The sequence below is a fragment of the Suncus etruscus genome, chromosome 6, assembly GCF_024139225.1.
Source record: "Suncus etruscus isolate mSunEtr1 chromosome 6, mSunEtr1.pri.cur, whole genome shotgun sequence".
NCBI classification, from domain to species: Eukaryota; Metazoa; Chordata; class Mammalia; order Eulipotyphla; family Soricidae; genus Suncus; species Suncus etruscus.
In genome coordinates this window covers 135669078-135813256 of record NC_064853.1, presented here as the reverse complement: position 1 = coordinate 135813256, position 144179 = coordinate 135669078, and the positions used below count along the sequence as shown (strand labels likewise).

The following is a 144179-nucleotide window of genomic DNA, read 5'->3' as shown; positions in this document are numbered from 1 at the left end:
TGTCTGACAGTCTGACATGTCATTGAAGTTTTCTCCTATTGTGTTTCTTCCTTTGTAAAGCATCAGATAGGTCTATCCTATTCTAGTAGGATTTAACTTGTTTGTTTGTTTGTTTTTGGGCCACACCCAGTGATGCTCAGGGATTACTCTTCGCTATGCGCTCAGAAATCGCTCCTGGTTCGGGGGACCATATGGGACAGTGCAGATCAAACCATGGTCTATCCTAGGTTAGCCATATGCAAGGCAAACAAAACGCCCTACCGATGCACCACCGACAAAACTAAGAATGCCTGCAATTACCCCAGTTCCAAATAAGTTCATATTCTTTCCCTCCAGAGAGTATTAGGTAGATAGGATTTCAGTGTATTGATTTGTTTGTTCTTGGGTCACACTTAGTTGTGCTCAGGGGTTACTCCTAACAGGTTCAGGGGACCATAGGGATGCCTTAGTAGATTAAACCTGGGACATCTGCTTGCAAGGCAACTACCTTACCCCAATGTTTCCAAACTTTTTTGTGCAAAGGCACACTTTTTTCATGAAAAAAAAAAAATCACAAGGCACACCACCATTAGAAAATGTTAAAAAATTTTAACTCTGTGCCTATATTGACTATATATAAAGTAATTCTCTTGAATAGGAAACAAATAAACACAAATAAATTATTTTATAATTATTTTATTATGAAATAATAAATTCTTTTATAGTTGTTCATATTTCTGTTAACTTACTCAGTGCAAAAACCTGGACCTGTTTGGCTGAACACAAAGCTGATTTTCTGGCAGGAATCGAAGAAAGACACACATGTAGCTCTTTGTCAACAGCTCTCTGTCTTTAGTTTTTATAGCAATCAGGCTTGAAAAGCTCATCTCATACGGATATGTAGTGGAAAATGGGAGCAATGTCAAAATAGCTTTGTTTGCCAGAACGGGGAACTCCTTGGCAGTATCCAACCAAAAACTGTCCAAAGGTAGATCAGCAAATCTTAGCTTGAAGCCACGATTTTGTCTCAGTTCAGTTAGTTCCTCCTGCTCCTGTAAAGCCATGTCCTTTCCACCAACTGATTCTGAACTATAGAGGTCCTTAACCCAGTCAAGGCATTCAGTAGAGAATGAAGAGAAAAAAAATGACAATTTCTCAGATTTTTAAATGTTTAACTATTATCTCACACAGTGCAGCAGTGTGAACACCTTGCCATTGTTTGGTGAGTGTGAACATTTCAAGATTTCCACTTTCCACGTGTTGATGCCAAAGTTGCACCTTTGAATGGAATCCATTTATGTTATCTGTACTTGTAATCAGGTTTTCAATTCTGCCTTGAATTTGTGTGTTCAGTTCATTCAGATGATGAAAAATATCCACCACATATGCCAGCCTTGCACACCACTCATCACTTGCAAGCAGCTTTGCTTAATCTGACCTCTCATTTGACCTCCCACAGCTCATACATACAAACTAAGACCTTGCCACGCGACAACCACCAGACCTCCATATGAAACAGCAAGGTTTTATGCTTCGCTCCCATCTCCTCACACAAAGCTGCAAACATGGAACTTTTCACGGTTTGTGACTTCACAAAGTTTACCATGTGTACAACATCATCCAACACAGAAAGTAGGTCTGCTGGTAGTCTTGGCTACGAGGGCCTCATGGTGTAAAAAAAAACAATGAGTAACTATCACATCTGGATTTCTTTCTTTCACTCTGCTTACAAAGCCTTTGGTGCGCCAGACCATGGCTGCAGCTCCATCAGTGCAAACAACTGTGCAGTTTCCCCAATTAAGTCCTCTTTGTTCAAGGTATTCTGATGTGACCCGAAAAATTTCTTCTCCTGTTGTTTTTTCTGACAATGCCTTGCAAAAAAAAAAAAAAGACATTTCTATAATTGCATCACAATCCACAAAATGCACATTGGCCAATAACTGAGCATGCCCACTGATATCAGTAGACTCGTCAAGTTGCAATGCAAATTTCTTACTGATACGGATCTTTCCCAAAACCACACTTTCGATGTCTGCAGACACATTAATATGTCATTAATACATCCGGAAATTGTGTTGTCTGAGAGAGGGACTCTGGCTATTTCCTTAGCTGCTTCAGGTCTGAGCGTCTTCTCTACAATAGCTTTGCAGGCGGGGAAGCATTAATGTCTCTGCCACAGTGTGTGACTTTTTTGACTTGGCTATAAGTTCAGCAACTTGATAGCTAGCTTTAAGAGCTCTTTCATTTACCTTTGTGGTTTTTCTCATGACAGTTGCCTGTTTCTCTGTGTTTTCATGCAGGCGAACCCAAAAGTCCACATTCTTGTTTTGAAAGAAAGGGTGTTTCGTTTGGAGATGGTGTTTAAGTTTACTTGGGACCATAGCAAAGCACTGTTAGATAGCTTTTCACCACACACCATGCACAGTGGAGTTGGTTGCTTTGCATCTCTGGTGAAAGTAAATCCAAATGAAGTAGAGCTTTTGCTATATTGCCTTGTGCCAGAGAATTTGCTTGAGCTAACCATCTTTGCTTTCTTTTGATTCCACCCCACTCATACTTGGGCTCTCATCTGGCTTTGAATTTTGTTTAGAGTCCAGTTCATTCCTTTTCAAAAACTTGGTCATCACTGCAATAGCTGCTCCTGTCTCATTGTCACTCAGTACTGACTGTGCTTGTCTCCTCCAGATAGCTGCCATCCGTCATACTCAGCACTCTTTTGCGCATGTCTTCATCCAGATCCACCAGTCAGCACTCTTCTGCTCATGCCTCCTCCAGATCCATCACTCAGCGCTCTCTGTGCTGCACCCTGGTAATCCTCCGGAGTCCGGATCCATTAGGGCTCTTCTGCGTATTGAAGATCTATTGCGATGTCTCCTCCTGTCAGTGTAACAGTGTCACCGGAGCCATTTATAGTCTGCAACACGTGGCTTTGGCTCACAAATAGACCAAGCCACATGTTACGGATGAAATCGGAATTTTTCCCACAGCACACCAGACAACATCTCAGCACACTAATGTGCAGAGGCACAGTGGTTGAAAAACGCTGCCTTCCCCAATGCACTATCACTCCAACACAATCAGTGTTCTCTTTTAGGGGACACATTCAACCCACAAGACGGTTAGAAGAGGATCGAATAGCATAGAAATCAAAGATCTTATTTCCGGGTGTCATTCCGAGGAGGAATTCTGTGACAGTGGAATAGGAAGTGGAGGAGTGTTTTCAGGAGTGCTGCCACGTACTGGGTTCAGCCTAGCAGCTTATGCTTGGTTCAGCTACAGATGACTTTAGTCATAGCAGAACCTTGGGTGGAAGGCCACAGCCTCTTCGTGCTTCGTAGTATTTCTCCTCCAATATCCTGAGGTAGCTGTCCTGTTGAGACAGAACAGTGGTGTGCAACTGTGAATCAGAGATGCTTTTCGTTGCAAGTTACAGATGACGATTGGAACAGACGGTTGCGCTATGCTTGTCAGAAAATCCACTTTGACGGACCAAGCATTATTTGGCAACTACTTAAGAGTCAAAGAAGCAGTAACAGGGGATGTAGCTAATGCTGAAAGTGTGTGCCCACTTTTTCTAGCATCTTTTCTTTTCCTGTGTGAAACACACGTAAGTCATTCACAGAAAACGCAAATGGAAAATAAGCATGGGAAGGAAATCGTCGCGAGCTCTGCTCCTCTCAACGGTAAAGACTTCCGAGTCCCCATTTCCAATCGAGTCCCTTGTTGCGATGTCGCCCAAGAACAGCAGCTATGGCTGAGATTCCGAGGTGGCAGTGGGCGGCTGCCGGCTCCGCACGCTGCCTCCTGTGTTTTCCGTGAGCGACCAGGCGGAAGGCTTGGGATGGCTCGTCCAGTCGCAGTCGCAGCGCTGCGGGCGGGAGGCCGCGGCTTCCCCTTAGACCCTGCCAGGGCCTCCAGCCACGCGCATCGCCAGCAGAGTCTGTCGGCAGGTCGAGGGTGCTCCTTCCTGAAAGAAGGGCAGAGAAGGAAGGGCGCGAGGCTGGAGCGCGGCCTGGCAGTGAGCGGCGGGGAGAAGAAGCCTTCGGCGGCTGGGTGCAGCTGTGGGCCGCGCGGTCGTCGCCCTCGCTGCATGATTACGACGCCTGCCTGCCTGCCTGCCTGCCTCCCTGCCATGCGACTTCCGCGCTCCACGCTCTGGGTCCCGGCGCGGAAGGGCGTCGGGCTCGGCGGAAGGGGGCGGGGCCTGCGGAAGGGGGCGGGGCGGGGGGCGTCCGAGCGGCTCCCTCCGAGGCGGCGGCCCGGCGCGCGCATGCGCCGTGGGCGCGGCCGGCGCAAGATGGCGGCGCCCGAGCGTGGCGGCGGCGGCGGCGGCGGCGGCGGCGGCGGCGGCGGGCGGGCGCCGGAAGCGCGGAGTCCGGCGGGCGCGGCGCGGGGCGCGGGGAGCCGCGGCGGCCGCGGGTGAGGCGGGGCCGCCTTCCCGAGCGCCCGGAGCGGCCCAGGCGCGCCCCGCCCGCGCCCGCGCCGGCCTGCGGGGCGCGCTCCGGGCCGGGCCGGGCCGGGCCGGGCCGGGGCCGAGCGTCCGGCAGGTGAGTGGCGAGCGGCGAGCGAGTGGCGGCGGCCCCGCGGGGCCTCCCGGGCCGCCCTCCGCGCGGGGCCCGCCTTTGTCCGGCGCGAGGACCCGGCGGCCGCGGGCGAGGCGCCTTCCTCCCCCCGGGCCGGAGTCGGCGCGGACGGAGGCCGGCGAGGCGGCGCGCGGCGGGCGAAGGGAGCGTGCGGCGGCGGAGGGCAGCAGCGGCGCCCGCCCGGAGCGTGTCCGCCGGGGAGCGTGGCGCCCGCGCCAGGACGAGCCTCGAGCCCCTCGCCCCTCGCCCCTCGCCCAGCTCCGACGCCGCGGCGGCCCCGCAGCTCTCAGCGCCCCGCACCTTGCGCGCCTCGCCCGCTTCCCTTTGTTCCGGCGCGACCGTCGCGTGCGCTCTCCCTCAAGCTCGAGCCCGATCCCTCGAGGGGCCTGCCTGGACGCCGCTTGGAGGACGGGCCCTCGGCCCCTCCGAGGCTCGCTGCGCCTTTCGGCAGCCGACGCCTGTGCGCGCTTTCCGAACCGCTCGTCTCCTCCCTGGGGCCGAGGGACGGGGCCAGACCTCCGGGCACTCGCGCTCTGCGAAAGGCGGTGTCCTCCGGAGCGCGGTGTCCGAAGGCTTTGGATCGCAGACTCTGCAGCGTCTCTCTTCCACTCCTGTTGGACCTGCTTTGCCCTCTCCGTTTGTTTCCGTGTCCATCCTGACATTAACCTGCTGATAGTTTCGTTACTAAGGAGACCCTAAGACTCAGTGGAGCTCAGTGGAGCTCCTGGAACACTTGCTTGCCTTCCCGTAGATCTGTCGAGAGTCTCTGTCCCAATAAACCTCGTCCCTACTTTTGTCGGCTCGATTGTTCCCAAGGCTTTGGAAGAAGCCAGGAGACCGTCTTCTCTGGTGTTGGTTCGTTTTCACAACAACTGACGCTCTACAGGATCTGAGTGTTGATTGTCGCATTTCTTAAAAGGTGGATTTTTGCTTGGTTTTCTTTTGAATAGCAGATAGCGTGCTCTGTTTGCTGACAAAGATCTTGGCCGTCCGTGGTATTTCTCCTTTGCTTCCCTCTTTTCTGTATCAGTATCGGTTCCTCACTTACTACTCCCTGTGCCAAAGGAAGACCTGTTCTTCCTTTTTAGTTGCACTGCAGCCCCTCCAGATCATCCTTCCATATTTATCTTTTACTGCAGCTGCCTAGTGTCATGCTTTTTTCAGCCGCTTCCCTTCTAGCTCACATATATGCTTCTGCCTCTTCTAGGTCTGCTACATACGAGGCTGCCTTGTGCAAGTCTGGGAAACCGTTTAGATCTGCTGGACCATTCCATTTCTTGTATCCTAGAGCCACATATACTGGGGAGAACAGTGACTTGAACCAGATAGATCTGGTTTTGAAGTTTATTAAAACTATTTAATTGGGTACATGACTAAGTGGCCCAGCTACTTCTCAGACTTTTCTGCTGTGCTCACACTTGTGTTTGGCTTATTGGGGAATTCTAGTTTTCTGTTCATCTCTCAAATTTCCCTCCTATATAGGCTTCTCTCCTAGAAATAAGCCTTCTCTTAGCCTTTCTCCAGAAGTCATGAGCTCCACTCATTGAACCTCTGTAGAAGCTCACTGCTGCCTGTGGCACCATCCCACTGATGAATTTCTCTAGTTGGCCTAGCCAGTGTATGAATCTCTGTAAACTGAGGCGCTGGTATGGATCCTGTGGAGTGTCCCTCAGGGTCCCTGTGCTTTCAACTTTGTTCTTGTAACGATTATCTCTCTCTTAATGAGGTAGGTGATCATCCTCAGGTGGATGTTTCTTATTTCGGTAACTCTGCTTCCTGCTTTCACTGCTGATTGTATGCTTCTATCTTATATCTACACTGTGTTTACTAGGCTTGTGAAGTAAATTCTTCCTCCTGATTTCTCTGACCACCTTCCTTTGAACAAACCAGTCTTGAAACCTCACTTTCAGGCCATTGTCAGATCTTGAATATACTTATTCTGATATCTTTTATTAGCTTGGCCCATGTTCAGATGCTCAGTAGTGATGTAAATAGTATCTCATGAAAAGGAGTCATATTTGGAGGCTTCCATGACTGACACTGGGTTGAAATGTGCCAGGATATGTCGGATGTGACTGGTGATCTTCATGTTTTTCATCTTTCTTCTTAGTATCCTGACTTGTGCTTAGGCTTGTGTGTCTCACATAGGCACTAGAGACTGCAGGGAATTTGCCCTCTCTTCTCTTTATTCAGGAAGTGAACTTATTCATGTTTCAAATGTCATCATGGTACCTCAGGTGATTGCTGGTAAGGACTCAATAATGTCAGTGACCTATCTTGATGGTGTTGTGTGAAGAAATAAGCACAAATAAGAGTTTTTAGGTAGCATTAGTACTGCTTACCCCAGTTGATATAAGCTATGCATAAAAATTTAGTGCCACATTTACAGAATTATAGAATATTTGTTAAAAGTGGATCACTGGGTCTAAGGAGATAGCTCTAGTGTTGTAGAACACGCCTTGGTGAGAGGGTGGACGGGAAAATCATAAAATCCTTGGCCCCTTAGCTAGGTGTTGTAGGGAAAGTTTCAGGTAGAAATAAACATTTGGGTTTTGTTGTTGTTGTTCTACATGGTATTTTTTGTTGTTGTTGGCACTCAGGGGTCACTCCTAGCTATACATTCAGAAGTCACTCCTGGCTTGGGGGACCATATGGGACACCGGGTGATCGAGCCACAATCCGTCCTAGGTCAGCCATGTGCAAGGTGAACACCCTATTGCTGTGCCACCACTCAGGTCTCATGTTGTTACATGGTATTTTAAGGACCATGATCATGTGAGGATGTGGAATTTGTGGAACGTTTTGGTCAAAGATAGTTTCTTTGGGGGACTGGAGCGATAGTACAGCAGGACAGATGTTTGCCTTGCATGCAGTCAACCTCGGTTCCATCCCTTCTATCCTAACCTTCTATCTTACCGTTCTCTGAGACTCCCAGGAGTAATTCCTGAGTGCAGGGCCAGTGTAGCAAGAAACAACAACAACAACAACAACAAAACACCAAGAAAAGAGTTTCTTTGGAGGGAAGAGGGGTGTTTCAGACACACAAGAGAAGAGATTGTGTATATCTCAAACACCCCTCCTCCCTCCAAAAAACATATACCTGGTAGTACTCAGAGCTCAGTCTGGCTCTTTGCTCAGGAATCACTCCTAATGGTGCTGGGGATTGAAGTTGGGCCAGCTGCATGTGAGTGCCTTAACCTCTCACTCTCTCTAGTTTGAAAGATGCTATCTGAGTCAAAGTTTGGGAATTTGTAGTGTAAGAATGGGGTATAGAATTCAGAGTAAGCCCAGGACAGCAAGACAAGGGGTGACCCAGACTTTTGTATGTAGATACAATGCTTGCATTTTGTAAGCATCTTATGTGTACTAATGAGTGTTCGGGCTTTACTTAGACTGGGAGCAACCAAAGCAGCAAGTAGTTCGGCATTTGGCAAAACTGAGTGTTTGGAGAGACAAGGCTGTAATTGCTAAAATGACATTTGTATTTAACTATATCACCTAATGATTCTCACCACTATTTCCCTTTTCGTTATGTTTTGTTTTGCTCTGGGACCACACCTAGTAGAGTGTAGAACTTACTGGTCCACCCCACAGTGATTGGGCTTTCCAGGACAATCCCAGGGTGCTTGCAGACCACTAGGGCTGGTACCTGGTGCATCTTGGAGCACGCAAAGCATGTTCCTGAAAACCTATTCTATCTCCCAACTAATCTATTATTTTGAGCTATATCTTTTTCTGTAATGAATTGATTTTGGTGCCAACGATAAGATCCACAGCTTCGTGTTTGCAAGGCAATTGCTCTACTTTTGAGACGTCTGCTTATCCCAAATCAACCTTTTCTGAGCTGCTTTTTCATTATATCTACAATGTTGATGCAACCGCCACTTTGTTTTCAGACGTTATCTTCCGAAAGGAGACTTTGTTCTCATTAGCAGTCATTCATACGCCCTTTTCCTCTAGACCCTAGTAATCCAAGCATATTTACACAGCCCTTTCAACCATCTCCTGGGCTCTCTTGGTTCTTCTGGCAGTGTTCAGGACTTATTCCTGGCTACGAGGCTAATGGTGGAAAACAGGTTGGAAGGATAGGAAAGTTGAGAAACAGTTGCTTTATTACATCCCCTCCCCAAAGATAACACTTTCTTGAACTTGTTTTATGATTGTATGTTTATATACTTGTACTAAATGTGTGTATAACTACAAATAATAGCCTTGTTTGAGGTCTTTTTCTGTTGGCTTTCTTTTGTCTTTTTCTTTTTTTTATTTTATTTTTATTTTTGGTTTTTGGGTCATACCCATCAGCACTCAGGGTTACTCCTGGCTCTGCGTTCAGAAATCGCTCCAGGCAGGCTCGGGGGACCATATGGGATGCCACTGTCCTTCTGCATGCAAGTCAAATGCCTTACCTCCATGCTATCTCTCCAACCCCCTCTTTAGTCTTTTTCTTATGATAATTTGTCAGAGTCTATTAGGTTATGGTAATTTAGAGTCTGTGGGTGTTTTTCTTCCTGGTTTCCCAGTCCTACATGTATTTTCAGGGACTGCTGTTTCATAAAGATTATACAGCAAGCCAGAGGGATCATATTCTACAGAGAGTTCTGAAGGATCAGAAGTAAACTAGAACCTCCTCAACTCTTTCTTCATTACAGTCTGTGAGGTTTCCTGAGAAAGGTTTTGCTGGTCAGAGCACAGCCTTATATAGAGCAGTAACTGAGAGCTGGTCTTCAGGATGAAGCTTACCGCAGGGGGACTAGAATGGACAGACAGAGGGACAATGATGGAGGGAAGTGGACACTCTGGTAAGGGTGTGGTGCTGGACCGTGTTCTGCATGAAACCCTGCCATTAACAGTACTGTAAGCTACCATGTCTAAAATAATAATAATCACACACACAGTGCTTGAGGGTTCAGGGGCCACTTCTAGAATTCTCTGTCTAGACGTGGTGGCCTGACTTTTATGTACCAGGTCCAGCATAGACTAATACTTCCTTTTGATGCATTTAGAATCATAATTAACCTGCAGTCTGTCATTCATAGCATAAGTCTTATGTCATTTCAGCTTGTTTAAAAAGAAAGACACTTGTGATACTGTGATTAAAGTGAGACTATATCCTGGTCTCTGCCCTTGGTTTCTGTACAGTGCTGCTAACACCCTGGTATTTTCCTAAGTGATATGGACACAAGGAACAGTGTTTGCTTTGTTTTATCTTTTAACCTAGTAAAGGTTTAGTTCTTAACCAAAGACATAAATTCACACTTCTTATTTTTTTTAAGTTTTTTTACAGCAGGACTGTAATAGTTTAGTGTTTATTCTATACAACATATACTTCATATACAATATAAAACAGTGTAATACTGTTGTTTTGTATGTGTGGTGCTGATCCATTGTTCCCATTACCAGTGTGCCAGAATCCCTCTCCTGACATTCCCCGCCTTCCGAATCTTGACATCACCCTGTACACTTAGATCCGTTGTTTTGACTTTATTCACACTTTGTTTCTCCTTCACAGGTGAGTGAGAGCATTTGTCTTTTCATTTTCCTGACTCCCTTCATGTGTGTGTGTGTGTGTGTGTGTGTGTGTAAGAGAGAGAGAGAGAGAAAGAGAGAGAGTGCGAGAGAGAGAGATTGGGTAGATGCTTAGAACCAGAGTCAAAGGGAAGCTCTGTTCTTAATTTTTTGATAAGTCTTCAAACTATTTAGAGACTTAGCTAAACTGTAGTGGAAGAGAGTTCATTTTGGCTCATCCAACCTGCACTTGTTTTCAAACTATCTATTGAGTTCTTTCTCTAACACTCTGATCATCACATTGAAATCCTCTTAAAGATGGACGCAATTGTCTGTTCATCCCTTTCCCCATTTTTTTTTTATCCTTTTGTTAAAATTGGCTTTGAGAGTTCTTGTACCTTTATAAGGTATGCATATTATGTCTTCCAGTTAAAAAGGGTGCCTTTTTATTTTAGACCTCATTTCTTTCCCAGTGGAGAAGTTGTTCGGTTTGCTATAGACCTCTTTGTTTATTTCTGCTTTTGTTATCTTTGCCCCTGGTTTCATATTGCTCCTGAGGTCAGTATTCTGTAGGATCCTGCCTATGTTTTTCTCATTTAAAAAAATAGAAACGGGGTCCGGAGCAGTAGCATAGCAGGTGGGTTATTTGCCTGGCATGCGGCCAACCTGGGTTTGGGATCCCATATGGTCCCCTGAGCCTGCCAGGGGTGATTTCTGAGTGCAGAGCCAGTAGTAACCCCTGAGCGCCACCAGGTGAATTTGACAATATCAAACAATTTAACTCATTTAAAATTAATTTTAACTCGGAGAGATGGCATGGAGGTAAGGCGTTTGCCTTTCATGCAGAAGGTCGGTGGTTCGAATCCCATATGGTCCCCCAAGCCTGCCAGGAGCGATTTCTGAGCATAGAGCCAGGACTAACCCCTGAGGGCTGCCGGGTGTGACCCCCCCAAAAAAAAATTAATTTTAACTCATTTTAAATTAACCTTTGTGAAAGGTGTAAGATCTAATTTCTTTTTTCTTACTGCGTCATGAAGTTCTCCAGTTTTGCCAGAACCATTTGATGGCAGCTCTCCTTGCTTCACTTGCCCCATCTTTCCACTGCCCATACATTTGAGGTTTTATCTATGGGCTCTCAGTTTTATTCCATTTATCCCATTGATCTGAGTCTTTGTTCCAGGAAACAGATTTAATTACTCTAGCTTTATTGTTAAGATTAAAGTCTGGAAATGCAGTACCCCTCATTTTTTAAAGATGTCATTGGATCATTGGCTGTTGAGTGTTTCATGGTTCCACATAAATTTAGAAGTATTTGTTCTGTGTCCTGGACACTTATATGCCCTGGACGCTTTGATGGGAATTGCTCTTTAGTTTGTTTGTTTGTTTGTTTTGGACCACACCTGGCAGCACTCAGGCCTAAAGCCCAGAAATCGCTCCTGGCAGTGCTCGGGGGACCAAGTGGGATGGCGAGGATCAAACTGGTTTCGATTGAACTGGTTCCCCACATGCAAGGCAAATGCCTTACCACTTTCTGTGTATAGCTCTGTCCCCCCAGAATTGCATTCTCTGTAAATTGCTTGTTGAAACATGATGTCTTTTAACACTTGATTCTTCTAATATATTACATGTGATATATTTGTGTTTCCTTGTTTCTGCTTTTAGTGACTTTGAAAATGTTTTTTTAATTTTTCACTCAATTTTTATAATCTTTCATCTCCTTTGCTAAATTGACTCAGATATTGGAACTTTTTGACACAATCGTAAATGGAATAATTTTTGGAAAAATTGCTTTCTGAATTGTTGGTATATGGCAGGTTTCTGTATATTAATTTTGTAACCTGCTACTTTCCTCTATAAGCATTGTTAGAGGACTTTTTCTTCCTGGAATCTGTAGGGTTTTCTTTGTACAATGTCTGATTAGTGAAAATTTGTTCTCTTTACCAACCTGAATTCTTTCCTGCCAGGTGGCAAGGACTTCCCATTGAACAGTAGTAGTGAAGGTAGACAGACTTGTCCTGTGCCGGACCTAAAGGAAAGATTTTTCCTCATTCTTTTATGTTAGCTTTGGAGTTTATCATACAGTGATAGAAGTTCCTTTAATCTTGGCTTTGTTTCTAGTTTTCACCATAAAGGTTTCTGTAACATGCTTTTCTGTCAGTGGAGATTATCTATAGTTTTAGGCTTTCCTTTTATTGGTGTGGTGTTTCACTGTAGTTTATTTGCATATATTGAAACGTTGTTGAATCCTTGAGAGGAATTTCACCTGGTTGTGGTTTTGATAAGTAATACAGTTCATGTTGTATTTGCAAGAATTTTTATTGAGAATCTTTGTATCTGGGGCCAGCGAAGTGGCCCTAGAGGTAAGGTGTCTGCCTTGCAAGCGCTAGCCAAGGAAAGGACCACTGTTCAATCCCCTGGCGTCCCATATGGTCCCCCCAAGCCCCCAAGCCAAGGGCAATTTCTTTTTTTTTTTTTTTTGGTTTTTGGGCCACACCCGGTAACGCTCAGGGGTTACTCCTGGCTATGCGCTCAGAAGTCGCTCCTGGCTTGGGGGACCATATGGGACGCCGGGGGATCGAACCGCGGTCCGTCTCCTAGGCTAGCGCAGGTAAGGCAGGCACCTTACCTCCAGCGCCACCGCCCGGCCCCAGGGGCAATTTCTGATCGTGTAGCCAGGAGTAACCCCTGAGCATCAAACGGGTGTGGCCCGAAAAACAAAACAAACAAAAAAAAGAGAGAGAATCTTTGTACCTATATTCATCAGGGTATTTGGCTGAAAAATTCCTGGGAAGAATATTATGGGCTGTGGGAGCTGGGCCATATCCAGCATTCTCAGTGGTTACTCTTGGGTCTGCACTCAGGAATCACTCCTGGCAGAGCTCTGGGGACCATTTGGGATACTGAGGATTAAACCTGGTTAGGCCACATGCAAAACCAGTACCCGACCAGCTGCACTGTAGCTCTGGCTACTTGTCTGAGGTCATTTATTGCATTTGTAGTACTGGTTTCAAGGTCAATAAACATTTTGCTAGTCTTATAATAAAACCTGGGCCTGGATTAGAGTACAGCAGGTAATTCTGTACTGTACAAGCAGATAAGCCTTGAACATGGCTGACCTGAACACCAAATATGTTCCTTTAAGCCTTGCTGGGAATGATCATTGAGTGTAGAGCCAGGACTGAGTACTGAGTACCTCTGTGTGTGACACAAAATCAAATCTTCCTCTGGAAATATTTGTATAAATTGAAAGAATTTCTTCCTTAATTATTTGCTAGAAAAAAGAGAGAAAAATTATATGGGCAGGGAGAATTCTTTGATTTTAACTATTTAACTTGTGGGGAGCATATCTATGCTCAGGGTTTACTCCTGGCTGTACTCACGCATCTCTCCTGGTGGGGTTCAGATTACAAAATATATGCATGGTTAATGAAATATGGACTAAAACTAAGAGGCAATTAACTGAAAGGGATAAAAAAAAATATTGCTCTAAACAGGTCAGATGAATGATTGGTATCCAGGGTATAAAGTACAAATCTTAAAAAAAATTTTTCAAAAGCCCTATAAAAATATGTGGGGGGGGGTGAAAATGACAGGGACTTCTGAGTAAGATGAAAAAAAATGTTGCACATCAGTTATTAGGGAAATTCAAATTAAGATGTGAGAAAGATAAAGATAAATATCAGAAATACTGGGAACAATCTGTGTTGGTAGGGATATGGAGGAAAAGGAACTCTCTTCCTTTTTTGATGGGATTGTTCTCTGGTTCATCCTCTATGGAAAACAATGTGGAGAGTCTTCAGTAAATTTAGAATTGAGTTGCTATAGGACCCAACAATTCCACTGGGTATCTACACCCAGGACACATTGATTTAAAATGACTTATTCACATTGATAATGCATTGCTGCATTTAGTATAGTAGCTAAGATGTGGAATCAGTCTCAATGATAGATAAGTGGATCGTGAAGATGTGTTTATACATGTAAGGGAATACGACACAGCTGTAAGGAATGATGAACTCATGCAGTTCACTGCAACATGAATGAAACTGGAGGGTATCTATTAAGTAAATATCCTTTCTTACTGAATAATACCTAGCCGGTATAGTATTCTTGGTGAAATGTTCATTTCTATGAGTCTTTGTACTGTCTGCCTCTATACTCCTCTGGTTCACAGTTTCATCTGATAGATCTATTGTATATCTTATGGTCCTTCATTTGTATGTAAGTTCCTTTATTTGGGGGGGTTCACACCTGGCGGTGTTCAAGGGTTACTCCTGGCTCTGTGCTCAGAAATCGCCCCTGGCAGGCACGGGGAACCATATGAGATGCTGGGATTCGAGCCACCGTCCTTCTGCATGCAACGCAAATACCCTACCTCCATGCTATCTCTCCATCCCTGTAAGTTCCTTTTTTGATTCTACTGCTTTCAGTATCCTGTTTATCTTTGGGTATTTTTTCATTTTTAATACAGTGTATTTTGAGTATTTGTAATTGAGTTAATCTCTTACTGGGACCCCTCAGGCCTCTTCGATCATATGATATATCCTGTATCATATGCTATAATACTTAGCCCCAGGAATTCTTTTCCATGATTTCTTGAACTATCATTTTGTTGTTTTTCCATCACATTTGCCTTCCTGTTCCTCAGAGCCTTCAATGATTCTTACACTGTTCCTCTCAATTCAAACTCATATCATAGTTCTCTGATTTGCTCTTCATATCTTTTCAGAAATGAATATTTTCCATCTTCTGTTTCCTTTTCATTTTTGAGCTCCTTGATCTTTTGCTCAGCTTCTTTTACTTGGTTATTAAAAGCTTCTTTTGATTTTTTTAATTACCTACTCATTTTCTTAATTTCTGTCATTTATGATTGTAGTTGTTTTTTATTTCATTTCTTCTCTCTTGAACTTTGCTGACTACCAGTGTTAACATTTTTTTAGCTCGTCACTATAAATGTTGCCATAATTATATTTTATAATTATAAAATTATTTAGTATATATGTTATATATCATATAATTATAATTATATGGTATTGGTAACACTAGTTTTACTCATTAAGCTTTGGCTGGCTTCTATGTTTTCTCTTGTGCTGTGCTGTGCTGGGGGTGAATCTTTGTAGTTAACACCCCTGGAAGATAATGAGGGATTTGTCTGGGGTTCTCTTCCTGCTCTGCCTCTCTTCACCAAATGACAGGAAGAATACTTGTTAAGTAGATTTGTCCCTCTGCCACATGGATGCTGCTGGACCTGGTGGAAGGGACGGGCTCTGCCTCCCACTTCAGATTGGGCCAGTAATGCCAGCCTCATTTCAGATGGCAGAGTAGCCTGTTTTTAATATTTTTTGTTTTGGTTTCACACCTAACATTGCTTAGGAGTCTTTACTGGCTCTATGCCTGGCAGGCTCTGAGATGTTATATGGAATGCTAGGGAAACTCCTTACCCACTTATGGTTGCTCCAGCTCATGTTTTTAATATTTTTTATTGTTACTGTTTTCTGTTTGGGCACTATGCCCAGCAGTGCTCAGGGCTTTCTCCAGGTTCTGCACAAAGGAATCATCCTAGCAAGTACAAGGGACCATCTTGGGTGCCAGGGATCTGGCCTGAGTCAGTTTCATGCAGAACAAGTGCCCTACCCTCTCTACTGTCTTTCCAGTCCCAGCATCTGTGGTGTTTTGTATTCTTTAGTTTAGATATGTTACAAGATTATTAATGTTGGTAGTTTTGATGCATAGTCATTGTGCCTTATCACTAGCAAGGAGCTTTCCCCTAATGCCCTATGGTACTTGTGTTCTACCTTCTGATTCCCTGATCTCACTTGATAATCTTAGTTTGATAGTCCAAGGACCAGGGTATCTCATCATTAGTTACTGTTTTTTTCTTTTTTTTTTTTTTTTTTTTGGTTTTTGGGCCACACCCGGCGGTGCTCAGGGGTTACTCCTGGCTGTCTGCTCAGAAATAGCTCCTGGCAGGCACGGGGGACCATATGGGACACCGGGATTCGAACCAACCACCTTTGGTCCTGGATTGGCTGCTTGCAAGGCAAACGCCGCTGTGCTATCTCTCCGGGCCCTGTTTTTTTCTTTTGTTTCTCTTTTTATCACAGGTAAATGAGATCATCCTTATGCCCTCTTCCCTCTGACTTATTTCCCTTAAATCAATACCCTCTAGTACCATTCAAGTTCCAGCAAAATGTATAAGAATCCCTTTTTTTTAACTGCATAATTTTCCCCTTTGTATATATGCCAGAGCCTCTTATTCTTATGTTGGACATTTGAGTTGTTTCCACATTCTGGCTATTTACAGATTGCTGTGGTGGACGTAGGTTTGCATGTATCTCCAGGTCCCTTAGTGTAAGGAAACCTAGATAGAGGAGGGGGGCAGTTCTTGGGAATGCACTCTTGAGTTCGTGTACACTCCTGCCAACCAAAAAAGTGGTTTCACAGAGAGTCTTGCCCAGACACTGTTTCTCACTCCCTGCAAATGGCAGGAGAGGCACTTGCCTGGAATTAGGAAGATAAATGGGATATCATCAGCGTGCAGAGAGAGAGCCCTGAAGTCTCTCTCACTGTCTCTTTCGCTCTCGACAGTTTTTCTAAATAAGTTTGGCCCAGCTGTCTTGCCAAAAGTTGTAACCTTGAAGGTATGGTTCCAGCTGAGCCCACTAATGACAAGGTAACATGGAGATAGTTTTTTATTAAACAAGAAGCCAGTAAGTTGGAATTTGTCCTTGAGAACTGTCTTCCCTACATGGTCATATGAAGCAGCAAACTGGGTCAGAGGACTGGGAAGTCTGTCTTTTAGAAGGGGCAGGTTGCAGACGGGTAGATGCTAGAGCAATCAGTAAACTTTGTTGTGCTCTGGTCCTCTGAAGTATGCTCAGACATTTATATAATCTAGCACAACTTACTTCCTTTTGGACTTGTTTTATTATTTCAGCCATATGGCATGATTTACTCTATTAATCAGTAATTAAGATCTTGGTAATCATTTATTATAAATCAATTAAGTTTTATACTTTCTGGATTTAATTTATAAGTCCAGTGTTTAATCCTCAAAGTGTGCTTTTGATAAGTAAATTAAGATCTGGGGGCTGGAGAGATAGCATGGAGGTAAGGCGTTTGCCTTTCATGCAGAAGGACGGTGTGATTCGAATCTGGGCATCCCATATGGGGACGATTTCTGAGCTTAGAGCCAGGAGTAACCCCTGATGTAACCCTGGGTGTGACCCAAAAATCAAAATAAATAAATAAAAGATCTGAATTCATCTCATTTGATCCAACATTATTATTTGTGCTGTACCTGACTTAGACTCTCAGACATGTTTTCTAAAGATTTTTTGCTTCAGTCATTCCCGGATTGCAATCAGAGTGAAATCTTAGACTAGTAAGAATGCTCTGTATCCAAGAAACAGTAAATGCTGATGAAAATATGATTAAAAAGGGAACCCTCGTTCTCTGTTAGAGAAAACTGGTCCAGTTTGTATGGAAAATGGGAGAGATTTCTAAATAAATGAAACAAAATAACCTGCTATATACAATCCAGGAATTTCACTCTTACATCTGTCTCTAAATACAGCAATACTAACTTGAAAAGATATATGCCCATCTGTGTTCATTGCAGTGCCATTACAATAGCCAAGATTTAGAACTAACACAAACTAGGACAAATGAGTAAGGGATTAAGATTCTGAGTATTATCTGCCTAGGTGCTGGCATATTTATACAGTAGTACAGAAGGAGAAGGCTGCCTTTCTAAGATGAAATAGGAAAAATTGGACTGGGAATAATCTTTAGAGGAGTAAACACTTGAAAGAGTTAAGTCCAGTGGGGAAAGGGAGCAGGAGAGATCTAGTATCTGGTATCTACCTTAAATATCTGATATTAAAATGAAATATAGGATAGTTATATGTTCAAAGGACAGGTTATGATGGAGTTTGAAATTTAGAAAAAAAAATTTAGAGAAAATAATCCTAAATCAGGGCCTGAGTACTCTGAGTGAAGAGGCAACTCATTCAGGAAATTAGAGGAAGGAGGACAACCAGGAAAAAGTCATCGAAACGGAAAAGAGGGATCTGTGTGGTATGAGAGTAATCAGCTTTGCTATTACAGAGATTGTTGTATTGTTGTACTAATAATTAGATAAGGACAGTAGGATTTGGCCACAGGAAATTTGTTTAGAATTACGGTACATTAAATTAGGGTACATTACTGTGAGTTAAGAATAGAAAACTGGGCCCGGAGAGATAGCACAGCGGCGTTTGCCTTGCAAGCAGCCGATCCAGGACCAAAGGTGGTTGGTTCGAATCCCGGTGTCCCATGTGGTCCCCCGTGCCTGCCAGGAGCTATTTCTGAGCAGACAGCCAGGAGTAACCCCTGAGCAACACCGGGTGTGGCCCCCAAAACAAAACAAAACAAAAATAGAAAACTGTCCCTCAATAATGTCCCCAATAGTTACTGTGCCTATGCGGGGGGGGGGGGGGAGCTCAAATGAATCCTTTTATCCACATATATATATTGATTGATTTTTTTGACTTCTTTACTTTGGTATAGATATTGAAGTTGATGTCTCCAATTTTACTTTATTTATTTTATTTTATTTTATGTTATTTTATTTTGGTTTTGGGATCACACCCGGCAGTGCTCAGGGGTTACTCCTGGCTCTATGCTCAGAAATTGCCCCTGGCAGGCACAGGGGACCATATGGTATGCCGGGATTTGAACCACCATCCTTCTGCATGAAAGTATTTTATTTTATTTTCTCTTTCTCTTTCTCTTTCTTTTTGCACTCCGGCATGGTTTGATTCCAGGATCGAGACTATTGTGTGGTGCTTGTCTTTATTGCTGTAGTGCTCACTGGCTATTTTATTTGATATTTCTTTTTGGATTGTTGCAGTGTTTCAATGACCTTTTTCCTGTCCTCAAACTGAGATTGAAAACCTCTAGAAGGACTCCGCCCATTTTCAGCTTATTTGATTTTTTACCCCATGCTATTGCTTTTCTTTCCTTCAAACAAAACCACATAACTCGAACTACCTAGCCCCACCTCTCAAATAGAGGGGCAAACAAGGGAGGGTACCAGGACCAAACAGATATATTATCACTGATAGTAAGCTAGACACAGGGGACCACTTACTCTAGTAGCGGGGGGGGGGGGGGTGATGATGGAGGATACGGGTTGCAGGAAGGGAATGGGGATGGGGGAGGACAAATTTGGTGACGGGTGGGCCCAAGGAGATAGCACAATGCCGTTTGCCTTGCAAGCAGCCGATCTAAGACCAAAGGTGATTGGTTTGAATCCTGGTGTCCCATATGGTCCCCCATGCCTGCCAGGAGCTATTTCTGAGCAGACAGCCAGGAGTAACCCCTTAGCATTGCCGGGTGTGGCCCAAAAACCAAAAAAAAAAAAAATGAATTTGGTGATGGGTATTCCCCTGATTCAATGTTAATATGTACCTAAAGTACTACTGTGAAAGATATGTAAGCCAATATGGTCAAAATATAACTTAAAAGAAAAAGAATAGAAAACTGAGATCAGATTGAGGCTATGTGGGGTAAGGGAATGGGAAGAGAGTAAGATTGAGAGAGAAAGATCAGATCGAGGGTATGTGGGGTAAGGGAATGGGAAGAGAATAAGATTGAGAGAGGGATTTGTAAAGATGAGTATACTAGAGCACATTGGCATGTTCTTCAGAATGATCCAGTAGAAAGAGAAATTGATTTACAGGAATGAGAGTGTACCATTCAGGGATGACTTCTTGAAGAGACCAGAGTGTCTGGAATCCATAGCTTGCCAAGTGAGGGTGTTGAATAGAAGTAGGGTGCTTTTGGTGCTTTAATAGGAGGGGAGTGGAGGTTCATTGGGGAAATAGGAATTCCTGCCTAAAAGAAAGAATGAGGTAAGTTTTCACTTGACACTGGGATAGATAAAGTTAATAAGTGTGTTAAAGATAAAAGGATTAGGGGGCTGGAGCTCTAGTACAGCAGGTAGTGTGCTTGTCAAATCAGGTTCAATCCCTAGCATTCCGTATGGTTCCCAAGTATGGCCAGGAATGATCTGTGAGCACAGAGCCAGGAGTAAACCCTGAACATCACTGGAAGTGCTCCCTTCTCCCCCTTCAAACAGATTTGAGAATTAAATAAGTTAACTATAAGAGTGGGAAAAGAGATTTTTTTACCAGGGCTTCCTCCTGGTTCTGCCTGTACTCTGGCATCATTCTTGGAGATGCTAGGAGTAAGGGAGAGGGGACAACTTAATGTGTGTTACCAAGGATCAAACCCAAGTCTGTGTGCAAGATAGTCACCTTACCAGCTGTACTATTGTTCTGGCCAAAGGGTCTGCCCATTTTTAAACAGAAATTGATTCTCCCCCTAAGGAATAGAAAAAGGGGCTCAGAGAGGTAGTATGGCAAGTAAAGTCTTTGTCTTGTATATAGGTAGCCAACTTGGTTTTGGTCCCTGAGCTGAATCAGGAGTAAGCCTTGACACTTTGGGTGTGGTCCCCAAACAAAATAGCAAAGGTTAATTAAAGAGTGTATGTACCTAAGAATCAAGTACAGGCATCATTTAAAGAGAATAGATTGTTTCTAAGTAAGACAATTTAGTTGGGTTTTTTTTGTTTGTTTTTTTTGTTTTTGGGGTTTTTTTTTTTTTTTTTTTTTGGTTTTTGGGCCACACCCGGCGATGCTCAGGGTCCTGGCTGCTCAGAAATAGCTCCTGGCAGGCATGGGGGACCCTATGGGACACCGGGATTTGAACCAACCACCTTTGGTCCTGGATCGGCTGTTTCAAGGCAAACGCCGCTCCGGCCTGTAAGACAATTAGTTTACATACTCAGACTCAGTGCAGAAAGTGGCCCACTATTTATGAACTTATGTATTTGAGTATTCCTTATCAGGTATTGGTATACAAATAGTTTTCTCCAATTCCAAAAATTGCCATTTATTTTATTGATGGTTTCCTTTGCTGCACAGAAGCTTTTAATTTTTTCATTTCCTTTGACTACCCTGAAATGGGATTCTTGGATCATAGGGCTTATTTTAGTTTAATTTTGTTTTAGTCCCCTTGCCTTCTGTTGCCTTTGCCTTTATGCCAAATCAAAAAAATGGTTGCCAAAACTAATACCCTTTGATTCCCAGCATCCCATACAGTCCCCCAAGCTTGCCAGGAGCAATTTCTGAGTGCATAGCCAGGAGGAACCCCTGGGCACTGCTGGGTGTGGCCCCAAAACAACTAAGCAAAAATGAACCAAATAGTTGACTACTTATACTTTATTCTAAGAGTTTTTTCTAATTTATTTATTTATTTTTGGTTTTTGGATCACACCTGGCAGCACTCAGAGGTTACTCCTGGCTCTATGCTCAGAAATCACTCCTGGCAGGCTCGGGGGACCTTATGGGATGTCAGGATTCGAACCACTGTTCTTCTGCATACATGGTAAACACTCTACCTCCATGTTATCTCTCTGGTCCCTATTCTCAGAGCTTTTGTGGCTTGTTTTGTGAGGGTCACATCCTGTAGTCCTCAGGGCCTTCTCCCTTCATTTAGCGCTTGGTGGGGCTGAGGGGACCAGGTGCTGTGCTGAAGATCAACTCAGGCCTCCTATGTGTGTTCTGCCAATTGAGTTACTCTCCAGTCCTCTTGTAATAATGTTATGATTTGGGTCTTATGTTCAAGTTTTTAATTCATTTTGAAGTGAATAGAGACTCATGAGGCTTCTGCATGTGACTGTCTCGTTTTCACTGTTTTTTTTTTTTTTTTTTTTTTTTTTCTTTTTGAGGTTTTGGGCCACAACCGGCAGTGCTTATGCGAATTATTCCAGGCTCTGCACTCAGGAACTGCTACTCACAGGCTCGGGGAACTATCTAGGATGTAAGGGGATTGAACCTAGGTTAGCTGTTTACAGGCAAGCATCTTACCTGCTGTACTGTTTGTTACTTTGGCCCTAGTTTTCACTTTTATTTTGTCGAAACTGTCTTCAATGTTTTATCTTTTTTACTTCTTTGATATGAATTAATTGACTATATCCATGTGCCTTTATGTATGGAATCTCTGTTCTGTTCCATTATTTATGTTTTCATGCCAATATCAGACTTTTTTTACTGCATTTAGTGATTTTTTTATCATTTGATACAAGAAATGTAATGTCTCTGATGTTTCTCTTCTCTCTCAAGATTGCTTTAGCCATTGGGGATCTTTTATTTGATAAGCATTTTGATATTCTAGTTCTATGAAAATGCTCTTGAAATTTTAATAGTGATAACATTGAATCTGTTTGAATAGGTCCTATAAGTTAGGATCAATTTGGGTAGAATGGTATGGTAACTTAATTATACCAAAACACAGATACAGAATACCTTTCCTTATTTGTCTTCATTTCATCTCAAAAAACTAACTATAGCTTTTAGCCTGCAGATCTCTTTTACCTCTTTTGTCTATTCTTAAATATTTCATCATTTTCCATGTTATTATATCTATAACATAATTTTAATTTCAAGTATACCTAAAGTATAGTAAGCAAGCTCATTATTGCCAGTGAGATTGGTTCTAGTATTTCATGAGTGTATATATAATGCTGAATATTTTTGAATAAGTCTATACTTCTATCTGATTATATAAAGGAAGATATCTTTTTTGAGGGGCCACATCCAGTGATGCTCTGGGGTTATTCCTGGCTAGGTGCGCAAAAAGTACTCCTGGCTTGGGGGACCATATGGGACACCGGGAATTGAACCGAGGTCCGTCCTGGGTCAGCCACATGCAAGGCAAATGCCCTACCACTGTGCTATCACTCTGGCCCTGGGAGACATCTTTTAACTGGGTTTTCTTTGGTGTATGCATTTAGGAGCCTCTTTTTTGTGTGTGTGTTCTGAGGTTGAACCCACAGCATAAGGCCTGGCAAATATGCATTCTGCTACTGGTCCCCTTTAAGGACTTTGGAAAAATAGTGCTTATTTTTATGTATCTTCAATATTACATTAAAACATATTAGCATTTTTTTTTTTTTTTTTTTTTGGTTTTTGGGCCACACCCATTTGACGCTCAGGGGTTACTCCTGGCTATGCGCTCAGAAATCGCCCCTGGCTTGGGGGGACCATATGGGACGCCGGGGGATCGAACCGCGGTCCTTCCTTGGCTAGCGCTTGCAAGGCAGACACCTTACCTCCAGCGCCACCTACCCGGCCCCACATATTAGCATTTTTAATAAATATTTTTTGTTTGTTTGTTTGTTTTTGGGTCACACCCAGTGGCACTCAGGGGTCAGCCCTGGATCTACGCTCAGAAATTGCTCCTGGCAGGCTCGGCGGATCATATGGATGCCAGGAATCAAACTGGAGTTCGTCCTGTGTTGACCACATGCAAGGCAAATGCTTTACTGCTGTGCTATTGCTTTGGCCTTAAATAAAAATTATTGATATAGTTTTTTATTTATCTTTTTGATTCATTAATGTAGAAGGACATGTTCTGTAAGTTTATTAGTCCTACATATTTTTTTCTCCTTTTAATTGCTAATATGTACATAGAACACATTTTAGTGGGAAGAAATACTTGTTCTCCTGTAAGGAAGCCTCGGCCATACAGCATTGTGAACTGAAAGTTTTTTCATGAATGCAGGAACTTTGACTGTGGAGCCCAGTGGTTAGTGGTGCTCTCCTCTGGCAGTTAGATGGATGGATGACTGTGCCTCATCCACAGAGTCTGACTTACTGGCATTATAAAAGCTTTTTAAGCTACAGGGGTGATTCTGACTGACTTCAGAAACAGTTTCAAAGCTATGTTGAATTTTATTTACTTATACCGCTCAGTGTTTTTGATTAAAGCATTAATTTCCTTCCCAGAAAGTTGTATTTTGGAATAGTATTTATTATTTAGCATCTGATCTACCGTAAGTCATGTGTACACTCCCAATAATGCTGATTGGTGACTAATTTTAAATCCATAATTATTTAATATAATTATTTAAATAATTTCATAAACTAATTGAAATCTTATTGTGTACAAAATATTGTGATATGCACCATGAGACACAGATGGAGAGATGTTCCCTCAAGATTCTTCTCGTCAATAATGGTGACATATATAAACAGGTATATATGTAGATTGGGGTGGGATATGTTAGTGGCATAAAAGGAGTTAACAGAAACATTGGTTATAAGGACTGATTGATTACTTCATGGAAGATATGTTTAAAGTGAACTTGATATGGCCAATGGAGTAGTTTACAGTCTTTAATCTTTAAAAAAATACTTCACAATTTATTAATTGTTCCTATTTTATCCTCACAATAGTTCTGTGGAATCAATCAGCCAAACTTTTATTGATAAAAATATTAGCCAATCCTTAGAATAGTTAAATTACTTATCCAGAATCTTAGGAATGGTAACAAAGTGAAATATTCATAACTTGAACCTGTCTTTAATCTCTTTGTACAAAAGCACTCTTCATCTCTTGCAGTAAGGGTAAAAGACTGAAAATGTGAGTTCTATAATGGCTATTTAGGATACAAGTTCTGAAATATTGCTCCCCAAAATGTCTATTCCTAAATCCTATGGGTATGTTAGATTACGGAGAAAGAATTAAAATCTCAGACAGAGTTATGGTTGCCAGAGAGGGGGCCTGAAAATTAGGAGATTATTTTGGCTTGTTGGGGTGAACCAAAGACTTTCAAATGAGTCCTTAAGAATGTGCAAGGAAGCAGAAGCAAGGAGAGAGTGCTGCAGATTGTCAAAGTTTCACTACACTTTTGCTGGAGGAGTCATTGAACTGAGGGATGTAGTAAAAAGGACAGGAAAACATTTTTTCCTCCTTAGACTTAAGGAAAGAGCTATTCAGATACCTTGATTTTAGTTCTTTGAGACTTATTTTGAACTTATGAAGTATGGGACCAAAACATAATAAACTTGTTTTAAATTACTGTATTTTCCGGCATGTAAGATGAGTTTTTAAGCCATGAAAAACTTTTTAAAAGTTGGGGTTCATCTTACATGCTGGTATGTGGTATGCAGAAACTTACCCTAGCTTCAGGGACAAGTGATCCGCCCCCCTCTTACCACTGCATCCCATCCAGCTGCCAGGCGTCATCACTCAGTCCTCTGCTTGTCCTGATTCATCTTTCAGGGTACACAGAGGAGCTGAGTTACCGAGCACTGCATTTCATCCAGCCGCCGGGTATGCAGCTCTCTGGTTCTCAGTCCTCTGTTCAGCTTTTATAGGACACAAAGGAGGTATTCTGTCTCCGTCTAGCTATCGTATCACTGTACCCTAGCCAGCAGCTCTAGGAGGAGCCCCCTATTCCTGCTCTCAATGTAGACCATGAGGATTGCCAGGATTGATTCTGGGCAGGCTTGTACAAGGCAGGTACACTGTACCTACCACGGTGCTGTTGTCCAGCCCCCTCTGTTCTGCTTTTAAAATCTCAAGTTTAAATTAGACAAGACATGTTAACATTTTAACATGTCTGTTAAAATGAAATGGAAGACTTAAGACTTCAATTTTACTAATCTTATTGATCCTATTTAGTCCTTATTAATTTGCAGTAGTTTCAAAAGCATATTTTGTGGTGAATTATATTTTCATATATATAACATTTACTTTTGTTTTGGATTTTGGACTCTTCCCAGAGACACTCGGGTTACTTCTGGCTCAGGTTCTCTGTGGGACCACATGAGTTGCCATGAATCCAACTCTGGTGAGCCAAATGCTGACCCTACCCTCAGCTATCAATCTACCTACCCTACCTATCAATCCAGCTCTATAGTATTTGCTTTTCATTGCATACTTAAAATAGGCTGATCTTCTATTAAATGAAGTATTTGGAATTAAGTTTATATGTCAGTGCAGTTTTAAGCATTCAATGTTTCTGTAGTTGATTTTGATCAGAAAGGGTATTTTGGGGTTTTGGTTTTTGGGTTATACCCGTTGGCACTCAGGGGTTACTCCTGGCTCTGCACTCAGAAATCGCTCCTGGCAGACTCAGGGAATCATATGGGATGTCGGGATTCAAACTACCATCCGTCCTGTGTACAAGGCAAATGTCCTACCACTATGCTATCTCTCTGGACCCTGATCAGAAAATATTTTTAATGTTTGAACATATATAGTATCGTGATAACATTTTTAATCACCTAGAGGGCAGAATCTTGTTGAGATATATGCAAAACTGGTAGCACAAAATAATGCTTCAGTGAATTGAGTGAATTTCTGAATTGGGGTCAGTTAGTTTTGGTTATATGTGTTTTTTTTTTAACTCTAGTTTTAAAAATAATAAAATAATGCTTCAGTGAATTGAGTGAATTTCTGAATTGGGGTCAGTTAGTTTTGGTTATATGTGTTTTTTTTTTAACTCTAGTTTTAAAAATAATAAAATAATGCTTCAGTGAATTGAGTGAATTTCTGAATTGGGGTCAGTTAGTTTTGGTTATATGTGTTTTTTTTTAACTCTAGTTTTAAAAATAATAAAATAATGCTTCAGTGAATTGAGTGAATTTCTGAATTGGGGTCAGTTAGTTTTGGTTATATGTGTTTTTTTTTAACTCTAGTTTTAAAAATAATAAAAAGTCTTTAAAAATTCAAATTAGACTTTGGATTTGAAGCTGGTTTGAAAATTTATGCTGACCGTTCATTTAGTTATATCATGTCACTGAAGATTGACCTGCTTTTAGATTTAAATTACATTATTGATGAGTATGTTATGATTTTTACTTTAAGAATTTGTCATTTGAATCTCACTTCAACAAAACAATTTAGACAAATATTTTGCTTTTGATGTAGTTAAAGAGTAGCTTGAATCATACAAAAGTATAATTAGACGTGTAGTTTTTTTCTTAGGGTATGTAGAAGTTATTTTTAAAAGCTTCTAAAATGTATTCTTTGTTTTGAAGGGAGTTTTTTTCTTAGAAATTCTAAGTCTTCTGAGAAGTTTTGTGTTCCAAATTTCTCATAAATCGTTGACTACACACATGATTAAGTACTGTTCAATGACTCATGCACTTCATGTAGTCAGAGTGTCTTAAGCCTTTTGTATGACCAATTCATTCTGACAGAGGGCTGTTTGAAATGGAACCAAATTCACATCTCTATTTCTTTTTCTTTTCTTTTTTTTTTTTTTTTTTTTTTTTTTGGTTTTTGGGGCACACCCGGCGGTGCTCAGGGGTCACTCCTGGCTGTCTGCTCAGAAACAGCTCCTGGCAGGCACGGGGGACCCTATGGGACACCGGGATTCGAACCAACCACCTTTGGTCCTGGATCGGCTGCTTGCAAGGCAAACGCCGCTGTGCTATCTCTCCGGGCCCTCTCTTTCTTTTTCAAGTCTATTTAAACATTTAATATATAATTGATAGATTTAATAGATAATCATAGTAGTAAGTGATTGCTATTTATTTCTTAAACAGATAGTCAGGGGGTGCGAACCTGTATGTCGGTTATCATCAAAGAGACAGGAAAATCACCCAGAGGCACAGAAATGGCAGAGCAAGGGCAAGGAAAGAAACAGCAAAGCTCGCTTTATTATCATCTGTCCTGGGTGTTCACTGTGAACATGCGTACACCACGCTTGGCTGTCTGCTTTCCAGATAGGAATTTCCCCCAGTATCTTCTAATACCTCGCGGCTTGTGGAAGTGCCAGTTTGGACCGTCGAGCAAGGCCGCGTCATTTCGTGTGCGGGTTTCGCGGGGCCGAGCCCTGGTCCCTCCCTCGGTCCCCCCGGGCTCCCATTGGCCGGCGCGGGCTCCGGGCCCCGATTGGCCGGCGCGGGCACGTGAGCCGCATGTGGCCGCATTGGCGCAGCCCGGGTGTCAGTGGAGCCCGAGCCGGGATGGAGGCGCGCCGGGCGCGGACCCGGACATGGGCATGGGGTAGGTGCGCCAGGGGCCTGGCCGGCCGGGGCGGGGGCGGGGGACCCCGCCGGACCCCCCGCTGGCCGCTGTCTCTGTGCCCCGGGGCCTGACCGCGGGGCAGGGGAGGGGCGCGCTGGGGCGCCGGCCGGCCGGCCGGAAGAGCTGCGGGAGCTGCGGGGCATCCTCCGCGCCGGTCGGGTTGGCAGGCAGGGCGGAGGGCTGAGCGGTCTCCAGGGCAGGGCTGCGGGAGCACAACAAAGAACGGGCATCTTCGCAGGCCCCCTCCCCGCCGCTGGGCGCGGTGGTCGGAGCCAGACGAGGCTGCGGGAGCGGGCGAGGAAGAGCCGCACTGCCCTGCAGGGCGAGCGAGCGAGCGAGGGAGCGAGCGGGGCGGCGGCTGGGCTCGGCGAGGAAGGCCGGGCGGGCGGGCGGGCGGGCGGGCGCCGGCAAGTGCCTGCTGCTGCACCGAGCCGTGGGGCGAATTCCCGGGAGGAGGTGGCACGGAGAGGAGAGGAGAGACGGGCCTTTGTTGGCGGTGGCACGGCAGGGCACGGAGGACTGCAGCATCCCCTCTGCCCGCCACGATGGAAAGGCAGCTGCAGAAACCTTGCTGCAGTGCTGGCGGCCGGAGCCATCGCTGCTCGTTGCCACCCGAATGGGAGGAGAGGGGCTTTCTGAAGGTACCAGCGGCGTCAGGCGGATGGTTGACAAAGAATAGATCAGACATTTTGATTCTATCTCGGAAAACAGATGCTCGATTGCTTGCTTTCACGCAAATCCTGTACGAGATCTTAATAGACTGTGGACGGTGTAGTGGCTCTTTTCCTTTGTCAGTGCAGCTTTCTGCCATTCATTAGATTACTCAAGAGCAAACCATTTTACAAGGCTAATCACTCCGTGAAATAGAATAACAATACATTTTTTCAGAGGCTTAAAATTTAAGACCTGTATCTAGTCATTCCATACCGCCTTGTTTACTTTTACTTATTAAATACAGTCTGAAGCAAATTTTAAATCAAATCACCATTTTCCATGTATTTCTTCTGTAGTAACGTTCCCAAGAGTCACTCTAGATACAAAGTCTTGCATTGCATATATTTTTCCTTAATGTTTAAAGGCATAACATTTGGGGATTGGGTATATTATACATATCTTACCTTTGTGTATATTTAGGTGGCCAGTCTGCCACACCTCTCTACTCCCTGAACAGGATAACAATAGCTTTTGTAAAATCTTCCAGGATGAATGACACATTTTAAGTAGTGCTTAAATAGCAAAAAGTCTTGAGAACCTGGTTATATTTTCACAATTTTTTTTCAGGATAAAACAATTAGACTTAAATAAAATGACTAAAGTTTTCATTGGTAAGTTACAGCAATTTATTTTAAATTTTATTGATGATGTAAAACAAATTTTTATTTTAAAATGTCTGTTAAGAATATTTTCACAGATATATAGCAAGGCCAATAATTGTGTGTGTGTGTGTGTGTGTGTGTGTGTGTGCAAGGCCAATTGTGTGTGGGGGGGGGACCATATGGGAAGCCAAATTTGAACTGATGTCCTTCTGCATGAAAGGCAAACGCCTTACCTCTCCAGCCCCAAGGCCAATAAGATCTCTTCAAAATCTGATGAGACTATAGGTAGATTGATGTCACATTAAAATTTTAAGTGAAATTTAATAGTTAATACCATTCAGTTTTTTTGAACCCTAGTGTTTTCTAAGCATTTCAGAGCTTTATTTCTATGTAAATGATCACGTTTTTATCATTTCATTAGCTTTTTCTTTTCATTTTAAATGCTAGAGTATGCCTAATCACATATGTTGTGACTTTATCCAAGGTCATATATAAGGATAGAAGGAGCATAAGCAAATTGTCTCACTATTTTATATATGTTATAGCATATAAAGTAGTATATATAAAATACATTATTTCAAGAACAGTATAGGACAGTGATAGATCAATTATCAAATGAAATGGTACTTAGTTGTGGGTTTTTAAGTACAATATAAAATGTTTTGTAAAGTACCAGGTAGATAAGCAAATATACATAGCAATTTTTGACAGTGGTATCCACAATGTAATTTTAAAAAAAATTTTGGGCCACACCGAAAGGCCACACCCTAGCTCTTCACTCAGGGATCACTTCTGGTGGTGCTGGGGGACAAGTCCTTGCGCTTGTTCTGTTTCTCTGGCTCCCTGAGCACTATTGATCACTATTTATTTTAAGGCTGGAACCACATTCATGCAGGGAAAGTGCCTTAATTCCTCTTACCAGCTCCTTATAGACATAGAATCAAATAGAATGTTTTTGTAAATTTTGATTTAGAGTTTTTTCAGAATTAAGATGAAGAACTAAAAATTTTATTTCTTTCTCTTTTATTGTATGAATGACCATACATAACTCGGCTTTAGTTTCTCTTGAAATTATTCTTGTTGAACAGTCCTTGAACATAGTGCCAGGAATAAGCTCTGAGCACCTCAGGGTGTGGCCTATAAAACAAAACAAAAACTGTTCACTCCATATTTGAGTGCCTACTAAATGCCTGTCTTAGAAAAGTGCTGTAGAATCCATTTAGACATGGAAATTAAGAAACTGGTATTAGAACTATGTTAATTTAAACATGCTTGTTAAGCATATATTATCCTGACAACTCCTAAGATCTTTAAAGCGTTGTCATCTAAAACATATTCTAATTAGTGTGGCAGTTTACACTTTGACACACCATGCCTTATTGTAAAATCTTAGAAAAAAAATTGAAAAGTAAATAATTTTTGAAATATTAATAAGGTATTTTAAGTGTTAAATGGTATTAGATGAAGTTATTTTTAAAATTCTATTTCTGATTGTCAATAATCAGAAATTTCTTGTTTCTGTAGTCAACTATTTGATGGAAGTGTGTGTGTGTGTGTATATATCCCTTGTTTTGGCATAGAGGGCATCTCACAGGTACTTCGATAACTGTATTCTTGAAAAGGTTTATGTAAATCAAATCATAGTGTACACTCATGTCACATTTTTAAATAGTCTATGAGATAAAGTACACTGTTACTTTTATTTGGGGGGGGCACACCCGTTAACGCTCAGGGGTTACTCCTGACTATTCGGTCAGAAATCGCTCCTGACTTTGGAGGGGGGGCATATAGGATTCGGGGAGATCGAATCATGGTCCGTCCTACGCTAGCACTAGCAAGACACCATACCTCTAGCGCCACCGCTCCGGCCCTACACTGTTACTTTTGGAACTTACAATCAATTTTTCTCAGGAACCTTTTCATATTTCCTACACAATACTCTATAACTATGAAACCTTGGCATCCCAACTTCCTTTTCCTCTAGTCCATGGCAGCCACATTCTATTTTCTGTCTCAATGAATTTGACTTCCCAAAGGACTTCATAAAAGCAGATAGTGATTGTCCATCTGTGAATGGCTTAAAATATTAGGATTCCTCTTTGTAATAGCTAGTGTCAGACTTTCCTTTTTAAGGCTAAATAATATTCTGTTTCAGACTACATATTGTTCGTATGTTGATGAGGCACATAGATTGCTTTTGACTATGAGAGTTCTGCTTTGAACGTGAGTGTACAAATAGATGTTTGAGTCTCTACTTTTCACTATGTACGGTATATTCCCTAATCTATATTTCTGTTTGCTTTTGCTTGTTTATTCAGAGGCTTTCCCAGAAGTGCAGTGCTCTACCAGGGCCACATGTAGTGGTGCTAGAGAGGCTGTATAAAGCAGGTTTTGAATATAGTCCTATGCACGTTGCATGTGCTCCAACCCTAGCCCCCAGAATTATTTTTTTAACTTAGTATGTTTTTTAACTTTGTATTGTTTTTAAGATCTACTTTAATTTGCCTTTAAATTGGTAGTGCTAATTCTGCAGTAGCGTTCAGTAGTTCTTTTACTATTTCCCAGTGAAGACCTGTCTTTCTTGAAAAGCTTTTACCACAAATTCTGGACTACTGATTAGTTACATACTGTTTTTCAATTATCCTAAATTTTCTGTGGCTTAAACAAAGAAAATATATTTCAGACTTTCAGTGGGAAAGAGATTCAAGAATATCTTATAAAACATTATTGGGGTGGGGGGGGTTGTCACACCTGATGCTCAGGACTTACCCCTGGCTCTAGTTACAGATAGTTCTGGCAGGGTCTTTATTCCCTCTCGTAGCTCTCTGGTCCCTTAGTGATATCTTAGTGGTGGTCTGGCTTAGAATCTCTTAACTGTGGTCATCTGAAGACTAGACTGATGGATCCACTTCCAAGATGGCTCTTGCACAAAGGCCCCTTCCACTGGCTCTTGACCTTGGGCCTCTCCAAAGGGCTGCTGTGACTTGTCAGGACATGACCACCAGCACCCTCCAGTGATTCCTGAGAAAAGGACATGATCTCAGAAGTCGCTTGTCTTCCCCTTATTGCTACTGTACACTCTGTTACAAAGGTCATTAAGTCCTTAAGCTAGGGGCAGAGAGATAGCATGGAGGTAAGGTGTTTGCTTTGCATGCAGAAGGACGATGGCTCGAATCCTGGCATCCCATATGGTCCCCCGAGCCTGCCAGGAGTGATTTCTTAGTGTAGAGCCAGGAGTAACCCCTGAGCACTGCCAGGTGTGACCCAAAAACAAAAAATAAATAAATTTTAAAAATTTATAAAAGTCCTTAAGCTACACTGTTGTTGTTGTTGGGCAACACCCAGAAGTGCTCAGGGCTTATTCCTGGCTCTGCACTCAGGGATCATAATGGAATGATGGGAATCACCTAGTGGCTATTGGCAAGGCTCCCCGTTGTACTGTCACTCCAGCCCTGAGCTCCACTTTTAATGGAGTAGTATCAGACCATGATTTCAAGAATTTAGTCCAAGGTGAGGGACCCTAGAGCATAGGGCAATTTTTCCAGTCGCTGTAACAAATTACTACAAATTTAATGGTTTGTGACCAGACAGATTTGTTTCATTCTACTGGAAGTGCTAAGTCTAAAATGGTTTTTACTTGGCCAAACTCAAGGCTGCAGAAACTGTAAGAGCAATTCCATTGCTTAACTTTTTTTTTTAAATTTCTAGAGGCCATCTAAGATTACATTCATGCAGTTTTTGTTGTTGTTGTTGTTGTTGTTTTGTTTTGGGGTTATACCCAGCGGTACTCAGGGGTTACTCCTGGCTTTGCACTCAGAATCGCCCCTGGCAGGCTCAGGAGACCATATGGGATGCCGGGAATCAAATCTGAGTTCATCCCAGATTGGGCGAGTTCAAGGCAAACGTTCTACTGCTATGCTTTCTCTCCCATGTTTACAGGTTTTAAGATTATGACTCAGATATCTTTGTGGGATCATTATTAATATACAGGTTTTTTTTTTCCATTAAGTTATATTTTTGTGAATGAATGTTTTGGGGACCTGAGTTGGCAAGTAGATATTTATTGAAGAGTACTGAAATGTATTACCCACTATTATTGTTAGATTCTTGATTTTATTGTAATTTAATATGTTTAATTAACCACTTCTGGCATAGACTGTAACAGACTTGGAAAAAGGTTAAAGTGTCATTTTATACCTTTCACCTTTGTTGTGACATCATTTCTGTGATTATTCTATCCAAACCACTGCTTTTCACAATGAAGTCCCCTTGCCCCGGAGTATATTATGCTCTTACCTTCCTTCTTCTATCTTCTGATTTCTCTACTCTGTATTGCATCTAACTAAATCAGATGGCCATCTGTTTTCCCAAAGGTATATCATTTTTATGACCTCTGAATTTGATTAGACAGAAACTGTCTTCTCATGTTTTTGTTTTTGTTTTGTTTTGTTTTGGAGTCATTCCCAGTAGTGCTCAGGGATTAACTCCTCTTTCTTGGGAAGCAAGCCTGGGTGGCTCAGCTACATGCAAGACAAGCACCTTCCTTACAATACTTCCACCCTTTGCTCACTTTTATGTTTTGTGAAATTGAATTATCTCTCTAGTATCCACAGTCAATGACTTCTACATTCTGGAAACTTCTCAGAAAGACACGAGTTTTAGAATTCTAGGTTATTTGTATATTATTAAGCCTGAATCACCGATATGTCAAAATCTTGAGACAAAAGCTTTGTGTGAAGTACTGTACTTTGGAAAGTGGTCTAGGAACAAGAAGGAAGTACAGAATTAACTAGAAAGTGGGACTACCTTTATGAGCAGGTCCTCTGAAGTTGGTGACCTCTTTGGACAACTGTAGTGCCATCAGCCAAGACTTCCTGAGCAGCCATAAAGAGAGACAGTTTTACTCCCAGGGGAAAAAATTATGTCCTCTCTCATTCTTTTTATTACCCCATCACATGTTTACATGCATGAATGTTGAGCACCCTGCTGGGTGTCGTAGTTCCCCTGGATAGGACACAGAAGACAACCTGTGTGCAATTGCTGTTGGCTTACAGATGCAGTGAGCTCACAGGTGCAGCAAAGTATGTGTGGTGGGACACAGACTGAGAAGGTGCCTGTTTGCCCTTTTGGCAGGACTGGTGCTCCTCTGCTAGATAATGAGGCTCTTAGAAAACTATGAGGACTTCTGTACCCCTGTGCTTCCCTCATAGGACATAGAGCTTAAACTTATAGAGCTATGTTCCCTCAAAGTTCTAGAGGTAGCAGTGGGCATCCTGCTGTCAAACTAGGCTCCTTTTGAGGACTGAGGGAAAATCTGTCCTTTCCTTTCCAGCCTCTGATGGTTGCAGTCTCTAGCGTTCAAGGACTGCTGGGCTCCCTTTGTTGTCACAAACAGCAGTTTGTGACTCTGTGTGCACTTTGTTAATCTCTTTCATATAAGATTTCTAGTCAGTGGATTTAATGTCCATCCAAATCCACTGTGACCTCATTCAAATTTGATCATATCTGCAGACATAGTTTCCCAAAAGAAGTCGCCACGGTCAGGGGTTTAGGTAACTGACTAAATATCTTTTTAGGGAAATATGATTCAAAGTGCAGAACCTTTTAATGTTTGCCATGTGTATTGTTAATATTAAGTTCTCCAATATTTGTTAATTTGAATTGTAGGCCAATGAGAGAAACCCATCCTCTTATACTTCAACTAATCTTCATGGGCATTTCCTAAATCTGTGCCCTCTTTTTCTGTTTTTTGTTTTGTTTTGTTTTTTGTCCCCTGTAGCTTATAAAGCATTGTTTCTATTTATTCATGATTGCTTTTATCTTTTGGTGACCTTCATAGAGTAAAGAATCTGGGGAGTTACAAACACTGAATATTAGACATAAGCCTTGTCTTAAAGGGAGAGATAATATTCAACAGGGTAAAATAGAGAATAGGTTATTAGAAACTGATCAGGAAGTCTCACTGTTGATTGCAGAAGACTAGAAGGTTTGATGTAAGAAGAGATTCTGAGCAAAAAGGACAGAGCAAGATTTCTGAGAAGGGACTCACATAAGGAATATTAGACACTTGACCTTACAGTTTGAGGGGCACTGATAGAGCTAGCCGAGCTATGAAAGACAAAGGCCATAGCATCCAGTCTCTGAGAACATGGACAGGATACAAGAGTATGAACCTTGCTTTCAACCTCATCTGTGTTCCAGGGAAATTCTTTACCATGTTTTTAAAATGAGAAGTGAGGGGCCAGAGATAGTGGTATAACACCTGCCAAGCATGTGTGAGACCCTAAGTTTGAGTCCAGCTCCTGGAGGTTGGAGTATCTGGGGAGATAGTCCAGGGGTCCCACACCCAAATTTGTTACCAGCACCACATACACTCCTTGTCTGCTGACACCACTGGGTATAGTTATGGAGACACCTACCCACACATGCCACCATGAATGGCCCTGGTGTCTGTCAGTATCACATCTCTGGGCACAACTTGGCTAGCCCAAGTATCAGTGGGAATGACCTGAGCTCCCTAAGCACCACTTTGAGATGCAGAAACTAATTAATTACCTCACCAGTGGTAATGAAGGTTACATGAGACAGAGGTATAGACCAGTGGTTCTCAATTATTTTCTGTCCTGCCCTGCCAAGAAGAAAACATTTTTCGCACCCTACCCTGTGCGACTGTAAATAGTATCTTTATTAAAAAAAAAAACTTTAACCTGCAAAACAAAAATATATAAAATAATTTGAGCTAATTTTTTAAACAGAGTTGATGTCTGGGTTAATGGCTACAGTGAGTATGTTTTGCAATGCCTTTTTGAAGCGGGGTTTGAAGTGACTCTCAGCTCCAGAGACATACAGAGACATAAACACAGGGCTTAGCTTGTTATAACAGTGTTTGCCGAGGTCAAACGCGCCCCCCTTTTCAGAGCCTTGAACCACCCCCCCTGGGGGGCGCGCCACACTGTATACATACATATATGGGGCATTTGTTATATAGCACTTGCTGCATTTAACCATCCAATATATCAGTCTAATATGTACAAATATGTGCAAATACAGATTGAATATTAAGCCACAGATACTAAACAGGTAACAGGTATAGAACTTTGCTAATTTTTCCATATGGACTCCCCCCCCCCTGGTATTTTTTTGTTGTTGTTGTTGTTCTTAGTTTCTTTTTCTTCTAAATGCCTTTGTTTTGCATTTTTGTTATATGGGTACCATAAGAATGTATCCTACTTTCTATATCTCAAGTTTTTTGGTTTTATTTTGGAAGTAGTGTGTGTGTGTGTGTGTGTGTGTGTGTGTGTGTGTGTGTGTGTGTGTGTGTGTGTGTGCGCGCGCGCACAGATGTGTTGGAATTGGCTTGTCACTGTCTGACTATACAGGCTCCATCCTTTTCTTCCTTACTGATTTTCTTTTTATTGTCATATAACTGCTGGTTTTGTTTTTGTTTTACTCAAGATCCCTTTGCTCAAGATTTTATATTCTGTTTGGAGCAATAGTATAGCTGGTAGGGCATTGCCTTATATGTGACCACTGGGTTTGATCCCTGGCACCCCATATGGTCCCCTAATCCCTCCAGGAGTAATTCCTGAATGCAGAGTCAGTACTAAATTTTGAACACACTGGGTGTTCAAAATACACATATATGTATTTTATTTTATTTTCTTCTTTCCATTTACAATAACAGGTCTGATGGTGGAAAATTATAAGCTTTTGTTTTTCTGGAAAACCACTTATTTTTCTACCCCATTTAAATGTTAGTTTTCCAATAAGCTATTCTTAGCCAGCAGTTCGTCTTTTCAAAGCCTGAGTAGGCTCTGACGCTCTTCTAGCCTGGAGGATTTGTGCCAAATGATGAAAGCCTGATTAGGTGACTTCATGAAAGTTCTTTTTTCAAAACTCCAGCAGTCTCCAGTATTTTTTATCACTGACTTCCAACAATAGAACTTGGTGAATCTTAGTGTAGATGCTTCTTTTTTTTTCTCTTTCTAAAGACCCCAGGCTGGGGGTGGTCAGTATGGCATGAGAACGAGCACATGCGTACGTGCGTGTGTGTCACTGGGAATTTTGCTCATGGCCTATTAGTCAGTGTCTAGTCCTTCCTAAACTATAGCCTGTGTCCCTAAGAGCTTGGGCTTTCAGCATTGCCTCCAAATGTGCACAGCACTGAGATTCGAGCTCATGACTCTGGACTTACTCAGCAGGCACAGTCTACTGCTGAACAACCTAAGTGTGAGTCATTGCAAATTTTAAAATGCGAGTGTTCTCGTAACTTCTTGGAGTTACTGGTTCTCTCCTTAGGTTTGGGGTCACCTCAGTTATTTCATGAATCTGATATCTGCTTCCTTCTATTCTCTCCTTCCCTCTGTGACTAATGTTTCTTTATACTCTTGTAGTGGAGCCTAATGTTTCTTGTGGATTTTTTTGCCTTGTTTTTTCTCCTCTTCTGTTTAATTCATTGCTGTGATTTTTGTTGGTTTTTTGGGCCACACTCAGAGAGCTTTAGGGTTACTCCTGGCTCTGTCCTCATGGTGCAGGGGGGATGGTATAGGATCCAGGGGTCAAATCCAGGTCAGTCACACCAAGGCAAAGACTCGCTGTACTCGTCACTACGGATCATTTTTGTGATATTTATATTTCTTGTGTCTTTTCTATAGGATCGAGTTTGCTTGTTATATTTTCCGTGTTAGACTGAACTTCTCTAAATATATGCTCTGTAAATCTAGCATCTCTAGAATGTGGAGTTTCTTTGGTGGGTTTTTTTTTTTTTTTTTTTTTTTTTTGGTCACACTCGGCAGTGCTCAGAAATTGCTCCTGGCAGGCTCAGGGAACCATATAGGATGCCGGGATTCAAACTGCCATCCTTCTGCATGCATGGCAAATGCCTTACCTCCATGTTATCTCTCTGGCCCCATCTATGTGTTTTTTTTCTTTTTCTTGGTTTTTGGGTCTCACCCGGCAGTGCTCAGGGGTTATTCCTGGCTCCATGCTCAGAAATTGCTCCTGGCAAGCACAGGGGACCATATGGGACAAAGGGATTCGAACTGATGACCTTCTGCATGAAAGGCAAACGCCTTACCTTCATGCTATCTCTCCGGCCCCAAGGCCCTATCTATGTGGAGTTTTTAATACCTTCTCAGGATAGCTGTGTCTTTGTGTTTACTCTCTCTCAATAGTACAGTGGATAGAGCATTTGCTTTGCATGTGACTGACCCAAGTTCAATCCCTGGCAACCTATGTTGTACTCTGATCATTGCCTGTAGTGATCCATGAGTGCAAAGCCAGGAGTAACCCCTGAACACTGCTGGGTGTGGCCCCAAACCAAACCAAACAAAACAAAACAAAACAAAACAAAAAACACCCAGAAAACCAGCATTCTTGTTCTTTTTGATGCCTGTGGTCTTCATTGCCCAAATGTGTCCTATTTAACTCAAAGTATGCTACCAATAGGAATTCCTCATTTGTTTAAAATACATTAAGAATCCTATCAGTTAACACTAGTTTCTCCAGCAATAGATATCACTTCAGATAGTTCTGAAGATTTGGAGATATGCTGTAAGTTTAGTAGAAAGTTAATTAAATTAAAATGTTCATTGTTCTTCAATACTCCCCAGGTAGAAAATCTCACATTTAAATACCTAATTTAAAATTTTACCACAATTTAAATACTATGTTTTGAAACATGTTTTATCTCTTATGACTTAATTCTGTTATGTAGTATGAGGAATAAGTGCAGCTTGACCTCATGGTTTTTCCCCAATGCCACTTCTTGAAGACCATATTTTTACATTTTCTGAGATGTTGCCTTTCTCACTACTGTTTTTGTTGTGTTCAGTGTTTTCTCTATTCATATAGCAGCATCATAATTTTGTAAGACATTTACTTCAGTAATTTTGATCTTACAGAAGGAGATGAAAATAAGTTTTCACTCTTCACTCAAGTCTACTAAGTTACCATTCTTTCATATTTATTCTAGTTATCAAAACCAAAAATGCAATGTTACAAACAGCTAATCAGGTGCTATTTTATAGAGACTTTCTTTAGCATTTGTATTTGACTGGCCTTGTCTTCCTGCTCATCTCTTCAAAGTTTTGTATTTTTGGTTATTTCTATACATCTAGCTGTAGAAAAGTAAGTAAAAATAAACCCAATATATTTTTATTGTATTGTAGAATATTTATGAGGTTGAATCTTTGGACACCAGAAAAGATGTTTTTCAGTTTTTCTTAGTGTCTTTCATCGCTTTCCTTATAAACGTTGTAAGAACTTTGTGGTTAGCTTATGCCTGTGTTTTTATTTGATTTATGAATATAAGATGAGAACTTTGAAATTTCTTTATTTTTCTTTCATTTCCAAACAATGCCCTCGGATGTACTGCCCTAATGCGCAGACCCAGTGCAGTCTGGTCCAGGCTCCACCTCAAGACCTTGTTCATCCAGGGCTTCATTCTCTTCCAGGCCCCCTTGATAGCTTTTATCTGATTTCTCTTTTGCTCTGTAGAGTTAGTGGAATCTTTTAAAAATGGAACCAAAGCAACCACTGCAGAAAAAGTACTTGGTTGAAATGGTCAGAGCCTTGAGCTAGGCTGAGCTAATAGCCTTCCAAGAAGCCCTTTGGGAACCTTTTTCATTTCTTTAAATTTATTTATTGCTTGTTTGTTTTTATTTATTTAATTTGGGTAGGGGTTGGGCTACACACTTTGCTCAGAAATCGCTCTTGGCAGGCAGAAGGGACCATATGGGATGCCAGGGATTGAACCCAGGTCTGTCCCCAATAGGCCGCGTGCAAGGCAGACACCCTACAATTGTGCTATTGCTCTGGCTCCTGGAACCTTTTTTAAAGGCAGGTTTGAAAAAGCCGAAAAGAGTGAATTTTGCCATTTGGTGGGCTTTGGGCTGCGCCCCCCATGGGAATCCCAGGGTTTCTCCTGACTCTGTGCTCTCTGATTGCTTCCAGTTATATTTGGGGACATGGTTCTGGGTCTTGAACTTGAACCTCCTGTAGAGCACACACTTCTTCCCAGTTCCTGTGAATTTCTGCCTATTTTATCTTTTTATTTTTCTTTTTTTTTTCTTTCTTTTTTTTTTCTATTTTATCTTAAGACCTCTTCACTGACTATTTTATTTTGTGATTTCTTCTCACCACTTCATTCTTTTACTCTCTAAGTAAAAGTCCAGACTTTTATCCTTCCCGGGCATAATCTTTGATCTCAGATCAACTCATTTTGCCTCTTGAATGGATAGTGTTTGAAACAGGTCTAATGTGACCATGGACTGCCCAGACCGAAACGGGCATTGTACCCCACATGGGTTTTGGTCTTCGTCATTCTGCAAAATACCGTTCTTGACCAAGTCCTTTAGACACTCACTCCGCCCACCTTCTGGCTGAGTCATACTTTGTAGGGTCCCTAGGAACTCATGACAGGAGCTGTCCAGGGAGCTCTCCTGACCGGGCTCTCCCTGGTTGGTGAAGGCAGCTGCAGCTGGAGATCCCTGCTCACTGAGATCTGTTAGGAACTTGGCATTGTGCCTGTGGGGAGGGGACTGCCTCATTTGATGAGTACTCATATTTTTGTTTGCACATTTCTCAAATTTAACTTTGTTTTATAGACTCTGACTAGTTTTATATTAGAGATTATGGCCCTTTGAACAGTCAAGGGCAAATTAAAATAAACCCTTGGACTCACACTAGAACTAACATTACAAGCAGAGGAGATGAGACAACATAACACTGTTGTAAAAAAAAATGAACAGAGCTAGAGATAGGACTCAGTGGCCTGGCGTTTGTAGTTCTGTCCCCAAACACAGAGGTGAGACACCCCACAAAAGGCACAGTTGGTTTAAAAATTTTTTGTTATGTGCCCAGATTGATAGTACAGTGAGTGGATGGGGTGCTTACCTTGCACGAGGCTGATCAAGGTTAAATCCCAGCATACAATATGATCCCCTGAGCACAACCGAAAGTGGTTTCTGAACCAAGAGTAATGAGTCATTGCTTCTCGGCCTTTTGGCTAAGATGAAGTGTAGTATCTGTTCTTATCAGTTTAATATCTAATATGTCGTTTATCCGACGACAACATATTAAATGGATTTTTGGCACTAGGAACTGGAATAGGAGCTTGCTCCATCCATTCCACGCATCGACCGGGTATTGCAGTACTTCCAGGAATGGTGCACCAAAAAAAGAAAAAAAAGAGTAATGAGTCCCAAAATACAATATATATATATGCATATATATATATTTTTATTATGGTGTAGGTAATATGACTGTAGGTTTTAAGTTCACAATATTGATAGATATTTTTATTTTATTTTGGGGAGCTTTGGGGCCTTAACCAGCCATGCTCAGGGCTTATCTCTGGCTCTATACTTAAGAATCAGTCCTGACAATGCTTAGGGGAGCATTATAGAGGGTTAGAGATTAAACCAAGACAAGAATCATACCTTCTGTTCTGCTGCACTGGCCCCTGATGGATGTTTTTAATAATATCTCTATGGTTGGGAATTTGGTCAGTTTGATTATTAATATGCAGATTCTGATAAAAAGCCTTTCTCTTATAAATCTTTGTGATTTCTGTCTTCATATTTTCTTGGTTCTTATTAGTGTTCTGTTCAACTCGATCCATGGTTTCTTTGAGTTCTTTGAGCATCTTCCATCTTGCTTGTCTAAACTCCTTATCTGAGAGACTGATTAGTTGGTTGGCCGTTTTCTGGTCCTCAGAATTGTCCTCTTCATTCTCTATGTGTGATGCTGGCCTGCGTTGTTTCCCCATTGTCACACTTGTATAGTGGGTGTTTCTACGTGTTGTGGTGGTATTCATTGGCTAGATGATGTGCGAGACCACGTTCCTCTGGCTCCGCCCTTTCTGGGTGGGTCGACTCGCCTCCAAAGAAGGGGAACCCTCTGTGGATGAAGCCTCACGCAGGATCAAATCTTAGGACCGAGCATTCAGCAGAGAGGACAGTCCAGAGAGAAATGCTGGGCTTCAGTGATCCAGCACAGTTTCTAGTGTGATTTTTTTTCTTCTTGTTGCAGTGGCTTTCTTTCATTAGAAAGAGCGCACGGCCGCGAAGCGAAGCGGAGCTAAGTGCTCTCCTGGAGCCTCTGAGAGAGCGAGTTTTTTGGGCCGTTTTCGGCCCACTCCCAAGAGGTTCAGGAGACAGGACAGGACAGGAGACAAACACACAGGCAGCACTCACAGTTTCTCACAGTCGGGAACCTTATCTTATAAATCTTTGTAAGCCAGAAATAACTTTGGAAAGCAGTCCTCACTTTAACAAATCTCAGCCATATCTATTTTATATCTATTATATAACCATATATATATGTGCTCGCTTCAGCAGCACATATACTAAAATTGGAACGATACAGAGAAGATTACCCTGCACAAGGATCTCACGGAAATTCGTGAAGCGTTCTGTATTTAAAAAAAATAACCATTTATATGATATAGCCATATCTATTATAACGTTCTAACATTGGGCTTTTTTAAGTAGAAAATAATAGATAATTCAAAGTCTTGGAGAAAATTCAGAAATTCTTTATTGTTTTTCACTCTTGATTTTTATTTCCTTTCCCTCTTCCCTTTCCTCTGTTGTTGCTGTTGTCATCCTGAAGTCACACATGTTCTTGGTTGTGCTGGGACTCATTCCTAACCACAGTGTTCACACTCTTAAAAGTTCAATGCACACTGGGATTTTAATTGGGAACTTGCACATACCTGACTGCACTGCAGCTGGAAATCTCTTGCAACATCAGCTGTCATTGACTGCAGACCTGCTGGGATCACCTGGGACACTTTTGAACTCTTTGACACTGTGCATACAAGGCAAGCCCCTCTTAGCCCCTCCTCCTCTCTGGCCATTGCAAATTGTAAGGAGATAAGAGGAGAAAGGGGATGTCATGGTATGAAAGGAAGTTTCTTATCCAATTAACTATGGCTTTGTTGTTTGTTTGTTGTTGATGTTTTGGTTTTTGGCTCACATCCAGCAGTCAGGCTCTACTATGAGATTGGTAACCTACTACTCTACTATGAGATATGGGATCCATATGGTCCTCTGAGCCTGCCAGGAGGGATTTCTGAGCCTCCAGCCAGGATTAACCCCTGACTGCCGGGTGTGACCCAAAATTTAAAAAAAAAAAAAAAAAAGTTGATTTACTTTTGCTTATTGCAGAGGAAATTAAACATATTGGAACCTACTTCATAAAATGTTTTGGATTACATTGGAAATTATACTATAAGGAAGAAATGTATTCACTCATTACATAATGTTCCTAATAGTCACAGCCCTCATATACAGCGTTGATATTTGTATGTAGTCCAGATGTGTGCAAAGTCTGTCTTAATTGTGTATATGGATATTCCTCAAAAAGCTAGAAATTGAGCTGCCTCTCCTAGGGGATATTACCTCTCCTAGGAATACATCCTAGGAACACAAAATCACAATACAAAATTATCCTCAGCACCCTTATGTTTATTGCAGGGCTATGTACAATAGACAGAATCTGGAAATAACTAAGGTACCCAACAGAAGAATAAAGAAATAAAGAATAAAGAATAAAGAAAATGTGGTACATATACACAATGGAATACTATGCACTTATTGGGAAAATGAAGTCATAAAATTTGCCTATACATGGATGAACATGGAGACTATTATACTGAGTAAAGTGAGGACGAGGGATAGACATAGAATAGTCTCACTATTTTTGGAATATAAGACAAAAAAAGACAGTATGGCAATAATATTCAGAAACAGTAGAGCTGAATGCCAGGAGGACCAGCTCATGACATGACACTTGCAACAAAGAGTGGTGAGTGCAGCTAGAGCACTAATCACAATGACAACTACCATGTCAATGAGGGAGAGAGGAAGAATGCCTGTCTGCAAGACAGGAGGTTGGGTGAGGGAGGGAAATGGAGGGACATTGGTGGTGGGAAGATTGCACTGGTGAAGGGTTGGTGTACATTCTATGACTGAAACCCCAGTATGAAAATTTTTGTAAACACAGTGATTAAATTTAAAAAAAGACTATATGTCTTAGTTGTGTAAGTACACTTATAGGGCATTCACACTGAGAAATTGCTTAAGACCATTTCGCAGAATGTATTCCAGTTGCCAAGCAACACGAGAAGTGACTATACTTTTAAAAACTTTTTACATGATTTATAGTTTTGCAGATCTCTCAAGGATGCATTTGTCAAAGTTTTCCATTGCTTAGTTTTCATTAGATTGTTGTGCTGGAGTGATTGTACAGCAACTAAAGCACTTGACTGGCATGCCAATCTGGATTTGATTCCCAGCATCTGTTGGTATGGTCCCTTAAGACCCACCAGAAGTGATTCTTGCATGCAGAGTAAGGTATAAGTTCTTAGCATTGCCAGGTATTGCCCCCCAAAGTATATTCTTGATTGACTCGTGTGTGTGTGTGTGTGTGTGTGTGTGTGTGTGTGTGTGTGTGTGTGTGTGTGTGTGTGTGTGAAAGAAATGTATCGTATTTGGGGTTTACACCCAGCATTGCCAGGTATTGCCCCCCCCCCCAGTATATTCTTGATTGACGTGTGTTGTGTGTGTGAAAGAAATGTATCGTATTTGGGGTTTACATCCAGCTATGCTCAAGAGTCATTCCAGGAGTTGCTTGGTGACCGTTCATGGTATGTGTTGCTCGGGGAGCACATGGTGCTGGGGATGAAACCTGGGCCTCTGTCATGGAAAGTATATACACTCCTGCACATTGAGCTATCTACTAGCCTCAGAAGTGTCTTGTTTGTTTGTTTGTTTTGGTTTGGTTTTGGTTTTGGATCACACCCAATGGCACTCGGGTTACTTCTGGCTCCTGGCTCTGCACTCAGAAGTAACCCTGGCAGGCTTGGGGGACCATATGGGATGCCAGGAATTGAACCTGGGTCCATTCTGTGTTGGCCGCGTGCAAGCAGGTGCCTTACTGCTGTGTTATCGCTCTGGCCCCAAGAAATGTCTTTATGTGAAGAATTTTCAAAGGAATGAGCATTGAATTGTAAAACATCTTTTTGATTATCATTAACATGATCCTATTTTTTTCCTGTGTAGAACTACTAATATGTTGAATCTTAGTGTTTTTGTTTTTGTTTTTGGGCCACACCCGGTGACGCTCAAGGGTTACTCCTGGCTACATGCTCAGAAATTGCTCCTGGCTTGGAGGGCCATATGGGACGCCAGGTGATGGAACCATGCGTGGTCCGTCCTAGGTCTGCCGCGTGCAAGGCAAATGCCCTATGACTGCCACCATTCCAACCCTGAATCTTAGTAAAATTTTAGTAGTAACTTACCATCAATTTTAGGAATTCTCTCTTTTGAGAATCATTTAAAATAAATTTTCTGGCAAATTATTAATTTTATTTAGGTTTTCAAGTTTGATAAGGTAATTTTTGTGGGGTAGTGAGATTTGAGTCGCACTGGTTGTGCTCAAGGATTGTACCTGATGGAGGTGGGGCATGTGAAAGAATGTGTGCCAAGAATGTTTGGGAACAGAACTCAGTAGAACTGGACCTCTCAGGGAATTGGTCCTCCAGGCTTTTGACCTTTCTCCAGCCCTAGCAAGGGACATTATTTATTGATCTTTTAAGTATTCTTTCTATATTGAAATAATTTGCTCTGAAGTGCTGGCAAATAGCATCATTTTGGGGGCCGGAGAGGTGGCGCAAGAGGTAAGGTGTCAGCCTTGCAAGCGCTAGCCAAGGAAGGACTGCGGTTCGATCCCCCGGAGTCCCATATGGTCTCCCCAAGCCAGGGGCAATTTCTGAGTGCTGAGCCAGGAGTAACCCCTGAGCATCAAACGGGTGTGCCCCCCCCCAAAAAAAATAGCATCATTATTTTAGTCACTAAAGTAAACTTTTTAACTCCAGTGATATAAAAAATTATTCCAAATTTCTTAAATTACTGATTATGATTAGTAATCCTCTACATCTTATTCTGTTAGATTATCCAAGGCCTTCTTGAAACTTTTCTGCCTCTCTTTGCATTAATTTCTATGGTAGTTGTATTTTCCTATGAATATTTATTTAGGTAGCAGTCCAGGTAAGAGTTCTGTTGTTTTCTTCTTTCCTTGTTCTGCCATTTTGTGTGGAGATGTCTTTAGCAGCAGCTTTATGAATTAGGCCGTGCTCACATTAAAGTGAATGGTTCAAGGGTCTTTGTGATATAGCATGGCTAGTAGGGTGTTTGCCTTGCACTCAGCTGATCCAGGTTTGATATCCGATGTCCTAAATGGTGCCCCAAGCCTACAAGGAGTGACTTCTGAGCACAAAGCCTAGAGTAACCTCTGAGTGCTGCCAGGTGTGGCCCAAAAACCAAAAAAAAAACAAACAAAAAAGTGAAAGGTTCAAAGATTGTCCTCATTTCATGAGAAAAGTTTTTTTCTTTAATGCTGAGTGAACTTTATTTTTATTTGTTAGTGTGTATCCTATATAAAGTTCTTATGATTGTACAAAATAATTCCAAAGTAAGTTTATGGCTTTCAGATTTCATAAAGAACAATATTGTTATTTTATTGAGATGCTGTGCTTTAATGATACTGTTAATGATAGTTTCTTGTATACCTCATTCCAGCACCATGCTTTCCCTCCACCAGTGTCAACTTCCTCTTTCAAGGTCTCAATGAACCCACTCATTCACCCTTCCCCAAATAGCTCAAGTTTTATAAATTAAATCTTCAATTCTGGGGCCGGAGAGATAGCATGGAGGTAAGGCGTTTGCCTTGCATGCAGAAGGACAGGGGTTCAAATCCCAGCATCCCTTATGGTCCCCCGAGCCTACCAGGAGCGATTTCTGAGCACAGAGCCAGGAGTAACCCCTGAGTGCTGCCGGATGTGACCCAAAAAACAAACAAACAAACAAAAACTTCAGTTCTGTTGCCGTTGGCCTTTTGTTGCTACTTACAGTATGTTTATATCCCACACATAAGAGAAATCATTCTGTCTCTGTGCCTTTTCTTCTGACTTACTCAGTATGAAAGTCTCTAATTGCATACACAAAAGCAAATTGCATGATCTTAACAATTTCTTGTATCCATTTACTTGTCCACGAGTCTAACTTTATTCCAGTACCATTCAGTTTTGATTATTAGAGCTTTGTGATGTATTTTATTTTAAAGTTGGGAATTGCAGTGCCAGTTATCTCCTCCCCCATACCAGAATTGCTGTGGGTACTTGGGATTTTTATGATTCCATTCAAATTTTGTTAAAATCTGTTCCAACTCCTTGAAGAATGTCACTGGAATTTTAATGGGAATTGTGTAGAATCTGTATGATGCGTTAGGTCATTTTGACATGCTGATTCTTCCAGTCCATGAACAGGGATATTTTCCTATTTTCTGGTGTCCTGTGCTATTTATTTCAGTAATCATACAGTTTTTACTGTATACGTCTTCCACCTTCTTCGTTGAATTGATTTCTAGGTATTTAAAGGTCGTGGACACTTTTAAAAACAAAGATAGTTTTTCTTATTTCTTTTACTTATAGCTTGTTATTTGCAAATAGAAATGCTACACATTTTTTTTTGTTTGACACCTTGACCAAACTATAATACCAATAGCAACTGATAGTTATTATTGGGGCTTGAATATTATTAGACAATCTGTAATTCTTTTCTACTGTGATGATTGAAGGATTGTTTCCTGCATTCTAATCTGCATCCATCTTTAAATCAGGAATTTGCCAAATCAAATTCTTACACCAACTTTTAATTATATTATTATTTCATTGTCAAGTCCTTAGACCAAGTCTAAATAAATTTTCATAGCCTCTCCATTCTCTGTTTATTTCTACTTTTTAAAATATTTAAAACATTTTTAATTTATTTTTGTTATTGTTGAGTTACTTCAAGGATTTTTTTTGTTTTTTGTTTTTTTGGGGCCATACCCTGCAGTGCTCAGGGGTTACTTCTGGCTGTCTGCTCAGAAATAGCTCCTGGCAGGCACGGGGGACCATATGGGACGCCGGGATTCGAACCAACCACCTTTGGTCCTGGATCGGCTGCTTGCAAGGCAAATGCCGTTGTGCTATCTCTCCAGCCCCAATTTCTTTTGTTTTTAATTTTTATTGTGAACAAAGTGAATTACAAGTCTTTCACAGTAATATTTAAGGAACACTATGATTTAAAAAATTGGTTGTTTCAGGTGTTCAGTATTCTAATACCAATCCCACCACCACCACTGTGAACTTTCCTGCACCGTTGTCTCCTGTGTCACCATCCACCTTGCCCCAGTCTGCCCTGTTAGCAGGCTATTTATATTACATATTACAATATATATCTCATAATGGTGTTACTGAAGCCATTGTCCAAGGATTTACTGAGCTGTTAGGTGCTACTGGAGCCTTCCAAGTTGTTGTTTCCACTCATTGAGTTTAGTGGTCTTCTAGGCAATTTTCCCAAGTGAATTTGGCATGCTGCTACAGGACTCTCAGTTTTGTGGAATTCGGAGCAGTTTTGTGGTGCATATGTGGCCACATGCTCCAGGAGCTATGGGACTACAATGATTCAGCAGTTGGTGTCTGTCCAATGCTGGTCATGGAGCTGGAACATATCTTCTGGTAGAAGTAGGATATGAGTTAGGTGCTGGACCTTCCAGCAGGACTACTCCCATACTGAAAAGGCTCCAGAGATTTGAGCCTGGATTCCCTCCTACCTGGTTCAGCTCAGCTGCCTGCGTATCTCTCCAAGATCCATTCATGGAGCTGGGATGTTTATGTGCTGACCAGAAATGCCACAGATTTTCTTATGTTCTTCATTTTGTAGCCTGTGACTTTTCTATACTGTATTATAGTTTCTAGGAGTTTTTGTGTGGAGTTAAGGTTTTTGATGTAGTATCATCTGCAAATAGTAATATTTGACTTCTTTTCCAATTTGGATCCCTTTGATAATTTTTGTTGTTTCCTATTTTTTTTAATTTTTTGATTGCTATAACAACAACTTCCAAAACTGTGTTGAATAAGGATAGTGAAAGTGGACATACCTTGCTTTGTGCCTGATTTTAGGGGAAAGCTTTCAGATTTTCACGATCGAGTGTGATACTCCAAGTGGAGACTTAGAAGCAAACTGGAAGGATGTGGTGATTAATTGGATCTAGTGATTTGAGAAAGATCTAGATGAAAAAATTCTTTGTTTGATAGTGAACAAATATGAATAATTTTGGCTCCACTCATATGAAATTTGATTAGATGGAAGCAAGGAGGGTTTAGGAGGAAAAGATGAATAATTATACTTTTGATATGTTAAAGTATTGTAAAACATCTATATGCAGAGGATAGATAGATAGATAGATAGATAGATAGATAGATAGATAGATAGATAGATAGATAGATAGATAGATAGATAGATAGATAGATAGATAGGTTTAGGAATCTGGAATCAGGATCAGAAAATTAATTTGCAAACCAGTAGTATATTAATGTAAGTGAAGCCCTAATAATAGGAAGAGACCATACATAGTAAAATAAATAATCACGTATGTTTACATGTGCCTATGTATGCATATATTATTTCTACTTCTGTATATCTCTCTAATATTAACAACAGAATGGTTTCTTATGTTATTACCTTTTCTATTAGTCTCATTTTCATTTTTTGTTTTTACTTGAAAAATAAAGAGTTCAGAGCTTTGCATTATTAAATTATGTCCAACACTCATTTCTGTCACTTTTTAATGTGCACATGTGTATTTCAAAAAAAATTCCCAGTGTGATGTCAAATCGATCATTGGTATGAATTTCTACTTCATTTTTGATACATCTCTTCTTTCAAGAGGGTGAGTTACTTTCTTACTTTCCATGGATCTGTACATAGGGCTTCTCTAATCAGTAGATCTACATAAAGTCTATTAAGAAAGTTTGATATTACATAGTCTAGCACAGTGGTCGGCAGCCTGCGGCTCGCGAGCCACGTGTGGCTCTTTACACTTTTAATTTGGCTCTTCTGTGCGCCAGGCGGCCGCTCCAGGAGTCAGGACTCTGCTCCTAGTCTCTGCAGTGCGCGCCCTGTGTGGCACTCAAAATAAATTTTAATCTTGGTTTTGGCGAGATTTGGCTCAGTTGGAAAAAAAAGTTGCCGACCACTTACTTAACAGTGGATTCAGACTAGATCTGAGTCTCTTGACATCCTTGTTAGTATTCTTCCATCTGTCAACACAAGACCATATTGTGTTCTTTTCTTGGTGGGAGAGCCACAGTAGCAGTGCTCAGGCCCTACTTTCTCCTGTTTCTATGTCAGGGAACACTGCTGAGGGTCTTGCGGACCATACGTCGTATCAGGGATAGAGCCTGCATCAAGGATCAAACCCTGGTTAGCCATCTGCAAGACAAGTGCCTCACCTACGGTTTTATCTCTCAGATCCCTGTAGTCTTTATGTGGTAGTGGATTTTATTATAGAAGCGTGATGTCAAGATCTTTCAGAATTTCTTGGGGCCGGCGAGGTGGCACTACAGGTAAGGTGTCTGCCTTGCAAGCGCTAGCCAAGGAAGGACTGCGGTTCGATTCCCGGCGTCCCATATGGTCCCCCCAGACCAGGTGCGATTTCTGAGCGCTTAGCCAGGAGTAACCCCTGAGCATCAAACGGGTGTGGCCCGAAAAACAAAAACAAAAAAATTTTTCTGAACTTCTTAAGTGCAAATTTGGTAGTTCTTTATAGCTCTTTAAAGTTAAGATTTTTTACCATTCATTTCAAAGTGAATTTGTGATTAAGGAGTGATTCAGGGCCTTTTGAATTTTGTTAGTCTTAGTAAAATATCCAGATTTTATAATTCTTCCTGCTCAGGGCATCATACCCAACTTTTTTCTGTATCTTTCTTTTCATCCTTCTTTCATTGTGATATTTACTGCCAGTTGCAATTTCACTTCTCTTGACAATCTCTACTCTTAAAGTCACCTATTTTCTTGAAATGAGTTTTGGTCTCCTAGCATAGTGAGTCCCCAGATATTTATGTCATAGGATGATGGCCTGTTAAATTCTTCCCTGTGAAAACATGTAGTAGAACCCTATAATACTTGCATATTTATTACCTTCTCTGTTACAAACATTTGAGGGCTTACACTCCTTTCTATCACCTTTACTTCCTTTTAATTAGGCTTTTTTTGGAATTTGAGAGCTGCTATCCCATGAATGATGATTTTTAAGGCTAGTCTTCACAAATAAAAATGATGACATAAATTTTGTTAAGGGTTTCTTGATCTCATTGATTCATATGGCTCTAAAATTTATGAATACAATGTAGGTAAAAAAAACTTGTTAGGGATTGTATGTCCTAAATTTTGGTTGTAAGATTGGATAAAATATCTAAATCTTTAAAAACTTGGAACCCAATAAATCTCATCCAGCCTTGAAAAGGCAAGTATGTTCAAACATAGTTAATGCTCTTTGCTGTTTTAGTCTGTGTCTTCAGCCATGACCCTCATGTCCCATCCTCTTAGAAAGATGCTGCTACTTAAACTGTTGTTTCGAGACTGAATTTTCACACAGTTCTTCTCATTAAATGTCTCAATAGGTTTTGTCTCTTTATCCATTTCTTTATAAAAAGCAGCCACTTGATTTTTTAGTAGTGAATTTCAAAATCCCTTTTTAACCTTATAGGTCCAAGGGTAGCCAAGGATGGCTGCGGCTTCCTATGATCAATTGTTAAAGCAAGTTGAGGCACTGAAGATGGAGAACTCCAATCTTCGACAAGAGCTGGAAGATAATTCCAATCATCTTACCAAACTGGAAACTGAGGCATCTAACATGAAGGTATCAAGACTGACATTTGCTTGTAGTTTACCCATTTTCATTCAGTGTTCCCTCTTGTAAACTTGAGATCAGTCACTTCACTTTCTTAAAAGTGTACTTTGTGAACCATACCCAGTAGTTCTGGGCCCTGAGGGAGAATGGGCATGCCTGGCCAGAGATTAAATTTAGGGCCTCACACATGTCAGACATGTGCTCTATCATGTGAGCTCAAAGGATATTTTAAGTTAGCAGAAATATGTGAACTTTTTGTTGGCAAATGTTAACAAGATGATTTAAATAAGATGTGTTGCACTTACTAAACAAGTCATAGATATAAAATAATTCTAAAACTCCTGTTTGCATCACTACACTGGTGTCCTGGGTAAGTCACCAAACTAGCCTTAGTGCTGTAGAGCACGTCACTCTTTATATAGCTGTCTCCCCCATTTCTGTTGGATAAAGTGGATGCTTAAGTGGTGCAACAGTGGGCAAGAGTAGATGAGCTAGTTAAGAGCCCCAAGTTAAGAGTCCATTCCTGGCCCCGAGATTCTCTATGGACCAGAGTTGGTCTACAGTACCTGTAGGTACCCTTCTGGATTTAAGATGCCTTCTTTGGAAAACAGAAGCTTTTTACTAGTCTAGATGATTTATATGGGATCTTCAGGCCACGGAGTTGTTGCCCAAATAGCACTGAAAAGCTGTGTTGATCTCCAAAAAACAATGGAAACATCCAGATGGCAGTGGGGGCATATTATATTTTCAAAATCATTGAAATGAATGGGACCGGAGAGATAGCACAGCAGTAGGGCGTTTGCTTGCAAGCGGCTGACCCAGGACCAACTGAGGTTCAAATCCCAGCATCCCATATTGTCCCCTGTGCCTGCCAGGAGCGATTTCAGAGCTGAGAGCCAAGAGTAACCCCTGAATGCTGCCAGGTGTGCCCCATCCCCCCCCAAAAAATAATTGAGATGAAAATATTTTATATAATTTTGTTTTTTTAATAGGTACCACACTCAGAATTTCTGGGGCCATGCAGTTTTAGGGATCAAATTCAAGAGTCTCAAGCATATGTGAAATTAGAACCTTACTTTAATAAGGCTTTAATTTCTAGTTACTTAGCAGATTCTCTTCTCCTATATTTAATAAATTTGTAGAATTGGAGATCATTATAGAATTGTTAGTTGCTTTCTTCTCTTTTAAAAATGTCTCTGCTTTGTATTCTATCAAACCCTATGCTGTTTTAACTTCTAGATCCTGACTTCTCACTACTCATAGATCTCATTAATTCCTATTCTACTTTGTGCATTTTGAGGCTTTTCTTATTCTTTGCTTTTTGTCTTTTACCTTTACATCCAATACCATAACAGTCTTTTAAACATCTGTTCTTTAGTTCTATTTTCTATTTTTAAATCTTTCTGTCTTTGCTACTCTAATATCCTTCTCAATAATGATTGATCTTCAAAATACCTACCTAACATCCCTATAGGCAGGGACCATACCTACAGTCAGGCTGTAAATGAATTTTTCTTGACTCAAGCTATGGATGATGACCTTAGAAACAGCTGAATCAATGACCTAATACGTATATATTAAAGAAGAGTGGTGTGATATTTTAATTCTGTTCATCTTTTAAAGTTTAAAGGTACAAAATCAGGGCTGGAGCGGTATGGCATCTGCCTTGCCAGTGCTAGCCTAGGACAGACTGCGGTTAGATCCCTCGGCGTCCCTTGGTGCAACTGTAAATAGTATCTTTATTAAAAAAATTTTTGACTTGCAAAACAAAAATATATAAAATAATTTGAGCTGATTTTTTAATCAGAGGTGATGTCTGGATTAATGGCTACAATGAGCACGTTTGCATTCATAGATTTTCGGTCAAACGCTCCCGTTTATGGAGACTCTCACCCCCCCCCCCCGGGGGGGGGCACGCCCAACTATTTTAGAAGCATTGCTCTAGGCTGTGCTCTAGGGATCTTGCTAGGCCAGAGATTGAACCTGACCCAACTTACACTCACTGGCTGGCTGGTCCAGAATGTCTGTTTTATAGTATAGACTCTGAGATTCCCCTTTAGTTTAGTTTAATTGAGTTCAGAGTTCCCTTTTTTGGGAGACATCTGCACTCTCATCTCCATGCTGATGTAGAATTCTCATAATTCTCCAATGATACCTAACTTCAGCATGTAATAGATAATATGTATCATGACACTGGTTCCTGAGAGATGTGTGCACTTACCATGGGTTGACTAAAACTTAACACAGGGCTCTGCAGTCAGTCTTACAATCTTATATCCATGTCTTTAGCATTGTGCATATGGCACAGTGGCAATTATAATTTTTATAGAAATTATTTATGTATTTTTCCTTCTGGGATTTTAAGCTATTAAAAAGCAGAAAAAGTGATTTGTTTTTATTTGATATGTTGGACTGGCTCAGAGAGCTAGACCCAGAAGCCTGGAGTTTGATACCAGATGTAGCTTTAGTGAACATTGAGCACTGTGGTTGTGGTCAGCCTAGCACTGAGACTTTTTTTTTTTTTTGGTTTTTGGGCCACACCCGGCATTATCCAGGGGTTACTCCTGGCTGTCTGTTCAGAAATAGCTCCTGGCAGGCACGGGGGACCCTATGGGACACCGGGATTCGAACCAACCACCTTTGGTCCTGGATCGGCTGCTTGCAATGCAAACACCGCTGTGCTATCTCTCCGGGCCCCAGCACTGAGACTTGACCTACACAGTTGGTAAAGAAGTAACCCCAGGGCTCTTTTAAGTGTTGGAGCCACATTCTTGTACCCCCCCAAACACCAGAAACCCCAAAGAGAAAGATTGATTTCTGAAAAGACTCCGAGAAACTCTTATATTTTCTTCCTCTATTGGATTGAAGTTAATTAAAAACCTTGGTTATTTCCCCACCCCAAAATCATTTATTAGTTTTGGGGGCACATAATATTAAATATTGTAAAGAACTGGGTTATTCAACCCATGTATCGTATCACTGCCTGAAGTATTGCCATCTAATGGCCAGAAACTAATGCCTCTTTGCTTTTGATTTCATAAGAATACACAGTTACGAGTTGGGATTCTTAACAGGGAAATACAGAAGCTATATGTTTGAGAAAATTAACAAAATTCTTACTTTGTATGTGTAATGATGATATTGAGATATGCATATGGAAGTACAAAGTTGAAGAAATATGTTGATTGCATTCAAGGCAGTATTTTTGAGTGTAGATGACATGAGATTAGAATTGTAAGTAAAAGCCTTTATAAAAATGTTTTCTAGGGGCCGGAGAGATAGCACAGCGGTGTTTGCCTTGCAAGCAGCTGATCCAGGACCTAAGGTGGTTGGTTTGAATTCCAGCGTCCCATATGGTCCTCCATGCCTGCCAGGAGCGATTTCTGAGCAGATAGCCAGGAGTAACCGCTGAGCACCGCCGGGTGTGGCCCATAAACCAATAATAATAATAATAATAATAATAATAATAATAATAATAATAATAATAATAATAATAAAAAATAAAAACGTTTTCTATACTCTAGAAATTTGAGGTTTTATGTAATTAAGTTAAAATAAAGTAGGGAATACCCTGAGATTTTTTTTAAAATAATTTTTATTGTGATTACCATGAATTACAAGTCTTTCACAGTAATATTTAAAGTACATAGTGGCATTGAATCAGGGGTATTCCCCCCACCAGTGTTGTCTTCCCTCCAACCTAGTTTCCAGCATCTCCCTCCTTTGCCCTACAGACTATTAGTATAACTGGTCCCCCTCTGTGTATAGCTTGTTGAAGATTGGGTATCAATTCTGTTGTCATTAACTTTGGGTTTGGTGTTTAAGTCTGATCATTTTTTATTTCTACTCTATCCTTGGATTTTGATGACTAGAACCATGTACACATATAGAAGCTTCAGTTAACTTATTAGAAATGAAGTACCGGGGCCGGCGAGGTGGCGCTAGAGGTAAGGTGTCTGCCTTGCAAGTGCTAGCCAAGGATCAGGACCGCGGTTCGATCCCCCGGCGTCCCATATGGTCCCCCCAAGCCAGGGGCAATTTCTGAGCGCTTAGCCAGGAGTAACCCCTGAGCATCAAATGGTGCGGCCCGAAAAACCAAAAAAAAAAAAAAAAAAAAAAAAGAAATGAAGTACCATAGTTTTCCTCTAGTAAAATGCAATGAAATAAAACTCAGGATTTACTTTAAAAAATAAAAGGAGGGGCCCAAGAGACAGCACAGTGGTAGGGCTTTTGCCTTGCATGCAGCCAATTCAGGACAGACAGTGGTTCTAATCCTGGCATCCCATGTGGTTCTGGGAGGGAGGAAGGAAAGAAGGAAGGAAGTGAGGGAGGGAGGGAGAGAGAGAAAAGAAGGAAGAAAGAAAAAGGAGAGGGGAGGGAGGTAGGAAGGAAGGATCTTTAGGATTTACTGTAGAACAAACACTATCTTGTGGAATTGTAATTGTAAGGTATTTAAACTTAGAGATGATCTAGAGAAAACAATCTATTGGAAAATTATTAATAATCCGTTGTTGTATTTCATCAATAGAAATCCTATTGAAGAATGGAAGGATGAGAAATTGAACTCAAATTAGCACATTTTAATTATTTTGAAAGCTTTATTATGTAACAATGCAAGGAACTTGTTTTTGTGCTGTGGTGAGGGAAGCAGAAATGGACTAATAAGTACACTTCCTAAAATGGTACCATTGTGCATTGATTGTTTTCCTGTTCACAAGTATGGCCAAAGCATATTTTATCTTTGAAGAATATCTGATGTTTTTTGCTTGATTATATGATGCAGTTAAAATTTTTAACCAGTCTTCTAGAACCTGCAAATAAGAATAGTCACTCCATCAAAATTACCTATTACTTTAACCAGCAATGTTTAAACTCCCAAAGAGTTTCTCAAAACATTTGCACTTGCATTGCTGCCCTTTACTTCGCTGCTGCTGTTGGCAGTGACAGTGGATGTAGCACTCAAACACAGTTGTGGACACAACTCTCTGAACACGGAATTTTGCTCTCTGGGCTAATTGTAGTGCCTGCACGAGTGTCCCTGTATGCTACTCTTCAGATGACGCACAAAGACCTGCTCTGTGTAGATCACACACTTCAGTGATCCCAGGACTCCTAGAGAGCAGAGCTACTGCAGGGATTGTGTTTTATCTTCTGGTTGGCATCAGGGAACCAAGCCCTTAACTTCATATTTGCCAGACAGATCCTTTTCACCCGCAGCCATTCACCAGCTCAATCCTTTATTGTTAGAAAGTCTGAAGTTGCAGAAACACAGACCTACTAATGGGAATTGATCTGTTTCAAACATGACTGGGTTTTCTTTCAAGAGTTTTGCACGGTAGGAAAATGCAAAGAAAGAAACCTTTATTTTTAGTCTAAATTTATTAAAGATGAGAAATTTGGCAAACCAATTCAGATGTAAATTCCACTCACCTGAATTGAAACTTAGATCCTGATTAAATGAAGGACAGCGGAGCCAGAACCTGAACTCAGAAAAATACACCAGCTCTTTTGATCTTGACTACTCAGTGGTTGGCATATAATGAAAACGTATAAGAAGTGCAAGGAAATAGAAAAAATCTGATACTCAGGGCAACAAATAAATAATAGAAACAAATCCAGTGACTGAGATGGTACAGATAACAGTCAAGGAATTTATCAGACTTGTAAATGTCTTTTTGAAAAAAGAAAAAGTAGGGGCCGGAGAGATAGCACAGTGGCGTTTGCCTTGCAAGCAGCCGACCCAGGACCCAAGGTGGTTGGTTCGAATCCCGGTGTCCCATAGGGTCCCCCGTGCCTGCCAGGAGCTATTTCTGAGCAGACAGCCAGGAATAACCCCTGAGCAACGCCAGGTGTGGCCCAAAAACAGAAAAAAAGAAAAAATAGACTGGATAAAAAGTCAAAAATATTTGTCAGACAGTTGAAATCTAATAAGAAAACAAATAGACTTTCTAGAACTGAAGTATGTTTCTGATATTAACTCAACAGACAGACTAAAAGGTAGTTAAAACATAACTGCTGAACTAGAAGAAAACATTAGTTAGCATATATGTGTGGTCAATTAGGAATATCTATATTGAAGCAGAGAAAAAATGGAAATGAAACCAATATTTTTCGTCTACATCTAGGAATTTTGAGGGATGCAGACAGATATAATGGAAATCTCAGAAGGAGCAGCGAAAGAATAGAAAAAGAAAAGGTAAAGAGATTGAGGTACAGGGGCCGGCATGGTGGCGCTAGAGGTGAGGTGTCTGCCTTGCCAGCCTAGCCTAGGACGGACCACGGTTCGATCCCCCAGCATCCCATATGGTCCCCCAAGCCAGGAGCGACTTCTGAGTGCATAGCCAGGAGGAACCCCTGAGCGTCACCGGGTGTGGCCCAAAAACCAAAAAAAAATAAAAACCAAAGGAGATTGAGGTACAGCAGTAGAGCATTTGCCTTGCATGCGGCTGACCTGGGATGGACCCAGGTTCAGTCCCAGGCATCCCATATGGTCCCCTGAGCCTGCCAGGAGCAATTTCTGAATGCAAAGCTAGCAGTTACCCCTGAGCACCGCTGGGTGTGGCCTAAAGACAAAAAAAAGAGAGTGGCTGCGAGAGATAATAAAGCAGGTAGAGTGTTTGCCTTGCATATAGTGGACCTATGTCCCCAGTACCCTATATGGTTCCCTATTTATTTAGTATGATATTTAGATAAATAGACTAGCAGAGTTAATTGAGGTTAAAAAAAATTACAGAGCTAGAGGGATAGCATGGAGGTAGGGCATTTGCCTTGCATGCAGAAAGATGGTGGTTCGAATCCCAGCATCCCATATGGTCCCCTGAGCCTGCCAGGGGCGATTTCTGAGTGTAGAGCCAGGAGTAACCCCTGAGCGCTGCCCGGTATGACCCGAAAAACAAAAATGTGGCTGCCTGGTTTATGATCAAGACACTCTGTAGATGTCTTTCCAAGAAGGTCTTTTCAATAAATGTGCCAGGACAATTGGGATTTATATGAAAACAGTATTTACAGTCAGACATCATGTACAAGTGCTATTAATTCAAGGTGAATTAATAATTTACAAACTGAAATATAAAGGTCATAACAGTACATATTCTTGCACATCTGCCCTGAGTGTATACTAATGTTTTTCCTTGTTATTGCTCCCTAAGTTGCACAGTATAGCAATTATTTTCTTAGTATTGATATTGTTTCGCATATTACAAATTATGTAAATGTAATTTTACATATATGGGAAAGTGAGCATAGTTTGTATGCAAATAATACCCTACATTCAATAGAAGGGACAGTGTTTCAGATTTGAGTTTGCACAGAGGCCCTAGAACAACCTTAAGAGCTATAGAGGAACAAAGGCCCAGTAAAACAGAAGAAAAGTGAGAATGGTATTCATTATGGAATAGCCATAAACATCACAGCACATTAGTACATGATGGCCATTACTGCTTGATATCATCTTGAGGCAAAGTAAGTAAATATGATCCTCAACGAATGTGTTGAGTTTCTTTATGACAGGGGTCTTAAACTCAATTTACCTGGGGCCGCAGAAGGCAAAGTCGGGGTGATCCTTGAGTGCAAAGTCAGTAGTAAGCCTTGAACATTGGGGGGTGTGACCCAAACAACTAAACAAAACAAAAAGATTCCTCTAGGGCAGGGCCACAAAATGTTGTACAGAGGGCCGCAAACGCGAGTTTGAGACCCCTGCTTTATGAGATTCAGAGCTGGAATTTACAAAAATAATACAAATCATTGGAATGTAGGTTCCCACAGTGGTTGCTCTGAGAATCTTGTAAACAGTTTAGGTATTTTTTCTATGTAAATTTTTTCTTAACTGATTTGTAGCATTACTGTTTTAAGCACATATGTTACCCCACCCTCCACTATGGTGTCACATCCCTGCACACTGTCCCCTTCTCCATGAGCAGACTGCCGAAGAGTAGTTTATTCCTGCGCTGTTTCTGTATACACCACGTATGACTCATTAGGGCTCAGTAAGCTCTTCTCTGATTCACATCACTCACATGTGCATTCCAGGTCCATCCAATTTGCAGCTCTGAGATTTCATCTTTTCTTGTAGCTGAATAGTATTCCGTTGTGTATTTTTAACCACATATTTATTGTTCTGTGACACTTAGGCTGTTCCCTGATCTTTGCTAACAGTTTCTTTGAACTTTAACTACAGTACATTTATGTACTTTTTGGTTATGGCTTTTGTCATTAGACACATAACACAAACGTTTAAAAATTTGACTTTTACAAATTATATGTATTGACTGTCTTTAAAAATCAGGAAATAGAGACAAATGAAAAATATCAAAATTACTCCTTTAAAGTAATAAATCTCATGATCTCAATACCAGGGATTTACCTTTGTATAATATTTTGTTGTATGGTTTGTGGCATAAGCTTATTCTGTTTATCATTATTTTTTAAAATTAGAAATACAATGCCAAGGACCTCTTTTTGTTGTTTTTAAAACTTCCAGTCATTGTTCCCTTTTTCAAGGAAATTACCATACAGTGATCATTAAGCACTTGCCTTGTTAGCTTCAATCCCCAGCGTATCACAGCATCCCCTGAGTATCACCAGGGTGCCTCCCCCGAAAGAAATTTTTATATTATTTATTTGCTTTAAAATTAAAACAGAACACACCAAAATAGTTGTTTTAATCCTTTCATGTATTATGACTGTTAACATCTCATTGGTTGTATTCAGCATCACAAACTTTCTCAAGCTGTAGATTCAGAGCCTTCACCCAGATATGCTGATTCATGCTGAAGTTTGGGTACAAGTTAATAGAGAATCTTGTTTAGAGACCAGACACTGGCTGTCCTTGAAGACTTGGTCTAATGTGAGGGTCATTTAGGAAACTCTTAATAGTTTGCATTGTGTTGAAATCCATAATAGCAGGAAGAATACAAATAGATGACTAAAGAAGCGATAATAAATACCAGTGACATTTTATTAGGGATGTGATTGGTGGAAGGAATTAGAAATCTGAACCTGCAGAATAATAGCAAACTACTGTGAACTGAAAGATTGTATTAGTGGAACAAAATTGTCCTGGACATTTTTTGTATGTAGCACATAACCTAATTCACAGCATCTCTGTCAGTCAGATTAGAGAAGTGAGCCTGAAGTTTGCCAGTGAGAATCAAGGCTGCTGTCACTTGAGGTCACCTTCAGAAAGGTAGCTGCTGAATTGTGAGAAGACTGGTGAGTGTAAGGTATAGGTTAGGATAGAAGGAGCATTGGAAGAGTGTAGGCAGAAGTAGTGGCTAGAAGGAAAATTGGGATCCTCGAAAACCACAAGTAGCCTGTAATGGAGCTTCTCAAACATCATGGATGAGATAATGTCCGGGAGTTTATTTTGGTCATTTTAGGGGTGCTTCGCATACATTCAAGGGAGGCATTTCATTGCAAATGAATCGTGTCTGATACATCTTGGGCGTAATATACAAAGTTCCAACTTTTACTGACAAGAGCCTCAACCTCATGCTCTCTTATGTAAAACTTAGACTTTAAGGTCTCACATGCTAATTCTTGCTGTTAAAAATAAAGTTGTTGGGGCCGGGCGGTGGCGCTGGAGGTAAGGTGCCTGCCTTACCTGCGCTAGCCTAGGAGACGGACCGCGGTTCGATCCCCCGGCGTCCCATATGGTCCCCCAAGCCAGGAGCGACTTCTGAGCGCATAGCCAGGAGTAACCCCTGAGCGTTACCGGGTGTGGCCCAAAAACCAAAAAAAAAAAAAAAAAAAAAAAAATAAAGTTGTGGCCTGGAGAAATAGTACAATGGACTATTGTACTGTAGCCTTGCATGTGGCCAACAGGGTTTGATTCCTGTACTGTTTCTCCACTCCTGAGATTTATTAAAGTGTTTATATGGTCACTATCAGTAAACCTGTTGAAACCTGCTGTAAGCTACTTGGCTTTGAGAGAGATTTCCTTCTGTTTCTCTATGGATCAATTTTCCTATCAGGAAACACTGTCTCAAAATAGAAGGTGATAAGTATTCAAATATTTGCACTTGGAAACTTGGAAATACTTGCACTTGGAAACTCAGTTGAACAAAGGGGCTGTTGAACAAGAATCCTGGGAATTAGGATTATTCTTAAATATTGAAAATTTGACTATAACAAAGGTCATTATTAAGGAACATTTGGAAAAATTGAAATGGAGTTTCTACTATTCTATGAGAAACATTTAACAAGAAAATTATTTAGATGGGAAAGAAAATAATGGCATCAAAAAGTCAGGAAGCGGGGCCAGCGAGGTGGCACTAGAGGTAAGGTGTCTGCCTTGCAAGCACTAGCCAAGGAAGGACCGCTGTTCGATCCCCCCGGTGTCCCATATGGTCCCCCAAGCCAGGGGGGACCTGAGCGCTTAGCCAGGAAAACCCCTGAGCATCAAACGGGTGTGGCCCGAAAACCAAAAGAAAAAAAAAGTCAGTAAGCAATAAGCAAATAGCCTGATGTTGACTTGTATATAAAAGTTGAAATATTTGGGGCCAAGATGATAGCGCAGTGGTAGGGCGTTTGCCTTGCATGCAGCTGACCTCCGTTCGATTCCTGTCATCCCATATGTCCCCCAAGCCAGGAGCAATTTCTGAGCGCATAGCCACAAGTAACCCATGAGCGTCACCAGGTATGGCCCAAAAAACAAACAACAACAAAAAAGTTGAAATATTTAATAAGGGTTTTAAATACAGAAATAGAATTCAGTGCACCAATGTTGTTTTTCACAATCAGGTAGGTTCAAGTCAATTAGACCTGAATTCTGAAAGCAGCTAGCTTTTGCAGTTTGGGGGTGATAAGTCTTTGAGTCAATTAGTTTTCAAAATAATGAGAATAATCAACCATATATGTTGAATGTTGGAGATAATATATATTTATTCCACAAAACATCTTACTTAGAGACTACCCAGATACCAAACTATCACCATGTTTATTATTGAGTTCCTGATTTTTTTTAGTATTATACGATAGTAGATATATTTTTGGAATACTATTCATAGTTAATAATAGGTATTTGATGCAGTGTTTTATAACCTATGCTATATATTCAGATTGATATGTAGTAACGCCTCTCCCGCATATCTAAATTCCAAGGAACTTAATGTCCTGTCTTTAAAAATTTATTTGTAACTTGTCATACTAATACGTTGTTTGTGTGTTTTTTATCATAGGAGGTACTTAAACAACTACAAGGAAGTATTGAAGATGAAGCTATGACTTCTTCTGGACAGATTGATATATTAGAGCGTCTCAAAGGTATATTTTTAAGTGTTTTAAAATACTTTTTAAGCTTTGTTTTTCAGCATTAGGGGTGAATATTCAGGAATAATTTTTTTTGTTTAGATGTTTGTGCAGTTTCTGTTTATTTGCTATGTCTTAAATTTATATTAGTTAACTTTGAGTAAATTATTTTAGATTCTCAAAAAAAGTCCTTGAAATGTTAAAACTTTTTAACATTTTTTAATTGTCTTTTTTCATTTGTCATTAATTGATCATTCAATAGGCCTGTAATAAGCTATATGCCCCAGTCTGAAGCTATTTCTTGAGAACTAGTACTAAACTGATCCTTCAAGATGAAAATGCTCCATCTTTGTGGAATGTATGTCTCAGTGCACCTGAGTTTGAGCCTCAGCTCCAGGGGGTGGAGGGGTGGATATGCTTTTTTTTCTCACAAGTATTAGTTGTGTTTAGTTGAATTTTCAAAAGACTTTCTCGTTTTGTGGCTTAAAAATTTCAGGTTTTACGGGGCCAGAGAGATAGCATGGAGCTTTTGCCTTGCATGCAGGAGGACTGGTTCGAATCCCATATGGTCCCCCAAGCCTGCCAGGAGCAATTTCTGAGCGTAGACTCAGGAGTAACCCCTGAGCGCTACCAGGTGTGACTCAAAAAAGCAGGAAAAAAAAAAATTCAGGTTTTAAATGGCACTAGTAGTATTTGTATTTAAATCTAGACAGAAGTTACCACTAGGTTCCCAAATTTTTACTCTAAGGAGGGAGTTTCTTTTTAAATTCTGACATCCTCCTTTCCCCTGACCCAGACTGTCCTTGGAAGGAAAGTTCAGCCTTTCTGTGCTAAGTTCTCATTTAATAGGTGAAGTATATTTTTGTTTTCCTTTTAGGATTTATCTTTCAGGTTCTGAACTCTTTGAATTTACTTAAGAATCAGAGTCAATTTCTTTGGGCATCAACATATGTAATAAGAATTTCCTCTGTTTCTTGCATAAATTTGTTGATAATAATTGAGCAACATAATTAGTTGTCATAATTTCATATCCCACTCAAGGTTTGATGTTTTTACACACACAGACATATACACATCTATGTTGTAAGATAAAAATTTGAGTCTAAATTATGAATCTAGGATTTTATTCAGAATTGGTATAATATTTTAAATAATTTTTTAAATACTTTATACTAAAATTTAATTTTGTATGTTAATTTTATATTAAAAATTTGACACCCCCCCAGGCTTTCGCCCAGCCCTTTCTCCCTCTTTTCCTCCCTCCTTTCTTCGCTCTCCCCACCCCTGCCCCACCCCCTCCTCTCGCCCTCTCCTCTCCTCTAAAAAAATAAAAAAATATAAGAATTTTATATTAAAAATTTAATATATTTTTAAATTAACGTTTTAAGAGTATTTAATTGCTCTGGCTGTATTTTAGATCACCAACAATAATTGTTTCAAAAAGCATTTCTTTGTTTTATTTAGAACTTAACTTAGATAGCAGCAATTTCCCTGGAGTGAAATTACGGTCCAAAATGTCCCTCCGTTCCTTTGGGAGCCGGGAAGGTTCCGTGTCAAGCCGTTCAGGCGAGTGCAGTCCTGTCCCCACGGGCTCATTTCCAAGAAGAGGGGTTGTCAATGGAAGTAGAGAGAACACCAGTTGCTTAGAAGAGCTTGAGAAAGAAAGGTAACTTTTCTTCATTCAGAAGCAGATCTGTTTCCTTTAGTTTTGTTTTTTATCTTGTCACTATGTAATATAAGAATTATGATATATGTATGATGAGTGATAATTGATAATAGTTGGCATTTCCCAACTCAGAATTGGATGTTGCATATGGTTAAAACTTTTTGAACCTGTGGGGCCATTGATAGTGCATACATCAGAAGCCATTAGGTGTCACGTAGCTTAAAGTAGTGCCAGATATGGAACAATTATTTCTATAAAATTTGAAAATATAAAGTAGGCAGTTACTTGGAATGCTAATTATATTTTGCCATTTAAATATTCTTGAAGCTCTGTACATTGAGTAATACAAAAAATTAGAACATTTATATCTAAGTACATGATTATGTTTTTAATCTATGGAAGTTTTTAAGCTAAATTTAATAACACTATATCTAGTATAAGATGAGACTGTTTCCATATGGAAGGCCTATTACAGAGGCCACAAAGAAAACATTTCAGTGTCAGTGTGTAAAAACACTTTGATTGATGTTGTAGAATGAGTTTGGATTCTCACAGCTAAGTATAAATTCTTTTTTCCTGTAGTTAATAATGTTTGGGAAATAACTAGCATGGCACCTGCAAGGCAAAGGCTTTTTATTATTTTCTCCTTGGTTTTAGTTGTGTCTACCTGTAAAAGTAGTTCTAATCATCTGAATCAGAAGAAAGCTTTCTTTCATCTGTCAAGTTTACATGGGCTTTTATTTCTTAAACTGAATTAGTACTATTTCTGACACTAAATAGTGTCACTCATCATGAAAAGTAAGTAGTTTGCTGGGACCCACAAACTTCTCTCAGTAATCATGTCATTATTCCAGTTTTCCAGACACTTACATGCTCTGTGTAAATAAAGCCCTGCCAGTTTGGGGGCAGGAGATGGGTAGAGCAGGGCAAGCAGAGAGCATGGATGTGATTCCTCTCTATCTTCATCCTCTTTCTTGCTGTTTTTGCAGGGAAGTAAACAGACCGTGCACAAGTGAGAGTACCTTTATTTTGCACTCATGCTTGACTGATGCATAATTAGTCTCAAATTCATATTCTTTCTTCAGATTTAATATCATTCTGGTTCTTGGGATTTTCTAATTTTTCTGTTCCTTTTAGACCTTCCTTAAGTCTTAGATTAACTCAGCATCTTTTTTTTTTTCACATATTATTCAAGATAATTGCTAGAAAATAATCAAGCCAGGACTGAAAAGATGTAACACTATATTAATTCTTAGCCTGTTTTCCAAATAAGAATAAATGCCTCCAAGATCGATTCTGCTCAGAAGCCACCTCCATTCTGTAGGTGCTTTCCTGACACCTTCCCTTCCTTTCTGGTCTCCAAAATACAATCTTGTGTTTACATTTGTTAGATCTGATGCAGAAGTGAAATCACTAGGTTATGGGAGGAGGGGGTCCTGTTAACGCCTTTTTAAAAAATAAAAATTGGGGCCGGGCGGTGGCGCTAAAGGTAAGGTGTCTGCCTTGCCAGCACTAGCCTAGGACGGACCACGGTTCGATCCCCCGGTGTCCCATATGGTCCCCCAAGCCAGGAGCGACTTCTGAGCGCATAGCCAGGAGTAACCCCTGAGCGTCAAATGGGTGTGGCCAAAAAAATAAATAAATAAAAAAATAAAAATTTTAATTGAATCACTATGAGATACACAGTTCCAAAATTGTTCAAGATTGAACTTCGCTCATACAATGTCCAACATCCCTTACCAGTGTACAATTTCCACCAACAATGCCCCCAGTTTCCTTCCCATTTTCTTCCCTACCTATCTTTCTCTCTCTCTCTTTCTCTCTCTCTGCCTCTCTTTCTCATTCTCCTCTCTTACTTTTTCTTACACTTTTTAAATTTTATACATTGTGGTTTGCAATATTGTTACTGAAGGGTATCATGTATATCACTTTTCTCCTTTCAGCAGCCAATTCTTGTCCAGAGTGATCATTTCCAACTGCATTGTCATAGTGGTCCCTTCTTTGCCCTAACTGCAGTTCCCCACTGTTTGTGGCAAGCTTCCATCATTCCCCCTGACCCTCCTTTCTGTTATCTCTGGGTATTATTACCATATTATCCTGTTGTTGTTGTTGTTGTTGTTGTTGTTGTTTATATCCCACAAAAAGTTATCATTATGTCTATTTCTCTCCCTCTGACTCATATCACTCAGCAAAATACTCTTCATATCTATCCATGTATAAGCAAATTCTATTTCTTTATTTTTTTTCCTAACAGCAGTGTAGTATTCCATTGTATAGATGTACCACAGTTTCTTTATTTGTTCATCTGTTCTCAGGCACTTGGTTTGTTTCCATATTCTGGCTATTATGGATAATACTGCAATGAACATAGGAGTGCAGATGCCTTTTCTGCACTTTGCAGGAAAAATATGCCCCAGAGCAGGGGTCTCAAACTCAATTTACCTGGGCGAACAGGAGGCAAAGTCGGGGTGATCCTTGAGTGCCAAGTCAGTAGTAAGCCTTGAACATTGGGGGGTGTGACCAAAACAACTAAAACAAAACAAAACAAAAAGATTCCTCTAGGGCAGGGCCACAAAATGTGGTTCGGAGGGCCGCAAACGGCCCGCGGGCCGCAAGTTTGAGACCCCTGCCCTAGAGCATATATCCAAAAAATTGTGGAAAAGAGATGAACAGAAACTTCTGTTCTGGCCAAAAGACACATGAAAAAATGTTCCACATCACTAATCATCTAGAAGATGCAAATTAAAGCAACAATGATACATCATCTCGCACCACAGAGACTGGCACATATCACAGAGAACAAGAACAAGAACTACTGGTACAGCTGGTATAGCTGCAGGGAAAAGGAACTCTCATTCACTTCTGGTGGAAATGCTTTTTGGGGGGGAAAAAGCTTTTTTGAAAAAAATATGGACACCTAAAAAATAGAAATCGAGCTCCCATATGACCCATCAATACCACTTGTTCCCTGTTATTTTTTGAGGCTTCTCCCCACCATTCTCTGTGTGACTCTGGCAGTAACAGTCCTACCAATAGGACACCAAGATTCCCTTTACCCCACATCCTGTTCAACACATTTTAACAGATGAGAGGTTATATTTTATTGCAGCTTCGATTCATATCTCTATGATAACTGGTGGTGTTGCGGACCTATATGTCTTTCTGGAAAAATATCTATTCAGTTTCTCTGATCTTTGGGGGAATCCCCAAGCAGTGCTCAGTAATCCAAAGGGTCTCCCCTGCAATTCTTGGCCAGCCAGGCTAGCAGGCCATGTGAGAGCTCGATGTGCTTTGCTGCCTGATGCTGCTAGAGACTTCCAGTACTGCACCTAGGCATGGTCAGTGCTCAGGGGACTGTGTGGTGCTAGGAACCAACTTGGGTCAGACTACTGCACTCTATGCTGGCCTTGTTGGCTCATTTTTCAGTCAGCATTTTTGTGGAGACAGGGATTTTTAGATAAGACTGTTCTGTAGCCTGCAGAAACATTTTTAAAAAAGACTGTTAGAAATTGCTAAATAGGCCTGTAGCATTTATCTTGGTGTAGAGAAGTTTATGCATAAAGAAAGTTACTGGAAAGATAATACAATTTTTGTTTGTTTTTTAGTAAATGCCACAGTCAGCCCTGCAGTAGCGGACCATATAGTGCTGAGAGTCAAACTCGGGACCCCTCACAAATGAGGCACATGCTTTTCACTTGAGCTGCCTTGCTCACAAGACAGAGAGAACTTGATACAAGGGCTGGACAGAGAGAACCAGGATTAAGGCACTTGCCTTGCATGCAGCAGCAGTCCCAGTTAGTCCCGCACCCTTGCACATGACCCCATCCCTCCTACCCCTCACCAGTTGACTGAACTTTGACTGGTGAAGGTGGTAGAAGCATAAGTGAGTGCAGGTGGGGGCCAAAGAGGTGGACCAGGGCTTAGGAGCATAGCTTGAATGCAGCTGACCCGGAGCACCTCATGCCTGGACTTTTCCCGGACTCCTGCCTACTCAGCCATAGATACCCTGAGAGGACCCAGACTCTGTTAATGTGCCCCAGGAATTTATTTTGCTTGCACATGTGTGAAATAAAGTTACAAGTAAGGGTATTTAATTTGTGATTGTTGCCTATAGCAAATACAAAATTATAGAATAGTGAGGATTGTTTATGAGACACCTGACATTTCTTTAAAGGGGAGTTTTTTTCACTGCCAGTACCTGATGATCTGTAGTACTTGTGGTCAAAAGTAGAAACTGGCCGAGAGAAATCAATTTCCTGGGGAGGGGATCATTAGATAGATGTCCCCCACATACAGCCAGAGAGAACTCTCTCTTTCCTGAAAGGAAGTCGCCCAGGAGGGAGGAATAGGCAGGAGTTTGCACTGGCTCCAGCAGCCCCCTAGAGAAGAATTCCTTGTCTTTTCCAGTACCTGAGGAAGGGGTTTGGTGATCTTGTGCCACCCACTTGTCCATGTCCAGGTGTAGAAGCAGGCTCTGAGAGGTAATGGCTTCTCCAAAGTCATTGTTTTTTTTTATTTTCCTTTTAATAAAGACTTTGTGTCTCAAAAAAATAATTTCTATCCTACATCAGTGCACACTTCCCACTACCAGTGTCCCTAGTTTCCCCATTGCCCCCACTCCAGCCTGCCTCTATGGCAGACACTTGTCTCTCTTTTATTCCTCCTTTTTTCCTTTTAGGCACTGTGATTTGCAATGCCGTTACTGAAAAGGTATCATGCATAACACTTTATCTCCTTTCATTACCTAGTCCTTGTCCAGAGTAATTACTTCCAGCTTTCAATGTCACAGTGGACCCTTCCCTGTTGTAATGGCACCTTCCACCACCACCACCGTCACCACCACCACCACACGTTTTTTTGTGGCAAGCTTCCTACTATGGACCAGTTCTCCTGTCTATTTTTTTCTGTTGTCTTTGGGTATTATTATTATTATTATTATTATTATTATTATTATTATTATTATTATTATTATTATTATTATACTGTGTGTATGTTTATAGATCCTGCAAATGAGTGGATAAACTATGGTAAATCTATACAATGGAATACTATACAGCCTTTAGGAAAAAATGCAGTCATGAAATTTGCTTTTACATGGATATACTGGAGAGTTTCATGCTCATCAAGTGAAATGAGTCAGAGGGAGAGGGGCAGAATAATTTTTATTTTTAGTCACCCTGAATTACAAAGTTATTCATGATTTAGTTTCACGGATGCATTGTTCCAACAGCCATCCTTTCACCAGTGTCAATGGCCCCCAGCTTGCCTCTATGGCAGGCACTTTCCCCTCCACCATTGCCCTAATGTTTTCTTACCTGACTTAATCTCCCTGGTCCCCCTCCAATCCAGCAAGGTTCTTACTAGAAAAGTTCTCCTACCCTTCATTTATATTGCCCTTTGGGCTTTCTTACTCCAACAAAGTTTCTTTATAGCTCATGTATGAAAGATCATTCGGAATCTGTTCCACTTTCTCTGACTTCACTCAACATGATAGTCTCCAGATCCACCCACATAACCGTGAACTGCATGACTTTATATCATTTCTTACTGCCTGTAGCTTTCTGTTGTATATATAAGCACTGTCGTTTTTTTTAATTTATCCATTCACCTGTTCTTGGGCACTTTACAGTTTACAGACTTTTTTGTTATTGTGAGTAGTGCTGCAGTGAACACATAGGAGTGCAGGTGTCTTTTCTAGATTGTGCTTTGGGACCCTTGAGGTATATTCCAAGGAGTGGTATTGCTGGGTTGTAGTGGTTGCTCAATTCCTAGTTTTTTAGAATAATGACCATATTGGCTTCCCAAAAGACTAGACCAGTTGACATTCACCAGCAGTGAATGAGGGTTCCTTTCGCTCCCCCATCCATGCCAATACCTCTTGTTGTTATTTTGATGAGTGTGAGTCTCACTCAGGATATCACTGTTATGAGGTGATATCTCATTAGTTTGATTTCCCCTGACAATTAGTGATATAAGCATTTTTATATGCCTTTTGGCTATTTGTTTATCTTGAAGGAAGTTTCTGTTCTTTAATTTTTTCCTATTTTTAATGGAGTTAAAGTTCTTTTTTCTTGTAGTTCTCTACCATGTTTTCTATATTTTCGATATTAATCCTTTATTGGATGAGTGATGAGCCAAAAGTTTTTCATTTAAGGTGCAGAAGCTTCTTAGTTTAATATTTTATTTTATTATTCTCGTTTTTGAGCCACTCCTGGCAATACCTAGAGGTTCTCTTGGCTCTACACTCAGGGATCGCTTTTTGTGGTGCTTAAGAGATGGGATGCTAGGAATTTAACCCATGTTTGCTACATACAAGACAACTGCCCTTTTCATATCTCTTGTTTCAATACCCATGTATAGGAGAGCCATGGACTCCTATGTGTTAATTTTGTAGGCTGCTACTTTACTATACAAATCCGTTATTTTTAGGAGGGCTTTCTTTTTGCGGGGGGTGGGGCATAACTGCCAGTGCTCAGAGCTTACACCTGGCTCTCTGCTCCGGTATTTCTCGTGGCAATGCTCAGGGGATCATATGGGTTGCTGAGAATTGTACCTGGGTCAGCTACCTGCAAGGCAAATGCCCTATTTGCTGTACTATCGTGCTGGCCCCTCTAGGAGCATTTTCATAGTGTCTTTAGGCTTTTCTAAATATAGTATGTCATCTGCAGTTAGTGAAAGCTTGACTTCAATTCCCATTTTATTAAGAGTTTTTATCATGAGGGGGTGCTGAATCTTGATTTCTCAGGAGCTTTTAGTGAAAATTTTTGAGAAGCACACATGTATCTGCTGTTTATATTTTATGTATTTCTAGAAGCATGAACATATATTCCTACATTTTTATAGATTATCTTTGGAAATATATTCAGAAAATGATAGTGGTGGTTTCTTGGGGTCATGAAAAGGAAATCATATACTTTTTTTTCAGTTAAATTCTAAGTACCACAATCTATAGTTCTGTTATTGGTAGGGTTTAATGGATATACTTTTCCCACCACTATCCTTACCCCATTCCCATTCTCCAGTTTAGCTGATTTCTGTAGACTAATTTGCACTTTTGCTACCTCTTTTCATTTGCTGTTTACATAATACATGTCTTTATATCCTCATATGAGAAGATGATCATCTTGTCTTTCCCCTGCTTCTGCCTAAAATTCACCCACCATAATGCTAGCAAAAAATTGCATAATTTTATCTTCTCTTATTACCATGTAGTATTCTATCGTGTACATAAGCCATAGTTTCTTTTTCCAGTCCTCTGCTCTTGGACACTTAGATTGTTCCCAGAGTATGGCTGTGTTGTAAATTGTGCTACAGTAAAAAGGGGTGCAAAAACTGTCTTTTTCGTAGTAGAGTTTTCGAGTCTTAGAGGTTGATACCAAGAAGAGGAAGTTCCTGGCTCCTGTGAAAGCTCAATCTTAGTGTTTTTGCACTGTCCAAAATGTTTTCTGAATAGGCTGAATCAGTTGAAATTTCCAGCAGCAGTGAATGAGGGCTTCATTCTCCCCAACGTACAAGCCAGGAGCAGTTGTATTCATTATTTTGATGTGTGCTGGCCTCACTGGTATGAGTTGACTTCTCATTGAGATCATTTTTTTTTTGTAGTTTTTGTAGTTGTAGTTATTGTAGTTATTGATTTTTATCCAAAGCACACTCTTCTTTTTCATTAATGTTTTGCATATTATGTCATAATAAGAGAGCATCTTATGATTGAAGGAGTTATTTAATAAATTCATTTTCAGATTTCAAGCTAAGAAAAATTTCTCTCAGAATTATACAAAGACAGTGATATATTTCTTCTGTTCTTGGTTGCTGAAAACCTTATTTATGTTCAGAACAGCTTTTATTTTTGTTTAACATGTTTTTCTTTTAATCTGTTTTCTATCTCTTTTTTCTGTTAATCACTTTTCTCTATTATACATACTATCAGTATATTGGAATTTCTGTAACTGTACTTTTTTCAGCAAACCATTATCATATTCTGTGAAGAAACATTAGTTTGGAAATAAGTGTAGATAGCCTCCAGTTGAAATGTATATATTCTAGTATGAATGCATTTTCTTTCAATGAAAAATTTTTACTTAGAATTTAAATTTTTTAAATTTAATCCAGCTTATTATTCTTCACATCTTCAAGCACCCAAAATCAATACTTTTAGTCAATATTATTAAAGTAAAAACAGGGAGCTTTACAACAGCTCAAAAAGATTGCTACTATGTAATATCAGCATTGTGAAAGTTTGCCTTTTTTTAAAACCAGATCACTACTTCTTGCTGATCTTGACAAAGAAGAAAAGGAAAAAGACTGGTATTATGCTCAACTTCAGAATCTCACAAAAAGAATAGATAGTCTTCCTTTAACTGAAAATGTAAGTAACTTGGCAATCCAATTTATCTTAGACTGTAGTTGCTTTTTTAACTGTAGTTAGGTTATCCATTAAAAATAAAGGATAGCTGCATTTGTAGTTTTTTTAAAACTCTAACATATTTATCCAACTTTCATTCTGAATATAGACAGTGACTTTTTCATAAAGATGATGAAACTTTATTACTCTCATATTTTTCTTGAGCCTTATTTAGTATATTAAGTTTGCATCCTAAAGGACTCAGGATTTAACTAAGTAGCTATATTTCATTCATTAAATTACCAAACACCGTAGGAATGTTTATCACCATCTTTCTAAACTGTACTAGAGGAATTCTATCAGTTGATATTGTTTTTGTCTTTTTTGTTTGGTGGTTTGGTTTGGTTTTGTATCTCTGGATCACATCTGCTGTACTCAAGTGCTATTTTTACTTCTGCTCAGGAGTGACCCCTGGTGGTGCTCAGAAAGGCTGGTGGTGGTTATTGATGAACTGATGGTTGGTTGACCACTTGCCAGGGTAGCACCCTCCCTCCTCCTACACTATCTCTCCAGCAGTAACAATATCACCTCTTTGGGCTTATGGTTCACTATCTTGTTCTTTTTTCTCTTTTGCATGTTTAGCAGTTATCAAAATGCTCAGAATCTTAACTAAAACCTTAATATATGGGGCTGGAGAGATAGCACAGTGGTAGGGCGTTTGCCTTGCACACAGCTGATTCAGGACCAAAAGTGATTCAAATCCCAGCATCCCATATGGTCCCCTGTGCCTGCCAGGAGTAATTTCTGAGCACAAAGCCAGGAATAACCCCTGAGAGCCGCTGGGTGTGAACCCCCCCCCCAAAAAAAAACCTTTTTATATATATATATATATATTTTTTTTTTTTTTTTTAAATAAGGCACTGGAGAGGTGGTTCACTGGTTAAGGAGCATTCTTTGCATGTAGCCAATCCAAGTTCAGTCCCCAGCGCCACATGGTCCCCTGAACACCACCAGATACATCCCTGCAAGTCCCCAGACATCACATGATATGATCCTAGAGGCCCCTCCCCCCAAGGGTGGCCTAGGCAGTCTCTGGCACTGTATGCCTCAGCAATACCACATCCAAGGACAGGGCCCCTGTACTGCCAGTCCAGAGTTAGAGAGTCACTAGCGGGTACTGCAGCTCTTGAGTACCGTTCCAGGGTCCTAAAATGAATAAGTAAATAAAGAGTTGATCTCAGTAGGTTAACACTGAGAATAAATACTTTTTATCTGTCTCAACTTTGCTTCTCTTAAATTTTTACCCCAAATTGTTGACCTTGTCCAACTATAATTGTCTATTTTATATAAAAATGGTGTTTTCTCATCTTGAGTTTTTATTTTACAAATGGAGATATTTCCTGTTTAGTCTACTAAAATATAGAAATCCTTACTGTAAGTTGAGGTATAATTTTAAGAAAGTTGGATGAGTTCACTTTTATTTTGCCTATATTAACATTCTAGTTTTAATAATTAAAGGTATGACTCTTCATTGGTAAAAATTAAAGAAGTTGAAAATAGAATCACTTAACTGATCAGCTGTTTTAAATGAAGTAGTTTTAATTTAATTTAATTTAATTAAAGCTATTTGTTTTATTGACTGTGGATCAGTAAAATTATTTCAACTATGCCTTTGTATCAATGTCCCTATCATCAATCAAGATTGAGATAGGCAATGTATAATCAAGCTTTAGAGTATATTCAAGTGAAAAATAATTTTCTCATATACAGTGTTTTTCATATTTACATAATTGTTCATTTCTTTGTTAGAATTTGTTCTTTAGCCTTTATTAATAAGCACATAGCACCAGATATTAACACATTTCTGGTTTTTAGTTTTCCTTGCAAACAGATATGACCAGGAGGCAATTAGAATATGAAGCAAGGCAAATCAGAGTTGCAATGGAAAAACAACTAGGCACTTGCCAGGATATGGAAAAACGAGCACAGGTAACTTATTTAACTACACAACAGCACTACTAGAAATAGAGCTCTGAGAATGTAATGACAGAACTCAACTGACATTTTTCCCCTAAACAAGTGTAGGGGTAGGGAGAATGTCTCAGCGAGGAAAGTACTTCACATCATTTTAATGCTTGGTACTGTCGCATTGAACAAGATCCTGCAGCTCTGCTGGGAGATCCACAGCACAGCAAGCGATTTCTGGCCGTCTGTAGCCAGGTGTCACCCCCAGGGAGCATTTGTGCCAATAACATAACCTGGTGTGCAATTGCAACAACTAAGTGTTCAAGCATGAGTTTGACCCCCATCATAACAACTTCTGCAGAGGGAAAGGAAATGTATGAAATAGTTTTAAATATATATATATGTGTGTGTATATATATTTGGGCAACAAAATCAGTATTAATATAGCTCAGCACCTTTGTATTTAATTTCCCTTTTCCTGGTCTATTCTGCCTTGAAATGGTAAGGGGGAGGAAGAGATGGATAAGTCTTCTGGTAGTAGGTAGAGAGCTGCAGTTCCTGTTTGAGATTTTCACTTTTTGTAATCTGACACTCAGAATATCCCATGATCTTCAGGATGTATACTTGAATGATATGGACTTGTTAGGGGGCCAGAGCAACTTATAGAGTACATAGAGAACTTGCCTTATATGCGGCCAACCTAGGTATAATACCTGTTAAATGATCCCCAGAGCACCATCTGAGTGCAGAGCCAGGAGTAAGTCCTGAGTACGAACAAGTGTGGTCCAAATCCAAAAGAGTGATAAGGACTCCTAGAGAATACAGGAGTTAAGTTGCTTGCCACTGCATATTGCTGACCCTTGCTTGATCCTGATTACCACACAGCCAGGCATGGCCCCCAAGACATGTTCGTGTACTGATGATGCATGAGCATATGGCATCTTGCTATAAAGTGACATTATAGTTGTATATGAAGTATACAAGTAATATTACATAGCATTAAAATATGAATTATAATATGATTTTGTTTTGGGATCACACTGAGGCATGCATTGTTAATGCTAGTGCAGTACTAGGAGCAGCAGTGCTAGTGTCAGACCTGGCTTCCTGCCTGCGTCCCAGCCCTTGAGTCATCTCACTTCATTCTAGTCTAGTCCATCATGAGTTATCATTCTAACCCTAATCTAAGTAATACTTAAACCTGGGAAAATAAGCTTATTGTTAATGATTATTTCCAAAAATGCTTAAGAAATAAATCTTAGATGGGATATACCTTACTATTTGTTAAAACATTTTAAGATACTAGAATGATAACAGTATAGTACCACAGGAATAGAAATAGGCAATGAAGTAAAAAAGAAAAAAATTCCTTGGATATGTAGATTTATTTGATTGAAGTAAAATGTAAAAAATTAAAGCTGCATTATAACTTTGGGAGGAAAATAATTAATATAGAGCTGTAACCTAACTGGAAAAAAAGAAACATGGATTAGATGTTTGCCTCACAACTTATAAAGAAAATGTTTGAATGAATTTAAAAGTTGGATATGGGGCAGGAATATGACTGAGTGATGGAGAATGAGCCCTTTAGCTGAAGGCCACCTGCCTGCAACAACACTGGGTATGCCCTACCAAAAAAAAAAAAAAAAAAAAAAACTGTAGGAATCGACCTAAACCCAATAGTAGAAAATAAAGATCTCCTTACTTACAATTGTGTATCAAAAGCAATAAAGGCCAGGATAATTGGGATTTACTTCATAACTTTTTGTTTGTTTTGGTTTTAGTTTTGGGCTCATACCCAGTGGCACTCAGGTGCTACTCCTCGCTCTGTGCTCAGAAATTATTCCTTGGGGCCAGTGAGGTGGCGCTAGAGGTAAGGTGTCTGCCTTGCAAGTGCTAGCCAAGGAAGGACCGAGGTTCAATCCCCCGGCGTCCCATATGGTCCCCGCAAGCCAGGGGCAATTTCTGAGCGCTTAGCCAGGAGTAACCCCTGAGCATCAAATGGGTGTGGTCCGAAAAACAAAACCAAAAAAAAAAAAAGAAAGAAATTGTTCCTGGCAGGCACAGGGGACCATATGGGATGCCGGGTTTCTAACCACCATCCATCCTGGATCAGCTGAGTGCAAGGAAAACACTCTACCACTGTGCTATCTCTCTGACTCCATTTTATAACACTTTTAAGCATCAGTCTAATTATAAGATAAAAGTAGGCTGGTGTGATGGCGCAGCAGTAGGGTGTTTGCCTTGCACGCGGCTGACCCTGGAGGGACCATGGTTCGATCCCCTGGCATCCCATATGGTCCCCCAAGCCAGGAACGATTTCTGAGTGCATAACCAGGAGTAACCCCTGCGTGCCACGGTTTGTGGCCCAAAATTTAAAAAAAAAGAAGGAAAATATTTATAATACTTACAGGGAACATAGCTACTTTCCTAAAATTAATAATTCCAAAAAATTAATAAGCAAAGGATAATGAATGGGGAGTTTGTGGGCCACACCTGAAGGTGCTCAGGGCTACTCAGAGGCCCAAGAGCAGATTCAGGGACCCAGACGAGTGCCAGGGATTGGACTGGGATCAGCCATATGCAAGACAACTTTCCTTAACCCCAGTGCTGTCTCTTCAAACAAAGGTAACTATTTTATGAGCAGACTTTTGGGGTGTTAAATATATGATTTCTTATGTATTAAAAGATGATGATTTAACCCAAATATGATCATGTTACTTAAATAAAAAATATATTTAATAAAAAAAAGATGATGATTTATTTATCTCTCCCAGTCCTTATAGCTTTTTTCATATTGTATAAGAATTCTGGGCCAGAGTTTGACAGCACCGCAGTAGGGTGTTTGCCTTGCATGTGGCCAACCCAGGATGGACCCAGGTTCGATCCCCAGCATCCCATATGGTCCCCTGAGCCTGCCAGAAGACATTTCTGAGTGCAGAGCCAGGAGTATAGTATACTAACTAAACTGTTACTTGGGACTAGAATCCTTCTATTTCTTTCATTTTCATGTTGGGAAATAGAAGAAAAAGAAGTATTTTATTAGGAACATCATTGAACCTTGTTACAGAGACTGAACTTCGGGGTTTAGTGGTATATATCACTAAATATCAGATTTATCAGATATATTGACAATACATTCAGATATAGGGTGTCATTATATAGGAGTATTAGATTGAACTTCCTATTTTCACCATATAGTAAGTAATTTTTATTTGGGATGTCATTGTTGGAGAAATGTTAATTATAGAGAGAATGAACAATGGGCAAGTATTTCAAGACCTGTAATTTTAGTTTGGTTGTTTCTCTAAAGCCAAGAAATTTTTCATTTTCCTATAGAAGTAATTATTCACTAGGGTCTGTAGTAATCCCGCAAAATCTACCAAAAACGAAGGCCTTTTTTCTTTAACATGTAATCCTGCACTGTTTTTAGAACCATACCTGAGAACCAGCATAGACGTAGCCTTACCAAGGGAGGGTTCCTCACTCACCGTAGATGCCTTCCCCTGCTTCCTACTATTTTCACTACACCCCCAGTCACACTGGGATGCCCTGGGTTACTGCCTTCAGTTGTGTTTCTCGAGGAGTGCTCCCTAGTTAGTGCTCAGATTTTGGGGGTATTCGTAGTGCTCTCCAAAGTATCATTGTACTGTTCAGAAGGGAGGGCTCACACTCTTCCTTGTGGGGCTTACCCCTTGCTGGAGTGTAGCCAGAAATAGCTAGTGCTGGCTATCACAGACAGTCATGCCACCAGAAGCATGCTCTGGGATCCAACTAGAGGCCTGTGCTTGCCAGACAGGCATTCCCAGCCACTGGGCTGTTCCTCCAAACCTACAGAAGGAAAGCTTTGATCTCTGCTGGGTTTATTCATCATGCTGTTGTGTAATAGCAGTGGTAAGCAAGTTTCCTGTGGCAGTAAGAAAATTGTAATAACGTTTAAGCAAAACTCATGTCCAAGCCTTAGAGGGTGCGTTCTGTATCTGTTTTACAGCCATTATTTAGAGCTGTCTATGGTGTTAGTTTTGTTGTTTATTAAAATAATTTCAGAAATCTCTTACAGATACTGCACATCCTCAAAACAGTTTGGACATTATTCATATAATTTATAATGCTTTTTTCCACTATTGAAAAAATAAACTGACTTACTTTTTATACCTCAGTGTTGGCTTAAATCATGCAGACAATACTACAACATTGTCTGTTTTTCATCAGCCAGTTTAGTTCAAGTATTAGTATTTAAAAATAAGAGTTTCAATGTATGAGTAATTTTCGGTTTCTCCTACTTCCTTTACTGGGAAATTTGTAAAACTTTAAAAAAAAATAAAACCTAAAAATACCCTTTATTTTTGAAGGATACTCTATGTATTCTCAATGTCATGGTGTTTGCTCTGTAATTACTGCTCTGTGTTCACTGGATGGTGTCAGGGGAATGATAGGAAAGCAAACACTCCACCATAATTGTGGCCTTAAATAAAAATTGTCTTAACTTCATTATTTGAAAAGAGTAAGTCTAAAAGTACTACTAATCTGTAAGAGAAGTGATTTGGCAGAAGGTTAATTCTACTATTTAAACCCTGCTATTTATAAAAATAAATATTCTGTAGCAGAACTGCCTTGTTTTATGCAAATCGTTGCGTTATATTAACATCTGGATTACTAGAAAAGATTAGGTGCAATCTCTCTCTTTTGGAATTGGGGGAGGCAGTTGGCTGGTACGTACCCGAGGCCACTCATGTCCTTGCTGGAACTACCAAGGCCGCAGCCGGAGGTGCTCAAAGGGCCAGGTAGGGCTGGGGCCTTAACCCAGGATGGCACCATTGAAAGGAAGGTGCCACCACTCACCACAGCTCCACACTATTGGACAGTTTTTAGGTATTCGTTTTCAATAACAGTTTCACTGTTTTCAGTTTTACTGTTAGGTTAGTAACTTTGTGTGTTTTTGTGTAAAATAGGTATCCCTATAAGTTGTACTGAACCTAGTATGTCACCTGCATGTGAAGATTAGATATTTAGATCCTTAGATATGTACTATGCATTCATAAATCTAATTTAGTACAAGAGATTTTGCATCATGCTATAGTCACAGTGTGATTATTTTACACTGACATTGACGTTTTTGATAAAATAGATCTAATTTGTTTGGTCGCTTAACTTTATTTTAGCAAAGAGTAACAAGGATTCAGCAGATAGACAAGGACATACTTCGCATACGACAACTGTTACAGACCCAGACAGCAGAAACAGAGGTCAGTCAAGTGTCTTGTTTATAGATATAAATGTAGCCCGCAGATCTAAGAAAAGAAATGTGCCTAATTAATATAGCTCCATGAAATAAAGATCCCTTTATTTCAGTGGACATAATTGAGACCTTTTTATTTTTTATTAAATTACCAAAATTTTGAGAATTTTGGTTTCTTCACACTTTCGGGCAATTAAAATTGATTTGTATCATAAATATCTTACTTTAGATACTTTGTTTTTAATCAAATAAGCAATTTACTCTTTATTCCCATCTTCCCACATGAATGCTTTAGCCTCCAAAACTTTTCATTTCCTACCTACATTGCACTATTGACCATTTATATTTCTAATGTAAGTCAATTACCATACAAGCTTCCCTGTACAAATCAGTAAAATAAGTAACATTTTTTCTGGTTTTGTTTTTGTTTTGGGGGCCACACGCAGTGGTGCTCAGGGGTTACTCCTGGCTCTGGATTCAAGGGTCTGGTGGTATTCAGAGGATTATATGGAGTGCCAAGAGATTGAACCAGGATCAGCTGTGTGTCAGGCACATGCCCAACCCACCCAGTGATGGCTAACCTTTTTGAGCCTGGGTGCCCAAACTGCCGCACAAAACCAAAGAATTTCCTCAAAAGTGCCAGTACATCAATTAAACCTTAATAACAAGATGTTAGTATCTAAAAACTATGCGGCATGTGCCCCATATCTTAATTGCGGACCTTCCCAGGTGCCAGCTGCAAGGCCTGCGCGGGCTGCCGCCACTGGCATGCGTGCCATAGGTTCGCCATCACAGCTGGATCTCTCCAGCCACCTTCCATCTTTTTTTTTATCTACTCTCCACACCATGCTTTTTTGGCATAGTAGAAGTATTGTGTGCTTCCTTCCATTCATGGTCCCTTGCAAGTGATCTAAATCCTCTCCTCCATCCCTTATCATCTCTCCATGTCTCCTCTCAGAACTCTTGTCTTCAGTTCTCAGTTCAAGCACTACTTCTACTTACAACACTTACCCCAACTCCAGGTCTATGTGATGCTCCTGTTACATATTTTCATAGAACTTGTAAAGAAAACTGCTCAAAGTTTTAGGTTCTCTGTTATTTATTTCATTGTTTCTTAATTTCCCAGACTGTCATTGCAAATAGTTCATAGAGCAGAATTATATTTAGTTATGTGTACAAATAATTACATAGCAGATGTTCTGCAGTATTTACATGTTAATATCTTTAATCATGTTAGCATCAAATCTTTTTTTGTTTGGTTGGTTGGTTGGTTTTGGGTCACACCCGACGGTGCTCAAGGGTTACTCCTGGCTGTCTGCTCAGAAATAGCTCCTGGCAGGCACGGGGGACCATATGGGACACTGGGATTCCAACCAACCACCTTTGGTTCTGGATCGGCTGCTTGCAAGGCAAACACCGCTGTTCTGTCTCTCCGGGCCCAGCATCAAATCTTAATGATTTTTACATTTGTTGGTCTTCATTGTTTACTTTTTCTTTTTTGTTTGTTTGGTTTTTTTTTGTTGTTTTTTTTGCCGGGATTCGAACTACCGTCCTTCTGCATGAAAGTCAAACGCCTTTCCTCTATGCTATCTCTCTGGCCCCCACTGTGTGCTTTTTTTAACTGTACTTTAAAAAACTTGAAATTATTAGAACTACTTTCTTCTGCTTAAATATACTTATTTTATGATGGTTATGTTGTTTGTGAATTAATTTTTAAGATACATTTAAGTGGTAAGAAAATTGATGTGTAAAGAAGTTCCAGTGAAAGCCCTTTTGTGAATATTACCTAATATTTTGTGAAAATTATGTGTGACTACAGTTAAGCCAAGTTTTCGGTACAATTTTTTTAAAGTAATTTTCCTAAAGTAAAAAAAAAATTGGGGGGGCCGGCGAGATAGCATGGAGGTTAGGCATTTGCCTTCCATGCAGAAGGACGGTGGTTCGAATCCCAGCATCCCATATGGTCCCCCGTGCCTGCCAGGAGTAACCCCTGAGCTCTGCCGGGTGGGTTTTTGGGTCACACCTGGCAGAGCTCAGGGGTTACTCCTGGCAGGCACGGGGGACCATATGGGATGCGGCGCTCAGGAATTACTCCTGGCTCTGCGCTCAGAAATCACTCCTGGCAGGTTCAGGGGGCCATATAGGATGCCGGGATTCGAACTGGGATCTGTCCTCTATTGGCCGCGTGCTATCACTCCGGCCCCATAAAGTAAATATTTTTTAATTTGTCCCTTTTTTCTTGTTTTGTTTTGGTTTGGATTTTTGTTTATTTTTGGGTTTTGAGCAACACCCGGCTTGCTGTACTCAAGGATTAGTCCTGGTAGCACCCAGGGAACTATATGACTTGCAAGGGATTGAACCCAGGTTGGTCACGTGCAAGGCAAGGGCCCTTCCCACTGCAGTATCTCTCACCCTCACCTTTTAATTGTTTCTATAAAAGATAATGAAGGCAGGGCCAGAGCAGTAACGCAGCGGTAGGGCGTTTGCCTTGCACACAGATGACCCAGGACAGACCTCTGTTCAATCCCCGGTGTCCCATAGGGTCCCCCAAGCCAGGAGCAATTTCTGAGCGCATAACCAGGAGTAACCCCTGTGCTTCACCAGGTATGGACCGAAAACAAAAATACAAAAACAAAACCAAAAAAAAAGGATCATGAAGGCTAGAGCCCAAGAAGCTGGAACATGTGCTTTGTATGTAGATGACCAGGCACTACATGGTCCCCAGAGAGCCCCTAGGGACAATTCCCAAGCACAGTCACAAATGGCCTTCAGCACTGCTCATGTATCTCTACAACCAAATAGATACAAGAAATCATGAGAAAAGTCTTTGTGACCAGTGATAGCCCACTCAGTAGAGCACTTGCAGTCTTTGTGAGGCCCCAAACTGCCTAACCACTCTGAGCACCACCAGGCCTGAGCATCTTAAAGAGTGGCCCTGCAAAAAAAAACAGTATTTGATTCGTTAGTGGTATTTTACAGAGGAACTCTTAAATTGTATGTAGTCCTGAAATGACTGCTTTTTTTTTAATAGTGCAGTTCTTTATTTTATAAATTATTTAATTGAGACACCCTGAGATTCAGTTACAGAATTGTTCATGATTGAATTTCATCATATTATGTTCAATACCCTTCACCGTGCCATTAATGTCCCCAGTTTCCCTCCCACCCTCCCCCACTCTCTCCCCTGCCTGCTTTTATAGCAGACATTTTTCTTCTCTCTCACCTTCCCTCTCTCTATATCTTTGTTCCTCCCTCTTTGTCTATCTCTTCATTCTCTCATTCTCTGTCTTTCTCCCCTTCCCTCTCTTTTTCTCCCTTCCTTTTTTTCCTTTTAGACACTAGTTTTGCAATACTTTTACTTAAGGCCTATCATGCATATCACTTTATCTCCTTTCAACACCCAGCTCTTTCCCAGAGTGATCATTTCCAACTATCATTGTCATGTCATAGTGCTCCCTTCTCTGCCCTAATTGCATTCCCTCAATATTTGTGGCAAGCTTCTTACCATGGACTAGTCTTCCTGGCCCTTGTCTCTATTGTCTTTAAATATTAATAATCATACTTTTTCATATCATAAATAAATGCAATTATTCTATGTATATCCTCCCTCTGACTCATTTCACTCAGCATACTACTCTCCTTATACATTCATGTCTAAGTGAATTTCATGACTTCATTTTTCTTAACAGCTGTTTAGTATTTCATTTTGTAGATGTACCACAATTTCTGTTCTAGGGTACTTGGTTATTGTGAATAGTGTTGTGATGAACATAGAAATGCAAAAGACTGGGCCAGAGCAATAGTACAGCCAGCGGTAGGGTTTTTGCCTTGTGCTGCTGACTAAAGATGGACCCAGGTTCCATCCCCAGCATCCTATATGGTCCCCCAAGTCAGGAGCGATTTCAGAGCACATAGCCAGGAGTAGCCCCTGAGCGTCACTGGGTGTGGCCAAAACAAACAAACAAAAAAAAATGGCTTTTCTGCATTATGTTTTTGGGCCCCTAGGGTGTATTCTTAGGGATAATACTGCCAGGTCATATGGAAGCTCCATATTGTCCGAAATGACTGCTCTAACTCGATTTAGTCTTTCATCTTCAATTCGTGGAACAGATGGTAATTTCGTTAGAAAAAAACTTTTTCCTCTCATACTAGAATTTGCAAACATCTGTCAGTTTTGTCTCATTTAGCAGAAGCTATGATTACATATTTTATGTTTAAGTACACTGAAGCTCAACATGTTTTTAAACTAAGGTAGTTTGTCTTGTGGCCTTGGAGTAGACAAGTCTTAACTCTCGTTGGGTTGTGTTCTCGATCACAGTGTGAGAACACCTGATGGAGAATGTTGTGTCTGTGAACTTCAGAAAGCCTTTCTGCTACTTCTGGGGTACAAGAGTCTGCCAGCAAGGAAGGCAAGAGTCATAAGATGAAGTTCCTCGCCTTTGTAAACTTACTTGCATTCATAGCTATAGAACAATAATAGAAAAATGCTATAGATCAAGCAAGCACATACCTTTTTTTTTACATATAACCATATTTGCCATCTTGCCAGAGATTATCTCAGAACAAGCATGAAGCTGGCTCACGTGAAACAGAGCGACAGAATGAAGGCCAAGGAGTGGCAGAAGTCAGCACAGCAGCTTCTTCTGGAAGTGCACAGGTAAATTATATGTTCTTGCTCTTGTGACTGTCAGCTCTTCAAAGTGCAGTGGGTGGCTCTGATAATGCTCTGTAACCTTTTCTTTTGCCTTGGCACTAATCACTATCCAGAAAAATTTGGTATCAGAATATTGATTTTCTTTATCACATGTAGCAATTCATTTCAAATTCTCTAATCTTATAGTCATAAATCAGTGCTTCTTTTAAAATTTAAAATTATTGGTGTAGCTAGAGTTTTTATTTCAAAAAATACACACGGTGATTAATCTAGTTATCGTTGCTCTCATTAACCAGGTCTGCTTTTTCTATGAGGCATTCTTTGTAAACAATTTGTTTTTAAAAATAATTGTAAGGGGCCCAGAGAGATAGTGCAGTGGGAAGGGCACTTTCCTTGCATGCAGCTGATCTGAGTTTGATCTCTGAAATCCCATATGGTCTCGTGAGACTGCCAGGAGTAACCCCTGAGCACTGTGACTCAAAAAAAAAAAAGATTCTAAGAACTTGGGGCTAGAGAGATAGCATGGAGGTAGGGCATTTACCTTGCATGCAGAAGGACGGTGGTTGGAATCCTGGCATCCCCTATGGTCCCCCCGAGCCTGCCAGGAGCGATTTCTGAGCATAGAGCCAGAGGTAACCCCTGAGCGCTGCTGGGTGTGACCCAAACATAAACACACAAAAAAAGAAATGTATTATTGGTCTTGCTTCCCACTTTATATTGATTTCACAAATTTGGAAACTTTAATCTTTTAGTTTGTTTGGGTTGGGGCACATCTCTAATTGTGAACTTCAGGAGAATATTGTCCATAAATTTTTTTCTATGTATTTTATAGCTTGGGGGTTAATATCTGAGTCCATTTTGTGTTATTTTTGTATATGGCACTAGTGATCTAATTTCACTTTTCAAAGATTAGGTGTCCATGTGTGTTTGGGTTATTTCTGTACTCATCCTGTTCCACTGATCTATGAGCTGTTTTTTCTTTCACAGCTATACTTGTAGCTTCTAATGCTTTGTTGTACAAGTTGAAGTGAGAGTGATAATGTTCCCATCTTTCTTCTGTTATCTTAGAATTACTTTGGCTATTTAAGGTTTTTGAACTTTCATACAAGTTTTTAAATTGCTTGTACTTTCTTGAAAAATGCTGTTGGTTTCTTAGCAGAGATTGCTTTAGGTAAGATGTTCTTTTAATATAGAATGTTCTCTGTTACTCTATTTTTTGTATTTCTTTTATGAAATGATTTATAGTTCTCAATGCATAAGAATTTCATCTCTCTTATTCCCAGGCTTATTTGTCTTGTTTGAAACATATAATGGGGATTATTTTCTTAATTTTGCTTTCTCTCCAACTCATTTTTTACATATAAAAATGCTACAGGTTTATGTGTAGATGTTCTATATCCTGCTACTGTAGCAAGCTCATTAATTATTTCTAGATTTTATTTTTAATTTTTTGTTGAAGACTTTCTGTACATTATATATCCCATAAATAGTAATAATTTAACTTCTTTTAAAATATGGGTTCCTTTTATTTTTTTTCTTGCCTCATCCAGGGCGTGCAGCACAATTTTGGATATTTTGGTTTCAGTGAGACATCAACTATAGATTTATCAGATATGTGCTGATGTCTGTTTCTTTGTCCCTATTCACTGAGGAGTTTTTAGTCATAAACGAAAGTATGATAAATTTAGTTCTTTGAGATTAGTTAATATATTGACAAAGTTTCTTTTGATCTTGGTATTATTTGAAGAACCAACTTTTATTTTTCCTTTTCTGAGAGCTGAAGATGTCAGGGTTGATCTGCTATTGCTCTGCGCTTTTTCCAATTCTTGTCACTCCCAGCAGTGATGCAGGGACCCTCCCTATCATGCTGGGAATTCAACCAGGGAGGGCCACTTGCAAAGCTAACACCTTACCACCTGTACTTATTACCTCTGGCTCCAAAATGGTTAACTTCTGAATATTTCTTTTTTTTGTTTTTGTTTTTTGTTGTTTTTTTGGTTTTGTTTTTGGTTTTTTGGGGGGGTTTTGGGTCACACCCGGCACACTCAGGGGTTACTCCTGGCTCCAGGCTCAGAAATCGCTCCTGGCAGGTTCGGGGGACCATATGGGATGCCAGGATTTGAACCAATAACCTTCTGCATGCAAGGCAAACCTTCTCCATGCTATCTCTCTGCCCCCTACATCTGAGTATTTCCTTTGAGTTTTGACATCTCTCTCAAGACTTTGAGTTTTCTCTAAATTAATACTCAGATCTAGAGACACATTTCAGTTTAGATTAATTCTCTATTTTCTACTTTTGTTTGTTATTGTTTTGTTTTGGGGCCACATCCAATGATTCTCAGGGCTTAACCCTGGCTCTATGTTCAGGAATTACTCCTGGCAGTTTTGGGGGACCATAGGGAATGCCAGAGATCAAACCCAGGTAAGCTTTCTGCAGGCCGTCCCTTCTGAACTAGGCTACAGCCTAGACCTCTATAGTCATGAGTGGTAAGCAAGGGAGAAGCATGACTTTTCTTAGGTGCTTTGTGATCTTCTGTTGGGAAGCATGTAATATCTTGATAACAGTTTTCCTGTGATAATAACAGCCACTGATATCATATCTTAATTCATTAGGGTTTATAAAAGCTAGAGTACTTCCACAGAGTGAAAATTCTCCTTTACTGTTTAATTATTTTGATTGCTTTTACTGGAAAGAAAAGAAAAAAGGGACAACAAATGCTTCTTTTCTCTGCCCCGTCTCATGTGTTGGAGACTGCACCATCTTTGTGTAGAATCCTCTTGAGTCTCTATTTTCGGGCCACACCCTGCAGCATTCAGGAGTTACTCCTGGCTCTGTGCTCAAATATTATTCTGACAGGCTTAGGGCCCATGTGAGTTGCCAGGATCGAACCTGGGTTTTGAGGCAAGCACACTACTCACTGTGCATCTCTTTGGACCCTTGAGTCTTTTTCCCACTACCAAAGTCCCCAATTTCCCTCCCCACTCAACCTTCTGCCTGTCTTTACGACAGGCATTCTGCTTCTCTCACTTACTGTCATTATCATGGTAGTTGTCTCTGTGTTTAATGCTTTAATTGCCCTCAACACTCTTTGTGGCAAGCTTCATATCATGAACTGATCCTCTTGGCGCTCATCTCTATTGCCTCTGAATATTATTACCATACTGTTTTTTCTTTTTCTTTTTCTTTGTGTGTGTGTGGGGGGGTGGTGTTTGGGCCACACCTGAGGGGTTATCCTGGCTCTGCACTCAGAAATCGCTCCTGGCAGGCTCAGGGGACCATATGGGGTGCTGAGAGAAGAACCCAGGACTGTTCTGGGTCGGCCGCACGCAAGGCAAAAACGCCCTACCTCTGTGCTATCTCTCCACAGATGAGTGAGACTATTCTATGTCTTTCCCTCTCCCTCTGGCTCATTTCACTCGGCATAATAGTCTCCATGTCCATTTATGTCTAGGCAAATTTCATAACTTCATTTTTCCTAACAGCTACATAGTATTTATTCCATTGTGTAGATGTGCCACACTTTAGCCATCTGTTGTCAGGCACTTAGGTTGTTTCCAGAAATTGGCTATCGTATAGTGCTGTGATGAACATAGGCATGCAGAGGACATTTTTTGTGTTTGTTTTCCTAGGGTATATCCCTAGGAGTGGTATTGCTGGATCATATGGGAGCTCAATTTCCAGTTTTTTGAGGAGTGTCCGTATTTTTTTCCAGAAAGGCTGGACCAGACAGCATTCCCCCCAGCAGTGAATCTGAGAGTTCCTTTCTCCCTGCATCTGCACCAGTACTGGTTGTTCTTGTTCTTTGTGATGTGTGCCAGTCTCTGTGGCATGAGATGAGACCTCATTTTTGTTTTGATTTTATCTCCATGATGGTTAGTGATGTGGAACATTTTTTCATGTACCTTCTGGCCATTTGTATTTCTTCTTTGATGAAATGACTGATCATTTCTTCTCTTCATTTTTTGATAGGACTAGATTTCTTTCTTGTTGAGTTCTGTTATTATCTTGAATATCTTAGATATTAGCCTAGTATCATATGGGTATTGGGTAATGGGTAGCCTTTGTGTCCTAGTCACTTTCTTTTGAAGTACAGAATCTTCTCAGTTTACTCTAATCCCATTTGTTTGTCTCTGCTTGCACTTGCTTGAACAGTGTTGTTTCCTCCTTGAAGATGCCTTTAGTCTCGATGTCATCGATTATTTTGTTGATGTTATTTTCATTGTGCTTTATAGTTTCAAGTCTGATATCAAGGTCTTTAATCCATTTTAATTTGACCATTGTGTATTGTATAAGAGAGGTCTGAGTTCACTTTTTTGCATGTGGCTGACCAGCTGTCCCAACACCACTTGTTGAAGAGGCTTTCCTTGCTCTACTTTGTGTTTCTTGTCTCTTTTTCAAAGATTGATTATATGTTGGGGTGGGTGTCATTTTCTGAATGCTCAAGTGTATTCTATTCATCTGAGGGTCTGTCTTTATTCCAGTACAATGATGTTTTTTTGACTGCTGCTTTGTAGTACAATTTGAAGTTAGGAAAAGTGATGCCTGCAGGGCCAGTGAGGTGGCGCTAGAGGTAAGGTGTGTCTGCCTTGCTAGCGCTAGCCAAGGAAGGACCGCGGTTTGATCCCCCCGGTGTCCTATATGATCCCCCCAAGCCAGGGGCAATTTCTGAGTGCTTAGCCAGGGGTAACCCCTGAGCAGCAAATGGGTGTGGCCTGAAAAAACGAAAGAAAGAAAGAAAGAAAGAAAGAAAGAAAGAAAGAAAGAAAGAAAGAAAGAAAGAAAGAAAGAAAGAAAGAAAGAAAGGAGGGAGGGAGGGAGGGAGGGAGGGAGGGGAGGGAGGGAGGGAGGGGAGGGAGGGAGGGAGGGAAGAAAAGAAAAGAAAAGAAAAGAAAAGAAAAGAAAAGAAAAGTGATGCCTCCCTTCTTTTTTCTAAGGATTGCTTTAGCTATTTATAAGCATTTATTGTTCCAAATGAATTCCAGGACTATTTGATCCACTTCTTTGAAAAATGTCATGGATATCCTTAGAGGGATTGCATTAATTGTACAATGGTTTTGGGAGTAGTGCCATTTTAATGATATTAATCCTTCCAATCCATGAACAGGGTATATGTTCTCCATTCTCCTGTGTCCTCTTTTATTTCTTGAAGCAGTGTTTTGTAGTTGTCTTTGTATAGGTCCTTCACCTCTTTAGTTCATTACAAGGTACTTGAGTTGTTGTATTGTTTTTTTTAATGTCTGTTCTCTATCATTATTTGTATATAAGAAGGCCTTTGGTTTTTGCATGTTAATTTTGTGGCCTGCCACTTTGCTTTTCAAACCTATTGTTTCTAGAAGCCTTTTGGTAGTCTTTAGGATTTTCTGAATATAGTGTATATATACAATAGTATATATATTCTCTATAATCTAGTAATATAGTACTATCACATCTGCAAACAGTGAGAGCTTGACTTCTTCCTTTTCTTTCTGGATGCCCTTGATATCTTTTCTTGCCTTGAATATTTTTTTTTTGTTTTTTGTTTTTGGGTCACACCCGGCGGTGCTCAGGGGTTACTCCTGGCTGTCTGCTCAGAAATAGCTCCTGGCAGGCACGGGGGACCCTATGGGACACCGGGAGTGGAACCAACCACCTTTGGTCCTGGATCAGCTGCTTGCAAGGCAAACGCCGCTGTGCTATCTCCCCGGGCCCCCTTGAATATTTTTTTTTTTTTTTTTTGGTTTTTGGGCCACACCTGGTAACGCTCAGGGGTTACTCCTGGCTATGCGCTCAGAAGTCGCTCCTGGCTTGGGGGGCCATATGGGACGCCGGGGGATCGAACCGCGGTCCGTCTCCTAGGCTAGCGCAGGTAAGGCAGGCACCTTACCTCCAGCGCCACCGCCCGGCCCCTCTTGAATATTTTTTAAAGTGAGCAAGCAGCAGAACAGGAAACGAATCATGATGGGGCTAACCGACACTGTGTACAACTCTGCTCCTCAGCAGACATTTTAGGGTCTACAGTTGCAGTCCATATTTTAAAATTAGTAAAAGGAAAAAATAAAGAGATGGCATAAAATGAATATTCATATTTAGAGACATCCCTTCAGTCATATGTTATCCCTCCCTCCCAATTCCTTGCCATTTTTTTCAATCTATTGTTAACATTTTCCAAGTTCTTATTTCTATATAAAGCTCACTTATCAGTTATCTGTTTAGTAAGCATTTCCCAAGATTATTTCAGCCCTGTAGTATGGTGGTGAGCTAAGTAGGGCTATACTGTCCTTAGAGAATTTTTAATGTAGAAGTCCAGCAGATGTGCATTTCCATGAAGTTAAAGCACTGTGAGTGGGCCAGTACTTGGTGCTCCAGGAACATACACTAGATCCACTTCACATGATTATAGGGCAAGCTTCATCCCCGAGTAATCACAATAGATTAACTGGGCATCTCGAAAATAGAAGAATTAGGTATATTAGGTGAAAGACAATAGGGAAAAAATAATTATAGTCAACAGACCTCTAGTAACTAAGAATATTTTGAAAAGCAGTGTTGCATGCGGCCGACCCAAGACCAATGGTGGTTCGAATCCCGGTATCCCATATAGTCCCCTGTGCCTGCCAGGAGCGATTTCTGAGTGCAGAGTCAGGAGTAATCCCTGAGCACTCTCGGGTCTGACAGAGAGTTTTTGGGTATGACCCAAAAACCACAACAAAAAAAAAGAAAGAATATTTTGAAAAAAATATTTTTTAAATATATTGGGGCCAGTACAATTGTGCACATGCCTTGCCTGTGCTAGCCTAGGACGTAACACAGTTTGATCCCCCGGCATCCCATATGGTCCCCCAAGTCGGAAGTGATTTCTGAGCACATAGCCAGGAGTAACCCCTGAGTGTCACCAGGTGTGCCCCCCCAAAAAAAGAATATTTTGAAAAGAATACTACTAAAAATATAATAATTCATAGTATTTCTAAAATTATTGACGGAAGGAGAAGCCAAGACTGTTAATCAGAGTTTCTATTTCTTGGCACTTGGACCCCTTCAAAGGACAGTTCGGGGGCAGGGGGGGTAGAGCAATAGCAGAGTGGGTAGGCATTTGCTTGCACACAACCTACCCAAGTTTGATCCCAAGCACCCATATGCCCCTGAGCCCTGCCAGGTGCCCCTCCAAAAGGGGCAGTTGCAGTTAATTCAAGTGTGTTGATCTGGGGCCGGAGAGATAGCATGGAGGAAGGGCATTTGCTTTGCATGCAGAAGGACGGTGGTTCGAATCCTGGCGTCCCATATGGTCCCCCGACCTTCTAGGAACAATTTCCGAGCGTAGAGCCTGGAGTAAGCTCTGAGCGCTGCCAGATGTGAACCAAAAACAAACAAAACAAGTGTGTTGATCTGGTACAGGCATGGTACCGGGAGACAATAGCCTGAGAACCTACTTCCTGCAAACAGTAAAGATATTCATGTTTTGTTTGGTAGTGACACCTGGTGGTGCGTGGAGGCTACTCCAGGCAGTGCTCAGGGTTCATATTGTGCCAAGGATCCAACCCAGCTCCAGAACGCAAAGCATGTGCTCCAGCCCGAAGACCATTCTTGATACTGAGAATATAGCAGTTAGCATACTAGTTTCTGTCTTCAAAGAGTCTTGCAGTACTTATAGAGCTTATAATTTTTCTTCTTTAAAGCAGAACTACCACAGAGTGCCTGCTAAGGAACGTCGCTTTTTAAGTGAACACTGATCTTAGTGAATGGCTTCAGCTATGATCAGGCCCAATATTAATCTCCTTCTTTTCATTTCTCATATTCTCAGGTATTCTCAGCATTCATACGGCAATGTCAGTTTATTCAAAGGTGGCACAGTTCCCACAGATGCTGAGAAAGCATCTTTTAGGGGCTTTCTTTGCCCGTTGCTGGTACCATTATCCAAGCATTTGTCAGCGCTCAGCATTTCCCAGTTACCCCCAACTGCCAACCTGTTTTCATCATATCCAGTCAGCCTTTATCCTTACGTGGATATCCACTTCTTTTTTCCTCACTTCCTAACTTTGTACTCTCGGAAATGTTCAACAACTGAGAATCCTTATCTCTGGCCTGCAAGCCCTATCCTTTTCTTGCAACTCTTTTTAAAACACAATTCTAATTGTCAGGTAGGCTAATCCTTACCTGTTCCTCCTCCCCAGGGAGGAGGGCAGCGAGAAAACGGTGGGTGGAGTCCTGGCAGTCAGGGCCTGCAAACCCCAACTGCTCCTATCTGACTGCTCCTATCTGATTCGGCAAAACAAAAAAACACAATTCTACTTGTGCACTTTCTCTGCTTTCTCTAGTGCCGAGGTTCCCAAATATATGTGACCTCATTTTCTCCCTTTTCAGAAATAATCACTTGTGTTTCCCCGACCCTCAGAAATATACCTTATTTATACAAACAGTTATAAATACTCCTACCTCGGTTCTAGCACCCCAGGAAGGGGTGGCATCACCCACTTTGGAAAACACTGTTCTAGTGGCTTGAGAAAACATCCTTAAAATAAATTAAAACTTTCAACGACTTGACCTCCCAAAATTAATTTCTTTCCATACAATACCTGGGACTCTCTTAATGCCAACAATCTTATATTCTCCCCATACTCAACTGGACACTTGCTCCCTATGTTTATACCTTTAATACAGTTTGTCCATGTACCAAAAGCATCTGGCCTGCCTTAAATGTTGCTTATTGTATACTGCTCATAACAGTTCCTCAGTAGGGAGATTCATTGTCCTATTTCTTTTACTAGTTATACATCCCTATATTCTGGTATTTATTGTATCTCAGGGCAGGAATTTTTTTTTTCTTGTCTTTCTCTGGTAAAAGCTTCTGGCAGTCTTCTCTATACTATGAGAGCTAAAGAAGGGAACTGTGCAGATACCAATGTGCAGCTACCATCAGTCACTGGCCTTTTTGGTCGGTTGGTCAAAGCTCAGGTGACAGTATCCTCTCCCAAGAATTGAATCCTAGTCTCCTGTAGCATGAAACTCTTGAGTCACATGTCAGACCATCTGTTATATTTGACTGAACTCTAATCTGTGATAAAATGCTACTCAGGATTTGTTTAGTCTAAACAAGTCTCTTCCATTTTCTCTAAAATTTTCCCACTAAGCTGGAGGAACAACAAAATGGTCGTTCTTTTATTAGCATTTACCCTAAAAAAATTTTTGTTTGGAGCACCTTAACATGAAACTACTATATTTACATATAATCTAAATTACGCTGCTTATCATGTGCTTGATTTCTAGGTTTCAGCTACACGAATGGATCATGAAACTGCCAGTGTTTTAAGTTCTAGTAGCACACACTCCGCTCCTCGGAGGCTGACGAGCCACTTGGGAACCAAGGTAACAGATTTAATGAGCCTTGGCTACTAAATCTATGAAGATTCTGCTAAACCTTTGTTCACTCTGCTTTTAAATTTTCCTTTAAAAATCTCTTTAGAGAATTACCATTTTTACTATAAAGAAGCCTATAAGAGGAACTATAAGAGGGCCATTTTAGCCATTTTTATTCTTTGTGAACCATATTTGCTTTTCTGAGTTAGAGCCACAGTGTAGCAGGTAAGACTCTTGCCTTGCACACAGCCAACCCAAGTTCTATCCCCGCCACCCCATAACGTGCTACTTGTGATCCCTGAGTGCAGAACCAGGAGTAGTAAGCTCTGAGCACAGGCACGTTTAACCCAAAAGCAGAAACAAACAAAACAAAAAATACATATTTTACAGATACTCTAAGCCCCAGCCATGTGTGACTCCCTGTGCTGCACCCAAGCACTCTATGCCTTGTTGCACTACCTGCAATGGTGCCCTCCCCTTCACCACACTGCAGAGTGGCTCAGAACCCTCCAGCATTCACTGCTCTCCTTCTTTTCAAAATCCCAAGGCCCTCTCACTTCCCTGAGCAGTCCAATTACCTCCCTTGAATCACTACAGGTTGCATGAGACTTAGAAAACACAGAATGCTTTTTGTCTCTCATTATTTTGTCTGTTTGCTAGTTTGTTTTGGGAGATCCCATACTTCGAAGTGCTCAGGGCATGCTCCTGCCTTGTTCTCCTCGTCAAGCCTGCGTCAGCTGCTTGCTAGGTGCCTTGCTGCTGTCCTGTCTCTCTGGGTCCCTTCTCACATCTCTTTCATAACACCTGACACAAAGCTACACATCACTGTTGAATTAATATTTTAGTGAATAGAAAAGTATTGAAATTCAAAGTTACTTAATATTATAAAGGAGCTTTTGAGGTGTCTTAGAAATATTAGGTACTTTAGGATTTAGGAATGCAATTTTACTGCTGTTTTAAAACCAAAAGCTTTAGTACTATAGTGCCCAAGATGACAATTTAATATTATTAATATAATTTCACATCTGTGCTTACATACTCTTTTTCTGACATATTCTACATATACTTTTTAACTTTGATGACAATAATTTTTAGGCGAAGATTTACAGAAATCAAGTTGATTTAGGATATGAATTTTAGAATACTTGTTTCTGTTTTGATCTGAGACAATCCCTTTAGCAACTCTCAATCACTACTCTTAGCGGTACTAGATGCCTATATGTGTTGGGAGCTGTTTGTACATTTTCTCTTCTTAAAATGCTTGCCAGATGCTCAGAGATTAACTCCTGGTAGTGTTCGGGGGACCATATGGACCCCCATATGGCAAACCCAGGTTTGTTGTATGGCCCCTGTACATAAAAACTTCCATTCAGCAGTATTCTTGAAAATTGTCAGCTAGATTGTTATTTCCTTTTGAAGTAGTTCATAACAGTATTAAAAATACTTTAATTTTGAATGTTATATACTAATTAGCAGTATTGAAATAAATGAAGTTTGTTCATTTAATCTTCACCCTAATTCCTTTGTTTTTCAGCTTAGAAAACGAGCACTTGTGGGTGTCACATATCAGTCATAAGTGGAACCAGAGTTGTGCCTTATAGAATCTTTTATAAACTTTTATGTCTGAGAGTGTATTTCATGCGTGTGTATTCATACATTTGTAGAGTTTCTCTGCCTGAGATTGATGGGCTGGAGAATGAATTCTTTGCCGCATGATAGGATTTATAGCAGCATTGCTGGACTTGCCCCACAATAGCTTTTTCCGCAGTGTGACCCACAAATCTGTCTCCAGGACACTGTCAGGGTAGCCAAAGAGGTAGGAGCAAAATAGCTACCAATTGAGTACTACTGATTTTTTAAGATGATACAGTATTTATGTACTAGCTGCTAGCTTTGAATTGAGACTTAATCTACTATGCTTCTTCGTAACTCTCCAGAATTTTTTGTCAAAGATTGCCACTTACTAGTTATTTTTCCCAAAATTTGAATCCATATTTAGCTTTGTATTCCTGTTTTGGGTTTCTTTTGGGAGGTGTTTGTATCCCTGTTTTTTTAATAGCAAAATAATTTCAAATGTATAGGAAAGAAATCACAGCATTATTACTGTCTGATTAAGTTTTAAAAGAACATTAAGAATGTAATACTTAGTAAATAATTGTCTAAGATGTTATTGGCTATAATTACAAATTTTAAAAGTATTTTAAAGTGGGCCCGGTGAGATAGCACAGCGGCGTTTGCCTTGCAAGCAGCCAATCCAGGACCTAAGCTGGTTGGTTCGAATCCCGGTGTCCCATAGGGTCCCCCGTGCCTGCCAGGAGCTATTTCTGAGCAGACTGCCAGGAGTAACCCCTGAGCACCGCCGGGTGTGGCCCAAAAAACAAAAAAAACCAAAAACAAAAACAAAGTATTTTAAAGTATATAAAGAAGTTCAATAAATCCCATTCTTCACTGAACTATGTGAAACTCATTATCAGCAGATCTCACTGGCTGATCCGCAGAGCAGTTTAAGTATACCAGAACCTACTTTCTTATGTACTACCAACTATAGTTTATTCAGTGATTCATTTATAGATTTTGACATCTGCTCATTATTTCATCTAGGAATTTCCTTGTAATTATTTTACTCCATTCATCACTTCGTTGGTATTGGTTTCAGATATCAAGGTCATAATTTTGTTTCTGAACTCGTTTGGCCCACAGGTGGAAATGGTGTATTCATTGTTGTCAATGCTGGGTACTCATGATAAGGATGATATGTCGCGAACTTTGCTAGCTATGTCCAGCTCCCAAGACAGCTGTATATCCATGCGGCAGTCTGGATGTCTTCCTCTGCTCATCCAGCTCTTACATGGCAATGACAAAGACTCTGTGTTGTTGGGAAACGCCCGGGGCAGTAAAGAGGCTCGGGCCAGGGCCAGTGCGGCACTCCACAACATCATTCACTCACAGCCTGATGACAAGCGAGGCAGGCGTGAAACCCGAGTCCTTCATCTTTTGGAACAGATCCGAGCATACTGTGAAACCTGTTGGGAGTGGCAGGAAGCTCATGAACAAGGCATGGACCAGGACAAAAATCCAAGTATGTTCCCTATCGAGTATATCCTAGTGGGCGTTACAAAGCAAAGGTGACGGGTTTTTTTAGAGGAAACTTTTTTCAGTAGTAGAGCAATTCATATAGACTACTAACACATTTGAAACTTAAGTTTATATTTCCTTAGAAGAATGAGAAATCTTACTACACGTCTTAGTCAGCAAAAAAAGGAAAAAGAACAGAAATTCAGAGAATGAGTTCAGTCGTGCTAGCAGAGTTTGAGCATTTTGTTATCTAGCTCTTTAATTCTGTAGATTAAGCGGCAGAGTACGGCACAGTAAGTTCCTTCAGCTGTTAGTAATCAAGCTGCGATTTTTCTCATTTGCTTACTGTTGGCCTACTATAGCTGTTTTGCTATTATTCTTCATAGTAACCCTGAGAAATAGAAAGGGAAGGTATTTCATATTTTATAGCTGAAGAGGTCTCAGAGAACTCAGGGTTGGAAACTGGAGCCGGATCTATCTCTTAGCCAGTGATCTTCCTGCTGCTCCTTCTTGCTCCACACAATGAGCCTTAGTTGTTGGGGGTGAGCAGTTACTGAGATCTTTGCTCAAGGAGATTCTGGTCCCCCAGTTCCTTTGCCCTGGGTGTAGGAATCATGGGAATTAGGACCCCTAGGACATAAATAGCTTCTTTCGTATATTAAGAGTCAAAGACAGTATGAAAGGCAAGACCATCTTTTCATCTGAAAACACACACACACACACACACCTCTGTTGTATCAGTTGTATTGGAGCTGAAGAGGTGATAATGAGAGCAAATCTGTGAAGCTTTAAAAGATTTTTTTGGCTTAGATACAAAAATGTAAATAGCAAAATATAACATTTTAAGAAAAAGAAAAAGCAGAATTATGTGTTCTTAGATTGAAAGTAAGAATTTACTGTGAGAACACTGGTTTGTATCTGATTCTCCGTAATTATGTGATTTCTTGCCTTTATGTAATATCTTGCTTTATATATTAGACTTGCTTTAAAATTATTTTTGATAATAATCTTTGAAAAATTGGGGGCCAGAGAGGTAGTATGGAGGTAGGGCGTTTGCCTTGCATGCAGAAGGACGGTGATTGGAATCCCAGAATCCAATATGGTCCCCCGAGCTGGCCAGGGGCGATTTCTGAGTGTAGACCCAGGAGTAACCCCTGAGCACGGCTGGGTGTGACCCCCCAAAAAATAAATTAAAAATAAATAAAAAGAAATGTTAAAGGGGCTGGAGAGATAGCATGGAGGTAAGGCATTTGCCTTTCATGCAGAAGGTCATTGGTTCAAATCCCGGCGCCTCATATGGTCCCCTGTGCCTGCCAGTGGCTATTTCTGAGCAGATAGCCAGGAGTAACCCCTGAGCACCGCCGGGTGTGGCCCAAAAACAAACAATAAATAAATAAATAAATTTTAAAAAATAATCTTTGAAAAATTATGCATAGTATTTAATGTTGAGATACTTTTTTGGACACCCTTAAATTTTTTTTCTCTCCAGTATCTTTTTCTGCTAGAATTCTCTGCTATGTTTTTTCATGTGCTTTTAACCCATTTGCCTTGTGTTAAATAGAAATTTAAAACAAAATTAAAGTTTTATTCTAAAATGTTATAGTTTTATGTAGTTAACATAATCTTAAATTTTTAATTATTCAAGTTACAAATAATAATGTTCACAAGAGTTTTTCTAATAGACCTGATCAAGGGCAATGAGTGATAAGCATTTTTATAAACCAAAAAAAGCTCTGTACTCTTTTGTTGATAGTTTTTATTGATCAAATCACAAAGCTCTTTTACTCATTTAATTATTATGCATTGGGAGCCATACTATTAACCTTCTGCATTCTGGTGTGTGTGCTATTGTGTTTGATTTGTTGGGGGGGGGGGGTCTTTGGAGAGGCCACACCCAGCAGTACTCAGGTTGCTTCCAGTGCAGTGCACAGGATTAATCATGGATATCCTGGGGCATGATGCAGTGCCAGGAAAATCTGGGGCTCCAGCACATAAAGGATGAGCTCCAGACTTCTGCGCCATTTCCTTGGCCCCAGTTTTGTGCATTCCCAGAATATAAGAAAAATTGCTGCTTTTAAGAAATCTGCATTGTGGTTGTGTTTTTTTTTTGTTTTGTTTTCTTTTGTTTTTGCCAGTGCCAGCTCCTGTTGAACATCAGATCTGTCCTGCCGTGTGTGTTCTTATGAAACTTTCATTTGATGAAGAACATAGACATGCAATGAATGAACTTGGTAAGACAAATTTTTTCTTGATGTCACAGAAGAATACTAAAGATTTTTCACTATTAATGAATTTGGATAGAAGACATGAATTTTTGTTACCAGTACCCTCCTCATTGCAGTAAATAACTATACTTTGATTTCCAGAGGTAAGATCTTAAATGGCTGAAACTACTATCCTAAATAAATCAACCGGGATTTTAAAAATAGTGTTAGAAGTTGAAGAGTTGAAAAATAGGTCACTCCTTGACCTATTGCTAAAATACCAGTCTAACAATTGACCAGGTAGATCACTTGAGTTATTTTTACATGGGCAAATGTGCATTGTCATTGAAGTGAATAATCTGATAGACATAGAAGGAATTGTTACTAAATTCTCGAGTTTTGTGTTTATCAGCACTTTCCTAGATTTTCATGAGAAGAATATGATCTCTGAAACTGGCTAATATAGAATACGGTGCTCTAATTTCAATTTAAAATATTTTATTAATTTCAGAAGGATTACTCCTTTAGTATGTGCTAGCCCCCTAAACCTATGTTTCTCAACCTTTTTTTCAGTGTTTCCTTCCTGTAAACCAGCCTTCTGGCTGGCCCTTTAATTCTGTACCATGATCCCCCATTTACGTGTTTTTTACCTTAAAATATCCTCAAGGCTCACAGGGGCCCATATGGCCCCCAGTTGAGAAACACTGCTTTGAACCTTATGCAGCCTACATTTGTATTCCCCATTCTTCATGTAATTATTTGATTTCTAGGACATGCACAGGTTGTTTTTCTAATTCGCATCATGTTGAGAAATCTCATGTGAACTGAATCTCAAGTCATGCCACAAGCAAGAACCGTACACTGAGTTTTCATCTTAGTGTAGCTGTGCCCTTGCTTTCTTTCTGTGCTGTTTACATCCATTCCATCTCCCCGTCCTGGTTTTTATTCTTGCCACCATCATTATTGTCATTATAATTTATCTTAAAAGTGACAGTCATGAGATTCTTCCTAACCAAGATCCCAAATAGCCCAAAAAAATGAGCGCTATCCTTTTCGGAGTCAGCTCTGGGTACTCTCCAAATTTCAGGCCTGCCCTCACATGCTTTCCTCCCCAGTGCACAGAATTGGCCTCTGATTCTCTTTTCTCTCCCAGCCTCTGGTGGAACGACATGCAATTTGTTGGCTTTTCCTCCTCAATATAGTATTTGTCGAACTCTTGGTTTGGGTAATTTTGAATGCTAGTAATAGTAGGAATGGAATACAAGTCATGGATAAGCAGAAAGCTCAAACCACTTTGAAGCTACTGCAGAGATTTTCTGTGAATGCCTCAAGTTTCAGTGGACTCTAGAGGAGGACTGACACATGAATCGTGCATTTCCAGGTGAACCTAGACTCAGTGTGTGTTCCTCTTCCTTCTTCAGGCAGGAAGGCTCCCCGGGGCATTCCACCACAGGAGCTAGGTCAGGGTCTTCCAGGTGAGGAGAGGACGGGACTTGGGGGGGTGGCTGCGGGCACAGGGCCACAGGGGATGACCTGCTTCTCCTACCCGGCCTCCCAAAGAAGGATCCAGGTTTGTGATCTGTGAGGGGTTAAACAGTGTAAGAAGGAAAGGGAAATCCTAAGCTTAGTGAGCTCACACTCTATTTCTATAGGAAGAGTCAACAAGCCTGAGAGTCATCTTGTGTTGTCAGTAATGAGTGAGTTTTAGACTCTTAAGTTTAGTCAGTTAAAATGTATGTTTGCAGTGCCAGAGTGATATCACAAAGGTAGGGCGTTTGCCTTGCTCACAGCTGGCCTGCGACTGACCTGGACTGACCCAGATTCAATTCCCAACATCCCATATGGTCCCCCCGGCCTGCCAGGAACGATCTGAGCACAGACCAGAAGTAACCTCTGAGCTGCCACAGGGTGTGGCCCAAAATAAAAAACGAAAATAAAAAATATGTTTGCTACTTCCCAGCTCTGTCCCTGAAACTGCCAGGCACTCATTTTGAATTTGATTAGACACAAACCTAAGGAACTCATGGCCTACTCTCCTCAGAATGGAAGCACTAGTCATACAGTTAATACTCCAGCCCTGACAGACTTAATGAAGTAAACATACAGAGAACCCAGAGAACATATTTAGTAAGTGGCACAGGTGATCTTTGGATAAGGAAGTTTTGTGAGCTACCAGGCCAGAATGGTCTAATGCTGTGCCCCTAATACCTATTGAGTTATTTTATGTTAATGGTGACTAGCCTCAGTAAAAGTACTCCTTCCTTTTAAAATTGTCATCTCTTCATTACTTTTTTTTTTTTGGTGAGTTGAAATTAATATTAATGATCCAGTGTCATCTAGACAGTTGGTCCTCTGTTGTCTGTAAGAATGTAAGATACCAGGCCCGGAGAGATAGCACAGCGGTGCTTGCTTTGCAAGCAGCCGATCCAGGACCAAAGGTGGTTGGTTCGAATCCCGGTGTCCCATAGGGTCCCCCGTGTCTGCCAGGAGCTATTTCTGAGCAGACAGCCAGGAGTAACCCCTGAGCACTGCCGGGTGTGGCCCAAAAACCAAAAAAAAAAAAAAAGAATATGATACCATATTGGATATCTGATTCATATAGACAACTAGGCACCAAGAAACATGTGAAAGTACATGCTTATCATCTTAGCATTACCTTGAAACATCCTAATTTTTCCTAGGTAACCTATATTTTTATTTTTAGTCACAAGTTTACATAATATCTTTATGGATTCTTTTGTAGTATCAATACATGAATTTTATTACTGACCTTAAAATTCAGTAAAAATATTTTTATTTGCCTGAAATCATATATGAAACTCCAAATTTTTTTGAATGCTCTTTTTTATTAACCATGCCTGTCATATGTTTGTTGGCATTTCCTATATCCTTCTTAACCTCTACTTTCAGAATCAAGTCTTAGAATAGCCCATCTTTTTCATATTAAAAAAACTCAAGCCGGGCCCAGAGAGATAGCACAGTGGCGTTTGCCTTGCAAGCAGCCGATCCAGGACCAAAGGTGGTTGGTTCGAATCCCGGTGTCCCATAGGGTCCCCCGTGCCTGCCAGGAGCTATTTCTGAGCAGACAGCCAGGAGTAACCCCTGAGCACTGCCGGGTGTGACCCAAAAACCAAAAAACCAAAAAAAAAAAAAACAAAAAACAACAACAACAACAAAAAAGCTCAAGCCATTGTGAATAGAGGAGTTTCTTGAGATCACTTCTTTCAAAGGAATGTACAGAAGATACGGAATAGGGACTAGGTACGGGCGAAGCTCAGCGGAAAAGCACTTGCTGTGCAGCCCCAGATGCACAAGTGTGTACACAAATGCAGAGAAGTAGAGCCATCAAACAGACTGTTTTTTATTTGAGTATTGGGAGGTTGCTTATGAGCCTTAATGTATTAGTGACATCATCAATTCACATAGCTATTCCACCTTTATTTTCTGGCTTTACAAGTCATTTTTCTTACTGTCTTCATCAAGTATTAAATGGTATAATGACTCAAAGCTGAGTCTAGGCTCTCTTCATCTCTCAGAGCACCACCACTTCTTAGAGTGCTTCAGAGTTATTTCTCAATCTAAGTTCCCTTTCCTGAGTTTCAGGCTCATGGGCAAATTGCTCTTCGGATATCCTTTAAACCATTTTTAGGCTTCATTGACACAAAGTAAACTTATTTCCTCCAGCCCCAGATTTCCATCTCTTACAGGGTTCCTTTTCCCAGAAAGTATTATTCCTCTCCAGCATTTTAGATCTCCAGTCCATATCCCTTCATCAAGTACTTTTAATTTCTGTTTCTCAATCCATCTCAGGTCACTGCTCTTCTAACCAGCATGTCTAGATATTCTCAGGACTTAAATCTCAATCATCTCACCACTTTCAGTGACTATATCGTGTTTGTTGACTGTATATTTTTCCACTACAGTACTGTGGGTGGAGGAAATACCTAACGGGATTTGAAGCTTTTGTAACTATTATTTTTACTTATCTATATTTAAATTTTATTAGTCATGAATATTAATATGTAAATTTGTTGCCATTATATCCATGGCTTGAAATTCTTGGCCCAAGGTAGAACATATTTTTGCAAACATACAGATTCCTCTACAGGTAATTCCTCATAATCGTAAACAAAATTATTAAGTCTATAGGTTCTCTTTCCATTTTCTTTGCAATGATAAGATCTATTTAACTTACAACATCTAAGAATCAATCTATTTATATTTTCTCCTTGTTTCTGACCAGATCACATTTTTATGGTAAAATGATAAACCCAACATTAATGATTATTAATACTTAACTTACTTCCATACACATTTTTATTTTTGTCAACTCCCTTACCATTCACTTCACCTTTTGATGTTTTGAATTTTTGTTATTCTGTCCTTGTTTGGCTTTTGTTGTTTACTTCTTTTGTCTTTCTCTTTTCTGTTTTGCTTTTCCGTATGATAAGGATAATTATTTGGCAGACTAGAAAAATTAGCCCACATTTGTGGCAATGAAGATATGAAATCCTAGTGAAAAAGAAATGGTTTTTATTTTCTGCTTCCATTCAGGAACACTAATATTTTTTAAAAAATAACATTCTTGGGGGCCAGAGAGATTGCATGGAGGTAAGGTGTTTGCCTTGCATGCAGAAGGGCATTGGTTTGAATCCCAGCATCCCATATAGTCCCCTGAGCCTACCAGGAGCGATTTCTGAGCACAGAGCCAGGAGTAACCCCTGAGCGCTTCTGGTGTGACCCAAAAAACAACAACAACAACAACAAAAAAAATAGCATTCTTTATCATTGGCAAGATAGTAGTGAATTTGCTATTACATAGTAGTAACAGAGTATAATGCTCATTTCACTCAATAAAACGGGATTGGAGGGTAGAGAAAACAGTAGGAAATGGAATAACTGCCAGGTATACTTTATAAATATAAATACTTTATAATATATTATATTTATAATATAAATACAAAAGTCCTTTGTAACATTCTTGTAGTTTATAATTTAAAGAAAATTTAAACTATATAGTCTCGGAGATTTTTCTCTTACATTTAAATTACAAACTTGGTAGGAATATGCTTTATTTTAGATTGTCTTTTTCTTCTTTCTCTTTTCAAATCTAGGGGGACTCCAGGCCATTGCAGAATTATTGCAGGTGGACTGTGAAATGTATGGGCTTACTAATGATCACTACAGTATTACATTGCGACGATACGCCGGGATGGCTCTGACAAACTTGACTTTTGGAGATGTAGCCAACAAGGTATGTTTTATAAGATCCATTTCTTTCTCTTTATTGATGTATTTGGTTGGAGATATTCCCAACAATGCTTGAGTGGCCACCTGGACCACTCCCAATGGTGTTCAGGGGCCTTGGGGTTCCAGGGATGATATCCAGGGTGTGTTTCCCCACCACCTGAGCCGTATCCTCAGCATATAAGAACCATTTTTGATATGTTCTAATATGCGTTAGTCTATTGTCATATAAACAGTACTTTTCTTAGACTTCTTTTTTTGTTACTCTTTTCTTTAAACAATCGCTGATGGGGCCAGAGCTAACACAGTGGGTAGGGTGTTTGCCTTGCACGTAGCCGACCCCAGCATCCCATATGGTCTCCCAAGCCTGCCAGGGGTGATTTCTGAGCACAGAACCAGAAGTAACCCATGAGCACTGCCAGGTGTGGCTCAGAAACCCCCCAAAAAATATATTTTTTTTAATTTGGTTTTTTTTTTTTTTGGTTTTTGGGTCATACCCATCTGTGCTCAGGGGACCATATAGGATGCCGGGATTTGAACCACCGACCTTCTTGCATGAGAGACAAACGCCTTACCTCCATGCTATCTCTCCGGCCCCATTTTTAATTTTAAAGACAAAGAAAATAAACAGTCACTGATTGACATCTCAGTTCAGGTCCTTATTCATTTTGTTGTCTTATGTCTTTAGCACTGGACAAAAAAATTTTGTTTGAAATACTAGAATATTCATTTATGTAATCACATTTAATGAAAGAAAAACTTTGGAAATGCTGCTAACCAATGCAAGTATTGCACACATAATGCTTGCATCTAAATAAGAGACCTTTTACAGAAGTCCCCTTTGTTTATCACATTATTACTTACTCAATTTTCCATGTTGACAAGAAATGAGAGGCTAGCAAGGGATTGGGGCTGTATTGTCTTTTGTTAAGTAATTTGAGTCTATTATGGACAAAAGAGTTAAAATTAGTGCATTGTGAGCCTGGAGTGATAGCACAGCGGTGTTTGCCTTGCAAGCAGCCGATCCAGGACCAAAGGTGGTTGGTTCGAATCCCGGTGTCCCATAGGGTCCCCCGTGCCTGCCAGGAGCTATTTCTGAGCAGACAGCCAGGAGTAACCCCTGAGCAACGCCAGGTGTGGCCCAAAAACCAAAACAAAAAAAAAAATTAGTGCATTGTAGCCGAATGTGAAGTTCCTGTCTGACTGCTTCCATATCTGGTTTGCAGGCTACACTCTGTTCGATGAGAGGCTGCATGAGAGCACTGGTGGCCCAACTGAAATCTGAGAGCGAGGACCTGCAGCAGGTACTGCCTGGGATGCTTTGATTCTCTTGGTTTATCGGGTCAGCGTGTCAGTTGAGGTTCATTGAAGCTGTGTTCCATGTTTGGGGTCTTGTATTTAAATTATAATTACTGTAAATATCAGAATAAAAAAGACTGCTTAGTTGTAAAATACCTTTCTTACTTCTTACTAGCATTAGGAGGAAATTCTCTATTAATAGATATCATCACCCACTTTGAGCATTCAGAATACAAAAAGCAGGTATTTTAAATTATTCTCTGTATAAATCATTCTTAAATTGTTTCATTCACAGGTCATTGCAAGTGTTCTAAGGAACCTGTCTTGGCGAGCAGATGTAAATAGTAAAAAGACACTGCGTGAAGTTGGGAGTGTAAAAGCACTAATGGAATGTGCTTTGGAGGTTAAAAAGGTATCTTTGGGGGAAACGAGAACTGTCACTGGGCTATGTGAAGTGCACCTCTCTCTCATAGAGCTCCTTATTCTCTGGCCTGTCTCTCCCCTGATCTTTCTCTTAGTCTAATCCAAGACTCTAAAAGACTTGGCTGGAAAAGCTCTTCTGTCAATTTCCTACCCAAAAGACAGCATCATGATGTCATTTAAGGCTCCTAGTCAAACATCTATATTTTAGATTTATTTAATCTGTGTCTATGTATTATGTGAACTTAAACTATGGCCAAATAGTTCACAACTTTATTTTCTCTTAAGAACCCCAACTTTCTACAAATAAATTGCTATAAAACAAGAATACTAAAAACATGTACTACTAAAAAGTATAGAAGCCCTTGATGAATATAACAGCATATCCTGTGACTATAGGAAGAAACCGTGGAGAACAGTGGAGATTTGGGACATTGGTGATGGGAATATTGCACTGGTAAAGGAGGGTGTTCTTTACATGATTGAAACCCAACTACAATCATGTTTGTAATCAAGGTGTTTAAATAAAGAAAAAAAAGGAAGAAATCATTTCTCCCTAAGTTTATGTATCCACTTTTGTTTGTTTTGGGACCAAACTCAGTGATGCTCAGGACTCACTCCTGATGGTACTCAGGGATACTGAGGTGATTGTCTTCTGAAGTCCGGATCCAGTAGGACCTGGGTTACCTAGATTACAAGCACACGCAGGCCCCGCCTTGTGATCTTCCATATTGTAGTTCTCCTGTTAGGGCCATTTTCCTGTGTTGCCTCATTGCTTCCCTTTCTGTTCCCATCATTCCCCCTCTTCGAGAGTGGGCTCCAACAGCAGGAGGTAAATATGGGTAAAGAAATCATCTGGTTCTTCGTGCTAAAAGTGGTTAAGTTTCAGGCCACAGGTTGCGCTCCCTAAGGAAAGGTCTGTCCCTGGACCCTTCTGTAAGTCAAATGGAGAGTATATTTTGGCTGGCCAGTCAATGAACAGGACAGGCTGCATCAGTAGTAGAGATCAAAGTGATTTGTTACCCAAGAATCTTAAAAATATCGGTGCTTTATTTATTTGCTGTGACCTTGTTGGACCACAAGTAAGCTAAAAGTTTTATAAACTGGCTAATGAGCCTACAAGGAAACTGAAATTCTCAATCTAAATTTCTTATTGGAAAAAAATTTAAATGCTTTCTAACACCTGAAATTCTTGAGCTTCAGAATCTGTAGTGTGTATAAAAGGCAGAGGAACTAGAGCTTTAACAACTATTGAGAAGCTCTATGAAATAGCTGTTGGACTTGATGTCACAAACCAATTTCAGTTAGAAATTAGGATGTTTCAGCAACAGTTGTACCCTTACTAAGTTATCCAAGGTTTTTTTGAGTTTATATGCAAACGCTTGATGATTAAAATGTTTTCTTTCACTGCATCTAAAATTTTAATAATAACTGAATACTTAAGTGTGTATATCTTTTGCTTCTGCGTGAAATTATTAGAATATTTGGCCCAAAATATGTTAGGTTTGAGAAAATAGAAATAGAAACTGACTCCAATTGTAGTGATTCAGTTTAAAGCCTGTTTTTAGAGTCATATCCTGTTTTAATGATCACTTTAGCTTTTGCTATCTAAACAGAAACAAATGATGCAATGTTACACATTTTCTTTTTTTTTTTTTTTTTTTTTTTTTTTTTGGTCACACCCGGCAGTGTTCAGGGGTTATTCCTGGCTCCAGGCTCAGAAATCGCTCCTGGCAGGCACAGGGGACCATATGGGGCACCGGGATTTGAACCGATGACCTCCTGCATGAAAGGCAAACGCCTTACCTCCATGCTATCTCTCCGGCCCCTACACATTTTCTGACCAGGATGAAAGTAAAACAGTCATATGTACTAATAATTTTTCATCTAGATTGAAAGAAAATAATCTATAGTGTTAAAAAATATTTAGAAATATTTGTTTTCTGAGCTTTTTTATAATTTAGATTTCTTTTTCTTTCTTTCCTTTCTTTCTTGTTTGCTTTCTTTCTTTCTTTCTCTTCCTTCCCTCCTTTCTTCCTTCCTTCCTTCTTTTTTTTTTTTTTTTTTTTTTTGGTTTTTCGGGCCACACCCAGTGATGCTCAGGCTATGCTCCTGGCTATGCACTCAGAAATCTTCGCTTGGGGAACCATATAGGACACTGGGAAATCAAACCACAGTTCGTCATAGGTTAGCACGTACTTGCGCCATCACTCCGGCCCCACAACTTAGATTTTCAATGATTCCAGGTTAAATGGATTAATACTACCGAAATAAACTGTAGCCACCAATCTTATGAAAGTTTACAGAAGAAAGCTAGTTTCTACCTTGATTTGTTTTTTGATTTCTTTTTATTTGGGGTGATTCTTAAGTAATTGGAGTTTTTTCTATGCTCTTTTTTCAGTAAGTTAAATAATTACTTTTTGAGCAGTTACATGTGTTTTTGTTAGATTGTACAGTTGCTCTGCATTGTGTCTATGAAAACGGCACAATGCAGGGGCTAGCGAGATAGCACAGCAGTAGGTCATTTGCCTTGCAAGTTACCAACCTGGGTCGGACCCTGGTTCCATTCCCACCATCCTATATGGTCCCACGAGCCTGCCAGGAACAATTTCTGAGTGCAGACCCAGGAGTAATCCCTGAGCACCGCCGGGTTTGGCCCAAAACCAAAAAAATAAAATAAAAGGCACAGTGCAATCTCCCCGACCCCTTATATGTTGATGTGTGGGGCCAGAGCGGTGGCGCAAACACTAAGGTGTCTGCCTTGCCTGCATTAGCCAAGGCTGGACCATGGTTTGATCTCCAAATGTCCCATACGGTCCCTACAAGCCAGGAGCGATTTCTGAGCACATAGCCAGGAGTAACCCCTGAGCATCACTGGGTGTGGCCCAAAAACAAACAAAAAATGTTGATATATTATGTTTTCTTCTTTTTGTTGCTATTGTCCTGAAATGTACCAATTTATACTATTCTCTTTCATATTCTAATACAAACACTTGTAAAATATGTCTTCTAGAAAAATTAAGGACAAAACTAAATATCCAAGCCAAGCCAAAGACAACAATAGAATCTAGAGTCCTAAACTTTAACAATCTAAAGTTAAATGGGCCTATTATACTGGCAACCAAGGGGGCCTAGTGTGGTGATATAGGATGCACTTAGATCATTGGTGTAGGGAGGTCAACACTGATGGTAGGAATGGCCCTAATACACTATATATCTGAAATTCAACTACAAAGGGCTTTGTAGACCACAGTGGTTTCAATAAAATAAAAATTAAAAAAGAAAAAGTCTAGCCACATGAAGTTCATAAAGGTTATTCATTTAATACAATACTCTGCTGTTCCATATTTAAGCCCCATTTGTTACTTTAAAAAGTTTTTTCTAATTCAGTAGTTCCAAATACATTACCAGTGAGGGCTATGCAGAAAGGCAGATTAACAGAAATAACTTATTTAATAGAAGTAAACATAGATATTGAGACCAAAAAATCAAGCCTCTAATTTGATGGCACATGTTCTGTATCTTAAACAGGAATCAACCCTCAAAAGTGTACTGAGTGCCTTATGGAATTTATCAGCACACTGCACTGAGAATAAAGCTGATATCTGTGCTGTGGACGGTGCACTTGCATTTTTGGTTGGCACTCTCACTTACCGGAGTCAGACAAATACTCTAGCCATTATTGAAAGTGGAGGTGGAATATTACGAAATGTGTCCAGCTTGATAGCTACAAATGAGGATCACAGGTAAATGAAAACTTTATTTTAGTTTTAAATGAATTATTAGCATCTTTTTACCCTCATAGATTTAAATACCGTATTTTCCGGCGTATAAGACGACTTTTGAAACAAAAAAAAAGTCAGCCGGCGAGGTGGCACTAGAGGTAAGGTGTCTGCCTTGTGAGCACTAGCCAAGGAAGGACCTGGTTTGATCCCCCGGAGTCCCATATGGTCCCCCCAAGCCAGGGGCAATTTCTGAGCGCTTAGCCAGGAGTAACCCCTGAGCATCAAACGGGTGTGGCCCGAAAAACCAAAACAAAAAGTCAACCGAAAGTCGGGGGTCGTCTTATATGCCGAGTATATCCCGAAAAATGTTTCAATATGCTGCTAAACGAAAATTGTCTGAACATTGCCACAATACGAATTTTCCAACTCGATCCTGTACCAATCACTGCAAGGATGCTCGGACCGCCTCTCTGACTCAGCCAATCCAAGCAGGCTTTTGATGCATGCAAATTAGACAATGTTCTGGACCCACTCTGTAAAAAGCCTGCTCAGATTGGCCAGAGTCAAAGAGGAAGTCTATGACAGTACAACCTTTGAACCTTTGCCTGTTGTGATTGGCTCACTGTGGTACATACAGTTGCAGCACAGAAACGTTCTGTCCGATTCAGCGAATATAGGCCTAACCCTATGTTTTAATTGCAAAATTAGGGGGTCATCTTATATGCCCAGTCATCTTATACACCGGGAAATACGATATTTTTATGTAATATGAGGGTTTGGGGTTTCTTGTTTGTTTGGGTTCTGAGGTGACCATACCTAGCTGACCTCAAGGCTTACTCCTGACTCTGTACTAAGGGATCACTTCTGGAGGTGGCTAGGTGATACTGATACTGCTGATCAAACTCTGATCAGGTGTACACAAGGCAAGTGCCTTGATTCTGTTTTGTTTTGTTGGTTTTTGAGTCACACCTGGCAGTGCTCAGGGGCTACTCCTGGCTCTACACTCAGAAATTGCCCCTGGGAGGCTGGGGAACCATACAGGATGCTGGGATTCGAACCACCATCCTTCTGCATGCAAGGCAAACGCCCTACCGCTGTGCTATCTCTCCAGCCCCAGATTCTGTTTTATTTTTTTTCTTGTTTTGGGGTCACACTCAGCAGTGCTCAGGACTAACTCCTGTCATTGTGCTCAAAAATCATTTTGGCAGAATTTGGGGATACATATGGTGCCAGGGATCAAACCCAGGTCAGCCCCATGCAAGGCAAGCACCAGACCCACTGTACTATCACTCTGGATACTATTGCTCTGTCCCTTTTTGTATATTTATCCTAATAAAAATTCATATTTAATATAAAGATGTCTAGCAGTGAATGATAGACAAAATAGAATTCATATGTTGGCAAAAAGAAAAGAATAAAGGAGTTTATTTTTTTTCCTATAACAAACAAAAAACCCAAAACTCTCATATTACACAAAACTGCTTAAACTGAGTATCTATGAAATTTATAAAAATAAAAACCATTAGGTATGATGCAGAAAATATATGGTTTCCTAATGATACCTTAATTTAAAACCAGTAATCATAACATTATATAGCCAACAGCTATTCACCCAGTCTTAAGAAAATACTTTAAAAAAGCAATGGTACCATGGTCAAACACTTGGCCAACCTAGCTTCAATCTCTGGCATCCCCATCCTGTATATTCCTTCAGCCCACTAAGAGTGATTCTTGAGCACAAAGCCAAGAATAAGCCCTGAGCATGGCCAGGTGTAACACCCCCACTCCCCCCCCCCAAAAAAAACCACTTATTTTTAGAACATAGACTAGACTCTGTTATGTAAGTTAAAACAAAATTTTCAGGTTCTCTTTCTATTTTTGTGTTTTTGGGCCTCACACCCAGTGTTGCTCAGGTTACTTGTGAGTCTGTATGCAGAAATTACTCTTGGCAGGCTTGGGACCATATGGAATGCAGGAGATCAAACCCAGGTCTGTCACTTGTAAGGAAAATGCCCTACCCATTGTGCTGTTACTCAGCCCCAGATTATCTTTAAGTTATCCATTATTGTTCTCTTTCACTTTCAGAAAGACTATGACACTGAGTTTTAGGTGTAATAAGTAAAACTATACGCCTGAAATTCAATGATGTTAACTCCTTTTGTGGAAAGGCACATCCAGTGGCATTCATGAACTATTCCCAGCTTTGTGCTAAGGGATTATTCCTGGTAGTGCTTGTGGGACCTTTTGCAACACCAGACTCAAACCAGAATTGGTCAACATAAGCACTTTAACTCGTGTATTCTCTCTCTCTCTCTCTCTCTCTCTCTCTCTCTCTCTCTCTCTCTCTCTCTTTCCTCTCTCTCCTCTTTCTCCTCTCTCTCCTCTCTCTTCTCCCCCCCCCCCCAGTTTTACTTAATGAAGTGTTTTGGGACCTTTTGCAACACCAGACTCAAACCACAATTGGTCAACATAAGCACTTTAACTCGTGTATTTTCTCTCTCTCTCTCTCTCTCTCTCTCTCTCTCTCTCTCTCTCTCTCTCTCTCTCTCTCTCTCTCTCTCTCTCTCTCTCTCTCTCTCTTTCTTTCTCTCTCACCAGTTTTACTTAATGAAGTACTTCTGGTAAAAGAATTTGTAAATGATATAAAAACTAAAGTTTTTTGATGCATTAGCTATAAGCTTTATGGCCCATTCTGTCTTGCAGAGAAACTCCCTTTTTCTATTTGTTTTTTGGGGGGAAGCCTGGCCTGGCAATACTCATTGGTTGTTCCCTGCTTGGTCCTGAGTGGCTGCTAGTGGCTCTTAGTGGAACCACTAAACCTGGGTCTCTTAACATGCAAGGCCTATAAACTACCTTCTGACACACACACCCCCCCCCAAAAAAAAAAAGGCTTAAACACAGGAGAGTGTTCTGATGTTTCTAAAGGAAGGCTACCATGTTTATATCTGTTGCAGAACTTCACACATCCATTATTGTTTCATTGGGTTTTTGTCACGACTCATTAGCAGCACTGGGACCAAACCCGAGGGTACTCCAAACATGTGAGGCGTGCACTCTACCACTGAGCTATTTGTCTAGCCACCTTGCCACTTTAAGCCCACTAAAGCTGAATATGCTGTCATTAATTTCAGTGTATAATGCATCAAAGATTGTATCCTTTTTTCAAGCCCCAAATTTATTATGCTGATTCTCAAATCATTGATTTTATAGTTGCTATGAAGTGCTTTGAAAACTTTTTGTGCACTTTAGTCATAGGAAAAGAAAAAACCAATACACATGCAACTTCCCGGAAAACATTTATCAAGAGCAGTGGCAGTATCACAAAGAAAAGCCATAAAGATGGCTTAAGAAAGTGAGTTTACAGTTTGCTGAACTCTGACAACATAAAAATCTTGATTTTTGCTCCTTGACAACAAAAAAAAAAATTTTTTTTTTTTTTTTGGTTTTTGGTTTTTGGTTCACACCCGGCGGTGCTCAGGGGTTACTCCTGGCTGTCTGCTCAGAAATAGCTCCTGTCAGGCACGGGGGACCATATGGGACACCAGGATTCGAACCAACCACCTTAGGTTCTGGATCGGCTGCTTGCAAGGCAAGCACCGCTGTGCTATCTCTCCAGGCCCCCAAAAAATCTTTTGACCAATTCTGTCTCTACCAGAATGTTTTGGTCAACATTGGGAATGTCACCATGTAAATAAAATAAATGTTTGCTCAAGAAAAAATAATTTAGAAAACTCTTATATCAGAATTTTCAGAATAGATTACCTTGTACACATTTATAAAAACAAGTAATATTAACTTGCCTAACAATGAAAGGAGATGGACTGAGGCTAGAGCAATAATATAGCAAGGAGGTGTTTGCCTTGCATACAGCCAAGGGTTCAGTTCTCAGTATCACATAGGGTCATCCCCTGAGCACTGCCAAGAGTAATTTCTGAGTGCAAAACCAGGAGAAATCCTTGAATATTACTAGGTGTAACCCAAAACCCTAAAAGAAAAAAAAAGTGAGATGGAGAAATCTTGGACTTAAAATATAGTTTCGTGTGATTACAGTATGTCTTATGTTAACAAGTTTTAGTAATTAGTTTTAGATCAAATATATCTCCTGTGTTTTTGTTGTTTTTTACTAAAGACTTTGACCTTAATTTTATAACCCCTTGTTTTTACTTCAGACAAATCCTAAGAGAGAACAACTGCCTGCAAACATTATTACAGCATTTAAAATCTCACAGTTTGACAATAGTCAGCAATGCTTGTGGAACCCTGTGGAATCTCTCAGCAAGAAACCCCAAAGACCAGGAAGCATTGTGGGACATGGGGGCAGTAAGCATGCTCAAGAACCTCATTCATTCAAAGCACAAGATGATTGCTATGGGAAGTGCTGCAGCTTTACGGAATCTCATGGCAAATAGACCTGCGAAATACAAGGATGCCAATATAATGTCTCCTGGTTCAAGCTTGCCTTCTCTTCATGTCAGGAAACAAAAGGCCCTGGAAGCAGAATTAGATGCTCAGCATTTATCAGAAACATTTGACAATATTGACAATTTAAGTCCCAAGGCAACTCATCGTAGTAAGCCAAGACACAAGCAGAGTCTTTATGGGGACTATGTTTTTGACAACAACCGACATGATGACAACAGACCAGATAGCTTCAATACTGGAAATATGACAGTTCTTTCACCATATTTAAACACTACAGTGTTGCCCAGCTCTTCATCGAGGGGAAGTTTAGATAGTTCTCGTTCTGAAAAAGATAGGAGTTTGGAGAGAGAACGAGGAATTCGTTTGGGTGACTACCACTCAACAGCAGAAAACCCGGGAACCTCCTCAAAGCGAGGTCTCCAGATCTCCACCACTGCAGCCCATATTGCCAAAGTCATGGAAGAAGTGTCAGCCATTCATAGCTCCCAAGAAGAAAGAAGTTCGGGATCGGCCACTGAGTTACACTGTGGGACAGATGAAAGGAATGCCTTAAGAAGAAGCTCTACCACCCATCCACACTCAAACACTTACAACTTCACTAAGCCAGAAAATTCAAATAGGACATGTCCAATGCCTTATGGCAAATTGGAATATAAGAGATCTTCAAATGATAGCTTAAATAGTGTCAGTAGTAGTGATGGCTATGGCAAAAGGGGGCAAATGAAACCTTCCATTGAATCTTACTCTGAAGATGATGAAAGTAAATTCTGTAGCTATGGTCAATATCCAGCTGACCTGGCCCATAAAATACATAGTGCAAATCATATGGATGATAATGATGGAGAACTAGATACACCAATAAATTATAGCCTCAAGTATTCAGATGAGCAGTTGAATTCTGGAAGGCAAAGTCCTTCACAGAACGAAAGATGGGCAAGACCCAAACATATTATAGAAGATGAAATAAAACAAAACGAGCAGAGACAATCAAGGAGTCAAAGCACAACTTACCCCATATACCCTGAGAACACTGATGATAAACATCTCAAATTCCAACCACATTTTGGACAGCAGGAATGTGTGTCCCCATATAGATCAAGAGGAGCCAACGGTTCAGAAACAAATCGAGTAGGTTCTAACCTACATTCTGGCATTAACCAGAATGTAAACCAGGCATTGTGTCAAGAAGATGATTATGAGGACGATAAGCCAACTAACTATAGTGAGCGTTACTCTGAAGAAGAGCAGCATGAAGAAGAAGAGAGACCAACAAATTATAGCATAAAATATAATGAAGAAAAGCATCATGTAGATCAGCCTATTGATTACAGTCTAAAATATACCACTGACATTCCTTCCTCACAGAAACCAGGCTTTTCCTTTACAAAGAATCCGTCTACCCAGAACACTAAAACTGAGCACATCTCTTCAAACAGTGAGAGCAATGTTACACCTTCATCTAACTCTAAGAGGCAGAATCCACTCCATCCAAGTTCATCCCAGAGTAGAAGTAGCCAGACTCAGAAAGCTGCTTCTTGCAAAGTTCCCTCTATCAACCAAGAAACAATACAGACTTACTGTGTAGAAGATACGCCGATATGTTTCTCAAGGTGTAGTTCATTGTCATCTTTGTCATCTGCTGAAGATGAAATAGGATGTGATCAGACAACACAGCCAACAGATTCTGCAAATACGTTACAAATTGTAGAAATTAAAGAAAACAATGGAGCTAGATCAACTGAAGATTCTGTGAATGAAGTTCCCACAGCATCCCAACATCTTAGAGCCAAGTCCAGCAGACTGCAGGCTTCTGGTTTATCTTCTGAATCAACCAGACACAAAGCTGTAGAATTTTCCTCAGGAGCCAAATCTCCATCAAAAAGTGGAGCCCAGACACCTAAAAGCCCACCAGAACACTACGTGCAGGAGACTCCCCTCATGTTTAGTAGATGTACCTCTGTCAGCTCACTTGACAGCTTTGAGAGTCGCTCTATTGCCAGCTCTGTTCAGAGCGAGCCCTGCAGTGGAATGGTCAGTGGTATTATAAGCCCTAGTGACCTTCCAGATAGCCCTGGACAAACCATGCCGCCAAGTAGAAGTAAAACCCCTCCTCCTCCTCCAGCAATCACAAATACGCAAGAGGTCCCTCAAAACAAAATACCTAATGCTGAAAAGAGTGGACCTAAGCAAGCTGCGGTGCATGCTGCCGTCCAGCGGGTGCAGGTTCTTCAAGATACTGATACTTTAATGCATTTTGCCACAGAAAGTACTCCAGATGGATTTTCTTGTTCATCCAGCCTGAGCGCTCTGAGTCTTGATGAGCCATTTATACAGAAAGATGTGGAATTGAGAATAATGCCCCCGGTGCAGGAAAATGACAATGGGAATGAAACCGAATCTGAGCAGCCTGAAGAAGCACATGAAAATCAGGGTAAAAAGGCAGAAAAGCCCGCTGATTCTGAAAAAGATCTTTTAGATGATTCTGATGATGATGATATTGAAATACTAGAAGAATGTATCATCTCTGCCATGCCAACAAAATCTTCACATAAAGCCAAAAGGCCACCCCAGGCGACTTCAAAATTACCTCCACCCGTGGCACGGAAACCAAGTCAGTTACCTGTGTACAAACTTTTGCCGTCACAAAACCGGCTACAAGCACAAAAGCATGTTAGCTTTACACCAGGAGATGACGTGCCACGAGTATATTGCGTAGAAGGGACACCCATCAACTTTTCCACAGCGACATCGCTCAGTGATCTCACAATCGAATCCCCTCCCAATGAGTCTGCAGGAGAAGGGGTTCGAGCAGGGGCACCACTGGGAGAATTTGAAAAGCGAGACACCATTCCCACAGAAGGCAGAAGTACAGATGAGGCTCAAAGAGGAAAGGCCTCATCGTTCACTATACCTGAATTAGATGACAATAAAACAGAAGAAGGCGATATCCTTGCAGAATGCATTAATTCTGCTATGCCGAAAGGAAAAAGTCACAAGCCTTTCCGGGTTAAAAAGATAATGGACCAGGTCCAGCAAGCTTCTATGTCTTCCTCAGGAACTAACAAAAATCAGTTAGAGAGTAAGAAAAAGAAACCAACTTCACCAGTTAAACCTATGCCACAAAATACTGAATCTAGGACTCGTGTCAGAAAAAATCCAGACACAAAAAGCAATTTAAATGCAGACAGAACTTTCCCAGACAACAAAGATTCAAAGAAACAGAACCTGAAAAATAATTGCAAGGATTTCACTGATAAGCAACCAAATAATGAAGATCGAATCAGAGGAAGTTTTACTTTTGATTCCCCTCATCATTACACACCTATTGAAGGAACTCCATATTGTTTTTCACGAAACGATTCTCTGAGTTCTCTAGATTTTGATGATGATGATGTGGATCTTTCTAGGGAAAAGGCCGAATTAAGAAAGGGGAAAGAAAATAAGGAGTCAGAGGCTAAAGTCCACACAGAACTAACCTCTAACCAACAGCCAACTACTAAGACACAAGCTGTTACAAAACATCCGGTAAATCGAGGTCAGTCTAAACCTTTACTGCAGAAACAATCCACTTTTCCGCAGTCTTCCAAAGATGTACCAGATAGAGGAGCAGCAACTGATGAGAAATTACAGAATTTTGCTATTGAAAATACTCCAGTTTGCTTCTCTCGAAATTCCTCTCTGAGTTCTCTTAGTGACATTGATCAAGAAAACAATAACAGTAAAGAAAATGAGCCTATCAAAGAGAGAGTACCCCCTGACTCACAGGGAGAACCGAGTAAACCTCAGACATCTGGCTATGCTCCTAAGTCATTCCATGTTGAAGATACCCCTGTCTGCTTCTCTAGAAACAGTTCCCTCAGTTCTCTTAGTATTGATTCTGAAGATGATCTGCTGCAGGAATGTATAAGTTCTGCAATGCCAAAGAAGAAAAAGCCTCCAAGACCTAAGGGTGATCATGAGAAGCATAGTCCCAGGAATATGGGTGGCATTTTGGCAGAAGATTTAACATTAGATTTGAAAGATATAGACAGACCAGATTCAGAGCATGGCTTATCCCCTGACTCAGAAACGTTTGATTGGAAAGCTATTCAGGAGGGTGCAAATTCTATAGTAAGTAGTTTACATCAAGCTGCTGCAGCTGCCTGCTTATCTAGGCAAGCTTCCTCTGATTCGGATTCGATCCTTTCACTGAAATCAGGAATCTCCCTGGGGTCACCATTTCATCTTACACCTGACCAGGAGGAAAAACCCTTTACAAGCAATAAAGGCCCGCGAATTCTAAAACCAGGGGAGAAAAGTACATTGGAAACTAAAAAAGTAGAAGCTGAAAATAAAGGAATCAAAGGAGGGAAAAAAGTTTATAAAAGTTTGATTACTGGAAAAGTACGGTCCAATTCAGAAGTTTCAAGCCAAATTAAGCAATCCCTCCAAACAAACATGCCTTCAATCTCTCGAGGTAGAACAATGATTCATATTCCTGGAGTCCGAAATAGCTCCTCAAGTACTAGTCCTGTTTCTAAAAAAGGTCCACCCATTAAGACTCCAGCCTCTAAAAGCCCTAGTGAAGGTCAGTCGGCTACCACTTCTCCAAGAGGAGCCAAGCCATCAGTGAAATCAGAATTGAGCCCAGTTACTAAGCCGACAACCCAACCAGGAGGCTCAAATAAAGGACCATCAAGATCAGGATCGAGAGAATCCACTCCTTCAAGACCTGCCCAGCAGCCATTAACCAGGCCTATGCAGTCTCCGGGACGAAGCTCAGTTTCTCCTGGTAGAAACGGGATAAGTCCTAACAAATTATCTCAGCTGCCAAGGACATCATCCCCTAGTACTGCTTCAACGAAGTCCTCGGGTTCTGGGAAAATGTTGTATACATCCCCAGGGAGACAGTTGAGCCAGCAGAACCTGACCAAGCAAACAACGGGCTTATCCAAGAATGGCAGTAGTATCCCAAGAAGTGAGTCAGCCTCCAAAGGACTAAATCAGATGAGTAATAGCAATGGGTCCAATAAAAAAGTAGAACTCAACAGAATGTCTTCAGCTAAATCAAGTGGAAGTGAATCTGACAGGTCAGAGAGACCTGTTTTAGTACGCCAGTCAACTTTCATCAAAGAAGCTCCAAGTCCGACTCTAAGGAGAAGATTGGAAGAATCTGCTTCGTTTGAATCTCTTTCTCCCTCTTCCAGACCAGATTCTCCCACTAGGTCCCAAGCACAGACTCCAGTTTTAAGTCCTTCCCTTCCTGACATGTCCCTTTCGACGCATCCATCTGTTCAGTCTGGTGGATGGCGAAAACTACCCCCTAATCTCAGCCCCACCATTGAGTATAGTGATGGAAGACCAGCAAAGCGCCATGACATCGCACGCTCCCACTCTGAAAGCCCTTCCAGACTTCCCATCAATAGGTCTGGAACCTGGAAACGTGAGCACAGCAAACATTCATCATCGCTTCCTCGAGTAAGTACTTGGAGAAGAACTGGAAGTTCATCTTCAATTCTTTCTGCCTCATCAGAATCCAGTGAAAAGGCAAAAAGCGAGGATGAAAAACAAGTGAACTTTTCTTCAGGCACCAAACAAACTAAAGAAAACCAAGTACCCACAAAAGGAACATGGAGGAAAATAAAAGAAAGTGAAATTTCTCCCACAAATAGTACTTCTCAGACCACTTCCTCAGGTGCTACAAATGGTGCTGAATCAAAGACCCTCATTTATCAAATGGCGCCTGCCGTTTCTAAAACAGAGGATGTTTGGGTTAGAATTGAGGACTGCCCCATCAACAACCCTAGATCTGGAAAGTCTCCAACAGGAAATTCTCCCCCGGTGATCGACAGTTTTTCAGAAAAGGGAAACCCAAATGCTAAAGACTCAAAAGATAATCAGGGAAAACAAAATATTGGTAATGGCAGTGTCACTGTACGTACTGTGGGTTTAGAAAACCGCCTGAACTCCTTTCTTCAGGTGGATGCTCCAGACCAAAAAGGAACTGAGGCAAAACCGGGACAGAATAATTCTGTGCCCACATCAGAGACCAATGAAAGTTCTATAGCAGAGCGTACCCCATTCAGTTCTAGTAGCTCAAGCAAACACAGTTCACCTAGTGGGACCGTTGCTGCCAGAGTCACTCCTTTTAATTATAACCCCAGCCCAAGGAAAAGCAGTGCAGATAGCACTTCTGCCAGGCCATCTCAGATCCCAACCCCCGTGAACAACAGCTCGAAGAAACGAGATTCCAAGACTGACAATGCAGAATCCAGTGGAAGTCAGAGTCCTAAGCGCCATTCTGGATCTTACCTGGTGACATCTGTGTGAGGGAAGTAGAAGATCATGTGTTCATTACAACTGCTATGGAGCATTTTGGTTTCAAATGAAACTTTAAAAACTGGGAATTTTTGTAAATAGGTTTGATTCTTGTTAGAAGGTTTTTGTTCTGGAAGCCATATTTGATAGTATAATTGTCTTCACTGGTCATATTTTGGGAGGCACTCATAGTTTGGAAGAAAATGGTAAATCCAAGTATATTTGTACAGTATGTTTTACATGTATTTAAATAGCATCCCACCCCATCGTCCTTTAATTATTGCTTGTCTTAATAATTAAGTACAGATAGAAGATATATCTTGCTGTTATCAATCATTTCTAGGTTATAAACTCACTAAACTTAACATCAGGGAGAAATTGGTATTTATGCAAAAAATAGTCTTTTAATCCTCGTGTTTCCATCTGACATCATAATTAATCATGTGGCTGTGAAATTCACAGTAATATGGTTCCGGTGAACAAGTCTGCCCAGCCTGCTTTGCTTTAGTGCATGAATGAAACTGGTGGTTCCTTTCCAGAAGTAATGATTAACAGTTCTGTGGTTCCATGTGCGCATTTAGATAGCTACAGTGTAACAAATCATACTGTTTGTGCTCAAAACAAAAAAAAAAGTTGTGTAACTGTAAAACATTGAATGGAAACTATTTTACCTGAACTAGATTTTATCTGAAAGTAGGTAGAATTTTTTGCTATGCCGTAACTTGTTGTATAATTCTAGTATTTGAGGTGAGAAGGCTGCTCTTTTATTAATGAGGCATGAGTGTGTCTCAACAGAAACTAAATGAACATTTCAGAATAAATTATTGCTGTATGTAAACGGTTACTTAGATGGTATTTGTTTGAAGGTTCTTATTTTACATTTGTATTAATAATTGTTCAAAAGACCTCTTTGAAAACCTTATATAAACTTTTTCTTCAAATCCTATGCATTAAGAGTAAAAATTCCTCTTACTGTAACAAAAACAGTTGAAATTGTTGGCATCCTATGCATTGGCACTTAAATCATTCCTGAAATTTGTTTTTCTTATATGTGACTAGCATTTCTTTCTGTTAAATAGTTTTCTCCTTATATATTTTTTCTTATTCCACTGGAGTTGACTTTAAACAGATTCATGGATTAGCAGTGGAACTACCTAGCACAGACTAGGCTCAGTAGACTTTCTTTTCCCAAATTGGATTTTATATTCAAAACATTGCTCATTCTTAAGTCTGCTCTCTTCCAAGCCTCTCTTGAAATGTAACTTCATCTTCTCCCTGGTTCTGCTGGTCTGGAATGAACATCTTTATCAACCTCTATGATACGGCAAAATTACAGTCTCCAGGTATAATCAGCACTTTGCCATGCTCAGAAAATGCAAATTGCATGAAATATAAAAGGGTAAATGAAGCTCTTCAAAAGACTATTTTTTTAAAAACCCTACTTGTTGGGACTTTGTGTTTGAGAGTAGCGTTGTAGGGAATTTGTTTATGTGCCTCTTCCTCACAACAGGGAGAATCCACCTTGTGAAGGAAGACAAATTGATAAACTTATTAACAAATTTAATAGATTTTCCCAGAATTTCTTCTAAAAGATAGGAAGGTAAGAAAGATAAGTGCTTATGTTTGTAATGAATAAAAAATTGTTTTTAATGATAAAATTCATGAAGTCAACCTTTAGGAACTAAACATTTTATAGGTATGGGGGGGTCACTGGGTAAAGAAGACAAAGATAAGTAAGCACATCTCTACCTGGTATCCTTGAAATCACATCATATAATTTTTTATCTGCCCCTTACCTGTGCCTGATGACTTACAGGTTATGAAGTTGATTTTTTAAGCTAAAATGCCAGTAAATTGCTTTTAGAACTAAGGTGTTTGAATCCAGTGCCCATACTCTTTCCACTATACCACTTTGCAAACTCCCCAGTTTACTTTGGAATATCTCTAGACTTAATTTTTTTTGTCAAATTTTACCAGAATGAAATAGTTTGTGAATAATGCGACTAATTTATTCTATTTATATTATTCTAAAAGATTGCCTTATCCAACAGGTATACTGAATATAGGTGTAATACATGCACATAGGTAATATTTCTTTCCTCTTCTAGTCCTGATTTTCTATTTTTATAAAAATAACTGACAAGTTTTTATAAACCACTTCATAAACATCCATGGGAAAAGATGTAAATCAATTTGAATAAAATTGCCTTTTACAAGGAAGAAAAACATCAATGCTGATAAGAGGGGAAAGGTGCCTTCCATGTGCCAGAAACTCAGGAATTCATATAGGCAACACCTACTGGGTGAAGGGCCAGTCTACATTGCTCTTTAAGGAAACCTTAGCGGTTGAAAATGTCTGAATAATTGGGGCCAGAGAGATAGCACAGCGGTAAGGCGTTTGCCTTAGACACAGAAGGATGGTGGTTCGAATCCCGGCATCCCATATGGTCCCCCAAGCCTGCCAGGAGTGATTTCTGAGCATAGAGCCAGGAGTAACCCCTGAGTGCTGCTGGGTGTGACCCAAAAAAAGAAAAAAATGTCTGGATAAAGTGGCAAACCTCAGTTCTACCTTCAAAGGGTACAGCAATAATACCAGACTAAATTCTGTGTACTTGTTATAAATACATCCTCCTGGGCTCAGTATTGATTAGTTATGGGTTGATGCTGCTTAAGGAAATAGTAAGGGTCCTGATTTTTCAATTACAGCAAAATAAACTAAAGTGGCTTTCAAGCTAGAGTGCATTTGGATCTCAAGAAGTGCATCTTAAGATACGGAGAGAAATAACCCTCATTTCTGACCTTTCCGTGGAATTTAAAGAGAAACCGATTTTTCCAAATCTGCAGAGGATGTGATGCCACTATTTTGGCGAACCCACTTTGAGAAATGCTAGGCCAGAGAGATACTACAGAGGTTAAGGTGTTTGCCATGTGCAGCTAACCCTGGTTGGGTCCCTGGCACTGCCAGTGATTCCTGGGCACAGCCAGGAGTGATCATTGAACACCTCTGGTGGAGCTCAACACCAAAAGAGAGAGAACTGATACCCTGACGTACATCAGTGATTGCCTTTGTTCTTCTCTCTATTCGTCTCAACAGTTGGACCTTTTAAGTATACTAAGAATTTTCCTTCGTTAGGTGTGAAATACTTGATAACGCCTATCATCATTCCCAACAGTGGGCAGATTTGCAAAACATTAATGATGAAGTAATTCTAAAGACACTGACTATACCTGAGGTATCAACTAACATTCCCTCTACAAACTATTGTGACAGTTTCAGCAAAGAACAATATTAGGTTTGTAATAGTGAGAAGAGATTTAAAGGAAAAAGAAAAGGAAATTCAAATGAATAAAGAATTATTTTAGGTAAAAAGGGAAAGTGCCTGATCTGTTAATACAGCTTGGTGACTTAACCAACTAGGCCAATCAGATTGGTAATGATTGGGGATAAGTGACAAGGAGATTTTAAGAGGGAAATAATATGATAAGCCCATAAAGATCAAACAACATTAAGACCAGCAAAATTTTATGTGAAACATGATGGTGTCACCACAGGTTAAGGAGTGAGTCTCGGCAGGGATGTTGCACAAGAACTGATGATCTGTTATCAAGATTTCCTAGAATAGCAAAAGAATAGAGTGCCAAAAAATGCAAAAAGTAAATTGCCAAGAGTGGAATGATTGAGTTATCAGATTAAAATGTACCAAATAATACTGCAGTGGTCAGGAAAGCAGAAATAGCATGTATAACTAGTTTTAATTTATAAGAAGTCTGTTTCCCTCGTGCTGACTTAAAAATACTATTTCATAAAGTTGAAACCTATGGACTTTAACTTCTGTAAACAGCAGGTCCTTTCCTGCCATTCTTATAACTTCTGTGGTCTATAAAACTATCCTGGTTTTTGTTAGGTCATTTATGCTCCTTTCAACTTGTATGTTCCATGTGTTTGATATTGTTCTTGGTGCTAATACACTTTCCTTTATATTCAGAATAATTATTAACATCTGTGACTTATTTTCTTATTTTAAAAGTTTTGTGATTATCACTTTTTCAAATTAAAAATACTCAACAAGGTGTATGGTAGTGAAGGTAACCAATGTATATGAGGTGCATCAAAGAAAATAACTATTGAGAACAATGTAAAACATTTCTTACACCATTTTTTGCTTGGAATCCAAACATCTTCCCTCATACTGGCACTGCACCATATAATTTAGTCTTGCCTTTCTGTGGCTGTTTACACCTGGAACAGATGATGACCTAGTTGAGAGTCCTCATCCTTTGCTGGCCAGTAACTGGAACGGGTGGGAGCAGGGGAGGACTGTGCTGCTCCATTTCAAATAAATCACAGGGAAACCTCAGGTATGTGAGTAAGTGTTGGGGTGAAAAGGAGCTGGGCAACTGTGATTGGCATCTGATGAAGCTAAAACTTAGAAGCAACCAGGAAAGAAAGGAGTGAAATCTGGATAGTCATACACTAAGGTCAGAGACCACTAAATCACTAGTTTTGCCATTACCTCCAAACCTCCCTCTTAGGCCTGCTTTGGTTTGTGTTTGGGCCTTTATGCACTTTAAACTATTGGTCCTTGAAACTCTAAATCTGATTTAGAGACATCTTAGTTTTTAATTTTCCCCACATTTTTCTTCAAAGAAAACTTTTTGGGGGCCACACCCGTTTGATGCTCAGGGTTAATCCTGGCTAAGCGCTCAGAAATTGCCCCTGGCTTGGGGGGGCCCATATGGGACGCCTGGGGATAGAACCGCGGTCCTTTCCTTGGCTGGCGCTTGCAAAGGCAGACACCTTACCTCTAGTGCCACCTCTCCGGCCCCCAAAGAAAACTTTTTAAGAACATCTGTGGGAGGAAAGGAATACACTGCCTACCAAAAAATGTAAAGTGGATTGGCATCTGATTGCAAAACTAAATTCTGAAAAAGCACTGAAACAGGATACACATTATTTGAAAGAATTGTGAAACCAACTCGGTTGCATTTTTTTTTTTTTTACAAAGTAGAAGAGATGTAATAACATGGGATTTGTTTTGGGGTGTGGTATGGAAGCACACTCCTGGCAGTGCTCAGGGACTGGTCCCCATGCTCCATTGTGCTTGGGACAGTGGGGATGGAACCTGGGCTTCCTGCCTGTGGTGCACAATTTTACCATTGAGTCCTCTCCAGCCATTGTTTGGGATTCTACACTATAGTAAGTTGTCTAAAGACAAGATACTCAGGGTATTTAGGTAGCTAATAGGATGTAAAGTAGTATTTGAAAATACATATCTGAGGGCCAGGGGTTAAAGAGCTCTGCACATGGTCAGTCATAGACTTAATTTAATCCCTAGTATCATATGTAGTCCCTCAAGCACCACCTGGAATGATTCCAGGTGTAACCCAAAAATGAACTATACACAAGAAACAATACCCTCTAAAACTGAAGGCATAAGATGCTTAATTTTATATTCAACCAAGCAAATTAGAAGGGAAGTAAGATGTAAGAACATACAAACTTTCTAGTCTCATCTAGGGAGTTTAGTACTATTTTACTTTTAACTTAAAGCATGCATACTTGGGGCTGGAGAGATAGTAGAGGGGTTAAGATATAAAAAAAAATGATCCTTGAACATCAAAGAACTGGGGAAATGAAAGGTCTAGTTACAAAGAAGCATAAAATGACAGGTTAATGCTATTAACAAAAGACACCAAATAGTCCAAAATGGATAAAATTTTAAAGCACAGTCACACTTGCATAGGTAAATGTAAAGAAAGTGGAGGCCTATATGTATGTATGTATGTGCGTAATTTCAGATTAAAAATAAAAATACCAGTAGATGAACACTGATTATGAGTTAAGTATCAAGTGATATGTCTGCAACGAAATGAAAAAAAAAAAAAAAAAAAAGCAAGGCCTACCTTGTCAATCCTAAAAAGACAGGTAGTATGATTGTTTGCATCTGGTCCACCAGGGTTTAATCCCCAGTTCTTTCCTCCCTCACCCCCATTGTTCCCCTAAACCCTGCTAGGAGTGATCCCTGAAGCAGGAATAAGCCCTGAACATAGCTGATACAGCCAAAAATGACAAACAGAATCAATGAGATTAATAAAAGATTTGGCCCGTACAAAAATTAGCCTTGGCTCAAAAGTAAGATGCTTGCCTTGCACGTGCCTGATCTGGGTCCCTTCCCATCCAGCCACTACTTGTGGTCTCCTGAGCCCCTCAGGAGTAATACTGAGCAAAGAGCCAGGAGTAAGCCCTGAGCACCACTGCTAGGTGTGACCTCGCTTCCCACAGTAATTACTAAAGTACAATTTCCAAAGAAAAGGGATGAAATTCCTTCAAAGATTGACAGCATGCCCCTTTTCTTAGCTAAGGATGTTGATTTAATGACTTAAGAGTCTTTGAAGCCACTCCTAGAATTCTAATCCTGGAAAAGGGTTTTTAAAAAGGTATAGGAGGCAAGAATTTGAGATTTTGAGGAATTCAAAAAAGTACTTCAATTGAGGAGCAGGGATGAGGAAGGAAAGGGCCACGTAACAAGAAAACCAAGGCATATGTGGGGTTATTAGAATGGCCAGGGTGATGGAATGACAATAATTTTAAAAACTGACACAAGTTTAACTGGAACTCAAATTAGTGGCAAGAATATCCTATATTAATACATAATTTGCTTTCAATTTCAGAAATTCAGGACAGTTGCTATTGTGATAATGATCATCACAATACCCAATAATTGTTTAGATCTAAGTACAGTGTTTGCCATTGTTTCACGGGTTCAATTTTTATGTTAATTTGGCTTGACTTAGAATATGTTCTCAAATAGTTATTTTTTTTCCAGGAAAGCTAAGGTGGATATATTTTCTAAATCCTTGCTTATTTACAATTTTTCTTTCATACTAAACAAAGGATAATTTGGGTCACAACATTGTTCAGGATTTTTTTTTAACCAGTGGGTAAAAAAATTCAGATTGCTGAGCCTTTTTTTTTTTTTTTTTTTCCTATCATGGTGTTTGTAAGATTTTGTTTTTATCCTTAAAATAAAGAAATTTCACTGGCTTAAGTCCAGCTGTGTGTCTTTTCACTACAACCTTCATTAAGGTGATGCAAAGAACAGACTATTTTCGGTCCAAATGTCCAGCTTAGTAAATGTATATATACATTACTACTTTGGGGGGAAGGATGGGGGGCTTCACACCCCCAAGTTCAGAGGACTTACTCTTGGCTCTGAACTCAAGGATCACCTGTGAGGGAGCTCAGGTGACCATATGCAGTGGTGAAGATGAAGCCCGGGTAGGCTGTCCTATCCAGCCCCACCCACCACTTTTGTCCTTTCCGTTCCCTTTGCAAGATCGAAAACCCAGTCAGAGTTTGGAGTGGCTGCTAAATACGTCGAAATCAATGTCCTGCAAAGTAGGTCAGTGCCTCGAACAGTAGTCCTAATTTTGTGGTGTGGGTCATAGCCTGTGATCTACAATGCAGTCAGCTACCATTGAGCTGTTTGTGTCCAGGCTTCTGTCCGCCTGAAGTCCTTTCTTCACCCCTACAACTTTCCGTGTGAACTTTTCTATTTCAATGTAAGCTGATTCCCACAGGCGTATTTAGAAAACTTTTCTTGTCTCCCAGCCCAGTGCACCGTGTGTTTCCTTCGTTGACTGTTTTAGCAACCATGTAAAGTGAAGTCCTGAATGTAGCATGAATGGCAGAAGGAAATAGTCGCTCCACCCTTCGTTCACTGTTATCAGGCTGCATGTGTTCGCTCAGTTTTCCCTTCCCTTTCCGCTCTGCCTAGGCACAGGCGTGGTCGAAAAGTGGCGTCTGAATTTGGGGGGTGCGAAGTAGGAGTCGGCGGCGCTTCAGCCGTTCCCTGGCACGAGTTCCTGTCAGCCCTGAGTGTCTTGCCGGTGGGTGGTCGCAGCCCCGACAGGACCCCTTCTCGGAGGAGGCACGTGTGGACGGCTGGCCAGGTCTTTCACAGGGGCTCCGGTCCGGTGCTGCCGGGGCGTGTGTCAGCCTGGAGTGGGGCGCGGCGTGGCGTCCGTCGAGGCCCCTGGGCTGCGGGGGCGTCCGAGCGCCCGGGCTCGCGGAGGGGGCGGCGGCCGCGTGGGCGTCTCGTCTGCCGCCGTGGCTGCGCGTCCCACTCGGCGCGGCTTGCTCCCGGGGCTCCCGCGGGTGCGCTCGCTGCTGGGCCGCCCGGTCTGGCCCGGAGGAGACGCCGCCTGCCGCCTGGGCGCGGACTCGGAGGCTCGCGTGTCCTCCGGTCGCTTCGCTCCGCGCGGGCGCGGGCGCGGGCGCGGGCGCGGGCGCGGGCGCGGGCGCGGGCGCGGGCGCGGGCGCGGGCGCGGGCGCGGGGAGGCGGGGCCGCGCGCGGGGGCCCCGAGGAGGCGGCGCCGGCCCCGCGAGGGCGAGGCCCTCGGCCACGTCAGCGCCGTGCGGGGTGGGGGCGGGACTTTCCGACGGAAGTGCTAGCGCCGGCTTCCGGGCGGCGGGGCGGGACTTCCGGCGGAAGCGCCGGCGCCGGCTTCCGGGTGGCGGGGCGGGCGGGACTGGCGGCGGCGGCCATGGCGAGCGCGAGCGCGGCGGCGGCGGCGGCGGCGGCGGCGGCGGCGGCGCGGTCGCCCGCCGACCAGGACAGGTGAGTGGGCCGGGCTCGCGGCCGCGGGGCCAGGGCGGGGAGGCGGGGGCCCGCGGCGCGGCTTGACTCTCCGCTTCGCTCTCCTCCCGCCGTCCCGTCGTGTCCGGCAGGTTCATCTGCATCTACCCCGCCTACCTCAACAGCCGGAAGACGCTGGCCGAGGGCCGCCGCATCCCCGCGAGCAAGGTGAGAGACAGGGAGGGAGGGAGGGAGGGAGAGAGAGACAGACAGACAGACAGACAGAGACAGAGAGGCCGAGCGGGAGGCGGCTCGGATCAGTCGCGGGGCCCCGAGCGCAGCAGGTTCTGATCCGACAGCTACGGGGGGGGAAAGCCCGTGACTCTCCCCCCCGAAGCAGCCCAGACGCTCCGTGCTCTCCCTTCTCTGGGCTCGACGTCGCCCCTGGCTGGGGGGGTCGAACCGCGGCCCTCCCGTGGCTGGCTAGCGCTGGCAAGGCAGCCGCCTCACCTCGAGCGCCAGACATCCCTCCTTGGAACGGTCCGTGTCGTTGGCCTGAAGCGAGAGTTTTGCCCTCTCGCTGTTATCCAGTAGCTCCCACTTACCTGCCCGAATTGCCTTTTCTACAAACACTCTGCTGCTCACAGTCAGAGAATATACCATGCCAACGAACACATACAACATATGATTTAATAACACATACTCTGAACTGTATATGAACTTACCTATAAGTAGAAACAGGCATATATACTTAGAGCCCAGTAACCCAGAAAACTATTGACCGTGACAGGGACTGTGGCCTGACGGCGAGTTTTCACCATTTGGACACGTTTCCCTTTGGCAGTCGCCACTTGAAACAGTTCCGGATTTCTATGTTTCACCATTAGGCTGTTGAGAATCCTACGGCTACAGAGATTCAAGATGTTTGCTCCGCAGTCGGACTGAACGTCTTTCTTGAGGTACGAGGTGGCTCCCTATTTCCGCTATGCAACTATCTCATCGACATAACTTCTTTTTTGAAAACACGTCTTGTTCATTTTGGTTTTCTATTAGAAAAATAAAATGTACTCTAGAGAATGGAATCGTGACGTTCAGTACAGGGGCAGGGTCCGAGTCCAGCTCAAGCAAGAAGACGGCAGCCTCTGTCTTGTACAGTTTCCTTCACGTAAGCTTTCTCTTTCTTCTTTTTACTATCACAGTTACCAAGGGAAGGGGACAGCAAGGTTACAGCTGCAGCATCTTACCACTGAGCTGGGCCACATCCAGCTGTGCTCAGGGCTTACATCTGATGCTGTGCTCAGGTCACCCCGGTGGGCTAAGAGACCTTACAGGGTTCTAGGGATTGAACCCAGGTCAGCCTAGTGCAAATCAGATATCCTCTCTACTCTGATTTTGCTCCAGCCTCTTTCCAATAAGCCTTTCGTAAAAATGGTTTGTATTCTATAAACTAATTTAGAGATGTAAGAAGTAGTTTTAAGTGGTTTGTTTCTGTTTGCGTAACCACCTGCTTTTGGATGTACAGAAGTCGGTGGTGGTTCATCTACATATAATTTATCTGAACAAAAATCTTCTGGAGCATCTTTAAGTTGGATAAGTTAAAACACTGTGATACCCTATTTTTTTGTGTGGGATCATACCCAGTAAATGCTTCTATATTATTGGGTCAGTGCTAGATACCATGCTGTGCTGAGAAAGGATTATGCAGCTCTTGCCTTGTTTTGGTTTTGTTTGGGGAACATGTGGTGCTAATCATCAAACCTGAGCCTCCTATATGCAAAGCAATTGAGCTACCTGCTGTCAACTCCTTAATGATTCCTTTTCTCTCATTTTTGATTTTTGATTTTTGATGCTCTGAGTAACTTCTGACTCAGGGGAACATATGGAATGCCAGGGTTTGAATCCAGGTTGACCACATGCAAGGCAGGCTCCCGACCTATTATGTTTCTTAATTCTATTTCCAGTTTGTTGTGTCAAAATATATTCTCTTTAGCTCCGCAAGACTGAATTTGCATTTAAAATTTATATTAAATATTTTTAAAATATTAATATACAAATTAATGTATAAATGTTTTAAATTTTTTAGTTCCGCTCATTTAAATATTTTAGCATTGTTCTAAGCACCATTTTCTTCTGTGAAGGCCCATATTTGAAGTAATTGTTTTCATAGTCATTTCATTTGAAGGGGAAGAGGTATATACCATTCTATGTTCAGAGCTTATCCTGGCTCTTTACTTAGGGATCGCTCTTGGCAGAATAAGGGGACATATAGGATGCCAGAGACTGAACCCAGATTGGCCACATACAAGATTAGACCCTACCCACTGTTCTAATGCTCCAGACCCTAATTTTTTTTCTTTTTAAATGTTTCTCATTTGTGCGTTAAGCTCACTGGTGAAAAGCACTTGTCTTGCATGTGTGAGACTCAGTATGATCCCTAGATCTCCCCCCCACCCCCCAAAAATACTTCTGGTAAGTAACTATGCAACTGTGAAGCTTGATTTTCTTACTATTGTGAATTATGAATACCTTAATAGAAGATTTTTTAAGTTTTTCTCAATTTGTTTGAGCTTCAAGTTCAAGTTGGTTATTGTTTATATCCTTATTTCTCATAAGTCTAACTTCTGGTTCTAGGTATGTCAGTAATGTTGTATGCAGCAGAAATGATACCTAAACTAAAAACAAGGACACAAAAGACAGGAGGTGGTGACCAAACTCTTCAGCAAGGAGAGGGAAGTAAAAAGGGGAAAGGAAAGAAGAAGAAATGATTGGGAATGCAAATCAAGAATGTTGTACAATTGTTAGAGATATGAATAAAAGCTTCTAAATTGTGTTTGAGAGAAACAGAAGCTTTCTGTTTGCATCATTCAACTGAACTATAAATAGAATGAGAATTGACTATGAAACTTACATCAGAAGTTCTGTGTAATTTCTTATGTGGTATACAACTTTATTTTCGACATACTTTTGTGGATGAATCACATTTTAGATGAATAGTGGACTGTACCATACATTACTTGAAATAATTTGAACACAGATTTTGCTCACTTTTTAAGTTAAATAAAATGTTTGAAACTGACCTTTGTAACTCTTTATTGTGAATTAATGCCATTAGAGAAAACAAGAAAAATAGTGAGAAACAGACACTTGTGTGAAACTAAAACTAGAAGTGCAAAAGTTCTTTTACTGGGCCGAAGAGATAGCACAGTGGTAGGGTGTTTGCCTTGTACGCAGCCGACTTAGGACCGATGGTAGTTCAAATCCCCGCATCCCATATGGTCCCCCAAGCCTGCCAGGAGTGATTGCTGAGTGCAGAGCCAGGAGTAACTTCTGAGGACCACTGGGTGTGACTCAAAAAAAACAAAAAAAGGTTGTTTTTACCAATTACTGTGATCAGGGCCCGGAGAGATAGCACAGCGGTGTTTGCCTTGCCGATCCAGGACCTAAGGTGGTTGGTTCGAATCCCAGTGTCCCATATGGTCCCCCGTGCCTGCCAGGAGCTATTTCTGAGCAGACAGCCAGGAGTAACCCCTGAGCACCACCGGGTGTGACCCAAAAACCAAAAAAAAAAAAAAAATCACCAAATAATAACCACAAGAGTAAAAAAGGAAGAAAAAAAAAGAGGAAAAGTAAAACAAGAGAAGAAGAAAAAGGAGTGCTGGTGTGGCAAGGTTTGTGCCGCCCCCCCCCCCCCTTTTTATATGCACAGGCACAGTAAGTATTGGGGAAGGAAGGGAATTCCTTGGCCTAAGAGATTCAGGGTTTCTCCGCCCTTGAAGCATAGTCACAGGTACAACTACTGGCTCTACATACTCATTACCACACCCCAAGGTCTTTTTTGTGGTGCCAGGAAACTCAGTTGTGAATGATAGAATCAGGCCACTGTAGCCAGAGATCTTGGTATTTGCACAGGTCATAGGACAAGGTCTAGGATAGTCTATGGTTCTAGAAGTTCTGTGCCATCATTGTCGTAATCAGTCTTCTGATAATAAGTGGTGTTGGTTTTTGCTCAGATCTTAGGCCAAAGCCTAGGTTAGAGTCTTCATTATGGTTCCAAAAGTTCTCCTCTTTCTCTGTTGTCAAAGTTGAGCCTCTGTAATTAGAGATCTTAATTTTTGTACTAGTCCTAGGCTACAGCCGAGGGTAGGGTTTTCCTTACTGGTCCTAGGATAAGTTCTGCCCAGTCATGGTTTCACAGTCAGTCTTCTGTAGTTAGTGCTCTTGGTTCTTGCACAGATCGAAGGACACCGTGTCTTCTAATTTTCTCTTACCGTTAGGTGATGTGATAGGACAACTTGCTCTTAGCTCAAGTTGTCATTTCCTCGTAGGGATATCATATCAGATATCAGAACTGGTGCAAATTGGTTCCAGAGCAGTGTTAGAAATTTCCCAGCGGAGTTTGGTTCCTGATATTGTTACAGGGAGCTATATCAGTTCTACGTCTGGGATCTGGGGTTCAGAGTTGGACAAACATTGTCCAATCACGTGGAGACTGAGTTGTGTCCACATGACACATGTTCAGGGTTAACACATTTTTTAACATAAAAGACCTTGGATTTAACTTCTATTTTATGAATTTGAAAACAGTGCTGTGGTTTGAACAGTTAGCTGAATGAAAGTCAAGCACTTTGTCCTCTATACTATCTTTTCAGCCTCAACTTCTTATCCAAAATATATATATATGACTTTATTTCTAAAAATGGTGACTGTGTTAAAGATAAGAGTGTACCTGCCCAGCTACATATTACAGATACCCATTAGGCATCTTTTTTTTTTTGCTTTATATTTAATAAACATATTCTGTTTGAAGCATTATTTAATTTTATTTTTTTCATTTTCCTTCACAATCTTTTTTTTATAATGCAATGTATTGTATATAATAATATATTGTATATACATTGTATTCCATTATTGAATAACAATATTTTTTTTTCTTAACACCACCCATCACCAGTGCAACATTCCCATCACCAATGTCCCAAGTCTTCCTCCCCACCCGACCCCCGCCTGTACTCTAAACAGGTTCTCAATTTCCCTCATACATTCTCATTATTAGGACAGTTCAAAATGTAGTTATTTATCCAACTAAACTCATCACTCTTTGTGATGAGCTTCCTGAGGTGAGCTGGAACTTCCAGCTCTTTTCTCTTTTGTGTCTGAAAGTTATTATTGCAAGAATGTCTTTCATTTTTCTTAAAACCCATAAATGTGTGAGACCATTCTGCGTTTTTCTCTCTCTCTTTGACTTATTTCACTCAGCATAATAGATTCCGTGTACATCCATGTATAGGAAAATTTCATGACTTCATCTCTCCTGACAGCTGCATAATATTCCATTGTGTATATGTACCACAGTTTCTTTAGCCATTCGTCTGTTGAAGGGCATCTTGGTTGTTTCCAGAGTCTTGCTATGGTAAATAGAGCTGCAATGAATATAGGTCTAAGGAAGGGGTTTTTGTATTTTTGTGTTCCTAGGGTATATTCCTAGGAGTGGTATAGCTGGATCGTATGGGAGCTCGATTTACAGTTTTTGGAGGAATCTCCATATCGCTTTCCATAAAGGTTGAACTAGACGGCATTCCCACCAGCAGTGGATAAGAGTTCCTTTCTCCCCACATCCCCGCCAACACTGTTTATTCTCATTCTTTGTGATGTGTGCCATTCTCTGTGGTGTGAGGTGGTATCTCATCGTTGTTTTGATTTGCATCTCCCTGATGATTAGTGATGTGGAGCACTTTTTCATGTGTCTTTTGGCCATCTGTATTTCTTCTTTGTCAAAGTGTCTGTTCATTTCTTCTCCCCATTTTTTGATGGGATTAGATGTTTTTTTCTTGTAAAGTTCTGTCAGTGCCTTGTATATTTTGGAGATTAGCCCCTTATCTGATGGGTATTGGGTGAATAGTTTCTCCCACTCAGTGGGTGGCTCTTGTATCTTGGGCACTATTTCCTTTAAGGTGCAGAAGCTTCTCAGCTTAATATATTCCCATCTGTTAATTTCTGCTTTCACTTGCTTGGAGAGTGCAGTTTCTTCCTTGAAGATGCCTTTAGCCTCAATGTCCTGGAGTGTTTTACCTACGTATTGTTCTATATATCTTATGGTTTGGGGGCTGATATCGAGGTTTTTAATCCATTTGGATTTTACCTTCGTACATGATGTTAGCTGGGGGTCTAAGTTCAATTTTTTGCAAGTGGCTATCCAGTTGTGCCAACACCACTTGTTGAAGAGGCTTTCCCTGCTCCATTTAGGATTTCCTGCTCCTTTATCAAAAATTAGGTGATTATATGTCTGGGGAACATTCTCTGAGTATTCAAGCTTATTCCACTGATCTGAGGGCCTGTCCTTATTCCAATACCATGCTGTTTTGATAACTATTGCTTTGTAGTAAAGTTTAAAGTTGGGGAAAGTAATTCCTCCCATATTCTTTTTCCCTATGATTGCTTTAGCTATTCGAGGGTGTTTATTGTTCCAAATAAATTTCAAAAGTGCCTGGTCCACTTCTTTGAAGAATGTCATGGGTATCTTTAGGGGGATCGCATTAAATCTGTACAGTGCTTTGGGGAGTATTGCCATTTTAATGATGTTAATCCTGCCAATCCATGAGCAGGGTATGTGCTTCCATTTCCGCGTGTCCTCTCTTATTTCTTGGAGCAGAGTTTTATAGTTTTCCTTGTATAGGTCCTTCACATTTTTAGTCAAGTTGATTCCAAGATATTTGAGTTTGTGTGACACTATAGTGAATGGAGTTGTTTTCTTAATGTCCATTTCTTCCTTATTAGTATTGGTGTATAGAAAGGCCATTGATTTTTGTGTGTTAATTTTGTAGCCTGCCACCTTGCTATATGAGTCTATTGTTTCTAGAAGCTTTTTGGTAGAGTCTTTGGGGTTTTCTAAGTAGAGTATCATGTCATCTGCAAACAGTGAGAGCTTGACTTCTTCCTTTCCTATCTGGATTCCCTTGATATCCTTTTCTTGCCTAATCGCTATAGCGAGTACTTCCAGTGCTATGTTGAATAGGAGTGGTGAGAGAGGACAGCCTTGTCTTGTGCCAGAATTTAGAGGAAAGGCTTTCAGTTTTTCTCTATTGAGGACAATATTTGCCTCTGGCTTATGGTAGATGGCCTTAACTATATTGAGAAAGGTTCCTTCCATTCCCATCTTGCTGAGAGTTTTTATCAAGAATGGGTGTTGGACCTTGTCAAATGCTTTCTCTGCGTCGATTGATATGATCATGTGATTTTTATTTTTCTTGCTGTTGATGTTGTGTATTATGTTGATAGATTTACGGATGTTAAACCAGCCTTGCATTCCTGGAATGAAACCTACTTGATCATAGTGGATGATCTTCTTAATGAGGCATTGAATCCTATTTGCCAGGATTTTGTTGAAGATCTTTGCATCTGCATTCATCAGCGATATTGGTCTGTAATTTTCTTTTTTCGTAGCATATCTGTCTGGTTTAGGTATCAAGGTAATGTTGGCTTCATAAAAGCTATTTGGAAGTTTTCCTGTTTTTTCAATTTCATGAAAGAGTCTTGCCAGGATTGGTAGTAGTTCCTCTTGAAAGGTTTGAAAGAATTCATTAGTAAATCCATCTGGGCCTGGGCTTTTGTTTTTGGGCAGACATTTGATTACTTTCTTAATTTCCTCAATAGTAATGGGTGTGTTTAGATATGCTACATCCTCTTCATTCAATCGTGGAAAATTAAAGATTCCAAAAATTTATCCATTTCTTCCAGGTTTTCATTTTTAGTGGCATAGAGTTTCTCAAAGTAGTTTCTGATTACCCTTTGAATCTCTACCATATCAGTAGTGATCTCTCCTTTTTCATTCCTAATACGAGTTATCAAGTTTCTCTCTCTTTCTTTCTTTGTTAGTTTTGCCAGTGGTCTATCAATCTTGTTTATTTTTTTCAAAGAACCAACTTCTGCTTTTGTTGATCTTTTGGATGGTTTTTCTGGTTTCCACTTCATTGATTTCTGCTCTCAGCTTTGTTATTTCCTTCTGCCTCCCTATTTTTGGATCCTTTTGTTGAGCACTTTCTAATTCTATGAGCTGTGTCATTAAGCTATTCAGGTATGCCCCTTCTTCTTTCCTGATGTGTGCTTGCAAAGCTATAAATTTTCCTCTCAGTACTGCTTTTGCTGTGTCCCATAGGTTCTGATAATTTGTGTCTCCATTGTCATTTGTTTTCAGGAAGGTTTTGATTTCCTCTTTGATTTCATCTCGGACCCACTGATTATTCAGTATGAGGCTATTTAACTTCCAGGTGTTAAAATTTTTCTTCTGTGTCCCTTTGTAGTTTATATATAATTTCAGGGCTTTGTGGTCAGCAAAGGCAGCCTGCAAAATTTCTATCCTCTTGATATTATGGAGGTATGTTTTGTGTGCTAACATGTAGTCTATCCTAGAGAATGTCCCATGTACATTAGAGAAAAATGTGTATCCAGGCTTCTGGGGGTGGAGTGTCCTGTATATATCTACTAGGCCTCTTTCTTCCATTTCTCTCCTCAGGTCTAGTATATTCTTGTTGGGTTTCAGTCTGGTTGACCTGTCTAGTGTTGACAATGCCGTGTTGAGGTCTCCCACAATTATTGTGTTGTTATTGATATTATTTTTCAGATTTGTCAACAGTTGTATTAAATATTTTGCTGACCCCTCATTCGGTGCATATATGTTTAGGAGGGTGATTTCTTCCTGCTGTATATATCCCTTGATTAATACAAAATGTCCATCTTTGTCCCTTACAACTTTCCTAAGTATAAAGTTTGCATCATCTGATATTAATATGGCCACTCCTGCTTTTTTTTGGGTGTTGTTTGCTTGGATGATTTTCCTCCAGCCTTTTATTTTGAGTCTATGTTTGTTCTGACTATTCAGGTGCGTTTCTTGTAGGCAGCAGAAGGTTGGATTGAGTTTTTTGATCCATTTAGCCACTCTGTGTCTCTTAACTGGTGCATTTAGTCCATTGACATTGAGAGAAAGAATTGTCCTGGGAGTTAGTGCCATCTTTATATTAAAGTTTGGTGTGTCTGTTGGTAAGCCTTGTCTTAAAGTATGCTGTTCAGTTTTTCTTTTAAGAATGGTTTTGAGTCTGTGAAGTTTTTGAGCTGTTGTTTGTCTGTGAAACTATGTATTAGATGCCATTAGGCATCTCTTGAGGAATCATCTAAGGACTCGCATTGGCTTGTGAAAGGGTTCTTACAGTGGCATCCTCACTGCAAGTGAGGATGGAGTTGAAATCACAGATAAGTACAGATGGTGATGGGAAGTAAGATAAGCTACTGGGTCTACATAAAGCTGATACTGTTCAGGTAAATCCCATTGTCTTTAAGTTGTATTGCTGTAAATCAAATCCAACATGTTAGCAAATGAATGTATGTGACTGAGCTTTATTTATTTTCAATTTTCAGTTGAGACCATTGTGATTTACAGGTCATTCATAGTTGAATTTCAGGAATACAGTAACAGTGAATTAGAGCCATTCCCACCACTAGTGTCGACCTCCCTCCACCAAACTTCCCAGCATGCATCCCATGCCTCCGCCTTAGCCTCCTGGCCTGCCAGTGTCAGGTTCATTTTAAATTCAGACTACTATAGTTTGATTCTTGATTCTATTGTCATTGACTTCGGCTTGGGCATGTAGTTCTGACTTTTTTTTCTCCACCAATGCACCTGAGACCACTTGGCCTGTGAGCCCAACATCTTATTTTTTTTTTCTTTTCTTTTCTCAGTTTGTAGAAAAACACAGATATATGAGGTAAAACAGGGCCAGAGAGATAGCACAGCGGTAGGCATTTGCCTTGCATGCTGCCAACCCGGGAGGGACCTGGTTCGATTCCCAGCATCCCATGTGGTTCCCCAGCCTGTCAGGGGTTGATTTCTGAGTACAGAAACCATAGTAGCTCCTGAGTGCCACAGGTGTGGCCCAAAAACCAACTAATCAATAAATAAAGTTTTTTAAAGGAGGGGACAGGAGAGATAGCTCAGTGGTAGGGCTTCTGCTTTGCACATGGCCGACCCACGATGGACCTCGGTACAATTCCCAGCATTCTATTTGGAGTAACCCGAGTGCTGCCAGGTGTGGCCCAAAAACCCAAAACTAAAATAAAATAAAAATAATTTGTGTCCCAAGGTTCTATGAAAAAGGTGGGAGCCCCTATCAAGAAGGTAGAAATAATTTTTTTTTTTAAAAAAAAAGGGTGACAGCTGAGGTTTTTTCCATGAACACAGCAAACATTAGAGAAATTAGAAAGGAAATACCCTTGGCCTAAAAACCAGGGTGTCTGTCTAATCATGAAGCATCCTGTCATAAGACTGAATGCAGGCTCTAGGCATACTAATTGTCAGGCCATATCCAATGGCACTCACGTTACTTCTGGCTATGAGATCAGAAATTACTCCTGGCAAGATTGGGGGTGGGGGTGGGGTGGGCATATGGGATGCCAGGGATCGAACCAGGTCAGTAGAATCCAAGGCAAATGTCCTACCCACTGTGTTATCACTCTGGTCCCTCAAGATCTTTCTTCACGGTCCTAGGAAAAGTTCTACTCAATCGCAGTTGTCACAGTCAGCTTCAGTAACTAGAGATCTTGGTTTTTGAATAGCTCCTGTGTTGAGACTTAGTATCACAGAGCATCTTCTGATTTCATCTCACCATTAGGTGGCAAGGCAAGGAGACCTGCCCTAAAAGCAAGTTGTTGCTATTTCCTAGTCATCAGGGAGTCCTACGAACCCACCCTGGAGCACGTTGGTACCAGGGTGGCATTAGGGAAGTTTGGTGCCTGGTGCTGTGCAGAAAACCATGCTGGTTCTAAAGATGGGCTCCGAGGTTCGGGGTTGAGCAGTCAATGTCCAGTCAACTGAGGCCTAAGTTGAGCTCTATGACAATGTTCAGGGTGGAAGGTACCCTGCACTATAAAATTCATGAGTTCCTATCCCTATTAAGTAAGAACTTCTTTTTCTACATAAGATTTCCTCCATTTTTAGGGGTTTTTTTTGGGGGGGGGGTTGGTTTTTGGGTCACACCCGGCAGCACTCAGGGGTTACTCCTGGCTCCATGCTCAGAAATCGCTCCTGACAGGCTCAGGGGACCATATGGGATGCCGGGATTTGAACCAAATGACCTCTGCATGAAAGGCAAATGCCCTACCTCCACGCTATCTCTCCGCCCCGATTTCCCCCATTTTAATGTGCCTATGCAAAAAAGCATGACATACTGGAATATGGGGTATAAGCTCAGCAATTCCTGTAACCTGGTTCTAACCTGAACTCAGATCCCAAGAGACACTTATCTACTAGAATTCTCTACTAAGCAGATATACATTTGGACTACACGAAGAATTATACCTACTAAGGAAATGCATCTAATGAGATATACAAAGGAAGTCCAGGTATCCCCTTTAAGTCTATTTAAATGGGGGAGATGAAATCCAGAGTACAGTTTCAACCCTTGTGGTGGCCTTTTGGAGTCTGAGAAATGGTTTGCAGAAGTCAGGGATCAGGTAGTGTCCATGAGCCGAGGGTATCTTGGAGCTGAATCCGGGTAGCGAGCAACACTCCACAACCGGGGGGGGGGGGGGGGGGAAGGTGTGAGAAAAAGGGCTGTATAGGATGAATCAGCAGGAGCAGTGGCTGCAACTTCTTCCCAGTCCAAGAAAAGGCGGGCTGGAAGGCTGTCCTTCTGCTTCTGGAGCCAGCTGGTAGCTTGCTGTCGCAGGGGGAAGATTCCAGTTTCTGAGGCATTAAGAACTAAGGGTAGGGCCAGAGAGATAGCATGGAGGCAGTATGTTTGCCTTGCATGCAGAAGGACGGTGGTTCGATTTCCGGCATCCCATATGGTCCCCTGAGCCTGCCAGGTGCAATTTCTGAGCATAGAGCCAGGAGTTACCCCTGAGCACTGCCGGGTGTGACCCAAAAACAAAAACAAACAAACAAAAGAAAAGAACTAAGGGTAAAAAGGGTTAAATAGGAAGCAATAACAGATCAGGGTTGAGAGGATGAGAGGATAAAAGAGAATTTGTAAGGTGGTAAGCGGGAAAGAGGGAAAATGAGGGGCTATATATAACAGACTATGTACAACATAGACAGGCATTATGCAGATTATATGCAATTATACAGATTAGACAGACATAGAGGTGTCCACCACATGCTCAAACACACCCACATAGACAGACATTGAAGATTGATTCGTAGGTTTCACTTAAAGAACTGACCCTGTGGAATGGGTCAGAGCACTTAAAAAATATGAAGCCATAACTACTGTCCTAATAATGAGAATGTATGAGGGAAATGGAAAGCCTGTCTAGAGTACAGGCGGGGGTCAGGTGGGGAGGAGGGAGATTTGGGACATTGGCGATGGGAATGTTGCACTGGTGATGGGTGGTGTTCTTTACATGACTGAAACCCAAACACAATCATGTATGTAATCAAGGTATTTAAATAAAATATATAAAAAAAATATGAGGCCGGCAAATTAGGGAGAAAAGTTTTCCAGTTTCTAGGCAAATCATTGGTGAGGGTAAACTTTGCTAATTAAAGGCTTCCGGGTTTGGATTGTTCATGGAGCATTCTTTTTTTTTTTTTTTTTGGTTTTTGGGCCACACCCGGCGGTGCTCAGGGGTTACTCCTGGCTGTCTGCTCAGAAATAGCTCCTTGCAGGCACAGGGGACCATATGGGACACCGGGATTCGAACCAACCACCTTTGGTCCTGGATCGGCTGCTTGCAAGGCAAACGCCGCTGTGCTATCTCTCCGGACCCATCATGGAGCATTCTTATAACAATCATAATTTTCACATCTAAAGTACTAAGCAATATGGTAGTGAGCACTGTAAGAGGAGTCTACCTCATGAAGTATCATCTACCAGGGCTCAAGCATCCAGGTTCCTTTCCTGAAAGCAGACTGCCAACATGGACATTATAATATAATAGCAAACTAGCTTGAATTGAAAACAATAAATTGCAATAGCATACTCAATGAACTGTAACAAAAATCTATGGTGTGCAGTTGCCTATTTCAACGGTCTCTGTGAACATAATCATTAGACCATAATCACAGGCATACTCAGATAGAAAATGGATAGAGTATTTTGTTAAGACGTTGCCATATTGAGCACTGTATTTGGAGCCTTATATGACAGAGCACTGAAATGTGAAACTAGGGCAACCAACCTGTATCTCCAAGCACCGCTGTGGAAGAAGTTATTATAGACATGATAATAACATTCTAATAGTGAGCACTGTAGTATGAGTCCATGATCTCCAAAAACATTCTGCACCTGTTTCTGTGGCTAAAGCATTCGATCACTAATATAGACCTTTATAATAAGCAGTTAATTGATCACCTGTTCAAGCTAAACAGCTGTATCCATTGCTATAGGTTTCTTTGAAGTATAAAAGAGAATGAAGGCTTTTGTGTTTCTCTTCCACTTTGTTTCCTTCTCCTCACTATATCCTGGTGCCTACAGTGTTCGAGATATCTCCCATTTGGACCACTGTGTTTCTTCGTGCAGTTATTCTAAATACCACATTTAAGTGACATCCTGTATCCTTCTGGTTTACTTGATTTAACATACTATCTTCTAGTTCCATCTATGTTGCTGCAAATTGCATGATGGCATCATTCCTTATAGCTATGTAGTATTCCATTGTATGTATGTATCAAATCTTCATGATTCACTCATCTGTTGTTGGACATCTAGGTTGATTCCAAGTCTTAGCTACTGAGAGCTACAATGAATAATGGGGTTGCATACATCCTTTGGGCTGAATGCTTTTCTTTTTTTTTTTTTTGAGGGGGTTTGGGGGGTCACACCTGGCGGTGCTCAGAGGTTACTCCTGGCTATCTGCTCAGAAATAGCTCCTGGCAGGCACGGGGGACCATATGGGACGCTGGGATTCGAACAAAAGATCTTGGGTCCTGGATCGGCTGCTTGCAAGGCAAACACCGCTGTGCTATCTCTCTGGCCCCGAATGCTTTTCTATCCTGGGGATAGATACCCAAAAGGGGAGTTGCTGGATTATATGGTAGCTTAATTTTGAATTAATGAGAACCCTCCATATTGTTTTCTATAGAGACTGGATGAGACAGCATTTCCACCAACAATGAAAGAGAGTTCCTTTCTCATGGCATCCCTACCAATAGATTGTTCCCAGTATTTTTGTTTGTTTGGTTTTTGTTTTTGGGTCTTACCTGGCAGTGCTCAGGGGTTACTCCTGACTCTACGCTCAGAAATCGCTCCTGGCGGGCCCCGGGGGACCATATGGGATGCCAGGATTCAAACTGCAGTCCTTCTGCACACAAGGCAAACACCTTACCTCCATGCTATCTCTCCAGCCCCATGTTCCCAGTATTTTTGATATGTGCCATCCTCCTCACTGGTGTAAGATGGATTTACCTAATGATAAGTGATGATGAACATTTTTTCATGTCTATTGATCATCTGAACAAAAACGTCTGTTCATTTTCTATCCCC

At 40.8% G+C, this 144179-nt stretch overlaps 2 protein-coding genes, 1 non-coding gene and 2 pseudogenes across 4 annotated transcripts; all 5 read left to right on the top strand.

The window, feature by feature from the left end:
• The first annotated feature begins 41241 nt into the window (after window positions 1-41241).
• On the top strand, window positions 41242-41432 carry LOC126012758 (U2 spliceosomal RNA). The gene has a single exon (XR_007497156.1). It is a non-coding gene; the product is annotated as a U2 spliceosomal RNA (small nuclear RNA).
• Window positions 41433-42578: 1146 nt separating this feature from the next.
• On the top strand, window positions 42579-42678 carry LOC126012352 (uncharacterized; annotated as a pseudogene).
• Window positions 42679-51857: 9179 nt separating this feature from the next.
• APC (APC regulator of WNT signaling pathway) lies at window positions 51858-122070 on the top strand. 2 transcript variants are annotated; one of them, XM_049776035.1, is made up of 16 exons: window positions 51858-52006; window positions 63175-63259; window positions 64709-64910; window positions 73167-73275; window positions 75127-75240; window positions 80379-80462; window positions 85005-85112; window positions 94351-94449; window positions 97141-97519; window positions 99651-99746; window positions 101141-101194; window positions 104834-104973; window positions 106193-106270; window positions 106561-106677; window positions 110217-110431; window positions 114580-122070. In XM_049776035.1, the coding sequence occupies exons 1-16, from the start codon at window positions 51872-51874 to the stop codon at window positions 121139-121141; spliced, it is 8577 nt and encodes a 2858-aa protein (XP_049631992.1). In that variant the 5' UTR covers window positions 51858-51871; the 3' UTR covers window positions 121142-122070. The 2 variants fall into 2 exon arrangements, with proteins under 2 accessions (XP_049631992.1, XP_049631993.1); XM_049776036.1 differs by lacking the exon at window positions 101141-101194.
• Window positions 93218-93333, top strand: LOC126012448 (uncharacterized; annotated as a pseudogene).
• Window positions 122071-129676: 7606 nt separating the features above from the next.
• On the top strand, window positions 129677-132784 carry SRP19 (signal recognition particle 19). Its single transcript, XM_049775667.1, has 5 exons — window positions 129677-129750; window positions 129861-129936; window positions 130596-130667; window positions 130762-130873; window positions 132340-132784. The coding sequence occupies exons 1-5, from the start codon at window positions 129677-129679 to the stop codon at window positions 132471-132473; spliced, it is 468 nt and encodes a 155-aa protein (XP_049631624.1). The 3' UTR covers window positions 132474-132784.
• The last annotated feature ends 11395 nt before the right edge of the window (window positions 132785-144179 follow it).

What these genes read in the sequence shown, in the direction of transcription:
- APC (XM_049776035.1), top strand. Translation starts at nt 51,872, where the DNA reads ATGGCTGCGGCTTCCTATGATCAATTGTTAAAGCAAGTTGAGGCACTG. An exon ending in CCCAGACAGCAGAAACAGAG is followed by an intron (nt 80,463 to 85,004) that starts GTCAGTCAAGTG and finishes CCATCTTGCCAG; the next exon opens with AGATTATCTCAGAACAAGCA. An exon ending in CGAGCCACTTGGGAACCAAG is followed by an intron (nt 94,450 to 97,140) that starts GTAACAGATTTA and finishes TTTGGCCCACAG; the next exon opens with GTGGAAATGGTGTATTCATT.
- SRP19 (XM_049775667.1), top strand. Translation starts at nt 129,677, where the DNA reads ATGGCGAGCGCGAGCGCGGCGGCGGCGGCGGCGGCGGCGGCGGCGGCG. An exon ending in GCCGCATCCCCGCGAGCAAG is followed by an intron (nt 129,937 to 130,595) that starts GTGAGAGACAGG and finishes TTTCACCATTAG; the next exon opens with GCTGTTGAGAATCCTACGGC. An exon ending in TCTTGTACAGTTTCCTTCAC is followed by an intron (nt 130,874 to 132,339) that starts GTAAGCTTTCTC and finishes TTCTGGTTCTAG; the next exon opens with GTATGTCAGTAATGTTGTAT.